Genomic DNA, 133,606 nt, shown 5'->3' on the forward strand with positions numbered 1-133,606 from the left:
ATCGCTTTGAAAACACCAACTTTCCTCTAATTCTAGCCTCTTGCATATGCTGAATTGTTCACTGTCAACATCCTAGGGGTTACCATTGACCGGAAACTGAACTGGAACAGTCATACAAATACCGTGGCTACAAGACAGGTTGAAAGCTGCGAATTCTGCAGCGAGTAACTCACCTCCTAACTCGGAAAAGACTGTCCACCATCTCAAGGCACAAGGCAGGAGTGTGATGGAATAATCTGCCCTTGCCTAGATGAGTGCAGCTCCCACAACACTCAAGAAGCTCGACACCACCCAGGACAAAGCAGTCTGCTTAACTGACACCCATCCACCACATTAAACATTCACTCACTGCGTTACCGACACACAGTGGCAGCAGTGTGTACCATCTACAAGATACACTCCCGCAACTCCCCAGATAGCACCTTCCAAACTCGTGACCTCTACCACCTGGAAGGGCAAGAGCAGCAGATGCATGGGAACACCACCACCTGCAAGTTCCCTTCCAAGCCACACACCATCCTGACTTGGAATTATATCGCCATTCTTACACTGTTGCTGGGTCAAAATCCTGGAACTTCCTCCCTGACAGCATTGTTGGTGCTCCTACACCACATGGACTGCAGTGGTTCAAGAAGGTGGCTTACCACCACCTTCTCAAGGGCAATACGGGATGGGCAATAAATGCTGGCCTAGCTAGTGACACTCAAATCCCATAAATGAAAACAATTTTAAAAATCCTTCCCCTACCATTAGCAGCTGTAATTTCCTTGGTTCCAAGCTCTGAAATTCTCCATAAACCTCTCTACCTCCTGTACGAGAACACTTGAACACTACCTATTTCACCAAGTCTGTTTTAATATCTCCTTTTGTGGCTCAGTGTTAAATTCTGTTTGATAAGGATCACATGAAGCACCATGTGAGGTTTTAACATGATAAGGTGCTGTACGGATGCAAGTAGTTGTTGAGGGGAAGGTAGAAGTAAAATGTTCTAGCTCTGCAAACCTTTACATCCTGGAGGAGCCTGTCCGCATGCCCTCCCTATTTTCATGTCGGGGGGGCGGAAGTGGACTGGAGGTGGGCCTGCCACCTTCGCAGACATGTTCAAGGTGGCTACAGAGGCAGGCGCATGGCAAGGTCAGCAGGTTAGAAGTCCCGCCTCTATTTACTGGGGCATTGGCCCAGTTTAATTTGTGGTTGTCAGGCCTTTAAACCCTTAAGCCAGCCCCCATGCCATGCCATATCTCCCATTCCCTCTCTGTGCCCCCTCATATTCCCATGCCCTTTCCATGCCCACTCACCCAGTATGCACTAAGTACACAACCAATGAGCTATATAACAACATTGGCAAGTCTTTGAGATCCTCATGAAATGAAAAAAAAAACAGCTACTCAAAAATCCCCTTGAAAAGCATTGCCCTTCCTACCTTCTCAATCAAACATGGGAAATTCCCATTGAGGAAACTATGAATCTTTTCCAAACGAATACACAAGACACTGAAATGCTTCAAGTTTTTACAATATATTAAAACTGTCCATCAAACAAAGCTAGCAATAGCGATGCAAACAGCCCCCTGCTGGGCTGAGTCCATTATTCATTTTGGAACTCAGCCAAGCATTCATAAGAAGGTCACCTGGCATCTTTATCAACAGAAGCAGACTGAACATCTGTTTTTTCCAGATGGACTCATTATAAATTCTTAGCTGAGCTCCAGGAACCACTACCCCATGAGGGGCTGTGGACACATTTGCAAAGGGGGCTGCTAGCTTTGGTTGATTGAAAGTTTTATTACCTTGTACTAACGTAATCTTTCTTTGAAGTAGGTTTTCAATGCCCGTGTGTATATTTGGACAAGGTTAAGTATTTCTTCAATGGGAATTTCACTGGCTGTGGTTGAATAAATGTTTTATGAGAAGGGGGCATTTTTTTTCCCCGCAAAAGGCATGTTGAATGCCTGATTATTTATTTGGGCCCTGACTCCAAGCTGGGGTTCCCACAAGGTTCATGGCTGCTCTGAGGAGCCGTGTGCCTCATCTCCTGGAAAAGCTAGCTCATCTCCGTCTAAATTGCAGGGAGGGTTTTAAATGCACACAGATAAAAAAACAAAAACACACACACACACACACAAAGAGCCACATAAGGACATAAAAGGGCAGATGGCCAAAAGCTTAGGCAAAGAGGTAGGTTTAGGGAGTGTCTTAAAGGAGAAAAGTGAGAGGTGCAGGAAGGATCAGCCATCAGTGATTCAAATCAGGGATGTACAAGAGTCTGGAATCGGATCAGAGCAGATACCTCGGAGGGTTGCGGGGCTGGAGGAGATTATAGAGATAGGGAATGGTGGGGCCTTGGAGGGATTAGAAAACAAGGGTGAGAATTTTAAAATCAAGGTATTGCATGGCTGGCAGCCCACGTAAGTCAGAGAGTACAGGGGTGACAGGGGAACAGGACTTGGTACATCTAAGGACACGGACAGCAGAGCATTGGATGCCCTCGGTGCTGACAGTAGCTGGAATGAGAGAGACCAGGCAGGGGTCTTTTGAAATAGGCAAATCTGGAGGCTACAAAGACATGAATGAGGATTTCAGCAGCAGATGAACAAGAGGCGGAGACCGAGTCAGGCGATGTTACAGAGGCGGAAATCGGCGGTGTCAGTGATGGAGTGACTGAGAGGTCAGGAGTTCCTCTCAGGGTCAAGCATTACACCAAGGGCGCAAACAGCCTACTTCAGTCACAGGCTGTTGCCGGGGGGAGAGAGAGGAAATTTCTACTCATCCATTCTGGATAAGCAGTCTGACAATTTAGCAACAGTGGAGGAGTGAAGAGAGGCAGAGCTGGGTGTCCTGAGCATACGTGTAAAAACTAACTTTGTGCTTCGGATGGTGTTGCACGCCAAGGGGGCGGGGCAGTAAAATCCCCCAGCTGCTGGGGAATTTCCAACCCAAGTTAAAGAGAAAGTGGCGCAAACCTTACTTGATACACATGCCAGGCGGCTTATTAACTCTTGGTGTAACAGCCGCATCTAGAAAGCTAGAATATCCCAGCAAAAAATTCCTCTGCTCTGCTGTGTCTCTCTGCAGAGGGATGTGACCAACTCCCGGGACCCGGCTCACCTTCCCGACCCACCTTCCGCCTCCAGCCCCGCTTTCCCAGGCTCTGCCTCTGCCTCTTTCCCACCCCCAGTCAGTTCCTCACCAACTTCACCGAGGGACCAGATGCTGAGGTGGTCGAGAAGCTGCATGAGGAGGAGGGCGGCGAAGGGCAGAACGGAAAGAGGGAATCGGTACTTCATCCAGCCAAACGAATCCGCTAAAAAAAATCTTAAAAGGCAGGGTTCACCGGGGCACGGTGCCAGGCGCTTTAAAATCTTTCAATCCAACCACTTCTGTGCAGAGCGAGTCTCGAACCAACTCTTTAAATCCTCTTCAGCTCCCTTTGGCCTGGATCAGGAAACAACAGCTGCAACACAACATTCAGGAAACACTTCCGTGGTTTGACAGCGCCCTGTGTAATTTTCTAAGCCTTCCGAATAAATAATTCCAGAGCCAAGATGATCGGATTGGCAGCTGAATTGCTCCAGTGAGGTTGTTGGGTTGAAAGCTGCACACAATGGAGGAGTCAGGAAAAACAACAAACACACTCACACATCCCGGACTCCGGCTACGACAAAGCAAGGGGAGGAGCTTTTCTGATTCGTTCGTGAGATGTGGGCGTCAACTTTTTTTTTGAAAAATATACTTTATTCATAAATTATTTGGAAGAACATTACAACACATTTCAAAATGGCCAACACAAAAAGTGTAATCATGTTCAACTGTTACACATGGATCACGAGGTGCTTCAATACAATCACTGAATAATACAGACATTTCAATATGGTCATTACAGACAGTCAGACAGTGCAATGGTATTGAAGTTATCAACATACATCATGTTGCACTCTGAGGTGCTTCAATACAATTATTGATGCAGTGGAAGACCAACAAGTTTTGGGCAGACCAAAGAGCGTCTTTCACCGAGTAGATGATCCACCAGCTGCAGTTGATATTTGTCTCGGTGTGTGTCCCTGGGAACAGCCCGTAGAGCATAGAGTCCTTTGTCACAGCACTGCTCGGGATGAACCTCGACAAAAACCACTGTATCTCTGTCCAGATCTTCTTTGCAATGGCAAATTCCACAAGAAGGTGAACAACGGTCTCTTCCCCACCACAGCCATCTCGAAGGCAAGGTGCAGAGCAGGTGAGACTCCAGGCATGCTAGAAGGATCTGAGGGGGAGGGCCTTTCTCACCACCAGCCAAGCTACATCTTGGTGCTTGTTGGAAAGTTCTGGCGATGAGGCATTCTGCCAAATGACTTTGACAGTCTGCTCGGGGAACCTTCCCACATGATCTACCATCTCCTTTTCCCGCAGTACCTCTAAGATGTTACATGCCGACCACTGCCTGATGGACTTGTGGTAAAAGGTGTTTCTCTGCATAAATTTTTCCATGAGGGACAGGTGGTACAGCATGGTTCAACTACTTGGAGCGTTCTGCGGCAGCGTGGCCAGACCCATCCTTCGCAAGACCGGGGATAGGTAGAACCTCAGCACATAGTGACACTTGGCGTTTGCATACTGAGGGTCTACGCACAGCTTAATGCACCCACACACAAAGGTTGGCATCAGGATGAGGGCGATGTTGGGCACCTTTTTTTCCCCCTTTATCTAGACGCTTGTACATCGCGTCCCTGCAGACATGATCCATTTTCAACCTCCAGGTAAAGCAAAAGATGGCTCGGGTGATCGCCATCGCGCAGGAGTGAGGAATGGGCCAGACCTGTGCCACATACATCAATAGCGAGAGTGCTTCACACCTGATGACCAGGTTCTTACCCGCAATGGAGAGGGAGCGTCGTTCACACATGTCCAGTTTTCTTTCCACCAGAGACACTCGCTCCTTCCAGTTTCTAACCCATGCCCCCCTGAAACAAATCCCCAGCACCTTCAGGCCGTCTAACCTGACGGTGAAGGGGACAAAGGATCAGTCAGCCCAGTTCCCAAAGAACATGGCCTCACTCTTCCCACAATTTACCTTGGCTCCCCAGGCCAGTTCAAACTGGTCGCAGATTTTTATCAGTCTGCACACCAACAGCAGATCCGAGCAGAAGATGGCGACATCGTCCATGTACAGGGAGGCTTTGACCTGAGTGCCTCCACTGCCTGGGATCATCACTCCTCTTATACCCGGATCCTTCCTGATGGACTCAGCAAAGGGGTCCATGCAACGCACAAACAGAACAGGAGAGAGAGGGCACCCCTGCCTGACTCCAGATTTAATTGGAAAGCTATCTGATTCCCACCCATGGATCAAGACTGCACTACTGATATTAGTGTAGAGAAGTTTGATCCAGTTGCAGATCTAAACCCCAATTCGGACAGCACATCCACCATGTAGGTGTGCGATATTCTTTCAAAGGCCTTCTCCTGATCCAGGCTGATGAGGCAGGTGTCCACACCCCTGTCCTACACATAGGCAAACGTATCCCTGAGTAGCGCAAGGCTGTCAGAGATCTTCCTGCTGGGCACAGCGCAAGACTGGTCAGGATGGATCACCAACTCCAGAGCAGACGTGACCCGATTGGCGATGACCTTGGACAGAATCTTATAGTCCACATTCAACAGTGAATTGGGTCACCAATTTCTAATTTCCTCCCTTTCCCCCTTCTGCTTGTAAATGTGGGATTTGATGCCTTTTCTCATGGATTCTGACATGCTGCCGGCCAGGAGCATACTCTCGTACACTTCTAGCAGGTCTGGGCCGATCCAGTCCCACAGAGCCGAATACAACTCAGCCAGCAAGCCGCCGCTTCCAGGAGTCTTACTCCTCTTGAAGGACTTGAGGGCCTTAGTCAGTTCATCAGAAGTTAGCGGTTTGTCCAGGCTCTCCTGTGTACTGTCGTCTAAGACCTCCATGATAGAGGACAGAAAGGACTGGGAGGCCGTTCTGTCTGTGGGCTTCACGTCATACAATCTGGCATAAAAGGATTTGCTGATCCTCAAAATGTCAGACTGTGATGACTTTACTGGGCTGTCTTCTTCCTTCAGGCTGCTGATCACAGAGCTCTCTTCTTGCACCTTTTGGAAGAAGAAATATGAGCATGTCTCATCCTGCTCCACGGAGCGGACTCTGGAATGGAAGAGGATCTTGGAGGCCTTCGATGCAAAGAGCGAGGCTTGCTGGCTCTTTACCTCTTGGAGTTTCTCCTTGATATCGACCCCCATCGACCACAGCCAGAGCAGGGTTCTGCATGTTTTTCTGGAGTCGGGACATTTCCCTCTGTTCCTTTCTAGCTTTCTGGACATCTTTGAAGATGAAAAACCTCTTGATGTTTTCCTTTATCGCTTCCCACCAGTGTGTCAGGGACTCAAAGAGGGGTTTCATGGTTCTCCAACCTTTGTAATCCCTCTTGAGTTCCTCAAAGTTCTCTGGGGTCAGTGATTGCACATCAGCTTCCATGTCCTCCTGCCAACCCTCTGGTCTTCCTGCAAATGACAGTCAGCCAGTAGGAGGCAGTGGTCAGAGAAGAACACCGGCTTGACATCGGTGGATCTGACTGCGAATGCACGGGACACAAACAGGAAGTCTATCCTGGAACGGATGGACCCGTCTGGCCTCAACCAAGTGTATCTACGCTGCGCTCTGTCTGCAGGGTTGCTGAAGGCGTTGTGCAGCTTGGCATCCTTAACTGTTTTCATCAGGGATCTGGACGTAGCGCCCAATTTGCTGTCGGTTCTGCCAGATCGTCCAGCCGCGTCGATGATGCAGTTGAAGTCACCGCCCAGAATGACCGTCCTGGAGGTTGCCAGCAGCAGTGGGAGCTGCTGAAAGAACGCCAACTGCTCGCCCTTTTGTGCTGGGGCGAACACGTTAATTAACAGGAGCGGAGCATTCTTGTACATTACATCTGCTACAAGGAGGTGCCCGCCCACCACCTCCTTAACCGCAGAGACGGTGAAGTTGCCTCCCCGCAGCAGAATACCTAGGCCAGAGGAACGAGAGTCATTTCCTCCCGACTAGATCGATGGCCCATGGGACCACCATCGTGACCATTGCCTGTAGGAGCTGAGGTGCGGTATCGCACACTCCTGTAGAAACAGCAGGTCAGGTTTGACCTTGGCAAGGTAATCCAAGGTTGCAACACATCGTGTAATAGATTTAATGCTATGCACATTTATTGGTACAATCTTTATCCCCATTTTAAAGCATTTAGTCGCTTAACAAACCTGTTGTCTTTGAGAGTTCCAGACCTTTGGCCTGCTCCTGCATACCCATAGTGTTCACAAATTGCCTCACTTTGGATGGGCTGAGGAAACTGTCCTGAACCACCCCATTGGAGATGTTCCGCTCAGGTGGCATCTGAGGGTTCATGCAAGGAGCGAGGTTTGAATTGTTCTCTGTTGGAGAAGCCTCTCCGATCCTCTCCCCCTCTGGGACATTGCCACTCCCGGCTTCCCAGAGCTGGGGTGCACTGAGCGCTTCACTGCTCCCAGATTTCTGAGGCTGGGGTGTGAAGGCCTCTTCAATTTGTGGGCAAAGTTGGGGTGTGCTGGTCTCCTCATTGTGTCCAATGTTCTGGAGCTAGGGTGTTTCGTCCTCCAACTCCTTAGAGCTTTGCCGTTTCTTTTGTATGTACCACCCTTACCCTTCTTCGTCCAAAGAGCAGCTGCCCTTGTCATCCGTGTCGGATGGGAGACGCCTCTTGCCATTTGTCTGGGAAGTGGCTTGGTCCCTTCTTAGCCCCTTCTTCTTTTTGGCTCTCTTCACCAGCTGCCACTCCCCCTGCTGATTTTCCCCTGCATCCTCCTCCATTGATTCACTCTGCTGAGGAGTGGGAGGTTCAGGGGGCAGTGCAGTCATTTGGCTGTCTGCTGCCTCAATCTTTTCCTTCATCTTGTCTCGCTGTGTCCTCCTTTGTCCCACTGTTCTCATTGAAGGCCTTGGTCGTTGGAGGGTTGCAAGTGTCCTTGGTAGTAGTGACACTAAGCATTTCATCTGCTTCCCCTCGTTGGTTTTGGCTGCCTGTGCATAAGTGAGGCAGCATTTGGGGCAGGTCCTGTAGAGGTGGCCTGCCTCGCCACACAGGTTGCAGCACTTAGTCTGTTTTGAGTCCTTTGTCTGATGCCCTCCCTTCTTGCAATTCTTGCAAATGATGGCGCTGCAATTCATCGCCGCACGAGTGACAAAGTTTGGGCTGCCCAACGTAGATAAAGTAGCCATGGCTACCCCCGATAGCGAAGCTGGAAGGAGGGTGGAGGATGGCTCCTTTACCATCCGCCTTGAGCATGACCTTGACCTGGCGCTTGCAGGTCCAAATCCCGAAGGTATCTTTAACCTTGATGCAGCTCCCAACCTTGTCGACGTACCTGGCAACTTCCTCGGCAGGGACGTGGGGATTGTAGAGGTGCACAGTCTTCACCCGGTCCCGTTGCAACAGCAGAGCAAAGAGTGGCTCCACCGTCAGCATCCTCATCAGCGGCTGGTCTCTCTTCTCCTTGATGTCCTTCAGGAACTGTACGGAGGTAGCAACATTCTTGAAGGTCACATCAAAGTACCCAACGCTGGGGAAATCCTGCAGGCAGTAGATCTCCACGGCTTCAAATCTACATGACGTCAAAAGGATTCTCTTAATGAAGAAGGCACGATCCATGGGTGTTCCTCCTTCACTGTCCTTCACCGCCACCCTAATGGTGTTACGTACCCCTTGGTTTGGGGCTCGACTGGTTATAGCCATCGCTTGACTCCACTTGATCTTAGCCAAAAGGCTAGACCAACATTCATTACCCACCTGCCTATCATGGTCAGAGAGCAGGGTCAACCACATTACTGTGGGTCTGGAGTTACAGCACAGTGGTTTTCCTGAACCAGACGGGTTTTTAACAACAATCAATAATGGTTTCATGGTCACCATTGGACTTATAATTCCAGATATTTATTGAATTACCTGACATGGTGGAAGTCAAACCTAGGTCCCCCTGAGTATTACTCTGGGTGTCAGGATTACCAATCCAGTGACAATACCACTATACCATCACCGCGCTCCCCACCACCCCCCCCACCACCCCCCACTCCGCCCGACCCATGACTAACAATTGTTTACCACAGATTCATAACTGGACCTAAACATTGAGTTGAGTGTTCTGCATCTGCTTTAGTAATGACAGCATCACCAATTAATATCCATATTCTGCCAACATTTATATGGGTAGTGCCAGTTAAACCTAATGCTTTCGGTTTATGTCAACCCAGTTGTTAAAACATAAAAAGACAATGGTTTTCATGAAATTTTGAAAGTTAGATGTAGGCATGTGCAAGTCCCTGCCTCTTTCGTTATGACAGCTTTCCCATCACTAAGACATCTAGTTCCACCTCTGTCACATTACTAACTCAACTATGCCTCAATCTGTCAATGGCAAAAGAAGCAATAGCGATATGAGATAAAAAAAAACCTTTTTTAATGCAGTGATTGGTAAGGATAAGAATGCACTGCCTGAGAGTGTGGCGGAGGCAGGTTCAATCGAGGCATTCACAAGGGAAATAAGTAATTATCTGAAAAGGAAGAATGTGAAGGGTCACGGGGAGGAGGCAGGAGAATGGCACCAAGGGAGTTGCCCATTCGGAGAGCCTCCACAGACACAATGAGCGAACTGACCCCCTTCGACGCTCCAACAATCCCATGATTCTGCGGCCGGGATTTTCCGGCCCCATCGTGACAGGACACGCTGCGGGAGATTCGCGGGAGAGACCATCAACTTTCGGCAGGACCGGATGATCCCGACTGCAGGCAGGGCCAGAAATTCCTGCCCTGTCAATTTATCAGCTGAAATCCTCATCGGTGTCTTTTCTGATGCTGCTGGACTTCACTATTTCAACACGTTCCTGACTGGCCTCCCATATTCTATCCTCCTTAAGCTGAACCTTATCCAAAACTCTGCTGCCCAGTTCTAATTTGCACCAAATCCCATTCCGCTCCGCATTCTCTCAACCTTCTCTGCTCTAGTGAAAACAGCCCCGCACTCTCCATTCTATACATGCAACTGAAATCCTTTATCCCTGGAACCATTCTTGTAAATCTTTTCTTGGACCCTCTCTTAAAAAAAGTGCCCAGAAAGGGACATAATTCTTCAGTTGAGACTAAATGTTAAGGACTAAAACCTCACACTGTATATTTTGTGAATAAAATATCATATAGAGATATGCTTATTGCTATCTCTAAAAATTTATAACTGGACAAAGTGAATCTATGCCTGCCTGTGACCTCCGAACAAAAGGACGTAACTGGCAGTATCAGGGAAACTCACACATCGTTATCTCTAAAGATCCATTTATGACACCCTGTGGGCTGCACAGCCCAAATTCAAAGAGAGCCGTTCAAAGGCCATCTGCATTTCATAATCCAGGCTGGCCAGCAGGAGTCTGCCTCCCTGCTGCAAGTCAAGTGAAACAATATCTATTTTCTCCGTAGTCACTCTACCATAAAATCTTTTCTCTATCCCAGTCTTTACTGTCTGAGTGTGGAGTAACATTGCAACCCTGCTTTCACGTTTTGTGTGTGCAAACTAAACTAACCCTTTGCGTTCATCCTATCTTGAGTTTGCCGTGGAACATTAGTGGAAAATCAGTTCGCACCAAAATCGAGGGGGTTGGGAAATATGCCACCGCTTTTCAAGAGGGAAACAAATCAAAGCACTTTACTGTTTATGGACAGGTGGTGAGAGGAGAAACTAGTGCTGTTTAGATTAAGCCCCCTTCCTGTACGTAACACTGAAGCAGACAAATATGCATCATGGCTTCTTTCCTTTTGTACACTATGGGCAGGATTTTTCGCTTGGTGTGTGGACGGGCCCGACATGCCCAAGGATGAAATAGCACGCGATGATGTCAGGCGAGCATCCCGACATCATCATGCACTCGCGGGATATTTCGGTCAGCAGGCGAGCGCGCCCGCCGACAATTAAGGTGCCTATTAAAGCCATTAATGTATGAATTAACTTAGATTTTTCGCTGGCCGGCCGAAGGTACAGTTGGCGGGCGGGCGAATCGGCCAGGCGGCCTTTGCATTTTTCCAAAAACCTCATCCACGAGCGGGCTGAGATTTCCGATATTAATTTAAAATAAAATAAAAACGTTTGGACAGAATTTTGGTAATCCATATGTTCATGTGAGGGAGTTTGAAGTGTGGACATTTTTTTCTGGATTTCCAAATCTTTATTTCAGGGTTTAAAATTCTTCAGCTCCCTGAGGCAGCTCTTTGCCTTCAAGGGAGCTTTCACTCCGCGCTCCGCTGTGCCCACGCAGACTTCAGCGCTCGCCCTCCTCCCGTGCCTGCCCGCCCCACCCTGGCAAATCTGAGCCTTTCAGCGCGCCTTTCACGCTGGCTTCGCGCTAATTGGCCAGCCAGCGTGAAATTGCGTTTGGGGGCCGATGGCTGGCAGCGGGAGGTTTCCCAGCCGGTGGACCTGCCCACCGCATCCCCCCGGCAACCTCAACATTCTGCCCTATGTCTCACATGTCCTTTTAAGCCACTTTGTGAACCCGCCTGCCAGATTCAATGATTCATGTGCATATACTGGAATTGAGATGCCTCACCCAGTTGAAGAGCCACAGGGCAGGGCAGAAGAAGCTAGCCAGCCACCTGTGGGAATTGGTGTCTCAAAGGACATAAGATCCGACCCAGAAATTAACAGCAATCCTGCAAAAGAATAAAGAATATCAATGAATGAGGTGATTTGAAGGGGCGGGGGAGGGGGAGAGTACCAGCCATGAAACAGCCAGAGAGGAGAGGTGTTTGTGTGTTTGTGTGTGTGTTGGATACATTTCAGCATGGGCGCTTCTTCTGATTCAAAAATTTTAATTTCACCTCTTTCCACATTCTACTCACAACTATTTCTGTTGCCAAGTTCTTTGTGGTCAATTAATGCACTCAGTTAATTGTCTCAAATGGCTGGATTATCAGTAGTGGAATTTCAATTGCTGCAACTGTGGCCTGAATAACATGGTGGCGCATCGAGGGCGGCTTCAAAACTGGGAAGTCAGTGGCATCCCAACATCCCGGAGCACCATTGGAATGTGCCCAATAATATGCAACTTGCCACTCATTAACTGCAGGGGCGTGTTAAAGGCTTTAATCCTGCCCAAATAGTACTGGAAGGTGGGATGTCCGCTGTCATGTGACCCGGAGCAAGGTCACAGCCAGCACTTTACAGGGCCCCCTGGCATGGGACAGTGTCAGAGGGCCCAGCAGGTGAATAATCTTGAGGGATCTTTGTGCTAACCCAGGACTTGTGCAGTTTCCAGTCTTGCAAGGTAAGAGCATTTAAATTTTAGTTATTGTCTCCAAACCTTGTCACTCTTCATAGGTGGCATTCTTTTTAAACATCAGCAAGTCCCCCACTTCTTGGCATGGAGGAGTTGTCCATTTGTTACATGATTCCATACACAGATATCTGCACCATCAGGGGGGCTGGGGGGGGGGGGAAAGGGCAGAGCAGAAGGGGCAAACCAGCCCCCATGTTCGGGGAGATCTCACTCAGAGCCCTGTTAAGAACAGTATCAGAGTGACATGGGAATCGTTCCCGCTCTTAGAATGTATTATTCTGCCTTATATCCGAGATCGTGAATGATGGGGATGTGAATACTCCGAGTCCAGAGTTAAAGCCTTTCTCTGCTCATCAATGTTACAGTTCTGACCCAGTCTAGCCCCAAAGTCCGGGTCCAAACTGGCACTCAAGCAAAAAGGAATAAATCTCTCTAGCGTGATCTAAATTTGCCCTTTCATTGGTTGAAAAACAAGCACAATTTCTGGGCATGAGGTTCTGCATGAAGAAGACCATCACAATGTATCACTGCTCACTGTTTTAACACTGTCTGTTGCATCGATTTAGACACATTAAGAAGGATCGTGCTCACAGTTCAGGAATAGTTTTGCCAGCCCTACAGGATTGACCTGGAGTCTCCGGGAAATTGTTTTTTCGTTTAATTCCTTCATGGGATTTGGGAGCCGCTGGCTAGGCCAGCATTACTGCCCATGCATTTTAAAGGAGTCAAACACACTTCTGTGGGTGTGGAGTCACATGTTGGCCAGACCAGCTTTCCTTCCCTGAAGGGAATTAATGAACCAGATGGGTTTTTATAACAATGGTTTCGTGGTCAGCATTAGACTTTTTAATTCCAGATTTTTATTGAATTCAAGCTATTCCACTATCTGCCATCCTGGGATTTGAACCTGGGTCCCCAGAGCATTAACTCTGGGTCTCTGGATTACTAGTCAAGCGAATATACCACTACGCCATCGCCAAAATTGACAATCAATCTCCAGGACACTGCTGTGTGAGACCTGGAGCAAAATCATTGGGGCTTTAAAAAAAATTCCTATTTTCTTTGAACATTTCTCTTTACCAGATATAAAAAATTGAAAATTGGGAGAAAAGGTCTGTTTGGGTGACAGTGAAGCATCAGCTGATTGGGTAACTTTTCCAATTGGCGTAATGAGCCTTTTTGCTTTCCAGTTGGCGTGGGAAGGCAGTGCGTTACAAGGGTGGATGTGTTGGCCAACAAATGGCTGAAATAAAAGCAAAAAACTGTGGATGCTGGAAATCCAAAACAAAAATAAAAATACCTGGAAAAACTCAGCAGGTCTGACAGCATCTGCAGAGAGGAACACAGTTAACGTTTCAAGTCTGTATGTATGCCACACCTTTTATTTGGAGGAAGTGAGAGGAGTTTAAGGAAGTTCAGAACTCTCTCCTCCATCCCCACCCCCTTTCCGATCCCCCATTTTTCCAATAATTTATATAGATTTTTCTTTTCCCACCTATTTCCATTATTTTTAAATGTATTTCCATCCATTGTTTTATCTCTACCTTTTAGCCTATTTCGATCCCTTTCCCCCACCCCACCCCACTAGGGCTATCTGTACCCTGCTCGTCCTGCTTTCTACCCTTAATTAGCACATTCCTTTAGATAATATCACCACCTTCAACACCTCTTTGTCCTTTTGTCTGTGACATCTTTTGGTTATCTCCACCTTTCACTGGCCCTCTATCCAGCTCTTCTTGTCCCACCCACCCCCCCTCCCAAACCAGATTATATTTCACCTCTCTTCTATTTTTACTTAGTTCTGTTGAAGGGTCATTCGGACTTGAAACGTTAACTGTGCTCCTATCCGCAGATGTTGCCAGACCTGCTGAGTTTTTCCAAGTATTTTTGTTTTTGTTTCCCATTTTATAATGTTGCTCAGTTATTTTTGGAGGCCGTATTACATCTTTGCTCCTCAGACATACTCTCCTAAAGAGAAAACACAAGCGTTGACACACCACAGCCTGACGACAGCACACACAGACTAAACAAGGCACAAACTACAGCATGAAAGAGCATGGGAGTTAATAATAAAACGCTGAGCAAATCGTTGATCTCAGCTGCAAAAATATGAACAAAAAGGTTTGGGCCTCGGAGTGGAGCAGACATGAACTTATGGAAGGAAATGCGTGTAAAGAAAATTACAAAAGACAAGTGAATAATACTGGATTAATTCAAAGTTTAGTGAAGTGGATGGGTTGGTACTCAATATTGAGCGTGGATCACTGTGGAGTTGTGGCAGGGATTTTTACCAACAGCTTCAGGTTCAGTAGGGAACAGAAGCAAGTTCTGGTGGAAACCAAATATTTAAGATAATAGAGGATGAACTTACAACAGGGAAAACATGAATAAGGAGGTAGAAAAAAACTGCAACAACGCTCAGACATAAAAACACACGTAGTCCATTCAACCCCTTGAGCCTGTCCTATGATTCCATTTGTCAAGAAAACAAGAAATTATAATATATTTCACCTGGCAACATCACTGTCATATTTCTTATGTACTGGAAGACAGGCTGTTGGGGGCTGTAAGTATGGTAATTGGAGTAAGAGTCAGAGTGACCTCAAGAGTCTGAAACAAACAGTAAGAAGTGGTTTTGATATGTTACGGAATCAAGAGGAACGCTAATCAGAATTTTACATAAAGCAATAACAGGAGTAGTTTTGAATTGAGTTGTTTTCCATTAAAGGAGGATGTATGCAGGCTGAAAAAGGCTGTAAGAAAATTAGTTAAAGATAGGCTAAGTTTATTTGTTTAAAAATGCTACAGCAAAGAAGAGTCTAATCAAGTCTGTAAAAAAGGTATTTCTAAACAGGCTGGTTGAGACGAGAGAGAGCTCAAATGGAAGAAACATATTTAAGAAAATACTGAATCCTATGTGAGGCGGTAGCTGTTTAGGTCTCCCAGAAGACAGCAGGATAGCTGGTCCGATCTCCCAGAGACAGAATGAACAAGGCCAGGCCTGGAGACCCAGTTACCTCAGAAGACAACCCAAGATAAAAAGGCACTGTGTGGTAAAGAAATTACTGAAAAATTCTATGGAATTTAAAATATATAAGGATAGATGCTGAACAGGAAAGGGGACAGTTAGCGCTGAGGCTCATTAAAATCTTTTTGAATTGTAGTAAATTACTAATCACCGTATGAGGCTATTCTTGTCTTTAAGTGTAATTGTGTTTCTTTTGTTTTTTATAAATAAATGTTTACTATAAAATCACTACAAGTTGTCAGGGACATCATTTCACCTAAACCCTCTGAAACCTCCTCTGCAAGAATGATTTTGTTTTTTGCAAGTTTTATGTGTGTAGTCTGGAGGATGTAAAGAGACTTCAAGATGATTTAGGCAAGTTGAGTGAATGGGAAAATACATGACAGGTGAAGTATACTGTGGATAAATGTGAAGGTTTCACTTCGGTAGGAAAAATAGAATGACAGAGTATTATTTAAATAGTGATAGATTGGGAAACTTCGATGTAGAAAGGGACCTAGGTGTCCTGGTATGCTAATCATTGAAAGCAAGCATGCAAGTGCGTAAAGCAGTTAGGAAGGCAAATGGTATGTTGGCCTTCATTGCAAGAGGATTTGAGTACAGGAGCAAGGATGTCTTACTGCAGCTGTACATGGCATTGGTGAGACCACACCTTGAGTAGTGTGTGCAGTTTTGGTCTCCTTACCGAAGAAAAGATTTACTTGCCACAGAGGGAGTGTCGTGAAGGTTCACCAGACTGATTCCTGGGATGGCAGGATTGTGGGACGAGGAGAGATTGAATACAGACATAGTTGACCCACTGGAGTTTAGAAGAATGAGAGGGGATCTCATTGAAGCATATAACATTCTGACAGGGCTGGACAGGGGTCCGATTTTATTTGTTTCTATATTTTCCACAACCATACAATCGGTACAGCACAAAAGAGGCCATTTTTACCGGTAATATCCAAGCTGATTCTCGAGCAAGGAAACCATTCCCCTACATACAATGATGACTTAGAGAAGCATGACAATTTCTTTTGTAATATATCGTGTTCTGTTCAAAGTGGAATTTCCGTAAAGAAAATTGATTATATGGAATAACATTTGTGAAAATAACGGCACTTTGAAAAATATATCTGCTCTTATAATTCATTTATTCATGGGATGCGAGTGGTGCTGACAAGGCCAGTTTTTATTGCTCATCCCTTATTGCCCTTGAGGAGGTGATGGTGAACCACCTTCTTGAATATAACTCAGTGGCATGCTAATAGATTTGAGAGGGCAGCCAAGAGTCAATCACAATTCTGTGGGTCTGAAGTCACAAATATGGTAGAGCAGGTAAAGACAGCAGATTTCCTTCCATCAGAAAAATTGGTGACCCTGATGTGTTTTACGACAATCCCGTTGTTTCCTGGTCACTGCTTTTGATCCTAGCTTTTTATTTCAGATTTGTTTTCAGTTAATTGAATTTAAATTCTGCAGCTGCCGTCATGAAGATTTGAACTCATGTCTCCCGATCATTATTTCAGGTCTCTGGATTACTAGTCCAGCAACATAACCATTCTGATGTTGTTCTTGTGACAAAAGGAGAGATGACCAAATAAAAGCAATGGAATTGGTCAGGGATGTTGAAGTAGCTACAAGAAGAATTTACGCTGGAAAGAAGAAAGAAGGCCAGGAGAAAATGTGATCCCATACGACACTGACTAAAGAATGAAATCCACAGAGCAGCTGAGTGATTTACTAGGACCAGGTAACATTAACAAGGGTAAACTACGGACCAAGATATGGTATTAGCTACACTCAGCTGTATAAACATGAATGCTAAATACATTCAGAATTAACAATTCTCAAACACAAGACCACTGTCTAGGGAACTCGAGCATTGTAGGGATATTATAAACATGATTGAATGCAGCCATGGACATTCAGCCCTTCGAGCCAGTTCCACCATTTGGTTAGATCATGGCTGATGTATACCTGAACTGCATTTACCTGCCTTTGCTCCGTATCCCATGTTGCCCTCAATCAACATAAACCCATCCATTCCAGTCTTTAACATTTGGAAATTTGTGATTCCAGCACCTAGTATTTTGAAGGGACAAGTTCCATATTTCCAGTGCCCTTTCTGCAAAAGCATAAAATATACAAAAACGAATTCAGAGATAATTGAATAGACAGGAGGATGGTGTGATATGCCCCAGGATCTCAAAGACACATAGGAGATTAAAGATGGTCATCCTGAAGGCAATGCAAAGTTACACCATTAAATGCGCACAGTCAGATCAGAATATGAAGGTGGGCTTTACTCCATAAAGAGATGAGGAGGGAATGGGAAAGCAGGAAGCGTTATGTTAATGTCTCATTCAAGCAAACAAGTGGATACCAAAACGGTTCCAAATCTAGTTTGATAAATCTAATGCATGGCTGCTTCGTGACTCAGTGCATGAGGGAAGTCACGGAAGGCAATGCACATTTTGACCTGATGATGGTAAGTGGTTTATGAGGCCAGGAATGAACGCAGCAGAAGACCTTGGAGCAGTAACCATAGGTGCTGTGGTGTAAGTATCAATGTGATAATGGACACAATGCCAGGTCTGGTTTATCCTGACAGGAACAGGCGAAATCTGTTGGTATTCCTTCTGGATTCTAGATTGGATTGAGGTAGGATTCAGTGAACTGGAGCTAAGGTGAGTTAATGGAGTTCAGGTACATGACTGAAACAAAATCAGGAAAATCACAGAATTATCAACTGGTTACAGCTGAGAAAGAGGGCATTCGGCCCGTCGTGTCCGTGCTGGCTCTCTCCAAAATCAATTCACCGAGCGTCACAACCCTGCCTTCACCCCATAGTCCTGAAAATTATTCCTCTTCAGACAATGATCCAATTCCATTTTGAAAGTCCTGATTGAACCTGTCTCCACCAAACTCTCAGACAGTTCATTTCAGATCAGAAACACTCACTGTTAAATAAGTTTTTCCTCATGTCCCTTTTGTCTGTCACTTATGGACAGTTTTTCACTCTCTGTGCTTTTTCATGATTTTGAAGACCTCCAACAAAGCAACTCTCCACTTTCTCTTTCCAAAGGAGAATAGCCCTGTTCACAGCCTTCTGTGATAGAGAATTCACCACCCTATGAGTGAAGAGGATTCTCCTCATTTCATTACTGGATGGCCTACCCTGTATACCAAGATTGAGACCCCTTGTTCTAGACCCCACAGCCAGACGAAACATCATCCCTGTATCCAGTCTGTCCAGCCCTGTCAGAATTTTACATGTTTCAATGAGATCCCCTCTCATTCTTCTAAACTCGTGTGAATACAGGCCCAGTCGACCCAATGTCTTTTCATAACCACAATTCCAGGAATCAGTCTGGTGAACCTTCGCTGCACTGCCTGTATGGCAAGTTTTCTTTCTCCGCTCAGGAGATCAAATCTGCACACAATACACTAGGTGTGGTCCCACCAAGGCCCTGTATCAATGCAGGAAGACATACTTTACCCTGTACTCAATTCCTCCTGCAACTGCTTGTTGCACGTACATGTTTGCTTTCAGTGATTGGTATGCAAGGACACCGAGGTCCCTTCGTACATCAACATTTCCCAATCTGACACCATTTAAATAATATTCTGTCATTCTGTTTTTCGTAGGGAAGGGGATAACTTCACACTTATCCACATTATACTACATCTGACATGTATTTTCCTACTCACTCAACTCGTCTAAATTGCCTTGAGGACTCCTAACATCCTACTCACCGCTCACATTCCTGTCTTCAAGAAGCCCCCAGCCATTTGTGCATAAGTCTGCTAAGTAAAGTGACTGAAGTTGGGTAGGCTATTTAGAATTTCACAGTCAAATGGGTACTGTGTTAACTTGCTGCTTTTTTAAAAATTCTAAAATCTATTTTGTTCTGTTGCCTTAAAGGGTTTTCTGTAGCTGGGAATCAGGTTAATATTAGGAATGTTAGGAGTTGGTATAGGAGTAAGTAATTTGTAGTCTGATTTATGTGTTTGAAATCTTTTATTTTGTTAATAAATACTCTAATTTAGTTGTTAAGATTTCTAAAGTCTTAGTGGACACATTATTTCTGAATTTAGTGCACACAACTTCTCGTAATAAATACAAATTGTAAAACCATTGTGATAGATCGACCAAATTTCCCGTGTGGATGTGGTCCACCCAGCACACATCATCTGCCTTGTCATAACACCGACCTCTTGGGAACAACACTGTAAAACTACTCCAGTCTGAAAAATAACCATTCACCATACCTGTTTCTGCTGCTGAGGCAAATTCATATTCATACTGTCACTGTCCCTTTTATCCCATGGGCTTCAAATTTTCGTGTTAGCCTATGATGTGACTTTTGTCAAATGCCTTTTTGGAATTCTAGAAATACCACATTAGCAATATTACCCTATCAATCCTACCTGTTACCACATTAGAAAACTTAATCAAGTTGGTTGGACACATTTCTTTTGAAATGGCTTTCCTTAAGTACTCCACACAATTGTCTACCTGTTTTTTAACTGTGTCCAAGGTTATCACTTCTAAAAACTTTCCCAGCACAGGGGTTAAACTGTCTTACCTGGAGCTGCTGGATTTATTCTTACACCACTTCTGAACAAGGATGAAACATTTACATAACTCCAGTCCTCTGGCTCCTTTCCTGTACCTAAGGGGATTGGAAGATTATGGCCAGTGCCTCTGCAGGGAAGTTTAATAGAAAATTTAATAGAGAAGTTCAAAATCATGAAAGGTTTTTAGTAAATATGGAGAAACTGTTTCCAGTGGCAGAGGGTTCAGCAACCAAAGGATACAGATGTAAGGTATTGTTTCAAAAAATTCCAGCGTGAGATGACAGATTTTCCCGCATCCAGATATTATCTGGAATGCAAGGCCTGCCAGTGTGGTGGAAACAATATCCTAAAGTAACTCTCAAAAAGGGATTGGCTGTGGTGGAAAAAGAACTGGACTGGGACCAGTTGAATAGCTCTATCAAGGTGTCTCTCCAGACAGAGGGGGCTGATTGACCACAGTCTGTGCGTTTTGATTTCATGATTTTGCGTTGCTTCCCACCTGAAGCAGGCTGGCATTCCCACTGCCCATCTCAGGTCCCTATCCACGGTAGCGATGGCTGAAGTACCAGAGTAAACTTCAGGACCATTTACAGGCAACTGTCACTCCATTTACTCCAGCCGGAAGCTCTTAAGATCATCCAGGTAAATTTTGAATGGGCGCTGTAAGGCCCCAGGCTCTGGAGCAATTTGTAAATAAAACAAACAGCATATTTTGTTTCTGTTTCTTAGATTTAATGATGAACTGTGTCCTTTTTGAGAAAAGTGCTTCTATTCCACTCGTTTTCAGATTCTTTTGGTTGAAGAACCAATTTACAAATGTAATCATGGACTCCCAATGTAAATTATAATTCAATATAAAAATGATAATATGAACAGGTTACATGTACAGAGAGCTTTAATAATGTTTTCAATAAAATAGGTAACTACATACTAGTTATTTAAGGACTATTTCACTGACAGGGAAAGTGATGAGACAGAGCAGACAAACCAGAGATAAATGATAACTGTGACTCCACTTTTTTTTTGCAAAATATACTTTATTCTTAAAATATCTAAAAGAACATTTCAAAATGACCATCACAGAAATTGCAACGATATTCAAATGATCATGTTGCACTCGGAGGTGCTTCAGTACAAGAGAAAGCCCATGACAAACATTCTAATGCAGCAACTGAACTACTTTTCACGTGGTTAACACTGCCTGTTAGTGGCATACATACCCGATCAGTTCACACATCACGTTCAATACAGACAGATTATCAAATCAGTATTCACAACAGTGTCACATCATTTACATGCTCAAACAGTGGTTGGAAATCTTGACAGCTGCTCATGCAGGAATAACACTCACTCCTGGGAATTTATACAAAGCGGGGAGCTTGTTATTTCCCCCACTTCACTTCCTCACCCTCTTGTGCTTTTCTCTCTCTCTCCCACCCTCTGGACCGCCCGGGAAAGACTCCCCGGACCCCAGTTTGAGAATCACTGAACTGATTCATCTCAAACAAGCTAATGTCCCACCACCTTCCGCCTGTGGAGCAACATTACAGGCAGGAAGGTCACCGGGTTCCTGCAGTTCACAGCTCATTCTACCCTGTAAATTCCTCCCTACAATTGAGCTTCTATTTGTTTCTTCTCTCCCCCTCCTTCTTTCCCCCAGCCCTACAGAGGTCCTCGCTGATCTTTCAGTTCCCAGTTCCCACACAGGGTTTATACCCGGAATGTTAACCTGGCTTCTCTCTCCACCTGTGACTGAGACCCACACCCATCAGTTTACAGCTGGCAGGAGGCAGGGAGCCGGTGTGAAATTATGGGATGGATCTGTTAGTGACCTTGAATCCCGCAGATTCTCAGCGGGGCCGAGTTTTTCCCGTCGTCATTCAATCCCGGGTGGAAGATGGGAAAGATTCTCCCAGTGAAAGTGTGGGTGAAAGTGTGGAGATGGGACATGTTGTCCGCATTGTAAAATGACACCTGTCCACCCTCATAGTCCAGGAAAACCCCGATCTTCCGGGGATTCACACTCGGGGTGAGGGGGGTCCGTGAGGGGGAGGTGGCGGCTAAATAACCTCTTCCGGGAAACAGCCCCACAATCCAGAATCCGGACTCGAGGATCAGGGAGTTTCTCCCTTTCCTGTTCACAGACACTCGGGCCACTCCGAGCCCCCACCGAGTCTTCTCCCCCACCTCCACCTCCCAGTAATGTCTCCCTGATGTGAATCCCTCTGATCCCAGGACACATTCCCAGGGATCAAACCTCTCCGGGGTGTCAGGGAGCCGCTGCCGTTTGTCTCCGAGCCTCACACTGGTCCGGTCCTCAGACAGGATGAGCCGGGGATTCGCTGTGTTCAGATCCAGAGTCAGAGAGGCTGGAGCTGGGGGAAAGTTAAAATAACACAGTCAGTGATTTAGAGAGAAGGGCTGGGGAGGGGGAGAGAGTGTGAGGAAGGGGCTCGGAGGGGGAGAGGGGGAGAGGAAGTGGGAGAGAGGAAGTGGGGGAGAGAGAGAGAGAGTGAGGGAGAGAGAGGGAGGGGGAGAGAGAGCGAGAGAGAGGGACAGAGAGAGAGAGAGGGAGGCGGGGAGAGAGAGAGGGAGGGAGAGAGAGCGAGAGAGAGGGACAGAGAGAGAGAGAGAGGGAGAGGGGGAAACGGAGCAGGAAAGAGATGGAGGCGGGGGGGAGGTGAAGTTGAGGAGAGAAAATGGCAGCAGAGGAGGGAGCAGGAACGTGGAGAGGGAGAGTGTGGGTGGACTGATGGAGAGGAAGAGGTGGCAGAGAGTGAGAGCAGGAGGGTTTGAGAACATGGGAGCAGGAGAGAGAGAGAGAGAGACCAGCATGACAGAGATTGAGAGAGTGGGTGAGAAAGAGAGGGTGGAGTAAAGAGAGCAGGGGGTTGGCAGGAAGTGTGTGGGGATGTGAGAGTGAGATGGAGAGGTAGAGAGTGCAGGGGGCAGGGAGAGTGTGATGGTGTGAGAGGGAGAACGAGATGGAGGGGTAGAGAGTGCAGGGGGCAGTTCGAGCGTGATGGTGTGAGAGGGAGAACGAAATGGAGGGGTAGAGAGTGGAGGGGGCAGGGAGAGTGTGATGGTGTGAGAGGGAGAACGAGATGGAGGGGTAGAGAGTGCAGGGGGCAGTTCGAGTGTGATGGTGTGAGAGGGAGAACGAGATGGAGGGGTAGAGAGTGGAGGGGGCAGGGAGAGTGTGATGGTGTGAGAGGGAGAACGAGATGGAGGGGTAGAGAGTGGAGGGGGCAGGGAGAGTTTCAAGGTGTGAGAGAGAGAGCGAGCAAGAACTGGAGGGCGAACGCAAATCGGGCAGAGTGAAAAAGAGAGAAGGGGAGGGCTTACAAGGGTGGGAGAGAGAATGTGAAGGTCTCAGAGAGAGTGGGAGACTGCTGAGAATGTGAACGAAAGCAGAAATGGGAGGGGCGAAAGTGCAGAAGAGGAAAGGGAGAGCGTGGGAGGAGGGGAGGGTGTGGGAGAGGTATAGCGGAATGGTGAGGAAAGGGGGAAGGAGAGGAAGGAGAGAGAGTGTCTGGGTCGGTGGAAGAGAGGGCGAAATGGGCCTGACAGGGACACAGGGTGGGGAATGGAGGTAGAGGGCGGGAGGGACTGATATTAGATCGAACAGGAGCATTGTTGAGAGGGTGAGTGCATGGCAGGAAGAGGGAGTGTGTGGGTGGAAGGGGAGAGAGAAAGATTGTGGGAAGGGCAGAGGTAATAATGAGAGCAGAAGTTAAAGAGGCAAAGAGAAAGGGAGAGTGGGAGGTGAGTGAGAGAGTGTGGGGACAAGGGGAGTGAGAAAGTGTGGGTGGAGAGAAGGATGGGGGAGAAGAGGGAGAGCGTAAGGACGGGAGAGCATGAGTGACAGGGTGTGGAAAGAGATAGTGATGCAGGGAGAGAGAGAGTATGAGAGAGGGAAGAGAGATTGTGAGAAGGAGAGCAGGAAGGGGAAAGATAAGGTTTGGGAGAAAGGGGGGAGGAAACAGCAGGCTGGAGAGAAAGAGAGCTGGAGAGAGTAGGTGGGGAGTGATACTTCTGCGAAACAGGTATGAAAATGTCACCACACAGATTGTATACAATCTGATCCTGTAAGGTACCAAAGAAAATTAAATTACAAGAACGCTATGATTAGGAGCACGGGTAGGCCATTCGGTCCCTCAAGCCTGCTTGACCATTCAATGAGATAATGGCTGATCTGATTGGATATATTCAATGACCCAGCCTCCGCTGCTCGCTGGGGAAGAGAATTCCAAACACTAACGACCCCCTGACAGAAAACAAATTCTCCTCATCTCAGTCTTAAATGGGAGACTCCTAATTTTAAAACTGCCCCCTAGTTCCAGATGCCTCTCCAAGGTAAATGTCCTCTTGGCATCCACCTTGTCAAATCCCCTCAGCGTCTTACACGTTTCAGTAAGATCACCTCTCATCCTTCTAAACTCCAATGTTTAAAGGCCAAACCTGTTCAACCTTTTATCATAAGATAATCCATTCATCCCAAGAATCAGTCGAGCGAATCTTCTCTGAACTGCGTCTTATGTAACTATCTCATTTCTTAAGTAAGGAGATCAAAATGGTACACAGACTTCAGATGCAGTCTCACTAAGACCCTGTACAGCTGTAGCAACAATTGCATAGTTTAATACTCGATTCCTCTTGCAATAAACATGAACATTCCATTTACCTTCCTAATCACTTGCTGTACCTGCAAAGTAATTTTTGTGATTCATGTACCAGATTGTCCAGATCCCTCTCTACTGTAGTGTTCTGCTGTCTCCCTTGGTACGTAGCGAGGCCAGACCCCAAAATTTGTTACAGTCCCAGACAAGACCCTCAAATTGCTAAGAGGATAAATCCATAAGATTCCATGTTTTGAAACAAACAGAAGAATTTTACTAACCAAGAGTCAACAATGCTAACAGATATTATTATCTCTTATATTCTAATATAAAGAATTAACATGAGGTAAACATTAATTAACAGGAAAACTGCGGTCGAACACACCACAAACCACATGTTTAATGACAGACACGAGCAAGGCAAATCACATGAACTTGCTCATAGTCTGCCCAAATGTCAATTATCACCATTAAGACCCCCCCGGAATAATGGAGGATCAAAGGATAAATATCAGCAAGGAACTGCAACACAATATTATTAGTTCAAAATAAATTACGAGAGAAATTAATGGGACTTAAAGTAGATAAATCCCCTGGACCTGATGATATACATCCCAGAATGTTGAATGAGGTGGCTGTAGAGAAAGTCGGTGCATTGGTGGTCATCTTTCAAAATTTGAGACACTTTGGAATTGTTCCTGCAGATTGGAAGGTGGCAAATGTAACCCCACTATTTAAGAAACGAGGAAGAGAGAAAACAGGGAATAACAGACCTGTTAGCCTAACATCAGTCGTAGGGACAATGCAAGAGCCTAAAATAAAGGATGTGATAACGGGACGCTTAGAAATAATGGGAAGCTTGGGCAGAATCAACATGGACTTGATGAAAGGGAAATCATGTTTAACAAACCCCTGTTGGAGTTTTTGGAGGATGTAACTAGGAGAATAGGGAAGGGGTAACTGGAGGATGTCATTTATTCAGATTTTCAGAAAGCTTTTGATAAGGTCCCACAACAGAGTGTGCAAACAAAATCAGAGCAAATGCAATTTGGCGCAATGTACTGGCATGGATTGAGAACTGGTTTATGGGCAGAAAACAAAGAGTAGGAATAAATGGGTCATTTCCAGGTGAACAGGCTGTGACTAGTGGGGTATCGCAAGGATAGGTGCTTGGGCCCCAGATATTCACAATCCACATCAATGATTTGGATGTTGGGATCAAATGTAATATTTCCAAGTTTGCAGATGGAAGTGTCAGTTGTGAGCAGGATGCAGAGATGATTGAAGGAGATTTGGAGAGGCTCAGTGAGTGGGCAAAAATGTGGCAGATGGAATTCAAGGTGGAGAAATGTGAGGATATCCACTTTTGTGGGAAAAACCAAAATGTAGGGTATTTCTTAAATGGAGAGAGGCTGGGAAATGTTAAGCATAAAAGGGACTTATGTGTCCATGTTCATGAGTCACTGAAAGCCGGTACAGCAAGGAATTTAGAAGGCAAATGCTATGTTAGCCTTTATTGCAAGATGATTTGGTTACAGGAGTAAAGGTGTCTTACTACAATTATATATAGCCTTGGTGAGACTGCATCTGGACTAATATGTGCAGCTTTGGTCTCCTAACATGAGGAAAGGTATATTTGCCATAGACTGAGTGTAATGAAGGTTCACAAATAAATTCCTGGAATGGAGGGATTGTCCTGAAGATGCAGAAAATTTGGATTTAATTTAAAGTGCCAGCTAGGACCAGCATCTAGGTTGCCAAAGCATACACAGACAATCACAGCCTTACATGAAAGCTAAAAACTTGTACAAAGGGCTCAGCTGTAAATTTGCAATTAGGAAATGGGAGACACACATGGGCAGGGACTCAGGATGACTCGATCAAGACATGGGGAAGGCCATTTAACACCGTCTGATAGCCTCGAATCACACCCAGTCAGCCCCCGTAAACCTTTTGTCTAGAACAAATGCACATTCTTTGGTGTCTCCCAAAAGGATAATGCCCAGTCTCTGCACTGCAATTACTGTACAAGAACACAATGATCAGATTATTGTGTTGTGGCCTTTGTCTAACTAGCACCATTAAGTTGTAACTGGTAGTAAAAAATATATTAACTGTGCTCATTTGAACCTCGGTGGAGAAGCGCCTGGATTGCCCAGCGTGAGCTGCCCACATGTGTAATAAAGGAACCACTTGAATATTGCATCTGGACTCCGAGTGTTGAAATTTTGTACCAGAGTATTCCTCGGACCTTTCAGTCCTGTGAGCAAAGATTAAATAGACGGGTCCTTTGCTCTCTGGAGTTTAGAAAAATGAAAGGTGATCTCATTCAAACATACAAAATTCTGACAGGACTTGACAGGATAAATGCAGGAAGGGTGTTTCCCTGGTTGCAGTGGTGGGGCAGTCGAGAACTAGGGGACACAGTTTCAGATTAAGGGGCAGGTCATTTAAGACCAAGATGAGGAGGAATTTCTTCACTCAGAGGGTGATGAATCTTTGTAAGTTTCTGTCCCAGACGGTTGTGGAGGCTCAGTTATTGAGTATGCGCAAGACTGAGATGGATAGTTTTCTACATATTAAAAACATCAATGGATACGGGGATAGTGCAGGAAAATGATGTTGAAGTAGAGAATAGGCCATGATTTCATTGAATGCCAGAGTGGGCTGGAAGGGCTGGACGATCTACTCCTGCCAAGAGCAGTTCTACTCCAGTATCTTGAAAGGGTTAAACAATTTTAGTTAGAATTGCCTGTTAGTAACAATAAAATATAAGCAGAAAAGCAGAACGGGAGAATAGCAGATGTGTTTCAGACAGAATAAGAAAGGAGATGATGGGCAAGGCAGTAGAACAAAGAACAAGGCCAGGGAGTGAGTGGCTGTTGTAGTCTGGAGGCACAGACTCCTGCACAGTCAGCAGGAGATGGTGGTCTTGCGAGGATGAGAACAATGTAGCGTGTCTGTACACACGGGAAATAAGTGACAAAAGCCGAAGGCCTCTTTAAGCATATGATTGTGAATTGACAAGATTAGATTACGAGTCTGTGACTAATTGTGTATAAAAAGATTTCGCTGTAATCTGCACAGCTCGGTCAAGACTGCCCCATGCTGTCTCTCCCTACGTACGCTTGAATCACTAATGAAAGATCGTGGCCTGTACCTGAGTCTCCTGGTAGTTTGTAAGGCAAATTATAACCTGCTGATAGCAGTTCCACTCCAGCATCTCAACACAGGGACGGTCCCAGCACCTCAGCTGAGCTGCTGCACCAACTGCTGCTCCCAACTCTTTTAACTCAATACAAATGAACACAAATGGTTGTTCACTGACCTTTGAATTCACCTGTTAACCTGTGATCTCCCAGCAGGGTTCAGCCCCCCCTTGCCCTGAGACAGGATCTGAATGTATCAACCCTTGGTACATTCTGAACCTTAAATGTTACAATCTCCAGACAACACAAAGGTTATTCCCACAGGTGTGAATTTACAATCGCTCTACGCCGAAAATACACAGTCAGAACTCCAACAATATAGTTTTAATCATCCTCTCTATTAAAATAATACGTTGCCTTGATATTCTTCCTGCCAAGTGGACAAGTTCATGAATTTGGACATTATAATCTACCCGATAAATTAACTAACAATTAATCTATCAAAATCCTTTTGTAGACTCTTCATGTGCTCTTAACAAGTTAAATTCCTAATATCTTTGTGTCATGAACAAATTTAACTACCATACATTCGGTCCCTTCATCCAAGTCATTGATATAGATTGTAAATAGTTGAGTTCCCAGCGCTCATCCCTGTGTCACTCCACTAGTTACAGCTCAGCAACCCAAACACAGGAGCGGGATTGGGAGAAAGAGAGAGAAAAAACGTGTGAATAGAGAGAGGGGAGAGGGAGGGGGAGGGGAGGGAGAAAGGGTAATGAAGGAGTGAGAGATTGGGAGGGGTGGGGGTGTGGTCAGTGAGTGGACAGAGTGGAGCCAGAGTTAGCTGGAGGGAACAGTGACAATGGTGGAAGGGGAGGGCCGAGATGGTGGAAGGGGGAGTGGAGAGAGGTTGGGAGGTGGAGCGGAGAGAGAGCAAGGGAGAGGGAGGGGAGAAAGAAAGCTGGAGGGAAAAGAGGGGGGATTGCGAGGGACAGTGCGCGGGACAGGGAGGACAGGGAGAGTATGGGACCGAGATGAGGGAAGATGTGCGGAATAGGGAGGGAAGACTGACTGGAGGGAAGTGAGTTGGAGAGGGGATGAATGGGGAGTGGAGTATGTGTAGGAATGGACGGAGAGAAAGAACAAAGGCCACGGGATGGGAGGTGGAGGGGAGCAGGGGACCAGGAAAGTGAGATGAGAGAGAAAGCAGGTGAGGAAGGAGGGTAGTGAGGAAAATCTGCAGGGGGGGAGGCAGAGGGCACATAGGAGCAAGAAATCGAGGAAGGGAGGACAGGTGGGGGGAGGTTAGAGGGAGTGGGTGGCGAGTATAGAGAGTGGGGGAGGGGAGAGAGCAGAGATGCGGGAGGAGCAAGTGCAGATTTGGGTGGGTGATATTGGGGAGACAGTGGGTAGGTGAGCGTAGAGTGTGAAGGGGCCAGGCAGCAGTGGGAGGGGGATGGGCATTGTGTCATCCAGCGTGGACAGGAGCATTGAGGAGCTGAGAAAAACACTGCTGCCTCCCCCATCTCCATATTGTAAACAGGAAAATAAATGTGCTCAGCTTTTCACTGTCGCCCACATCCATGTCCAGGAAACCCAAGGCTCAGGGCTCGAGTCTCAGGACATCCCAATTTTTGGACAGACTCCAAAACAGCACCAACATTAGCAGATGGATGGCGCCGAACGCCTGTTTTCATAACTGTCCTAGTCCCTTAAAAACATCCCAGCCCAATTATGAGTTGGACTAGATAACGGAATCTTCTCGCGCAGAAGGAGGCCATTCAGTCCATCGTACTTGTTCAGGCTGTCCAATTTAATCTTCTAGTCCAGCTTTTTGCCCGGAACCCTGCATATTAGTCCATTTGAGAACATGTTCAATTCATTTTTGAAAGTTCCTATGAAATCCACATTTTCAGATAATGAATTGCAGATCATGAACATAGTCTGTGAGATTTCATTTTTGCTCATTACCCCTCTAATTCTTTTGGTGATTATTTTAAATCTTAGCCTTTAGTTACAGACACACTTACCAGAGTAAACAGATTCTCCTGATCTGCTCAATAAAGCCCCCATAATTCATATTCCTGCATTAAATCTCCCTTTAAACTTCTCTGTTCTCGGGAGAGCATTACCAGCTTATCCAACTACCCTGTAAACTGAAGTCCCTCATCAGTGCTATTGTGCTGGTAAGTACCCCCTGTACCCTCTCCAATGTCTTGACATCCTTCCCAAAGTGTGGTGCCCAGAAATGCAGAAATTACTCCTCCAGAGTCCTATTTGACGTGCTCATTGGTGCAAACACTGCACCTGAAACTGCTCCTTTCTATACCCGTGCACTTGCACACGAGGGACATGTTCACCATCCAGATTTTCTCATCCAGAAGGCAATCAAGAGTCAACAGCAGATGCTCCAAGGTGACATGGAGACACAGAGGGAGGGGTTGAAATTTGTCATGGACGGTTGTGTGACTTGGACAACACTGAAGTAGCAGCTTGGAACACATTCCACTCAATATCTGTTTCCATTAACTCCGATGGAGATTGATATTGAGCACGATGTAAGCTGGGTTACTGATTTACTGTCTGATTTTCACATATTGCGTTACCATCCAAACAAGGTTTACTCTTTCTGAAACTCTTTTTCAACTGTTTAAAAATAAAGACAGTTTTAACTAAACACACAGACATTTCAGGACATGTCATTGAGGTGGTGGCTCACCAACAGGCACTCCATCTACAGCAACTTTCATAGACAATGGCCTCTCTGGATATGTGTGAATAGCTTTCTTACTGCCTTATCAAGATACAGATATTACATCCATAGCTGGCATACACCTGGAGATATCCCCTGCTGAGAGCAGGAAATGACCACATGCAGGTGGAGGGATTGATAAGGCATGAAACACAATTGGATGACTCGAATCAAGGTATTAACTTATATATCAAGGGACCAGGGTCAGAAAGGGATATAAAGCCACAGCCACAAGGACAGCCAGCAAAGCGTGACATGGTCAGTCACAGGAAGTCGTGCAGGAGAAGTCATTCAGCAGACTGACCACGTGGGAATGGGCTCCGACAAGCGGATCTCACTGAACAACTGGTGTTGGAAGTGTATATTAGTGCATGGTTTGTTAATAAAGGTTTTGAGGGGTTGTTTAGGTTGGGCCTGTACACATCAGATCTCAGGGTCGGGAGGGCATGTGGAGGTGGATCAGAATAATGCCCAGTGGAACGAAGGGAGGTTCAAGCATGACAGAGGGGAGTGGAAAGCTGATATTGGGTGGGTTAATGTGATGGGGGGAAGTTGGTGGGTGGCAGGGGGAAGGGTAGAAGTTGGCGGATGAAGTTTGGAAGGTGACACACACCATTCTTCAAATCTGGCGTTGACCACGCAGTCAGTCAGTAAGTAAGATGCCTCGAAGTGGGAGCAAGGTCTTTTTGGTGGGTGGTGCTCAAGGTCAGCGCAAATGGCCGACTAAAGGGACACCCTAATAATTATGAGGTAACTGGATGTCATCCATGTTCAGTCGTGTTCTCCCCTCTATGGTGAAGCCCACACGTCAGCAGGTTTATGCCCATCTCATCACATCGAGATCCCAGCAAGGTATGGAGCTTCCTTTCATTCTGTCCATTCGCCATCAGCTGCAGTCAGAGGCAGGGTTGAATGGAGAGAGAGAGGTGGAAGCCTCCAAGGAGCACCGGTGGTGGCCAACTCATGACTCCAAAACTCCATACCCCCAACTGAATGGTCATGCCTGACAAGGGCTCATGTGTTTAGTCTTTCTATGTTACCAAGGCACTGGTCTCTTTGTAGGGTCTCGAGGGTAGTGGAGGGTATTAAAGGAACTATCTCGGTGATTGCCGGGCAGGATCCTCAGGGACAAGGAATACCCCAAGCAAAAATGGCTGATGATGCCAGTTCACCACCCGCAGAGTACTGCTGAGGAGATACAATGATGGCTATACCCCCACCAGGTCCCTGACTGAGCAGATGAGTGAGCTCCTAAAGATGAGGTTCAGATGTTTGGATGGCTCAGGCAGTGCTTTCCCATACTGAGAATGTCTCAGATCATCATTGTCTGCTGCACCCTGCACAGCCTCGTGATACAAAAGGGGGATGTGTTGCCTGAGCGAGACATGGGGAAGCAAGATGTCTGCTCCCATGAGAAGGACAATGAAGGGGATGGGAGGGCCAGGATGTGGCCAAACCACATGCAGAGGCTATAGCTGGAATATGATGTGGTAGACAGGCCCATACCAATCTGATAGTTACCAGATTCCAGACAGAGTAAGCTTCCGGGACATTTGTTGAACTTTTTGGTTTTCTATCCATTGGAGGCTGGAAGGCCCCAGCACCTTCTTGTTTACTGACCATAGGTTTCTCAAATGTACCTTTATTTATGAGAGCAGAATTAAATTGCAGTAGTGACATCTTCCCTGCTGTTGGTTTGAGCCTTGCATGTGCTCAACTATAATAAAATGCTGAACCCTGGCGCCAAATGCGCTTATTAGGATCTGCACCATCTTCTGCAACCTCAGGCACCTGTAAGTAGAATTGTGATTTCAGCAATGCACTGACAAAGTCCTGAACACGACAGATTGGAAGGAATGTCAAATCTAAACTTTCCAGAGATGCACTATCCTGATTGGGCATTCTGAATACACTTGTGTGTCACTGACTGAAAGCTGACGCATTGATCCCAAGTGAAGCCCTAGATGGGTCCATTATTAAAGAAGTTCAAGGCGGGCGTGACCTTCAACGCCACCAGCATTGGATTCCCTCCAAGCCCTTGTGGCCGCAGCTCATTGTGGAGAAGCTGGCAGATAGATCCCGGGATCTACGAAGCCACCTCCAGCATTGCCTTTCACCCATTTGTAGATAAGAGCACCGCCTGTGATACACCTGTGGCCAGGCCAATGGCCACCATCTTGACTTCCCTGAGGCCGGTTCTTGCTAACCCTGACACCTGCTCTCAAAGGGGAGCCGACCTAGCAGAGAGCTCTTTCAACCATAACCAGACAGGGAGGAGCAACATGAGAACGTTTGACCCCTATAAATCGCTGCTCCTTGCATATTGATGAGAAATTTTCATGTTCCTGCGCCCCCCCCCCCCGGTCACCACTCACACATCATAATCGCATATCCCTTGACATGTTTATCGTGCCAACAAGTTTAAGGGTTACTTTGTAGTCCACTCACTGAGTGCCTCACCTGCACTATGCTTTGCTGAGGTGCAAGGCCCCTGACCCTCCAGTCACAGAGACCCCTACAAGTCTGAGTCTCAGATGGACTTTAGCTTAAGTGGAAGACCGTGATCTGTCATTGTGACACCCACAGTCAAGGAAAACTTCTTTCCTGCATGGACCCTGCACAGGACAGTTAAAGCTGCTGATCATTCACATGGATCTCCTCACAGTCCTCAGCACAGGTCCAATCGACACTCCCTCTCCTCATGCTCTAAACAAGCTACGATCCTTCAATGATATCCAATGCACTTTGGTTAGACACATGGCAGCATGATATCATCGCCATAACAGAAACCTGGCATACGGAGGGGCGAAAATTGCAGATTACCATCCCTGGATATAGAGTTTTCAGGCAGGGTAGAGAGGGGGATAAAAAAGGTGGGGGTGTAGCATTATCGATTCAAGAATCAATGACAGCTGAAAGGAGGGATGACATCCAAAATGAAGCATCAAATAAGGCCCTATGGGTGGAGCTCAGAAATAAAAATGGGGCAGGCACACTACTAGGAGTGTACTCAGGCCCCCAAATGGTGGAATGGGGCAAATATGTAGGCAAATTTCTAAATGCAAAAACAATAGGACGGCAATATTTGGATGCTTTAGCTACCCTAATATGAATTGGGATGCAAACAGTGTGAAGGGCACAGAGGGCACAAAATTCTTGAACTGCATTCAAGAGAACTTTCTTAGCCAGCACATAACAAGCCCAACGAGAGGGGGCGCAATTCTAGATTTAGTCTTAGCAAATGAACCTGGGCAAGTGGATGAAGTAGCAGTGGGTGACCATTTTGGAGATACTGACCATAAGACAGTTAGATTTAACACCATTATGGAAAAGGGTAAATAGAAAGCAGGGATTAAAGTTCTAAATTGGGGGGAGACAAATTTTACAAAGCTGAGAGGTTAATTGGTGAAAGTGGACTGGGTAGAGTCATTAGACGGGAAAATGTTGTCAAATCAGTGGGGGTTATTCAAAAGCAAGATTCTATGGGCACAGTGGAGACATGTCCCCATAAAAAGAATGGTGATACTGACAAATCTAGAGCCCCCAGGTTACACAGAAGCAGACAGGTCAAGATGAAGCAAAAAAAGAAGGCTCATGGCAGTCACAAAAAGCAAGTCTAGAGGAGTATAGAAAATACATGGGTGAAGTAAATATGTAAATTAGGAAAGCAAAGTGAGGATTTGCAAAAATGTTGGCAGGTAAAATCATATAAAACCCTAAGGAGATTTGCCAGTACATTAAGAGCAAAAGAATAACGAAAGGAAGGGGAGGGCCTATCAGAGATGTACATGGTAACCTGTGCGTTGATGCTGAGGATGTGGGCAGGGTTCTCAATGCGTACTTTGTCTCAGTCTTCACTAAAGAGAGGGATGATGCAAACATTCTAGTTCAAGAGGAGTAGTGTGAAATATTAGATAAAATAAGTATAGTGAGAGAGGAAGTAATGGAGGAACTGACATCCTTGAACGTGGATGTATAACCAGGACCACATGGATTGTATCTCGGGCTGTTAAAAGAAGCCAGGGAGGAAATAATGGATGCCCTGAGGATTATGTTCCAATCCTCACTAGAGACAGGTGAGGTACCAGATGGTTGGAGGTCTTTGAACATTGTACCATTATTTAAAAAGGTTGTGAGGGATTGGCAAGAAAATGATAGGCTGGTCAGCCTGACTTCAGTTGTGGGCAAATTATTGGAATCAATTCTGAGAGGCAGGATAAAGTGTCACTTAGAAAGGCATTGATTGATCAGGAATAGCCAGCATGGTTGTGTAGGGGAAGATCATGTCTTACTAACTTAATCAAAATTTTTGAGGAACTAACAAGCAGGATTGATGAGGGTAGTGGAGCAGACATTGTCCACATGGATTTTAGTGAGGCATTTGACAAGGTCCCACATGGCAGACCGGTCAGGAAAGTGAGATCACATGGGTCACAGGGAAGGTGGTGAGTTGGATCCAAAATTGGCTCAGCAACAGGAAACAAAAGGTAATGGTCGATAGATATTTTTGCAAATGGAAAATGGTTTCCAGTGGTGATTGACAGGGCTCAGTGTTGGAGTCCTTGCTGCTTGATGCATATATTCATGGTTTGGGCGTAAATGTGGGAGGTATGATTGGGAAATTTGCTGATGACACAAACATTTTCCCTGTAGTTGGAAGTGAAGAGGGTAGCTGTTATCTCCAGAATTATATCAATGGTTTTGTTGAGTGGAAAAATTGAATTCAATCCGGATAAGTGTGTGTAATGCATTTGAGGTGGGGCTGAGGAACGTTGGCGTGCATGCCGCATATACTGGAAGGTGGCAGTACAAGTGGGTACAGTGGTCTAGAAACCATTTGGAATGCTTTTCTTTATTGGATGAGGTATTTAAGTCCAAGGCAAAGACGTTGTGATGGAACTGTATCAGATGCTGGTTACCACAGGGCACAGATTTACAGTGGTTGGTAAAAGGATTAGAGGGGAAATGAGGAAAATATTTTGCACCCAGAGGGTGATGGGCGTCTGGAAGTCTTGGCCTGGTTGGTGATTTAGGCTGAAATACTCAACTCATTTGAAAGGTACCTGGATCTGCACCTGAAGTGTTGTATCCTGCACAGCTATGTACCAGGAGCTGGAAATTGGGATTAAAATGAGCGGCTAGTTTCTTTTTTCTTTGGCTGGCGCAGGCACAATGGCCTGAATGGCCTCTTACTGCGCCGTAGCTTTTCTATCATTCTATGGTTGCAAACCTTTTATGTGAGGACTACTGCCACCTTTGATAAAGGAGATAAAGTAGACGAGCACGACACCAAAATCTCCATGTGCGGTCGACAAAGGATTTAGGCAAATGCACAAACATCTCTTTAATATTACACCCAAATCCCTCTTGCAGTCAAGAATAATGTGCAGCCTCTGATTTTCTACTGTTAAGAAGACAGCGTAGAGCTTCAGTCTCTTAGCCTTAAAACTGCATCCGTGCCATTCACATAGCAGATTTAACACTGATTGAGTACTCGTGGCAACCACCACATCTCACATCAGGGCAACAGCTGCAGGAGAAACAATGACCTCGATGATCCATCTTGGTCTCCTTCCAACGTTACCAATGTCATAGATGCCAGTCTTCAGCTGAGGCAACTGACTGCACATGGTCACAAGTAAGGGATGAACTCACTGGATACAGCAAAGGCAATGGACACTAACAACATCCCAGCTGTAGTACTGAAGATTTTAACTCTGAAATTAGTGACACCCATAGCCAAATTGTTCCAGTCGACTTACAACACAGCCATCTGTCCGACAATGTGGGAAATTGCCCAAGTATATCCTGCCGACAAAAAGCAGGACAAATGCAATGCGGACAATCAATGGTCCAACAGCCTACTCTCAATCTTCAGGCAAGTTGTAGAATGTGATGTTGACAATGCCATCAAGTGGCACTTACACAGCAATAAAATGCTTATAATCCTCTGTTTGCGTTCCACCAGAGCCACTTGAAATCGAATCAGTTAGATAAAAATGAAATAAAGATGGGCAGGTGATGTGTTGCAGTTGCAGCAGGTGGGGACCAGAGGCTACCCGTCTGATTCACGGCAACCACATCTGCAGTAAGTGTCTGCAGCTTGAGGAACCTCAGCTCCGAATCCGTGATTTGGACAGTGCAATGCACTGGAGAGGGGTAAAGTTACCAGCACATTTTGTTCCAGGAGGCAGTGACACCCTTAGGTATTCCGATCTGTTCAGTGGTCAGGGAAAGGGAAGAAAGTCAGGTTAGAAAGTCCAGCCTTTGCAATTGCCCAACAGATTCAAAGCCCTTGCACCTCATGTGGACGAGAGCATGAATGCAGGGAGGATGAGCAAACTGACTATGGCACAGTGGTGCAGGAAGCTATCCAAATGCAAAAAGGAATGTCATTGTAGTAGGGGACAGGTTAGTTAGGGGGATAGAAACTCTTCACTTCAGGCAAGTGCATGCATTCCAAAGGCTGTGTTGCATGTCCTGTGCCAGAGTCAAAGTAATCCTCTCAGGGCTGGCGAGGAACTTGGAGTGGGAGGAAAAGCATCCAGTTCTTATAGTCCCCGTGGATACTCATATTGATAGGACTAAGAAAGAGGTTCTACTGAGAGAGTATGTGCAGTTAGGCACTAAATTCAAAGGTAATAATCTCTGCCTGAGGCATCAGCTGTTTGGCATGGAGTGAATACGATCAGAGAATTGAATGTGTGGCTCAAAGATTGGTGTTGGAAAAATGTGTTTCAATTCATGGGGCACTGGCACTAACGCTGGGGAAAAAGTGAGTGAAACTATTAGAATGGCCTTCACTTGAACCAAGCTGGAACCAGTGTCCTGGCAAATTGTACAACTAGGTCTGTGGAGAGGACTTTAACCTAAAGAGTGGGGGAGGGGGAGGAATTGTTCATGTGTGGGGAGGTTTTGAACATACATGAAGGCCCTGCCTTTTCAACCTCACCCCACACCTGAGGTGTGGTGACCCTCAGGTTAAACTCACCACCAGTCGTCTCTCTCTAATGAGAGCGCAGCCGATGGTCCTCTGGGACAATGTTGACTTTCACTTCACAGTTTTCATTTCCTTACTTAAGGGAGTTATATTTATGTCTTCGAAGCAGTTCAGGGAAGGTTCGCTAGGCTGATTCCTGGATGAAGGAGTTGTCTGATGAAGAAAGGTTGAGACATTTAACCCTATACTCTTGAAGTTTAGAAAAATTAGAGGTGATCTGAGTGAAACATATGTGATTCTGAGGGAGCTTGATAATGTTGATAGTGGGAGGAAGATTCCTCTTGTGGGGGTATCTAGAAGCAGTGGACATAGTTTATAAATCAGGGGTCTGTCTCCCTTTTGAGATAGAGATGAGAAGGAATTTCTTCTCTTTGAGGGATGTTAGCCTTTGGAATTCTGTTCCACAGACAGCAATGGAGAAGAGGCTGTTGTATAGACTCAGGGCTGAATTAGACAGAATTTTGAACGACAGTGGAGTTAAGGGCTATAGCGAACAGGTAAAAAGGGCAGTTAAAGCCACAGTTAGATGAGCCATGATCTTATCAAATGGCGGGACAGGTTTAATGGGCCAAAAGGCCTCCTGCTGCTCCTATTTCTTATAATCTTATGATGATCATACGACCACAACCCCTCACTGGAGGAACGTTGGATTTCCTGTTTCCCTCACACCCCTGGAACTTTGGAGCTCATTTATTCCCTTCACAACTGGAATTATAGTTAGGAAAATTAATATAAAAGTTTTACCAGGGTCAATGGAATTGATCATTTCCCTCCAAGCTGTGTACTGTAAAGGTCCTAAGAACTTTCCGATAGACAGGGCTGCAACATCTGCTACTGAGACTTTCGGAGTGTCATCACTAATCCTGTAAATATCAAAGAATTAATGCTATAAATTCATCCCATTTGAGCATTTTAGACATGATTTAAATGGTGAAGCTACCCCAAAATGCATATCTTTCAGCATTTTTCATATTAGAACAAATGTGATAGAAAGTGAAATTTCTCTCTATAACTGAGCAAAAGATAACTTTGAAACGCAAGGGCAGAGGATGGAAACACTCATGTCCTGCAAAAGGCCCACAGCCTGATAACAAATTAGTTGCTTGTATATCACAGATCACAGGAGAAGATAAACATTTAGCCTGTCCACTTGCTCTATTACAAACAAAGCTTGTAGAATAAAAGCAAAGGCTGAAAACACTAACCCAACTCTCCGAGACACCTGCTCTCCTCTTCTTCTGGCCAATTGAATATCCCTGATTTTAATCACTTCACCATTGGCAGCTGGACCTTCATCTGCCGAGGCCCTGAGCTCTGAAATTCCTTCTCTAAACCTTTCTGCCTCTCTATTTCTCTTTCTTCCTTTAAGACATTTTAAAATGTACCTCATCTTTGGTATTAATATCTCCTTGTGGTTTGGTGCAAATATTGTTTTATATCTTAAAACACGTTTCTGCTGTTGCGTTGATCTTTTTCATTCATTCACAGGGCGTGGGCTTCGCTGGATAGCCCAGCATTTATTGCCAATCACTAACTGTCCCTTTAGAAGGTGGTTGTGAGCTGCCTTCTTGAACCCCTGCAGTCCAAGTGGTCTAGGTACACCCACAGTGCTGTAAGAGAGGACGTTCCAGGAATTTGATCCAGTGGCAGTGAAGGAATAATGATATAGTTCTAAGTCAGCATGGTGAGTGGCTTGGAGGGGAGCTTCCAATTAATGGTGCTCCCACACATCTTCTGCACGTGTCTTTCTAGATGGTAGCAGTCATGGATTTGGAAGGTGTTGTCTAAGGAGGCATGGTGAGTTCCTGCAGTGCATCTATTAGATGGTACACACTGCTGCCACTGTTCGTTGGTGGTGGAGAGAGTTAATGATTGTGGATGGGGTGTCAGTCAAGTGGGCTGCATTGTCCTGGATGATGTCAAACTTTTTGAATGTTATCGGAGCCGCACTCATCCAGGCAAGTGGAAAGTTCATCATGCTCCTGAAATGTGGCTTGTAGATGATGGGCAGGCTGAGTTACTCATCGCAGGATTCCTAGCCTCTGACCTGTGCTTATAGCCATTGTATTTATATGGTTAGTCCAGTTCAGTTTGTGCTCAATGGTATCCCTCAGGATGTTGATAGTGGGGGATTCTGTAATGGTAATAGCAAGCGACGGAATATCAAGTGGCGATGGTTAGATTCTCTCATGTTGGCGATAGCCATTGCCTGGCACTTGTGTGGGGAAAATGTTACTTGCCAGTTGTCAGCCCAAGCCTGAATATTGTTTAGGTCTTGCTGCATTTGGACATGGAGTGCTTCAGTATCTGAGGAGTAACAAATGGTGCTGAACATAATGCAATCATCAGCGAAAGTCCCCACTTCTGACTACTTATGATGGACGGAAGGTCAATGATGAAGCAGTTGAAGATGGTTGGGCATAAGACAGTGCCCTGAAGAACTCCTACAGTGATTTCCTGGAAATGAGATAATTGACCTCCAACAACCACAACCATCTTCTTTTGAGATAGTTATGACTCGAACCAGTGGAGAGTTTTCCTCCGATTACTATTGACTCCAGTTTTGCTAGGGTTCCTTGATGCCACACTCGGTCAAATGATGTAATGTTCCGTCACTCTCACCTCACCTCTGGAGTTCAGCTCTGCTGTCCATGCTTGAACCAAGATTAAAATGAGGTCAGGAGCTGAGCAACCCTGGCAGAACCCAAACTGAGCGTCAGTGAGAAGGTTATTGCTTAGTAAGTGCCACTTGATAGCAATGTTGAAGACTCCTTCCGTCACTTCACTGATGATCGAGAGTAGACCTACGAGGCAGTACTTGGCCAGGTTAGATTTGTCCTGCTTTTTGTGTACATGATATACCTGAGCAATTTTCCACATTGCCGGGTACATGCCAGTTGTACTGGAACAGCTTCGCTAGGGGTGCGATAAATCCTGGAGCACAAGCCTTTAGTACTATGGCCAGAATATTGTCAAGCCCCATGGCCTTTGCAGTATCCAGTGCCTTCAGCCATTTCTTAATATTACGTGGAGTGAATCAAATTGGCTGAAGACAGGCATCGGTGATGCTGCGGACTTCTGGAGAAGGGCGAGATGGTTCATCCACTGGGCACATCTTGCTGCAGATGGTTGCAAATACTTCAGCCTTAATCGTTTGCACTGATGCGCTGGGCTCCCCATCATTGAGGGTGGGGTATTTGTGGACTCTTCTCCTTACGTTAGTCGATTAATTGTCCACCGCCATGCAACGCTGGATATAGCAGGACTGCAAAGCTTTGATATGATTCATTGGCTGTCAGATCACTTATCTCTGTCTATCCATTGCTGCTTCCGCTGTTTGACATGCAAGGAGCCCTGGGTTGTAGCTTCACCATGTTGACACCTCATTTTTAGGCATGCATAGTCCTGCTTCCGGCATGCCCTCTTGCACTCTTATTCAACCAGGGTTAATTCCCTGCCTTGGAGATAATAGTCGAGTGCAGGATATGCTGAGCCATGAGGTCACAGAGTGTGGTTCAGTACAAATCTGCTGCTGCTGATGGCCAACAGCGCCTCATGGATGCCCAGTTTTGAATGAGGGTATCCTCAATGTGAAGGCAGGAGTTCATCTCCACAAGGACTGTGCGGTGGTCACTCCTACTGCTGCAGTCATAAACAGATGCATGTGCGGTAGGCAGATTGGTGAGGATGAGATCAAGTACGTTTTTATCCTCTTGTTGGTTACCTCATCACCTGCCACATACACAGTCTAGCAGCTATGTCCTTTGGGACATAGCCAGCTCGGCCAGTAGTGGCGCTTTATGAAAAAATCGTTCATGAGATGTGGGCATCGCTGGCTAGGTCAGCATTTACTGCCCATCACTAATTGCCCTTGAAAAGTTGGTGGTGAGCTGACTTCTTGAACTGCTGCAGCCCATGTGGTGTAGGTACAGCCACAGTGCTGTTAGGGAGGGAGTTCCATTAACGAGTCACTCTTGGTGATGGTCATTGAAGTGCCCGATCCAGTGTATATCCTGCACCCTTGCCACTCTCGGTGCTTCTTCCAAGTGGCGTTCAACATGGAAGAGTACTGATTCATCAGCCAAAGAGTATGTGAGGGAGGGGTGGGGGGAGGGTGTTGGCAAACGGGTTGCTACGTGGTCATCATCAGTATGTTTCCTTGCCCATATTTCACCCGATGCCATGAAACTTCATCGCGTTCCGAGTCGATGTTAAGTACTCCCGGGGCAACTCCCTCCAAACTTTATACCACAGTGCCGCCACCTCTGCTGGGTCTGTCTTGTCGGTGTTAAGGATACAGGTCAAGGTTCTATACTGGAATAAAAACAAAACCTGTTCCCACTTAACATGTGACTGTCTCGGTTTGGTCAGGAGCCTTGCAGGGACATGGATGGTCGACACCATGGAAACATGGACGGTGTGGCTCTCTCAGGGTCAGTCGGAAAGCCACAGCCGCACTAACAGCAGTCTGCAGCCTGCAAGTGAGCACTTCATGACTGCATGGCATCTTGCAATTTAATACAATCATGTGGACCAGTTATAAGAAATCTAATTTAATATCTGCAATAAAACATGTCATAACAATAAAAGACTAGTGCTTAAACCATAAGCAGAGTTATTGTCGCCCGATGAACGGCACTTTAATGTTGCGATGGTAACTAGAAAAGAAATTCATAACAAAACCTTTCTGAGTTATTTTACCAAATTGTGCAGAGTTTCAGCTGAAAACATGTCCTACCTTCTCTTCCGACAAGCTTCCTCCTGAAATAAATGAATCACGAACAGTGAGGAGCACAGTAACAGATTTAGAAACATAGAAAGCTTACGGCACAGAAAGAGGCCAGTCGGCCCATCCTGTCTGCGCCAGATGAAAAACAAGCCACCCAGCCTCATCGCACTTTGCATCATTTGATCCCCAGCCCTGCAGTTTACAGCACTTCATGTCAATATCCAGACAGCTTTTAAATGAGCTGAGGGTTTCTGCCTCTACTACTCTTACAGGCAGTGAGTTCCAGATCCCATAACCATCTGGGTGTAAAGGTTTTTCATCATCTTCCCTCTCATCTTTCTATGCACTTTAAATCTGTGCCCCCTGGTCACTGACCTCTCTGTTAAGTAAATAGGCCCTTCCCCACCCACTCTATCAGGCCCCTCACAATTCGGTATATCTCAAATCTCCCCTCAGTCTCCTATGTCCCAGGGAGAACAACCCCAGCCTTTCCAATCTTTCCTCATAGCTGCAATTTTCTAGTCCTAGTAACATCCTTGTAAATCTCCTCTGTACCCTATCTAATTCAATTACTTTTCTGTCATGAGGTAACCAGAACCGCACACATTTCAGGAGGACATAAACAGGGCGGCTGGTGAAATGAGCAGACTCAGAGCATGTTAGATTCAACACGGAAGTGTAAAGTGATGCATTTTGGCAGGAAGGTTGTGGAGAGTCAAATAAACTGGAACTCAACATCAGTCCCGCTCACAGACACAGTGACTCTCACACACCATAACAGACACGCCCACACACTCACAACATGAACTGGAACTGGATTACAATGGGCGGTCCAGGTGAAAATTAAACTTGGCAACACGGAAATAATCACAAAGCAAGTGTGAAGATCAAGAAAACTCATTCTCTGGAGGTTACAGGTATTCTCGGGAATCTGCAGACAATGTGGAAGCCGATTATTTTGAGGGGAGACCGCAAAACTGCCACGAAACAGACAGAAATGTGCTTAACTCCGTTTTTATTTATTCAGTAAATTCTATATTTATTCCACAGTTATCAGTTATTTTGTGACTGTGTGAAGTTTCATTGAACTGACCCGCAATATATTCCCTCACCTTTAAAAATATCAACTCGTCCTTTTGCTCCATCTGTTTCTGCAACTTTGAGAGTTTCTCCTCAATAGAATTTAAATTCTCCTCAATCTCTCGAAGGTTTTTCTCCATTCTTTCTAGAATCCTCTCCTCTTCTTCCCTGAGATCTCTGAGTAGTCGCTGCTCTTTCTCAGTGAGAATCTGATGCATTTTAGTGAACTCGGATGTGATGTGGGTCTGCAGACTGCTCGGCTGTTCCTATCAAATGAAATGTGAAACATAATTAATGTCCCGCGATAAAGAAAACAAAACTGACCGAGATCCCAGAAAACCAGAACAGGGAGACCTTACCCTGACTTCGGAAATCCTCCGCTTCTGTTTCTGTTCCGTTTCTAGAACCGCCGATTTCTTCTGTGTGAGAGAATCTAAGGAAGATTTCAGCTTATCCTGGGATTGGGAGAGAAAATCACAGAATTGAAGTGTTAGACCATGAAAATGTGATAAAACTATCAACTTAGAAAATATTTCCCCTTTTACCTTGAAGATTTCAACAGCTTCTTTAATCGGCAGGAAGCGGTGCTCTCTGTGTTCCCGCGAATCTCTACAAATCACACAGATCAATTTCTGGTCAGTTTCACAAAACAGCTTCAGTTCTTCCTGATGTTCCTCACAGTGAAGTTTGTTTTCCTTCTCTTTCGGATCCAGCTTTAATTTTCGAACTTTCTCGGCCAGATTCGCTAAGGCCCGATTTGCCCTGTGGTTTCTTTCCGGAAACTCCTCTCTACATTCCGGGCAGGAGTTTTTCTCCTTCTTTTCCCAACACTGGGTGATACAGGAGCGGCAGAAGTTGTGTCCACACTCCAGTGAAACCGGATTAGTGAAGAAATCAAGGCAAATGGAACAAGTTGTCTCCTCGGTCAAACTCTGGACCTGTTCTCTGAAAGCCATGTTCACACTCAGCACTTCCTGATTCAAACCGCTTTCAGTTTCGATGTTGCTGCCGCACACCCTCAGTTCAGCTTTTTCCCTATAAAGTTCACTGCGATCCTCAAGGAATTATTATTCCATCGTGGTCTATGTCCTCGCGACTTTCACACAGGACAGTAAAAATAACACGCCCATTCTAAAGGCGGAAAAGCAAAGTTAAAGCACGTAGGGGAATAATTGAAACCTGTCGAGGGCGGGATGGGCTCCAGGGAATGTTGACAGTGGAGAGAAAGAGAGAGAGAGGGAGGGAGAGAGGAGGGGGAGATCGGTGGGATCGAGATTCTATTGCACTTTTCTCCAGTCTGAACTCGCTGCCGATTACAATCCCTCTGGTGAAACAAGGTGTGAGATCCAGATCCTTAAAATGCGTTCCTGATTGCAGTCGCTCACACTAAGGCAAAAAGTACCATAATTTCAAGAAAGTATTTCGAGAGATAGATACAGAGAATTTAGAGGGTTCACAGTCCTCTGTGCTTCATGGATCCTTCCCAGGGACACCTCAACTGATGCAGGAAAGCTTTGGGGTGACATATTTCCCCCAATATTAGGGAGAATTTCTCCATCTGGCGATTGGTCACAATGTGGAACTCGCTGCCACATGATGTGGCTGAGGTCGAGAGCATTAATGCATTGAAAAGGAGGCTTGACATATGTTTTTATGCAGAATGTATTTGGAGTTTCTTTGTAAATGCTTGAGAAAATAAGATTTAGTTTCGGAAACAGAAAGAAAAAATCCAGAGATATTCAAACACCGCCTCGGGGATTTTGAGCTCTGTGCATTCATGTCTCAGGCAGTGCTTCCCTCCCAGTCCTTGATAAAGAGGAAGGACATCACAGGGTGTGGGGGCAGGGCTGTGGGACAGACCAATGGAAAATGGGAGGGGATCAAACGGCATCCTATTGGGATTAAACTTGAAGAGCTTCCCCCGACACTCGTGCTACGGCAGCAAGGAAAACCACAGGCTATTGAAGTTTTGAGATACATCAGGATTATAAACAGACAATTCAGTAAAGTTGGAAAAATATAGGGCAGAATTTAGCCCTCGATGGGCGAGCGGGACCCGCCCCCAACTCGCCGACGGAAAAATTCTGGCCAAAGAGTTAAGGCGGCAGGGGGGGGAAGTGGAGAGATCAACGTCGATTGGAAAAAAAATGTCTTGTTTTATTGCAGAGATATTGTCTGATATTCTCGTGCGAAATGTTTCATACATTTGACAGTATTGAACATTGGATTTTAATGTCACTGTCTGGGTGTTAAACAGCTCCTGTGTGGGGCACAGAAAGGACAATCTGGCCTGGGGGACATGAACAAACCTTTCACAGCCCAGCGGAAATTACTGACATTCATTTCAACGGAGGGAAAACCTGGGAAGTTCCTGTCATTGGAGACATTCCTCCCCACCGGTCGGAATTCGACTCGATTTTGGAAAATACTGTCACCCATCATCAACATGAGGAGAGTTCTGTCATCATCATTAAAATTTGACCGAGGCCATTCGGAGTGAAATCTCGAAGCAACTTTTCGCCTCCAAGTGTCGGAGAAATGTGGAATTGTCTCTCCTTTAAGGGGGAATACTAGGAATAATGTAATTTTCCAGGGTATCAAAACATACGGAGCTGAGGCGGATAAATGGAGTTGAGGGACATGTCAGTCATATCTAATCGAAAGGTGGAAGGGATTCAGGCGGCTGAACGTTCCAATCCTTTTCCTGTCCCCCGCCGACAGTCTGAGACCTTCCAACGAGATATTCAACCAAGGCCTCAAGTGGGAATTTCAGATCCCACAGTAAAGTGGAGCAGGGGAATTCTCCCGGTGTCCTGGACAACATCCCTCCCTCAACCAACACCACCAAGGACAGATTACCCCGTAATTCATCTAATTTCCTTTCTGCAGGGTCGTGCTGGGTGTAATATGACTCATTCATTTCCCTGAAAAACGGCGGTTACTGCACTTGCGAGAAATGAATTTCGGGTGCAGTCAGTTTCTGGGATGGGTTCAGACTCTATGTGAACGTCTCTTTTATTCATACAAAGTGCATCACTGCCACCTGCTGACAGAATATCAGTTCCGAAGAAGAGCCTAAGAAGCATAGAAACATTGAAACTAGGAGCAGGAGTAGGCCATTCGATCCTTCGAGCCTGCTCCGCCATTCATTATGATCATGGCTGATCATCCAACTCAATAGCCTGCTCCCGCTTTCTCCCCATATCCTTGGATCCCTTTCGGGTATTGAGCTATATCTTACTCCTTCTAGAAAACATACAATGTTTTGGCCTCAACTGTTTTCTGTGGTAGCGAATTCCACAGGCTCACCACTCCCTGAGTGAAGAAATTCATCCTCATCTCAGTCTTAAATGGTCTACCCGGTATCCTCAGACTGTGACCCATGGTCCGGGACTCCCCCACCATCGGGAACATCCTTCCTGCATCTAGTCTGTCTTGTCCTCCATTATTTTTAAATGTATTTCCATCCATTATTTTACTTCTACCTTTTAGCCTATTTCGATCCCTTACCCCCACCCCACCCCTACTCGGGTTTTCTGTCACTTGATCGCCCTGCTTTCTACCCTTAATTTAACCATTCGCACATTTCTTAGCTAATATCACGACCGTCAACACCCCTTTGTTCTTTTGTCTATGACATCTTTTGGTTATCTCCACCTATCACTGGCCCTCTATCCAGCTCTACCTGTCCCAACCCTCCCACCCCCAAACCAGCTTATATTTCACCTTTTTTCTATTTTTCCTTAGTTCTGATGAAGAGCCATGCGGACTTGAAGCGTTAACTGTGTTCCTCTCCACAGATGCTATCAGACCTGCTGAGTTTTTGCAGGTATTTTTGTTTTTGTTTAGGAATAAAAAAATTCTTGCAGTTCACCCATGCGCTCTTTGAATGTTTGCCATTACCTATCCACCATCATCCCTTTAAGTAAGTTTTCCCAATCCATCAGAGCCAACTCGCGTCTCATACCATCGTAGTTTCCTTTATTGAGGTTCAGGACCCTAGTCTCAGACTCAAGTACATCACTCTCCACCTTGATGAGGAATTCTATCATATTATGGTCACGCATCCCCAAGGGGCATCGCACAACTACATTGCCAATAATTCCTTTCTCATTACAGAATACCCTGCCTAGGATGGCCTGTTCTCTAGTTGGTTCCTCAACGTATTGATCTAGAAAACTATCCCATATACAGGCCAGTAATTCCTCCTCTACGGAATTGTTACTAATTTGGTTTGCCCAATCTAAATGCAGATTAAAGTCATCCATAATTACAGACGTTCCTTTATTGCATGCCTCTCTAATTTCCTGTTTAATGCTATTCCCAACATCACCGCTACAATTTGGGGATCTATATAAAAACCCTACCAACGTTCTTTGCCCTTTAGTGTTTCTCAGCTCTACCCATACAGGTTCCACATCGTTGCAGCTAATATCTTCCCTCACTATTGTGTTAATTTCCTCTTTAACCAGCAATGCAACTCCACCATCTTTTTCTTTTTGTCTGTCTTTCCTAAACACTGAATACCCCTGGATGTTCAGCTCCCGTCCCTGTCCACCCTGCAGCCATGTCTCCGAAATCACGACGATATCATACCTGTTTACATCTATTAATTAATTGATCCACTTTATTGCGAATGCTTCTTGTGTGAAGGCACAAAACCTTAAGGCTTATCTTTTTAACATTACTTGTCCCGTCCCCATTATTTTTCACTGAGGTCCTGCTTGATTCTTGCCATTGATTTCTCTGCCTATCTCTTTTCTTATTCCCCTTTCTGTCTTTTGTTCTTGTCCATAATCCCCCCTCCTCTGACTCCTTGCATAGGATCCCATCCCCTTGATATTTTAGTTTAAACACTACCCAACCACTCTTGCTAATATTCCCCACAGAACATCAGTCCCGGGCCTGCCCAGGTGCTACCTGTTCAGTTTGTACAGGTTCCACGTGCCCCAGAACCAGACCCAATGTCCCAAGAATGTGAAACACTCCTCCTCACACCATCACCTCAGCCACGTATTCATTCAAAATATCCTGCTATTTCTACTCTGACTAGCACGTGGCACTGGTACTTATCCTAAGATCACAACCTTTGAGGTCCGACTTTTCAACTTACTTCCGAACTCTCCTATATTCTACTTTTAGGACCTCAACATTTTATTTTTACCTATGTCGTTTGTACCAATATGTATCATGACCACTGGCTGTTCACCCTTCCCCTTCAGAATGTCCTGTAGCCATTCTGAGACATCCTTCACCCTAGGACCAGGGAGGCAACAAACCGTCCTGGAGTCTCGTTTGTCCACCTGTCCATTCCCCTTACTATTGAATCGCCTAAAATTATTGCACTCCCACACTTTTTCCTCCTCCCCTGTTCAGCAGAGCCAAGTGTGGTGCAACGAAATTGGCTATTGCTGTTTTCCCGTGAGAGGCCATTCCGCCAACAGTATCCAAAGTTGTATATATGTTTTGCAGAGGAATAGCCACAGTACATTCCTGCACTGCCTGCCTAATCCTCTTGCTCCGCCTGGTGGTCAACCAGTCCCTTCCTGCCTGTGGACTCTTAGACTGCGGTGTGACCACCTCTCTATATATGCTATCCACAATACTCTCCACCATGCGGATGCTCCAAAGTGTCCCCAGCCGCCGCTTGAGCTCCGAAACCCGGGCTTCCAGGAAGTGCAGCTGGAGACACTTCCCGCACACATGCTGGTCCCGGGCAAAGGAAATGTTCCCAGCTTCTCACATGGAGCAGGAGGAGCAACCACGGCTTTGAGCTCTCCTGCCATGACTTACCACTTTAAATTAAATTGTACCTTATACTTAATACCAGATATATCAATTACTCTCGGTTACTTATTCTCTGCTCTCGTTGTTACAGAATATAGCCCTTACAAACGATGAACCACAAAATAAGACCTTGAAAACTATAAGTGTTAAAAGTAGTAAATACTTACCTGAATGTACACACAGTCCTCAAAGTATCACCTCATTCCCTTGCTCACCGCTCTCCCTCAGTCACTAAACTCCAACTTAAGCACTCTACTGCAGCCCAAAGCTGCACCAAAGTGCAATTTCGAAATGTTAACACTCCTTCTCTCTCCACAAATGCTGCCAGACCTGCTGAGTTTTTCCAGGAAATTTCTGTTTTTATTTTCTGACAGAATTTCAGTGCTGAATGAAAGAATTGAGCATTCAAAGCGGCCCAAGAATTGCTGAGTATGGTTTTTGAAGGTTCATAGGTTCGAAAGGCTGAGTGGTCTCCTTCTGTGTTGTATGAGGCTGCAACTTTCAAGCATTCTTAGACTTGGATCCGATCAAATTCAGATTCACAAAGTCGATTCAATCAATCCCATTGTTTCTTGATTTGTTCCCAGGGGTGTTAGTGGGAAAGATTAGCTGGAGAATGTCACATTAATATCCACAATTATCCGGGAAATATTTACGAATTAAGATTTTGCATTAATGTGATATATGCTGCAGTATTTAGCTGGTTTTGAAATCGGCTATATAAACCAACATGATTGTCATCCTGGCATTGCTGCGCTAACAGAGGGATTTAAAAACAGTAATGGTGGGAACAAGTGATTGGAGATATCCGGAACTGAACAGCATCGGAGTCAGTCTTGATATCAAGACTCTGGTTTGTGCAGATCAACCCCAATCTACTGAACTCCTGGTTTGTCAGTTCATCTGGTGAATATCACAATGGGATCCATTCTGCGGGATGAAATGTTGGACATTAAACTCTCTCGACGGAACTTGTTAGACTCCACAGAGGACCATAGGGTCCGCTTAACCCAGTAAAATCGTCCATGAACCTCGTATTTTCCATCTAAAGTGTGTTCTTATGTAATTATTACTCCTCTTTTACTGACTCCACTGTTGACTGTTGTCTTTGTTTCTGAAATGACACCTACACGTCTCCCTTTCAAACAGCCGCAGGGAATGTAGTGTTAGTTGATCCTGACAGGAATTAGGAATGTTGCCATCCTGCCCTTTACAGCCTTTCAGCCTCAGCATTGAATTAAGGAACTTCAGATTCTAACCACCGTTCACATTCTGCTGTAACCATTAACACCTGCTCTGGAACCAGCTTATGAGCCAAAGAACACAGGAACAGGAGGAGGCCATTCGGCTTGTCGAGCCTGCTCTGCCATTCAATTAGATCATGGCTGATCATCTATTTCAATGCCACTCCCCCGCAATAACTCCATATTCTTTGATGACATTGGTCTCAAGAAATCTGTCGATCTCTGTCTTGCACATGCTTGATGATTGAGTTTCCACAGCCCTCTGGGGTAGAGAATTCCAAAGGTTTACCACCCTCTGAATGAAGAAATTCCTCCTCATCTCAACCTTAAATGGTCTACCTCTTATCTTGAAATTATCTCCCCTGGATCTAGACTCACCAGTCAGGGGGAGCATTTTATCTACATCCACCCTATCACACCTTGTAAGAATTTTGTAAGTTTCAATGAGGTCACCCCTTATTCTTTGAATCTCTAGAGAATACAGACCGTCTCCTCAATCTCTCCTCATAAAAGAATCCCTCCAGGATTAATCTTGTGAAGCTCCGCTGCACTACTTCTGTAGCGAGTATATTCCTCTTTAGATGAGAGGACCAAAACTGTGCACATTACTACAGGTGAAGTCTCAGCAAGGCTCTGCATGACTGCAGCAAGACATCCTTACTCCTGTATTCCTCGCGATGAAGGCCAGCATGCATTTACCTTCCCAATTTCTTGCTGCATGTGCATGCTAGTTTTTTGTCAAGAGTGTGAAGGTACTATGCTGCAGTTCTGCCGAAGGGCCATGGAGGCTCGAAACGTTGACTGATTTCTTCTCCGCCGATGCTGCCAGACTTGCTGAGTTTTTCCAGGTAATTCTGTTTTTGTTTTGTGTGAAGGAACACTCCACTTGCCTGGTAAAGCGCAGCTCAAACCACACTCACGAAACTCGGCATCATCCAGAACAACGCAGCCCGCCTTATCGACTGCCCAACCACTATCTTAAACATTCACCCCCCTTCACCACCAGTGTTCGGTGGCAGCAGTATTTGCCATATGCACTTTGCACCTTGCTACGAGCCATTTAAGTGCTTGTTGTGTATTTATGGTGTCATTTTTTTATTTGCAGGATTACTGAAGATTACCATTGAGTATCGTTATCAGAGGGCATTTTGTGGGATTTTACTGTGACGGGTGAATGTGCGCTGGTGAGTAATTCACTGTGGACCGCATTAGTTTCTGGGATGGCTTGAGACTCTGAATGGACGCAAGTTTTTCATTGATACAAAGTGCACCGCTGCCACCTGCTGACTGAAGCTCGGTGCTGCAGGAAAGAAAAAGGACCCGAGAAGTGGGGGCTGTCTTTGAAAGTTCACAGGCACCACGGATCATAGAAACATAGAAAATGGGAGCAGGAGTAGGCCATTCGGCCCTTCGAGCCTTCTCCGCCATTCATTATGATCATGGCTGATCATCCAACTATAAAGAACAGGAGTGCATTGTAATTTTGCTTTCTTCTTTTGTAGAAAGTCTGATAATGTGACTTTGCAAAGGAAGGCTACAAGTGGAGTAAAGTAAGCAAAAGCTTCAATAAAATAAAATATCCAAATTACAAGGTTAAAATACAGAAGTTAGGTCTCAGAAGGTGTAGCAGCTTTATTACTTCTAGCTTCTAGACTGTTGCTGGTATGTAATTGCAGTACAGCAGGGTTAATCCAGCCACAGTATTTTAAATTATAACAGCTCCAATTAATACAAATTGAAACTCTCTCCTAGCCAAATCGCACATATTTTTTCAGTATTATACATCAAAGTATCAGTAGAAAACGGTACAAAAATTCCCTGGACAAGAAAGATGCTTTATAGGCATTTAGATTTATTTAAGGATGGGGACCTTGATCAGAAGGCCTCAAGCTTACAAGTTTACACAGTTGGCAAATGGAAGTGCTCGAAATTTTAATGGCAACATAGCAATAGCATAAAATTATATTAGTATCAATTTATTGGTTTGTGTGTGCGTGGAAATTATGTGCCATATCGATCGATTGGGCTCCTTCTGTGCTGGATCATGCAATGATTATCATGTATTCTGCTACTCAAATCTAATCGATACCACCTTCTCAAATTGAATTCATCCAATCCCCTTGTTTGGTTGTATGTTCCGTGACCATCATTGGGAAAGTTTAACTGGGCAGCCCCACACTAAAATCCACAATTATGTGGGATAGATATAATCAGCATGATTTTCCATTAATGTCTAACCTTTGATATATACTGTAGTATTTAACTGGCTTTAACTTCAGCCTCAAGAACATGGTTGACATCAAGACGGTGTAGTTCTAACAGAACGATTTAAGTTCAGTAATGGTGGGACCAAGTGATTGAAGAACTCAGGAAATAGACACAATCACTGTCAGTATGGTGTCAAACCTCTTGTTTAGATGTCAGTTTCTTTAATTCAATCATGCGATGTGCGGTTCTCTGGCTAGGCCAGCATTTATTGCCCACCCCTAATTACCCTTGAGAAGATGGTGGTGATGAACTCCCAATCTTCTACACTTCTGGTTTGTCTGGTACTCAAGTGAATATCGCAATGGGGTTCACTCTACGGAGCAAATTATGTGACGGTCAACTCTCTGTACAGACACCCTTAGACTCTACAGACAAGCACAGAGACACGTGTGCCAATAAAAGTCATTATGAGCCTCGTGTTTTCCACCTAAAGCTTTTCCTTATATTTTTTAATCCCCGAATCAGGTCACTGTTAACTCCTGCCTTTCGCTCTATTCCAAAGGGATTAGAGTACAAGAGTAAAGCAGTCTTACAGTAATTATACAGGGGCTTGGCGAGTCGTCAACTGGTACTGTGTACAGTCTTGGTCTCCTTAACTATCGTAGGATATGCTTATTATAGAGGGAGTGGAAAGAAGTTTCATGAAACTAATTGATGGGGAATTTCTATGCGGAGAGTTTGTGTAAATCTAGCATGTAATCCGTAGAGATGAGGAGAATGAAAGGTTGTCTCATTGCAGCATTTAAAATTGTTAAGAGCTTTGTCATGGTAGATGCTGGAAGGATGTTTCATCTGATTTAAGAGTTTAGAACTGGGAACCATGGTGATTCAGCTGAAAAAATCTGGAAAATTCAATCTGGACGCGACAAGGAAATTAAACATGAGGATCATCGGGAAGAAGTGAAGCTGTTTTGTGAAACTGACAAGACATGTCCTGCTGGGAGAGACCAACAGAATCACGAGTCGCACCATCTCCTGCTGATCAATGAAGCTGCTGAGATCTTCAAGGTACAATCAACAAGAGATTCACTCACATGTTTTCAGAAACACTTTCATTCTGTGGTTGTCTTTCTCAATCCGAGGATCGATTGAAGTCTTCAATAGAATCTCACACAAAAAAATACATCGGCCGTTCTGTAAACGGCACCAAAACAGAAAGAGAAGATTTCCGAAGTTAAGCTGAGGTCTTCTTGTAATAAAAAGAGAAAGTGCTGGAAAAACCCAGCAGCTCTTGCAGCAGTGAAAGTGAGTAGGAGGTATTTAAAGTGTGTGTAGTGTGGGAGTGGGGTTGGTTGGGGAGGTGGTGAATGCAGTGTGTCGGGGTTGTGGAAAGGTGAGGAGCAGCCAGCAGCAGGCAGGATAATTCATGCATCTCCTGGGCACAAATTGTCAATAAAGAGAACAAAAAGAAATAACTTTACATTTCTACAGCGCCTTTTGCGACCACATGACATCCCAGAGCACTTTGCAGCCAGTGAGTTGTTTACAAAGTCTGTTAACTGTTGCAATATAGGAAACACAACAGGCAATCTATAATCTACAGATGTGATAATGACCAGATAATCTGTTTCTGTGATGTTGTTTGAGAGATAAATATTGATTGAACAGGACACTCAGCGTCATTCACTTCAACCTAGACTGTCACCCACTTTCACTGATCTGGTTTCAGTTATTTACAGTTCTTAGTTCACCAATTAAATACACATCTATCTCTGTTCTGATATTTTAAACCAATATCCCTATTGGAAAAAAGCGGCATAATTCGGATCAATCTTTTGATATTTTTATTTTATTCTCACTCCACTGTTCTCTTTGCAAAGCATATTGTCACAAGTTGATATCCAATCAGAATCCGGGCTGCAGAATGGAGCCCCAGTCTCCTCTCCTGCACCGTTTAAGATTCATGCCCCTAATGGTTGTTACAGTTTAGCTCCGGCTACAAAGCCTAAGCTACAAGGTAAATCAAGGTACAGAACACATTGTCCATCCTATCCTCTGTCTGTTCTGTGTTTGAACCTCTGCTCTTTTCAATGGCTGGAACGCTGCCCCCATTAGATTTCCTGAACTCCGGAATCCCTGAGCCATTTGGACTGTGCCGCCCTGCTGAGAAATGCTCCAGCCAGATAAATGGATTTAGATTGGTGGTCAATACAGACCGTACCCAACTGGTTAGCTGATCTGCTCTCCGACCCATATTCACTTTCACTGACTTGAACAAAATATAATATCCACCCTGTCAGTGAAAGGAGGAGGGGAGGGGAGTGGAGAAGGCAGATAGGAAGGGAGTGAAAGATGGCATTGTGGTACTGTAACTGGACTAGTATTCCAGAGACCCAGGGTTATGCTCTGGGGAGTCAGTTTCGAATTCCACCACGTCAGCTGGTGAAATTTAAATTCAATAAAAATCTGGAATTAAAAGTCTGATGATGACTATTACATTGCCCCATTGCCGATTGTTTTAAAAACTCATCTGATTCACTAATGCCCCTTTAGAGAAGGTAAGCTGCTGTCCTTACCTGGTCTGGCCTACATGTGACTCCAGACCCACATCCCATGAACAATTGAAAAAATGTGATTCTACTGTTTTGCGTCCTCACCAATTTCCAATATCACCCCCAATGTTGACTGGCTACCGTGACTCTGCTCTTCCACTCAATCGCTTCAAGTTTAACGTCATTTGTTATAAATTCCTGGTCAGAACAATACTTCACTGCACAGCTGGTCTCTGAGCTTCACTCTGCTACTTTGCTGGGTTCTGGTCAGGAATTGGCTTTCGTCTGAGCTGAATTCCAGTTGTACTGTGATCTCTGTATTTGCTGCAGCTTTTTACTGAGATTGTATCCTCTTCTGGACCCTCCTCCGAGCTCCATTAAGCACATTCCCACTGAACTGCTGCTATCCAACTTCCCGTCCTGTTCCCATGTTAGCTCACAATGTAAATGGGGGCATCTCCTCACTTCCTGTCCAGCTAATTTTCAAATTCCCCCACTTTCATAAGGCCCATTTCAAAAATACCGACCATCAATCGCTGTTCTTGCACTTGATCTCCAACCTTACCTTAACAAAGTCCTTGAATGTGTGCTCACTTCTGAAATCCATGTCCATTTTCCAGCAGTTACATGTTTAAACCAACAACAGGATTTTCATCCATCAGAGCGTCAGTGGTCTAATAATTGTCACAAATAACATGTACTATGACAGCGAGCATAGCGCATTACCCCTCATTATCCTTTTGGACCATCCTGTAACCATTGACATGCTCATCATCACCATTCTCCTCCAATGTCTCTCCTCAATTGTCAGTGTGACTGTATTGATTTGGTTCCACATTTGCCAATTTGATCAACAGAAGAGTTTCTGCAGCAATAGTTTCTCTTCCCCCCTCAGCACTGTATCCGGAATCTCCCCAGGATTTATTCTTTTCTTCTCTCTATTACTCATCCACATGTTGCCCAGGTCAACCTAATCCACAGAAACAGGGTCAGTTTTCAATGACAACCAACTCTACCACTCCACGACCTGTCTTGGACCTTCCACCACCAGTTTGTTTTCAAGCAGCTTATTTGGAATCCAGTTATGTAGGAACCGGAATTTCTTTCAAATGAGTATTGAGAAGATTTAAGTTATTACCTTACAAAGTTATTACCGATTCTCCATCCCCTCCTTGTCCACGGTCTCTGACTCCGACTCTGTCTCTGACTGAACCAAACCCTTGCCGTCCTAATCAATCTGGAATCGCACTGCTGGTTGTGATCAAACTAAGAGTGTCTGGGACATTCTCTGGAGTACATGGTGTATCCCGTCTTTCCAATCTCCTCTGCTGAGTGTTTTTTTTTTAATTTAGTTTCTTAAGGTGATTTTGGATTTCTTCATTTCTGCATTCGTTCACCACCTCCCTTTTTCCTTTTTTCCTTCCCTTCGCTCTGATGTTGTGAATTTCTTCCTCTCCTCACCTCAAAAGCATTAATGAGTGACACCCTAGTCAAACCTCCAGAGATTGCAGGTTAAATTCGCCGAAGTGGTAAAGCAACATGTGCGGTCGCAAATCAGTAGCTCATTTCACATTGCATACTCCCGGGCTCATACTTTATTTTGCCCTTTTCTATCTCAGCCGTTCCCTCTCCTCTCCACCGTTGCACTCTCCCAATCCCTGTGCACTGCCAAACATCGACCCCCGCACTCAACCATTCTCAACTCTGCTCCCCCTGCAAACTCTCCACCACCACTTTGCACCAACTCCAAATGTTCAATCTCTCCCACCTCCCACGCCCTGGGCACTCTACACCCCCACCTTACATATTCTACCCTGCCACCAATGGACTTTTCCCTGCACCATCCTCCTTACTCCTGCTCACTCTCCCCTTGCCGCAATGTACTTACCCCTTACCCAATCATCATGCAGTTTGCCTTCCCCACTGAGCACTCTCGCCCTCCAACCACACTCTCCCACACTCCGCAGCCCGCCCGTCCACCCAATGTTTCCAGTGAATTTCAGGTCTTTATCTCCAGACACCCAGGGTGTAAAATCTCAGGTAACAGCAAATTCCAAGAATTTAAACTGCAACCTGAGTGAGATCTTTAAAAGGAAAGCATTCAAATAAAACACAGCAGGAAATTAAATCACTGACTGTGTTATTTTAACTATCCCCCAGCTCCAGCCTCTCCGACTCTGGATGTGAACACAGCGAATCCCCAGCTTATCCTGTCTGAGAACCGGACCAGTGTGAGGCTCGGAGACAAATGGCAGCACGGACAAGTTTGACATCTGGGGCTGCGTCCTGCGATTGGGGCAATTTACATAAGGGAGACATTGCTGGGAGGTGAAGGTGGGAAACATGACGTGGTGGGGTCTGTCAATGGTCGAAGAGTCTGCCAGCAGTAAAAAAGGTGATCAACCAGAGACTTCAAACTGGATGCTGGATTGTGTGGCTTGAACCAGGAGCTGGTTATTTTGGCGGAACCATCCACTCATCGACCCCCTTCACCCCGAGAGTGAATCCCCGGAAAATCGGGGTTTTCCTGGACTATGAGGATGGACAATGTAGTTTTACAATGTGGACAACGTGTCCCATCTGCACAATTTCACCCACACTTTCACTGTGAGAACCTTTCCCTTCTTCAGTCCGGGATGGAATAACAATAGGAAAATTCCGCACCGCCGGCATTCCGTGGTATTTAAGGTCACTAACAAGACGACCCCATAATTTCACACCGTCTCCCTGCCTCCTGCCTGCTGAAAACTGATGGGTGTCGGTCTCAGTCACAGGTGGAGAGAGAAGCCAGGTTAACATTCCGGGTATAAACCCGGAACGAGGAACTGGAAGAACAGCGAGGACCTCTGTTGGGCTCGGGGCGAGAAGGAGGGGTAGAGGAGAACTAAATAAAAGCTCAATTGTAGAGAGGAACTTACTGGGTAGAATGAGCTGTGAACTGTAGGAACCCGGTGACCTTTCTGCCTGTAATGTTGCGCCACTGGCGGAAGGTGGTGGGCATCAGCGTGTTTGAGATGAATCAGTGCAATACCTTTGCTGCCAAGCACTGTTATTAAAATATACAGTAAAAGCAGCACTTGCTCGAGAAAGAGGGCTTGATGTTTAATTACATTCCAGAAGCCTCTCCAAGGCCTCACAGTAATAAAGGACAGGCGTTGGGAAACTCCACCGTTGAGCACTTGACCGTAATCCTTCCTTTCGGTGAAAATGTATCAGTCAACCTCTTACATCACATTGATGGGAAAATTATAATTTAACATCTCTAATCTCTCTCTCCTATAGGTTTTAAAAACACATTCCACACATGAACCATTACTTTCTGATTTTCCTCATTTCGTTGTCAAATGCTTTCAACTTTCCTCAAATTCCACACCCTTCATATCCGTTTCTTACTCTTTAATAATACAAGTGCAAATATTTCATGTTATAAGTTTTTTTTCTCTATTATCACTCAAACGTCATTTGACAAATCAGTTGTGAACATCGGTCTGTGTTAAATTTCCTGTCTTAAGCCATTTAAGAACCCACTGTGACAAGCTTAATGATTGAGATCAGTGTTTCTTATTAATGAATTGATTTGATTAGACCAGAAGAACACAAGAACCATGAGCAGGGGTAGACGATAGGGCCCAAACACTGCTCCATCATTCAATATGATCATCGCTGATATTCTGCATCATCTCCACTTTCCTGCCCACTCCCCATATGCCGTGATTCCTGGAGAGATCAAAAATCTGTCCTTAGTATTAAATACATTCACTGATTCCACAACCTTCTGGTGTAGAGAATTGCAAATCATCACAATCCTATGAGTGAAGAAATTTCTCATGGTGTCGGGCGTAACATATTAGCAAGGGTAGAAGATTAGATAGCCAACAGGAAGCGGAGAGCAGGCATAGTGGGTCATTTTCGAGTTGGCAAGATGTGGCGAGTGGAATGCCATAGGGATCAGTGCTGGGGTATCCACTGTTTACAATTTATATCAATGACTTGGTTGAAAGGACTGAATGTGTGATTGCTAAATTTGCTGATAACACAAAGATGGGAAAGTGAGTTGTGAAGATGACATAAGAAGCCAGCAAAGACACATAGATGGGTTAAGTGTGTTGACAAAAAATTGGAGTGACAAAATGTGAACTTATTCACTTTTTCAGAAGAATAGGAAAGCAGTACATTATTTAAATGCTGAGAGATTGCAGAACTCTGAGACGCAAAGGGTGTCCTGTGAGTATATGGGCGCAGCAGTGATTAGGGAGGCAAATGGAATGCTAGCATTTATTACAAGGGAGATGGAATATAATAGTGAAGATGTTTTACTCCAGTTGTGCAGGGTACTGGTCAGACTACATCCGATGTATTGCGTACAGTTTCGGTCCCCTTACGTAAGAAAGAATGTAAATGCAGGTGCAGGACAGAGAAGGTTCACTCAACTGCTACCTGGGGCTGGGGAGGTGGAATGGGAGTAATCTTGGCAGGAAAAGTTGAGCAGGTTGGGCCTGTATCAACTGGAGTTTAGAAGAATGAGAGGTGATGCTATTGAAGAACATAAGATCCTGAGGGGACTTGACAAGGTGGATGTTGAAAGGATGTTTCCCCTTATGTGTGCGATTTGAACCAAGGGCTACAATTTTAAAATAAAGGGTCTGCCATTTAAGACTGAGACAAGGAGAAACTTTTTCTCAGAGTGTTGCTCTTCTTTGGAATTAACTTCTGCAGAGAGCAGTGGAGGCAGGGTCATTGAATATTTTTTAAGGCAGAGATAAATAGAGTCTGGACCAACAAGGGAGTAAAAGGATATCGGGGTGTGGAGTTGAGCCACAATCAGATCAGCCATAATCTCATTGAGTGACAGAGCAGGCTTGAGGGTCTGACTGGCCTACTCCTGCTCCTGAATTATATGTTGGACGTTTCTCATCTCAGTCCTAAATGATTTACCCTTTACGCTGAGACTGTGTCCCATGATCTAGATTCCCAGCCCAGAATCTTGTCTGTTTCAGTGAGATCATCTCTCATTCTTCTGAACTCCAGACAGTATAGGTCTAATTTAATGAGCCTTTTATCATCGGACAAGCCTTTCTCATAACATGAACTAATCGAATGATCCTTCACTGTAACTGGCTGATCAATTGCTGAGACCAAAATATTTATTTCCTGTCTTTCTTCTAAAATATTTTTCATTATTATTTGCATTCAAAGCCATGAAGCAGACAAATAAAAGCCACCATTTTTTTTTTTCATTTAAGGTCAGTATGAATAATATTTACTTTTTTCATTCATTCAGGTGATATGGGCTTCGCTGTCTGGGGCAGCATTTATTACCCATCCCTAGCTGCCCTTGCGAAGTTGGTGTGTGAGCTGTTTTATTGAACCGCTGTTGTCCATGTGGTGCAGGTACAGCCACAGTGCTTCTAGGATTTTGACCCACCGACAGTTAAGGAATGGCGATATATTTCCAAGTCATGATGGTGAGTGAATTGGAGGGTAACATCCAGGTGGTTGTGTTCCAAACTATCTGCTGCCCTTTCCCTTCTAGATGGTAGTGTTCATGGGATTAGATGGTGCAGTCTAAGGAGCCTTGGTAGTACATCTTGAAGTTGGTACACACTGCTGCTAATGTGCGTCGGTGTTGGAAGGACTGAATATTTATGGATGCGGGGTCAATCAAGCAGGCCACTTTGTCCTGGATGATGTCAAGCTTCTTGAATGTTGTGGGAGCTGCACTCATCCAGGCTAGTGGGTCGCACTCCATCAAACTCCTGACTTGTGCCTTGAAGATGGTAGACAGGCTTTGGGGAGTCAGGAGATGAGTTACTAATTGCAGGATTCCTAGTCTCTTAACTGCCCTTCTAGCCGCATTATTTATATGGCTGGTCCAATTAAGTTTCTGGTTAATGTTAACCCCCAGGGTGTTAATAGTGGGTAATTCAGTGATGGCAATGCCATTGAACATCAAGGGATGTTGCTTCAATTCTCTTTTGTTGGAGATGGTCATTGCCTGCCATTTGTGTGGTGCAAATGTTACTTGCCAGTTGTCAGCACAAGCCTGGATATTGTCCAGGCCATGCTGCATTTGGACATGGACTTCTCCAGTGTCTGAGAAGTCATGAATGGTGCTGAACATTCTGCAATCATCAGCGGACATCCCCACTTCTGACCTTATGATGGAAGGAAGTAGATTGATGGAGCAGCTGAAGATGGTTTGGCCTAGGATACTATCCTAAGGAACTCCTGCAATCATGCCCTGGAGCTGAGATGACTGGCCTCCCAACAACCACAAATATCTTCCTTTGTGCTGGGTATGACTCCAACCAGTGGAGCGTTTTCCCCCTGACTCCCATTGACTCCAGTTTTTCTAGGGATCCTTGATGCCACACTTAGTCAAATGCCGCCTCGATGTCAAGGGCAGTCACTCCCACATCACCTACATATGGCATTTGGTAGATGTGGACACTTGAGGAGTTTGTGGGTTAATTAAGCAAACAGCAAAATATCTCCACACCAGTTTTGAGAAGGTCTAATACATCACTCCATTCTCCATCCTGGGTGCATCCATTAAATGCTCCCAGAGACAGATGGCCTTCTGCTTTGATTGGCTGACAGACTTTTTCACTTATTATGTAAATGAGATATATTTCATCACAGAACCTGAAACAAACACTTCATAATGTTGCTCAGTAATTTAGCGAGAGCATGTCATCAGATGTACTGTCCTGGAACATACAAAATTCAAATGTTAACACATTGTAGACTGATGAAAGTCCAAAAATAGACTAAAAAAGCTTTGATTTTCCAGCAGGAAAGAGCACAAGAGTTAATAGTAAAATGATGAGCAAATTGCTGATCTCAGCTGCAAAGAACCTGAAGGGAGAGCTTTGTGTCTTAGACAGGAGTGGACGTGAACTAATAGAAGGAAGTGATTGAAAAGCTAATTAGAAAAGGAGAGTGAATAATACAGGACTAATTGTGTAAAAGTTCAGTGGACGGGCTGGTATTCAATATTGATTTTTACTAACAGACAGAGTCAGCGGAAACACAAATAAGTGCAGCGGCAAACCAAACACATAAAATAATAGAGGATGCACTGACGACAGGGAGAACACTTGTAAAGACCCTGATAAAGCCAAAACAATGGGAAGCTACAGAAACAGGAGTCGGCCTTTAAGCCTCTTGAATCTCCTCACCATTTCATTAAATCACACACTAATGCCTAATACAGAAGATCCAGTCACGGAAGAGGTAGCAGTTCAGAAGCTAGAGAACGTGGTGAGGACAAACTTGATGTTGGGAAGGTGCAGGTAGATTCTGGCTGTGAGTAGTGATAAGTGTGGGAATGATGATGAGTATCTAGAGATAGATATGTGTACATTGAGGATGAATGAGAAAGGGTATTAGAGGAGCGGGAAGGACTAAATAATAAAGTAAGAAATTCTGGAAGTTATTCAGGAAAATAGAGCCAGGCCTTACAGGATTGAAATTAGGAAATATTTCAAGATAAAAAGACTGGTAGAAGTCTGCAACTCTCTTCCCCAAACGGCAATCGATGCTAGATCAATTTTGAATTTCAGGTCAGAGATAGATATTTGTCAGCAAAGGGATAAGGGAAAAGGCATGTATATGGAGTTAGATCGAAGCTCAGCTATGATCTCACTGAATGACAGAACAGTTTCAAGGGGCTAAATAACCCCTCTGCTGTTCCTATGTTCCTTTAGGAAAATGATGGCCTGGACAAATATGTATTTTGATGCCCTTTGAGTTGTTTATAGTAGTGTTTGGTGATAGTTTCAGAAAGAAAACTGCAATCTCGGAAGTTTCTCTACGATTGTTTATTATTTGAATTATAAGAATAACATTGCATTTAAGTGGCAAATAATCTACACATTACACACTGAACTAATAAATAATAACACCGATTTCAAAAAAACCTTGTTCACCAAGATATTTTGAATCACATCATTTTCGATAGACAGGGTCACAAGTGAAGATAGTCTGCCCTCACCCATATTCAATCACTAATGTGATTTTCTAAGCTGTTGACTGCTCACCACTGATGTGAGTTAACAGGGTCTTGAGTGTTATCCATGTGTTCAGAAACCTGAAGTTTGTTTTGTTTAACTGGCACTAGTGTGAGTTGGAAGCAGATTTTGGAGTTAGCCAAATTCTTTGCAGAGGTTGTTTTCAGTATTATCAGGCTCTCCCCAGGCAGTCAACCAACATTAAGACCGGCCATGTCCAAATAAGTCCATTGAGGTTATGATGTCTCTCCATCTTTCCACTATGGAAATGCATCACTTCACACTTATCCACATTAAATCTCATTTGCCTTGAGCCTGTCCATTTCACCAGTCCATATGCTTCTGAAGTCAACTACTCTTCTCTTCACTATTTAGCCTGCAGCCAAGTTTAATATCATCTGCAAATTTTAAAAGTGTAATTTTAATAACCAAGTCCAATTTATTATATACCAAATAGTTTCTTGTCAATTGCTTTGTATTTCTCGCTAATTTTCCTGGATTTGTCTCCGCAACACCCCAACTCACCTCCTCCTCAACCCCTTACCCCTCCTCCTAAGCGACCATTCACCCCTCCTCCTTTCCCCTTCCCCCTCCTCCCTCCACCTCACCCCATCTCCTTTTATACCATCCCCCTCCTCCCTCTTCCTCACCCCATCCCCTTTTTCTCAATCTCCCCCTCGTCAGCCCCCAGAATCCCCCTCCTCCTCAGCTCCCCATCGCACCCTCCTCCTTACCCTCACCATTCCCCTTCCTCTTGATCTCCCATTCCCTTCCTTCTTACCCCATCCCCCTCCTCCTCACCCACCCATTCCCCCTCCTCCTCACCCACCCATTCCCCCTCCTTATCACCCACCCATTCCCCCTCCTTATCACCCACCCATTCCCCCTCCTCCTCACCCACCCATTCCCCTTCCTCACCCACCCATTCCCCTATCCCTCATTCAACCTCCTCCACATCCCCATCCCCCACCTCCTCAACCTCATCCCACTCCTTCTCACCCCCAATCCCCCATCTCCCCACCCTCATACCTCCTCCTCCTCACCCCATTCCCCTCCTAACCCAGATCTCCCCTGCTCCTTACCCCGCATGCCCTCTTCTTCCTTACCCCGTCCCCCCTTCTCCTTACCGTCATTCCCCCTCCTGCTCAACCCATCTCCCCTCCTCACTCCCATCCCCCCTCCTCCTCACCCCCATCCCCTGACCTCTTTACCCCCCATTCCCGGACCTCCTTATCCACCCCCCCCCCCCCCCCATTCCCCGACATTAAAAATAGAAAAAAAATCCTGATGTGTCCCCTCATGTGACAATGTCACATGAATTGGGGCATGTCCATAATTTTTTTTAAAAACTTTAATAGCATTTTTTAAAACCTACATGCAACCGTATCCCGCCCGTGCATGAGGTTTCATGGTTTTTCTATTTCCCGCCGGGCCTTCTGGCCTGCTTGCCAGCCTTAATGTTGGATGGGCAGGTCCATTAATTAGTTTAATTACTCTGTCAATGGCCTCAATTTGCCATTGACAGGTCAGCGGGTGTGCAGCTGATTGTGCTGAGCCCCCGGCTACCTGAAAATTTAAATGGGGCGCGGTGACATCGGGAGCTCCGCCCGCTCGCCAACGGGAAAATCCTGCCCAAGGTCGACTGTGCTTCTTGCATCACAACAGTGACTACATTTCAAAAGTATTTCATTGGCTGTCAAGCACTTTGGAAGCACTGAAGCTGCGAAATACATTTTATAAATGAGCCATTTTTATTTCTTCCATCGCTAAATTAATGGTAGATGGAGGCTGATAGGTCAGTAAATGCCTCTTCCCTGAATTAAGATTTCAGAACTAAACAATTAGCACAACATTGCACTCAATGAGCTGATATATGATAAATGAAAATAAACTTATATATTCACAGATTTAACAAACAAATACAAAACTTAAACTTAAACTAAGATGTCAAACTCACTTTCTTTGGTGGGCCTGATCCAATATCTTGGCAAAAGTTATTAAAATAGAAATTTAAACTAGATTGGTATTTATTTACATTTAGATTTGAATTACTACTGTTGCTTTGAAATAATTGGCATCTTGAATATTACTGAAACCCTTCACCTTACACTCCTCAGGAGAAACTCAAGGATGCCAAATTTCAAACAATCACAACAATTATACCACAGGGGAAGAGGCTGCAGGGTGAGACCTGTACTGGGGAAGTGGGGGGTATGCCAGGGTTTGTGTGGGACCACCAGTTGAACTGTGCAAGTGACTCAAGATGGTGAGGGCTGAGGAAGCAGTCTCCAGAGATGATGAGGCCAGATGGAGATGTGAGGGCGTGTGTGAAAGGGCGAGTGGTGGTGTCCCTTCAGCTGGCAGTGAGTGAGATGCCAGTGCATGAATGATGGGTTTGAGTGTGTGAGTTTAGAGCAATGAGATGGTTGCCATACCCTGGCGGTACGGGTGAGAGCATTAATCCTTTATCTGCACTGGATGGCCAACCTCTTCTGTGCAGCACTGACTCTGATCACCAGGGCCATCGTCCACCAAGCCAATGGGCAGGATTGTCCCAGATTTTCACTAAGTACGGTGGCAGGAGGGAAAAACAACGTGTCACCTGCCGCCGCAATGGTGGCTTTTTATCCCATATCATCCCAAACTTTCCGCGTTTAACTATGCATTCCCGGGAAACACGCTGTTTCGATGATTTAAACAAACAATTACAAAACTTAAATCTTAAACTAGGATGTCAAACTCACTTTCTTTGGTGGGCCTGATCCAATATCTTGGCAAAAGTTATTAAAATAGAAATGAAATTTAAACTATATTGGTATTTATTTAGATTTGAATTACTACTGTTACTGCTCTGCAATAATTGGCATCTTGAATATTACTGAAGCCTTTTGTCTTACACTCCTCAGGACATACTCAAGAATGCCAAATTTCAAACAGCCAAAACAATTATACCACAGGGAAAGAGGTGGTAATGTTGCTGCCCTTCCTGTGGCCGGAGTGGAGGTAGAGTACATCACAGCGGGCCCCCACGGCGTCCAAAAGACGCTCAAGAGACGCATCACTAAACCTGGGGGCTGCAGTCTTCTTGCCTTTCAGGGCCAGGTCTTACTTGCAGCTGTCCTGGGCTGGAAGCACTGAGAGATATGCGTGTGGCTGTACTTTGAATGTGGCAACTGGCGTGATGAAGCGGCGAGGTGATGGCGTGGTGGGCGAATCAAAACCCACCCACAATCGAAATGGCATGTTTCCCGGGAATGCATAGTTAAAAGTGGCAAGTTTGGGATGATATGTGATAAGAAGCCACCATTGCCGCTGGCAGGTAAAACATTGTTTTTTCCTCCTGCTACCGCACTTGGTGCAAATCTGGGACAATTCTGCCCATTGCCTTTGAGAAAGCAACAGGGAACTATCAGCTCCCCAAGCTGCCGGGTAATTCAGAAAAGCGCAAAGCTTGAACTTATTCCTTTTGTTTGCAGAGAACAGATCTCTATATATGAAAATGTGTTGCTTTTAACAAACATAAATGAGCCACAATATGAGCTCGATTGTTCTCGTAAACTGGTAGTTAGTGTAGCTATTAGCACACTCAGGATTGTTCCGTAAGTGCTGCCCAATCACGGAATCACATCGGACAGTTTTGCAAGTGTGGGCTGGTTGCGTATGGTCCATACTCTGCCTATTATGAACAACCAAAGGAACAGGCTGTTTGATTCCAACAGCTAATCGCTGAGCCATATGGCATTTATAACTAGCTCACACCAGCACTGAAATTCATCTCTGACATCTCTTAGCTTGAATCAATGCATCAAATCTTGGTGAAAAATGATTGGGCTGAGGCCTGACCTGGGTAAACCCCTTGTCACGATGGAACGTTTTGTTCCAACCACTAACCCCGGAAGTGAATTCCACAGCCTCACCGTTCTGCATAGAGAAGTTTCTCTTGATTGCTGTCCAAATCTCATACATTTTATTTTGTACCTATGGCCCTTTGTGTTTACCGTTCACTGGAAATAACCTGCTGCTGTCTATCCCATTACATTTTGGCATAATTTAATCATTCGTATGCTATCGACCTGGAACATCTGTTGATTTGAGATGGTTCAATCCTAACAGAAAGGGTACAAAGTCAGAATAGACCTAGGACTGAGCCACCTATCTTTCGGGTGAACTATACACCCGTCTTGTTGAATTCCTCCATTCCTGCTCTGTTTTACAACCACAACTGGCCGCCTTCACGACTATTACCTGTGACTCATAAAGACCTAATGCTCTCTGCTTCAGGGGTGTAGTGCCAAATTCTGAGGTGCAGAGCTCCAATAAAATATGTTGACCATATCATTTCTAAATCTATTATTACGTCATTTTCCTGCATATTAATTTTTGAGTGCCCAAAAATCACTAAAGCTATGATTTTTAAGTGAAAAATATTTCTGCCGGTGGGCAGTGGGCATTTTATTTTCAACTGTGTGGTATTTCAAATTATTCGTCTCTAGCGTAGCTAGAATTTCATTATGCAATATTCTACAGGTTGAGTATCTGTTATCCGAAATCCTCGGGGCCAATCGCATTTCGGATTTCGGATAATTTTGATGTTCGGGATACCACATATGGGACTGGGCTGACTTACATTACAATAGTCCAAGCCTAAATTGAATAAAATGGCCAGAAAAGTAAGATGTATCACTGAATAATAAATGCAGGGTACCTGTAATAATACCCATCCATGGCAATTCTGCTTGTAGGAGAGGGTTCAGAGTGTCAATGTTCTCTCCTGGGAGGCATTCTTGAATAGTTCCCCCAGCTTCATTTGCGTCATCAACATTGGCTTTTCTTTCATAAGTTTGTCATTTGATTGACGTTATTTCTTGCTCACTTATAATTGCACGTTCTTCGAGTGCATCTATCAACCTGTCACACATCTTAATAATATCATCCATGGGCACTTTCTCTACTGGGTTCACTCATCAACACTGTATTTATCCTGACCTGCGGTCTGTCCTCAAGAAAGACCCAAACCTCCCTGTCGCTTGCCTTTTTAACACTCCACGCTGTTCTCTTGCCCACGTGTATGTCCTTGGCTTGCTGCATTGTTTCAGTGAAGTCCAACGCAAACTGGAGGAACAGCACCTCATCTTCCAACTAGGCACTTTACAGCCTTCCGGGCTGAAAATTGAATTCAACAACTTTAGATCTTAAACTCCCCCTCCCTCCATCCCCACCCCGTTTCTTCCCCCTCCCTTTTTTTTTTTCTCAATAATTTATATAGATTCTTCTTTTCCCACCTATTTCCATTACTTTTAAATCTACAACTAATACTTTGTTAGTCTTTCCACCCCACCCCCACTAGAGCTGTACCTTGAGTATCCTGCCATCCATTCTTAATTAGCACTTTTTTTTAGATAATATCACCACCTTCAACACCTCTTTGATCCTTTTGTCTGTGATATCTTTTGATTATCTGCTCCTATCACTGCTTGCTTATCCCCACAACCACCCCACCCTCAACGTCTCTCTCCCCCCGCCCCTCACCTTAGACCAGCTTATATTTCACCTCTCTCCTAACTATACTTCAGTTCTGCCGAAGGGTCAGGAGGACTCGAAACGTCAACTGTTTTCTTCTCCACCGATGCTGCCAGACCTGCTGAGTTTTTCCAGGTAATTCTGTTTTTGTACTGTATTTATCAAGTTGATCTTGATGTAACACCATTCCTGCAATCTCCCTGTCAGTCAAAGAATGCACATTGGGAGCATTGTTAACGGTGTTAAACACTTCCTCAATATCCTCAGCCTCCAGTGTATTCACACATTCCATTCATATGCATCTTGAATACTCAAGGAGCTAGTTTACCAGAATTTTTTCCCTTGTTCACATGAAAATCTTCAAAGTTCTTTGTCAATATTATCATTTCGATGAACACCGTTGCAGGCCAAAGGTTGTCCCACCGTTGATCGGTGTCTTTATCAACAAGGCACCACACATTAGCAGATACATAGATGGTGTCAGGGGTAGCTGGTGGTTTACTGGTATTGTCACTGGACTAATACTCTAGTGACCCAAGGCAATGCTCTGGGGACCCAGGTTGAAATCCCACCAAGACAGATGGTGAAATTTAAATTCAATCAAAATGTGGAATTTAAAGTCTGATAATAGTCATGGAACCATTGCTGATTGTTGTAACAACCCATCTCGTTCACTAATATCCTTTAGGGTAGCAAATCTGCTGTCCTTACCAGGCCTCCATGTGACTCTGAACAAGGACAATAAATGCTGGTCTAATCAGTGATGCCTACATCACATGAATGAATTTTTTAAAAACTGTAAACTCCTTTTGGAAGCCTTCCACCCCCGAAGCCTCTGTCATAGCGCCAAATATACTATTCAAGAAGGAGTCTTTATATTTACATTTCATGATCCGAAGATTACCTTGGTCCATTGACTGAGTTAATGATGTTACTTTGGGGGAAAAGTAAACAGCGAAAACATTGTTCTTCACCAAGAGTTCCGCAGGAGAATGTGCTTAACCATTGTCCAGGAGAAACATCATTTCACAGCTACCCAACGTGCCTCTGGTACAAAGTGGTTGTGAAATCAATCAGAAAACATGTCCCTGGTTACCCTCATTGGCAGAATAGTGAACAGGTAATGTCCGAATCCTTTGAAGCATCTGGGACGTTTGCTCTTCCCAATTACAGACAATTTACATTTGCGTGTGCCGGCTGCATTGGCACAACCAAGGACAGTCAGCCTGTCCTTAGCACCATTAACACCTGTTGGTGCACTCTCCTCAGCCGCTTTTAGCATTTTCCTCGGGATGTATCACCAGACCAGAGTTGCGTGTTGATCACTGAAACAATTGGTGAGGGTGCGGTTAAATGGGGCCAGAGATAGCAGTCACAGATGAGGCTGTGATGGAAGGAGCAGTGGATGGGTGCAGAGCCCGGGAGGGGGCAACATTCAGACACAAGCATTCAGCGTTTCGAGAGGCACTGGCGGAAATTTCCCCACAGTCAGTCCACCTCTGAGGGACAGCCAGTAGCCCTGAACAAAACTACTCCGCGGGAACACGGGCCTAGCTTTTGACATCCTTTCCCTTTGCCCAGGAAGCTTCATTTTTGTCACATCATTGTCCCACTGTACATTCTGAAACTGAGACGCATGTCTTCCAATTAGCAGACTCCGATTTTAACGAAAGCCTGGCTGTATAGATAATTCCACCTCCTCCACCACCATCACCCCACCCCAATTACCCAAGTAATTCAAACCCAAAACATTGAACACTGATCTGGTTGAATTAATGGGTAAAAATGGTCAAGTAATGACATGTAATATTTGATATTTGTTGAGCAAGGTGACTTGTGATCCTCAGCAAGTAAACATTGCAGAATCATTGGCGGCATTTTAAATTGCAGAAAAAATGTAAGGAGCATTTGGTGAGCACCCTGGCCAGGAGCCTCTTAGACCTGAGTACCGTTTCTGCCCAGTCTCCTCTCTCTGAGCACCCATGTGAAGCTGGTTTGCCAGTCAAAACCCAGCTCCCAGCTTCACACCGCAATGCTGGTTATAATCCAGCATCATTTTGGTAATTGTCCTGGGTTACTAGCACAAAATGACGTAATGTGGTTCCTCTTAATGTGGACCTGTGCAGAGATTTAGGTGAGAAAGGGATTCAGTGTCAATGTGAAAGGCTGATGAGTCAGATGGGGTTTAGCGTCTGTGTGAACTGGGTCAAGAGGAGATAGGATACTTGGAGTAACTGGTGAGCTAATTTTGGATAAACGTTATTTGTTGAGAGTAGAAATGTCACATTGTCTCTCCCATTTCTAACAAAATCTTAAATCCGGTAATTCTGAAGTATAAAAGGAATTAAAATTGTGAATACTTTTCTGCAGGACAGGCCCCAAGGAAATGCATAACTGATCTTCCACATTTGAGTTTCCTGTTCATGTTTTTGTTTATTTATATTTTCTTAGAACCTACATACGAATTAGGAGCAGGAGTAGGCCACTCAGACCCTCGAGCCTGTTCTGCCATTCAATAAGATCATGGCTGATCTGAATGTAACCTCAAACCCATATTCCTGCCTACCCCTGATAAGCTTTCACCTCCTTGTTAATCAAGAATCTATCTACCTCTGCCTTAAAACTATTCAAAGACTCTGCTTCCACCGCCTTTTGAGGCAGTGAGTTCCAAAGACTCACCACCCTCTGAGAGGAAAAAAATTCTCCTCACCTCTGTCTTAAATGAGAGACACCTTATTTTTAAACATTGACTCCTAGCTCTAGATTCTCCCACAAGACAAAACATCCTCTCCACATGCACCCTGTCAAGACCCCTCAGGATCTTAAAGGTTTCAATTAATTCACCTCTTACTCTTCTAAATTCCAGTGGATACAAGCCTAACATGTCCAGCCTTTCGTCATAAGACAGCATTCCCATTCCTGACGTTAGTCTAGTAAATCTTCTCTGAAATGCTTCTAATGCTTTTACGACATTCTTTAAATAAAGAGACCAGTAATGAGCACAATACACCAGATATGGTCTCACCAGTGTTCTGTACAACTGAAGCATAACCTCCCTACTTTTGTAATCAATTCTCCTCACAATAAATGATAGCATTCTATTAGCTTTCCTAATTACCTGCTGTAACTGCATACTAACCTTTTGAGATTCATGCACAAGGACACACAGATACCTCTGAATCTGAGCTCTGCAATCTCTCACCATTGAGATAATAAGCTTCTTTTTTATTCTTCCTGCCAGAATGAATAATTTCACATTCTCCCACATCATACTCCATTTGCCAGATCTTTGCCCACTTAACCTATCTGTGTCACTTTGTAGCCTCATTACATCCTCTTCACAACTTACTTTCCTACCTATCTTTGTGTCATCAGCAAATTTACCAACCATTCCTTTGGTCCCTTCATCCAAGTCATTTATATAAATTGTAAACAGTTGAGGCCCCAGCACTGATCCCTGTGGCAAACTACTCGTCACATCATGCCAACCATAAAAAGACCCATTTATGCCTACTCTCTGCTTCCTGTTAGCCAGCCAATCTTCTACCCTTGCCAATATGTCACCACCTGCACCATGAGCCTTTATTTTCTGCAACGACCTTTGATGTGGCACTTTAGCAAATGTTTTCTGAAAAACAGTATATCCACCGGTTCCCCTTTATCCTCAGCACATCTGATTCCTTCAAAAACTCTAATAGATTGGTTAAACATGATTTCCCTTCTGCAAAACCATGTTGACTCTGTCTGATTGCCTTGAATTTTTCTAAGTGCCCTGCTATAACATCTTTAGTAATAGCTTCTAACATTTAACCCATGACAGATACTAGGCTAACTGGCCTATAGTTTCCTGCTTTCTCTTGCCCTCCTTTTTTGAATAAAGGAGTTACGTTTACTATTTTCCAATCTACTGGAACCTTCCCCAAATTTAGGGAATTTTGGTAAATTAAAACCAATGCATCAACTATCTCACTAGCCATTTCTTTCAAGGCCTTAGGTTGAAGTCCATCTGGACCTGGGGATTTGCCAGCCCGCAGCCCCAACAATCTGCTCAATACCACTTGCCCCGTGATTGTAATTTTTCCAAGTTACTCCCTTCCTTCCATTTCCTGATTTACAGCTATTTCCAGGATGTTACTTGTGTCCTCTATAGTGAAGATAAAAGCAAAATATCTGTTTAATTCATCCAGCATCTCCCTACTTTCCATCATCAAATCCCCAGACTCACTCTCTAAAGGATCAGCAATCACTTTCTTAACTCTTTTATTTAAATATCTATAGAAATTCTAACTATATGTCTTTATATTACTAGCGAGCTTTCCCTCAAACTCTAATTTTTCCCTCCTCATTATTTTTTTTGTCATTTTTGCTGTTCTTTATATTCTTTCCAATATTCTGACCTGCCACACGTCTTTGCTTAAGTATATGCTTGCAAGTGAAGATTTTTGTTTACGCCATAAGTTCCAAAACCTGTTTTCACGCAAGGGAGATGTTCTTGAGGATACAGCACTTTTGGATTCTGTCCAACTTTTGACAGTGGTTCAATGGAAGATAATGAACGAAGGGATAAGACAACATTATTAATTTGCACTATGTTAGGCTAGTTAATCAGTGCGCTGTCTTTCACACATATCGATTATGCTCCAACCCGGAAATGAACTGCTGACCCTGTGATCACAATAACTCCATTCCTGTAACATTGTCCAGCTTTGCACAGACTTCAGCCCGACTGACACACTCAGCCATCACTCTGACTCCAGTCCTGACTATTACAATGTTCTCATCGCCAGTAACCCGCCCACCGCCCAACATAAACTTCAATTCATCTGTAACTCTACCGCTTATATCCCATCTCTTGCCAAGTCCCTGTTACACATCATCCCCGTCCTCACTAGTCTACAGGGGAACGAAGCGAGTGGCCTGTCAGATCCTCAGTCAAACGGAATCTCTGTCTCTGCTTCCCGCCACACTGACAGACACTAGTCCTTGTATATGGGAGCTTATGGCAGCGGCCTTCCTTTGCCGGCCTTATCTAAACCTGTCATAATCTTGTCCACCTCTATTAGACCCACCACCTTCGCTCCAGGGAGAACAAGCCTAGCTTCTCCAACCTAACCTCAAAACCAGTGGGGGTTAACCCCAGGGCCACCCAGCAATTCAAAGAGAAATTTGGGCGGCACAGAGGCGTGGGACAGAAAGGAAGGGAGAAAAAGACTTCTCTTTTTGAAAAAAAAATATTGAAGGAGACAAACTGAGTGAAGCGTTGAGAATGCCTTGGGAACAGCCCAGGACTGTTTTGCAGTGAGGATGGCTGAGTTTTGGAGAAAGCAGAATGAGGAGTCAGCCTGAGAGGTGAGGGAGTGGCGCCACCAAATGTGGAATATCCATAGTGCAGGCAGCATTCCCTCAGTGAGTTCGAGCGAGTCTGCCTCACACCACATCACCCCCACGACCACACCGTGATGTCAAATAAACCCCCTGCCGTGTCCTCACTAACATTATCCTGAACCCCAATAATACCCCGGTGTCCCCAGGAACATTATCCTGAATCCCAGTAATACCCCGGTGCCCCCAATAACATTATCCTGAACCCTAATAACCCCCCATCCCAACAACATTACCCTGAACCCCAATAATTCCCCGCCCCCACTAACATTATCTTAAACACCAATAACCCCCTGTACCCACTAACATTACCCTGAACCGCAATAATCCACCAGTGCCCCCAAAAATATTTTCCTGAACCCCAATAACCCCTGCCCCCAATAACATTACCCTGAAACCCAATAATTGCCCAGTCCCCACTAACATTACCCGGAACCCCAATAACCACCCCTGTTTCCCCACTAACATTATCCTGAAAACCAATAACCCCCACATCAACCCCAATAATGGACCTTTTAATTCTCTCCTTGGATACTCCCCAGGGTTCTAATCGCCTCTCCTGGAGACAACAAACTACATCAGAAACAACAGAAAATGCTGGAAAATCTCAGCAAGCCTGGCAGCATCTGTGGAGAGACAGACAGAGTTAATGTTTCGAGTCTCTATGACCCTTCTTCAGAGCTGTATTTAGCTTTTACAATAAACAACATCTTTGTGACTCCAAAAACTTCCTCAGCAACCTTACCCCAACCACCAAGTTCTAACTGTAGCTCCAAGCGGGAGAGCCTGGACAAACCGCTATTACCTGACGAACTGACTAAGGCCCTTGAGTCCTTCGAGAAGTGTACGACTCCCGGAAGCAATGGCTTACCGGCTGAGTTGTATTCGGCTCTGTGGGACTGGATCGGCCCAGACCTGCTAGAAGTGTACGAGAGTATGCTCCTGGCCGGTAGCATGTCAGAATCCATGAGGAAAGGCATCATCACCCTCATCTACAAGCACAAGGGGGAAAGAGAGGAAATTACAAATTGGTGACTCATCTCACTGTTGAAAGTGGACTATAAGATTCTGTCCAAGGTCATCGCCAATCGGGCCAAGTCTGCTCTGGAGTTGGTGATCCACCCTGACCAGACCTGCACTGTGCCCAGCAGGAAGATCTCAGTCAGCCTTGCACTGCTCAGGGATACGATTACCTATGTGCAGGACAGGGGTGTGGATACCTGCCTCATCAGCCTGGATCAGGAGAAGGCCTTTGACAGAATATCACACACCTACAAGGTGGATGTGCTCTCCAAAATGGGGTTTCGGGTGGGATTCCGCAACTGGATCCAGCTGCTCTACACTAACATCAGTAGCGCAGTCTCAAATCAATGGGTGGTAATCAGAAAGCTTTCCGATTAAATCTGGAGTCAGGCAGGGCTTCCCTCTCTTCCCTGTTCTGTTTGTGTGTTGCATAGAACCATTTGCTGAGTCCATCAGGGCATAAGAGGAGTGACGATCCCAGGCAGTGGAGGCACTCAGGCCAAAGACTCCCTGTACATGGACGATGTCACCGTCTTCTGCTCGGATCTGCTGTCGGTGCGCAGACTGATAAACATCTGCGACCAGTTTGAATTGGCCTGGGGAGCCAGGGTAAATCATGGGAATAGTGAGGCCATGTTCTTTGGGAACTGGGCTGACTGATCCTTTGTCCCCTTCACCGTCAGGTCAGACGGCCTGAAGGTGCTGGGGATATGGTTCGGAGGGACCGGGGCATGTGTTAGAAACTGGAAGGAGCGAGTGTCTATGGTGGAAAGAAAACTGGGCATGTGGCAGCAACTCTCCCTCTCCATTGCGGGTAAGAACCTGGTCATCAGGTGTGAGACACTCTCGCTGTTGCTGTACGTGTCGCAGGCCTGGCCCATTCCAGACTCCTGAGCGATGGCGATCACCCGAGCCATCTTTCGCTTTATCTGGAGTTCGAAAATGGATCGTGTCCACAGGGATGCAATGTACAAGCCTCTAGATAATGGGGAAAAAACGTGCCCAACATCACCCTCATCATGATGGCCATCTTTGTGTGTGGATGCATCAAGCGGTGCGTAGACCCTCAATACGCAAACACCAAGTGTCATTCCTTGCTGAGGTTCTACCTATCCCCGGTGCTGCGAAGGATGGGTCTGGCTACGCTGCCGCGGAACGCTCCAAGTAGTTGGACCGTGCCGTACCACCTGTCCCTCATGGAAAAATTTATGCAGAGAAACTCCTTTGACCACAAGTCCATCAGGCAGTGGTCGGCACGTAACGTTTTAGAGGCCCTGCAGGAAAAGGAGATGTTGGATCCTGTCCGATGGTTCCCCGAGCAGACTGTCAAAGTCATGTGGCAGAATGGTTCATCGCCAGAACTTTCCAACAGGCACCAAGGTGCCTCCCCGTCAGATCCTTCCTACAGGCCAAGAATCTCACCCTCTTTGCACCTTGCCCTCGAGGTGGCTGTGTGGTGGTGGGGCGGGCGGGGGTGGGGGGGGATGCGGGCAAGAGGCTTTTGTTCACCTCCTTGTGGATTGTGCCTTTGCAAAGAAGGTCTGGAGAGAGATGCTGTAGTTTTTGCCGATGTCATCCCGAGCAGTGCTGTGACACAGGACTCTGTGCTCTCAGGGCTGTTCCCAGGGACACACACCGAGACAAACACCAACTGCAGCTGGAGGATCATCAACTCAGTGAACAACGCTCTTTGGTCTGCACGAAGATTGTTGGTCTTCCAGTGCATAGTTGTCCCCGACCGTGTGTTGCAGACTGGCACATTCCAAGGTCCCAGGGCTATGTGCAGAGAGACGCACTAAAGCTTGGGGCAGCCGCTGCAAAGGCCCAATGGGGAAAGGTCGCTGACTAAGACCTTTCTGTCATAGTGCACCGAGAGACTGGGAATTGTATAGATCCCTTGGGCTGTACGGCTCACATTGAACGTATGCAGTGAATACTAAATGTATCATAATTGTATTGAAGCACCTCAGATTGCAACAGGATGTGTGTTGATAACTCCAATACCATTGCACTGTCTGACTGTCTGTAATGACCATATTGAAATGACTGTAATATTCATTGATTGTATTGAAGCACCTCGTGATCCATGTCTAAAAGTTGAATTTGATACACTTTTTGTGATGGCGATTTAGAAATGTTTTGTAATGTTCTTCCAGATATTTAACGAATAAAGTATATTTGTCCAAAAAAATATTGTTCTCCCAGGACGAGGTCAGCCCATTGCACTTCGAGTGTGCTGACACCTGCGATGTCCCCAAATGCGGGATTCTCGACTGTAAAATTTGTGGGAGCGGGAGGACTGCATTTGCGCTCTCCTCTGATTAACTAATTAATGTAGATTAATTAATTAATAAAATGAAGATTTTACTGTAACATATTTCTTCACCAACAGAGACCGCTGTTGCATGTACTACAAAGTACTCGAAAAATTAACACATACAGGACACATGTATATAGAGAAGCAAATAATGTTAACGTTTCGAGGTCCAAGATCGCCAACATCCGCAGTGTTTTGCTTTTATTTTAACGTTGGCATTTGAGGTCGCTCTGCACTCACTGCATTTATCATGATTTCCTCTCTGCTTGTGTACTAACGTCCAACGGCCAGCAGAGGGTGCCATAAGCAAGAGAAACGGTTTTTAGGAAGAGACGCTTTTGAAATTCATTCACCCAGAAACAAATGATTCCCCCATTGCAGCAGCGAGCTGCTTCTAAAATGACTTTAGGCTTTTAAATCCCAATGCCAAATCGGCTCCTGAAATGATATTTTTCATTTTTCTTTTATTATTTATTCAATTCCCTTTTGATCAGCATCTGGTTCACAGAATGTGAGGGGGCAAGATAATGTTATTGTCGGTCTACACAGGCTGAACACGTCAGGATCAACAGCAGAAGAGCAAAAGGATCCCCGAAAGATATTGGGCGACTGGTGCAGAATCAGGTTAAACTTCCGTCTTCATCAATTAGAGTTCATGTCATTTCGACAACACCCTCCATGCCCAAATATCCGTCCTTGGCCTGCTGCAATGTTCCAGTGAAGCTCAACGCAAACTGGAGGAACAGCATCTCATCTTCCGACTAGGCACTTTTCAACCTTCCGGGCTTAACATTGAGTTCAACAACTTCAGCGCATGACCTCTGTTCTCCATCCTCAGCCCCTTTCCGATCCCCCTTTTTTCTAATAATTTGTCATTTTTAAAATATATTTTTTTAAGTATATTTTCCTTTTCCCACCAATTTCTATTAATGTTAAATTTATTCCCATCCATTGTTTTATCTCCAGCTTTTAGCCTATTTCGATCCCTTCCCCTCACCCCACACCCACTCGGGCCATTTGTCACTTCCTCGTCTTGCTTTCTACCCTTAATGTCACCATTAGCACATTCCTTAGATAATATCATTACCATAAAAATCCTTTGTCCCTTTGTCTATGACATGTTTGGCAATCTCTTCTTTGCCTCCACCTGTCACTGGCCCTCCATCCAGCTTCACCTGTCCCACCCCCATCAACCAGCTTATATTTCACCTCATTTCTATTTTTCTTTAGTTCTGATGAAGAGTCATATGGACTCGACACTACAACTGTATTCATCTTCTTCGATACTGTCCGACCTGCTAAGTTTTTCCAGCTTTTTTTGTTTTTTTTACAGAATCCATAGACCACTTCATCAGCAGGTGCAGGGAAAAGGGTACGTTCTGTGATTTTTCAAATGCAGAGCTAGCAGGCAGAATTGTTGAGTTGGTGATCACATCCACTCCCATGGAAGGATTCCAGGAAGATCTGTTTGACAAGCCGAAAAGGTGTAGCATTCAAGAGTGGCTGAAGAGGACGAATGTAAGGACGAAGCGATCCTCACAGTTTGATGAAACTTACAGGTCCAAAGTACAACCCAGTTGTTGAAGCACACACTAGGAAACCCAAACCTAGCAGGACATGTGGAGGATATAGCCTTCTGCATGCACCAAGGAAATGCCCAACTTTTCATCGATTCTGTAAGGCATGTGGCAGAAAGGGCCTTTGGCAGAGGCTGTACACTTGAGCAAAGGCTGATGCAGCCACAAAGAGCCGTGCGCTGATCCAAACAACCTGCATGCAACAGGTACTTTTCAGCAATGAGAATGGCCAGCTGGTATCCCGCCAGAAACATATACACAAAGCGATTGACAAACAAGAAAATGACGATGTGCACAATGAGATGGAGAGTGAAGAGCACCTATTTCACACCGTCAATCTTATGGAAAGCATTGATGCCATCTCAGTGTTTGCCAAGATTCGAATTAGCTGCCCTAAGAAAGTTGGTAAGGATTCATTATTGGTCAAGATTGACACAGGGGCAAGTGCCAACATGCTACCCCTACTAATTCTAAAAGACACATATCTGTCGACATGGCAAAACCCACTGCTGTGATACACTCAGCATACAACAGCTCACGAATTCCATGTGCAGGATCATACTCCTGGGCTGTAAGTACAATCAATCCTCCTGGTGACACAGATGTTCTACATCATGAAGACTAAAGACCCAGAGTCCCTAGGTGTACCAGCATGCCATGACCTCACACTAGCAACAATCCATGGAATCAATCAGACCTCACAAGGCAGATCAAACTCAGAAACTACGCCTGTCACCTCAGTTCATGAACTAAAATCGAAATATCCAGGATGTTTAGACATAATTGTCAATTAAAAGTGAGCTGCAACATTACGCTTGCAGGAGAATGCAAGTCTGTCAATTGATCCAGAGCAAGTCTGCAAGTCTGTCAATTAATCCAGAACATTTTGTGCAAAACAAATGCTAGCAGCTACAAGAAGAAATGGTTAAAGGTGACACTACAGAAACTGTGGAAAACGGATGGCCTGATTCAATTCAGTATCTCCACGAGCACATAAGATCATTTTGGCCATATTGGGACAAGTCAGGCACCTCCCGGTAAGTCATTTTTAAGGCAGGCAGCTCATCAAACTGGAATCTTTATGACCTGATATTAGCTTGATCTAATGTCCGAGGTGAATGAATGATTTGCACAATGAAATCACTAATTCTCACATGTAGACAGACCAAGCAAGATCTGCCCATTGCAATGTTACATCCAAGAGTGACACCTTTAAGTGGAATTATTCTATAACTGGCACAGATCTTGTTTGGCCGACCAGTGCATACCAATTTACGGACTCTTACCCATTCTACTGTCTAAAAGACTAGAGAGCAACTTTTAAAACTGCAAGAGAAGACGGCCAATGTCTTGATAAAAATGTGGGTACAGAGCTGCCAAGTTTACAGTTGGGACAAGTTCACGTCCAGGGGCCCACAGAAGGGTACGTGGCAACCAGCCGACGCGTCAAAGATTGGTTCAGAACCAGGGTCCTATGAAGTCATGACACAAAAAGGCACAATGGTGAGACGTAACTGAGGAGAAATCAGATCTATTCCAGCTCCTCAACCACCGTACATTCCTACTGCATTTAGGAAAAGTTCCCTAATGAAACCAAAATACAAAATGCAAGTCTGACAATCCCGCAGGTCACTGTGAGCAATTAAATACACCTCCAGATAAAGTTACCATCATAGGATCTGGGCGTACCAGCAGATTTCCTTTACCCTTCAGGGACTCATAGATTCATCCGTTCGATACGCTCATGTTATACCATTAGGTAACTAAACATGAACAAGTATTGTAAGTAGTTACACTTCTTTGGAAGGGGTTAAAGTACCTTTAAAAAGGGGGAATGCTGTAATATGTCTTTAAGAGATAGCTGCCTATCATCGCTAGAAGGGAAGTGTGTCATGCAATCTAGCTTTAGTTTCACTTTTGATAGTGAGCAGAGCACACAACAGACAGTTCTGCTGCTGATGCCTTCAATGTTTCTATCCATGTATATCTGTTCCCATGTTCCTCGCCTCAATAAATGAACCCACAGCATATTTACACAATCACTTATGTGCAATTGATGCCTTTATATCATTGTAAAATCACCGACATGGAGTACAAGATAATGTATGTGTACAGGCGAGCAAGGCTCCCCATCAGCACAGGCTGTGTCTGACCAGCGTCCCTATGTGGTTCACAAAGTGAATGAGGGGGAGAGAGCGCTGTGTCAGATGATGTACAGGTGAGTCATACTCAGTGTCTGGTTTTCCTCAATATTTGTACATTTTCCCCTCAATTATTTTCTGTTCTGTCATTTAATTTTCTTTTCCCCAGACAACGTACCAGGGAATGTTTGATATGAAACGAGAATTGTAAATCTATTTGTAATCTGTTTGTGAGCGTGCTGAAGTATCTCAGAATGTCATAGGCTGCATTAAACAAAATAGATCTGTGTTGCACTTTATGTGATGTCAAATTGGAACTGTCGTGTAATTTACCTTAACATTATGAATAAAGTGTATATTTTGAAAAACAATAGAATTACAGTTTCTAGTACCTGTCGAACAGGAATTGACCTTTATCTCAGTGTGCGTCCCTGGGAACAACCTGTAGAGCACAGGGTCCTGTGTCACAGAACTGCTCAGGTAGAAACTCGACAAAAACCATTGCATCTCATTCCAGACTTACTTCGTAAAGACACTTTGCAGCATTTAATCTGTCCTGTTTTCTATTTTATCAGAGACCTTCCCTTCTGTTCATCTCCCCCACCCACCCCACCAACCAATGCATCAACTATCTCACTAGTCACTTCTTTTAAGACCCTAGGATGAAGTCCGCAGGATCCGGGGATTTGTCAGACCGCAGCTCCAATTGTTTGCTCAATACCACTTCCCTGGTGATTGTAATTTTCCTGAGTTCCTCACTCCCCTCCATTTCCTGAGATACAGTGATTTCTGGGAGGTTACTTATATCCTCAATAGTGAAGGTTAATGCAAAATATCGGTTCCATTCATCTGCCATCTCATTATTTTCCACTATTAATTCTCCAGACTCACTTTCTGTAGGATTAACGTTCATTTTGGTTAATGAAAACAAAAATTGCTGGAAAAACTCAGCAAGTCTGCCAGCTTCTGTGGAGGGAAGGATAGAGTTAACGTTTCGAGTCCATGGTGACATTTCTTCAGAACTGAAGAGAAGTAGAAATGTGGTGAAATATATACTGTTTAAGGGGGTGAGACAGATGAAGCTGGATAGTAGGTCAGTGATAGGTGGAGGCAAAGGAGGTATTGCAATAGATGTCATACACAAAAGTTCAAATGAGGTGTTTATAGTGGTAATAGTGGCTAAAGGAAGTGCTAATGGTGGCATTAATGATAGAAATCAGGATAAGCAAGTTACATTTGGCCCTCATGGGGGTGGGGTGGAGGGGCGGGGTGATGGTGTGGGAGAAAAGATCAAAATAGGCTAAAAGGTGGGGATAAAACAATGAATGGAAATAATTTTTTTAAATAATAATAGTAATGGGTAGGAAAAAAATGAATGTATATCAATTAAAATTTAAAATTAGATATTTGGAAAAAAGGGGATTAAAATGGGTAAGGATGGAGGAGAGAGTTCATGATCTGAAGTGGTTGAACTCGTTGTTAAGTCCGGAAGGCTGTAAAGTACCTAGTCGGAAGATGAGGCGCTGTTCCTCAATTTTGCGTTGAGCTTCACTGGAACATTGCAGCAGGCCCATGATGGACATGTGGGCTTGAGAGCGGGATGGTGTGTTGAAATGGCTAGCGACAGAAAGTTCTGGGTCATGTCTGCAGACAGACTGAAGATGTTCCACAAAGCTGTCACCCAGTCGGCGTTTGGTATCTCCATTGTAGATGTGACATCATTGGGAGCAGCGAATGCACTAGACCAAATTGAGGGAAGTGCAAGTGAAGCACTGCTTCACTTGAAAGGAGTATTTGGGCCCTTGGACGGTGAGGAGTGGGGGGGACTAAAGGGACAGGCATTGCACCTTCTGTGATTGTATGGGAAGGTGCCATGGGAGGAGGGTTGAGGTGTTGGGAGTGATGGAGGACTGGACCAAGGTGTCCCGGAGGGAACAGTCCTTACGGAATGCCGACAGGGTGGGTGGAGGGAGGATGTCTTTGGTGGTGGCATCGTGCTGGAGTTGGCGGAAATGGCAGAAATTTTAAATCCTCTCTGCACTCTCACCAGTTCCTCTATCCTTTTTAATAATAAATTGACCAGAGCCACGTGCAGTACTGTAAGTATGACCTAACCAAAGTTTGAAATAAATTTAGCTTAACTTCTCTAATTATCAATTTGATCCCTTCAAAAAGAAGCCCTCCTGGTTGGTTTTTTTCACTTCAGCTTTTCCCTTCCCAGTATTGACTGACTGACTAATTGTTTCTCTCACAGACACACGCACACAGACGCATATACGTGCGTGCGCACACACACACACACACACACGTATGCACACATGCACATATAAAGACACGTCATCCATTTATAAATTGTGTTTCTGATTCTGAAGTTCAAAATATTAATGCAAATTATCAACTGCAGTGGGCCCAGTACTGATCCTTGTCAAATGCTATTTCCCACTTTCTGCCACTCTGAATAACTACCCTCTGCTTACTACCTGCTAGCAATCCATTCTTCCCTTCTCCTCTGACTCCATATTTTCTGACTTTATTCAGTAGCCTATTGTAAGAGGCATTGTCAAAGGCCTTTTGAAAATCCAGGTAAATTGCATCTACTACATTACCATTGTCTACTGTCTCTGTTACCTCCTCCTAAAATTTCATTACTTTGGTCAAGAAAGATTTTGCCTTTTGAAATCCATGCTCATGATTCTTTTTATTGCTAGAAGTTCTTCCTGTCTCTAGTAGGGATTGCATTATTTCTTCTAGCACCAACATTAAGCTGACTGATCGACTATTCCCTAGGCACATTCTGTCCTGCCTTTTTAAGAACAGGAATTACATTCGCTATCCGCCAGTCCTCTAGCACTACACCTTTTCCTCAAAAAAATATTTTAAATCTGCAGTCATACCTCTGCTATCTATTCCCTAGATTTATTTTAAATGTGTGGGTGTGAAACTTCTGGGCCAGGGTTTTCTCCTCTTTGAGTTTGATTCGATCCATTTTCTCTTATTTTAATTGCACTTACTTGAAGACTTAGATTATTAATCAATATCATGTCTACCTGTTCTAGCTCCCTGTTAAACACTGAAATTAAATAATCATTTAATTTACTTAGAAAAATATACATTATTCATAAACTATCTGAAAGGACATTACAAACATTTCTAAATTGCCATCACAAAAAGTGCAATCAGATTCAACTTTACCACATGGATTACGAGGTGCTTCAATACAATCCATGAATATTACAATCATTTCAACCTGGTCATGACAGTCAGACAGTGCAATGGAATTGGAGTTATCAACCTACATCATGTCGCACTCTGAGGTGCTTCAATACAATCATGATACATTTAGTATTCACTACATACATTCATTGTGAGCCATACAGCCTGAGGGGTCGAGTAATCATTTAATATTTCTGCCCTATCTCTATCCTTATCTGTGGCATTATCCTATCTATCCCTTAATGGTCCTATTTCCATCCCAGCCTTCCTATTTTTATTTATGTGCCTGAAAAATATTTTGTTTTTTACCTTCCTTTTCAGAGTTTAACGTTTCAGAATAATATCAAACAGTTGAATTTACATATTAAAGGGAAAATGAAAGGTTATGTGAGGAGAGGGCCATGTAAGATCTAACAGGACTGGAAAAACATAGAAAAATAGAAGCAGGAGTAGCTCATTCGCCCTTCGAGCCTCCTCCACCATTCGATATAATCATGGCTGATCCTCAATCTCAGCGTCATAGTCTCGATCTCTCCCCAGCCCCTTTGACGACTTTAGTGTCCAGATGTCTACCTAATTCCTTCTTCAACATATTCAGTGAATTGGCCTTCACAGCCCTCAGTGGTAGAGAATTCACCACCCTCTGAGCGAAGAGGTTTCTCCTCATTTCAGTCCTAGATGGCCTATCCTGTATCCTAAGATTGAGAACCCTTGTTCTGGACCTCGCAGCCAGAGGAAACATCATCCCTGTATCCAGCCTGTCCAGCCCAGTCAGAATTTTACATGTTTCGATGAGATCCCCTCTCATTCTTCTAAACTCGTGTGAATACAGGCCCAGTCGACCCAATGTCTTTTCATAACCACAATTCCAGGAATCAGTCTGGTAAACCTTCGCAGCACTGCCTGTATGGCAAGTTTTCTTTCTCCGCTCAGGAGATCAAAACAGCACACAATACTCCAGTTGTGGTCTCACCAAGGCCCTGTATAGCTGCAGGAAGACATACTTACCCCTGTACTGAAGTCCTCTTGCAACTGCTTGTTGCACGTGCATGCTTGCTTTCAGTGATTGGTATGCAAGGACACCCAGGTCCTTTGGTACATCAACATTTCCCAATCTGACACCATTTAAAAATATTCTGTCATTCTGTTTTTCCTAGGGAAGTGGTTAACTTCACACTTATCCACATTATACTACATCTGACGTGTATTTTCCCACTCACTCAACTCGTCTAAATTGCCTTGAAGCCTCTAAACATCCTACTCACCGCTCACATTCCAGCCTTCAAGAAGCCCCCAGCCATTTGTGCATAAATCTGCTACGTAAAGTAACTGTCAAGTGGGTACTGCGTTAACTTGCTGCTTTTTTAAAATTCTAAAATCTGTTTTGTTCTGTTGCCTTAAAGGGGGATGTATAGCTGGGAATCAGGTTAATATTAGGAATGTTAGGAGTTGGTATAGGAGTAAGTAATTTGTAGTCTGATTTATGTGTTTGAAATCTTTTATTTTGTTAAAAAAATACTCTAATCTCATTTTTAAGATCTCTAAAGTCTTAGTGGACACATTATTTCTGAATTTAGTGCACACATCTTCTCGTAATAAATACAAATTGTAAAACCATTGTGATAGAGCGACCAAGATTCCCGTGTGGATGTGGTCCGTCCAGCACACATCATCTGTCTTGTCATAACACCGACCCGTTGGGAACAACACTGTAAAACTACTCCAGTCTGAAAAATAACCATTCACCATACCTGTTTCTGCTGCTGAGGCAAATTCATATTCATACTTTCACTGCCCATTTTATCCCACGAGCTTCAAATTTTCGTGTTACCCTATTATGTGACTTTTTTCAAATGCCTTTTTGGAAGTCTAGAAATAGCACATTAGCCATGTTACCCTATCAAGCCTACCTGTTGGCACATTAGAAAACTCAGTCAAGTTGGTCGGACACATTTCTTTTGAAAAATCCAGGCTGTCTTTCCTTAAGTACTCCACACAATTGTCTACGTGTTTTTTAACTGTGTCCAAGGTTATCACTTCTAAAAGCTTTCCCAGCCCAGGGGTTAAACTGTCTTACCTGGAGAGGCTGGATTTATTCTTAGACCGTTTCTGAACAAGGATGAAACATTTACATATCTCCAGTCCTCTGGCTCCTCTCCTCTACCTAAGGGGATTGGAAGATTATGGCCAGTGTCTCTGCAGGAAACTTTAATGGAAAATTTAATAGAGAAGTACAAAATCATGAAAGGTTTTGAGAAAATAGGGAGAAACATTTTCCAGTGGCAGAGTGTTCAGCAACCAAAGGATACAGATGTAAGGTATTGTTTAAAAAAAATCCAGAGTGAAATGAATACAGATTTTCCCGCAGCCAGTTATTATCTGGAATACACTGGCTGCCAGTGTGGTGGAAACAATATTCAAAACTAACTTTCAAAAAGGGATTGGTTGTGGGGGTAAAGGAACTGGACTGGGACCAGTTGAATAGCTCTATCAAGGTGCCTTTCCAGACAGAGGGGGCTGATTGACCACAGTCTGTGCATTGTGATTTTATGATTTTGCATTGCTTCCCACCTGAAGCAGGCTGGCATTCCCACTGCCCATCTCAGGTCCCTATCCACGGCAGCGAGGGCTTAAGTACCAGAGTAAACTTCAGGACAATTTACAGGCAACTGTCACTCCACTTACTCCAGCAAGAAGCTCTTCAAATCATCCAGGTGAATTTTGAACGGGTGCTGTAAGGATCCAGACTCTGGAGCAATTTGTAAATAAAACAAACAACATGTTTAGTTTCTGCTTCTCAGATTTAATGATGAACTGTGTCCTTCTTTAGAAAACTGCTTCTATTCCACTCGTTTTCAGGGGTCTTTTGGTTGAAGAACCAATTTACAAATGTAATCATGGAACCCCAATGTGAATTATAATTCTATATAAAAATGATAATATGAACAGGTTACATGTACAGAGAGACTTAATAATGTTTTTAATAAAATATGTAAGTACATACTAGTTATTTAAGGACTATTTCACTGACGGGGAAAATGATGAGACAGAGCAGACAAACCAGAGATAAATTATAACTGTGACTCCGCTTTTTTTTTGCAAAATATACTTTATTCCTAAAATATCTAAAAGAACATTTCAAGATGACCATCACAGAAATTGCAATGATATTCAAATGATCATGTTGCACTCGGAGGAGCTTCAGTAAAAGAGAAAGCCCATGACAAACATTCTAATGCAGCAACTGAACTACTTTTCACGTGGTTAACACTGCCTGCTAATGGCATACATACCCGATCAGTTCACACATCACGTTCAATACAGACTATCAAATCAGTATTCACAGCAGTGTCACATCATTTACATGCTCAAACAGTCTCAAAGCACGTTCCCATTTCAATGTGAAACAAACCGGAAACACCCCTCCAATTTTATTACAGAGTACCCACTTGAATTTGACAGTCTGGGCAATATTTACAGGCGTGTACCAACCCAGTCCAGTTTCTCAGTGTTATTGAAACATGGTGAGAGTTTGAAGAAAGTCAAGATAACAGTTTTATCGAGATTACAAGAAACAAACCAATTAGAGATTAATATAAACAGAAAATAATGGAAATACTCAGCAGGCCAGACAGCATGATAACGGCACTTGCTCACTGTCTGAGCCCAAATTAAAGACAGATGAGTATCACAGCAGCAGCTGGACTTCCACCTCCCCTCCTACCGAAAGGAAATATCAGACTCACCGCTGAAAACCATGACAGCCGAAATGTCCATCACCGTGAAGAAGGGAGAGAATTCGGGAGGTTTGGGGGTGGAAATCTTGAAGCTGCTCATGCAGGAATAACACTAACTCCTGGGAATTTATCCGAAGCGGGGAGCTTGTCATTTCCCCCACTTTATTTCCACTCCCTCTTGTGCTTTACTCTCTCTGCCACCCTCTGGAGAAATTATTTCCTGGACCCCCCGGGAAAGACTCCCCGGACCCCAGTTTGAGAATCACTGAACTGATTCATCTCAAACAAGCTGATGTCCCACCACCTTCCGCCTGTGGAGCAACATTACAGGCAGGAAGGTCACCGGGTTCCTGCAGTTCACAGCTCATTCGACCCAGTAAGTTCCTCTCCACAATTGAGCTTCTATTTGTTTCTTCTCTCCCCCTCCTTCTTTCCCCCAGCCCTACAGAGGTCCTCGCTGATCTTTCAGTTCCCAGTTCCCATACAGGGTTTATACCCGGAATGTTAACCTGGCTTCTCTCTCCACCTGTGACTGAGACCCACACCCATCAGTTTACAGCTGGCAGGAGGCAGGGAGACGGTGTGAAATTATGGGATGGATCTGTTAGTGACCTTGAATCCCGCAGATTCTCAGCGGGGCCGAGTTTTTCCCGCCGTCATTCCGTCCCGGGTGGAAGAAGGGAAAGATTCTCCCAGTGAAAGTGTGGGTGAAAGTGTGGAGATGGGACATGTTGTCCGCATTGTAAAATGACACCTGTCCACCCTCATAGTCCAGGAAAACCCCAATCTTCCGGGGATTCACACTCAGGGTGAGGGGGGTCAGTGAGGGGGAGGTGGCGGCAAAATAACCAATTCCGGGAAACAGCCCCACAACCCACAATCCGGACTCGGGGATCAGGGAGATTCCCCCTTTCCTGTTCACAGACTCTCGGGCCACTCCGAGCCACCACAGAGTCTCCTCCCCCACCCCCACCTCCCAGTAATGTCTCCCTGATGTGAATCCCTCTGATCCCAGGACACATTCCCAGGGATCAAACCTCTCCGGGGTGTCAGGGAGCGGCTGCCGTTTGTCTCCGAGTCTCACACTGGTCCGGTCCTCAGACAGGATGAGCCGGGGATTCGCTGTGTTCAGATCCAGAGTCAGAGAGGCTGGAGCTGGGGGAAAGTTAAAATAACACAGTCAGTGATTTAAAGAGAGGGGCTGGGGAGGGGGAGAGAGTGTGAGGAAGGAGCCCGGAGGGAGAGAGGGGGAGAGGAAGTGGAAGAGAGAGAGAGAGAGAGGGAGAGAGAGAGGCGGGGGGAGAGAGGGGGAAACGGAGCTGCAAAGAGATGGAGGGAGGCCGGGAGGTGAAGTTAAGGGGAGAAAATGGCAGCAGAGGAGGGAGCAGGAACGTGGAGAGGGAGAGTGTGGGTGGACTGATGGAGAGGAAGAGGTGGGAGAGAGTGAGAGCAGGAGGGTTTGAGAACATGGGAGCAGGAGAGAGAGAGAGAGAGACCAGCATGACAGAGATTGGTAGAGTGGGTAAGGAAGAGAGGGTGGAGTACAGAGAGCAGGGGGTTGGTAGGAAGTGTGTGGGGATGTGAGAGTGAGATGAAGGGGTAGAGAGCGCAGTGGGGCAGGGAGAGTGCGAGGGTGAAAGTGAGATGGAGGGGTCGAGAGTGCAGGGTGGCTGGAAGAGCGTGATGGTGTGAGAGGGAGAACGAGATGGAGGGGTAGAGAGTGCAGGGGGCAGGGAGAGTGTCAAAGCGTGAGAGAGAGAGTGAGCAAGAACAGGAGGGTGAACGCAAATCGGGGCCAGAGACAAAAGAGAGAAGGGGAGGGGTGCAAGTGTGGGAGAGAGAACGTGAAGGTCTCAGAGAGAGTGGGAGACTGCTGAGAATGTGAAGGAAATCAGAAATGGGAGGGGTGAAAGTCCAGAAGAGGAAAGGGAGAGCGTGGGAGGAGGGGAGAGCGTGGGAGAGGTATAGCAAAATGATGAGGAAAAGGGGACGAAGGGGAAGGAGAGAGAGTGTCTGGGTCGGTGGAAGAGAGGGCGAAATGGGTCTGACAGGGACAATGGGTGGGGAATGGAGGTAGAAGGCGGGAGGGACTAATATTAGATCGAGCAGGAGCATTGTTGAGAGGGTGAGTGCATGGCAGGAAGAGGGGGAGTGTGTGTGGAAGGGGAGAGAGAAAGATTGTTGGAAGGGCAGAGGTAAGAAACAGAGCAGAAGTTAAAGAGGAAAAGAGAAAGGGAGAGTGGGAGGTGAGTGTGAGAGTGTGGGGACAAGGGGAGTGAGAAAGTGTGGGTGGAGAGAAGGATGGGGGAGAAGAGGGAGAGCGTAAGGAGGGGAGATCATGAGCGACAGGGTGTGGAAAGAGATAGTGACGCAGGGAGAGAGAGAGTATGAGAGAGGGAAGAGAGATTGTGAGGAGAGCGGGAAGGGGAAAGATAAGGTTGGGGAGAAAGTGGGAGGAAACAGTAGGCTGGAGAGAAAGAGAGCTGGAGAGAGTAGGCGGGGAGTGATACTTCTGTGAAACAGGTATGAAAATGTCATCACACAGGTGGTATAAAATCTGATCCTGTAAGGTACCAAAGAAAATTAAATTACAAGAACACTATGATTAGGAGCAGGGGTAGGCCATTCGGTCCCTCAAGTCTGCTCGACCATTCGACGAGATAATGGCTGATCTGATTGGATATATTCAATGACCCAGCCTCCACTGCTCGCCGGGGAAGAGAATTCCAAACACTAACCACCCTCTGACAGAAAACAAATTCTCCTCATCTCAGTCTTAAATGGGAGACTCCTAATTTTAAAACTGTCCCCTATTTCCAGATGCCTCTCCAAGGTAAATGTCCTCTTGGCATCCACCTTGTCAAATCCCCTCAGCGTCTTACACGTTTCAGTAAGATCACCTCTCATTCTACTAAACTCCAATGAGTAAAGGCCAAACCTGTTCAACCTTTTATCATAAGATAATCCATTCATCCCAAAAATCAGTCAAGCGAACCTTCTCTGAACTGCTTCTTATGTAACTATCTCATTTCTTAAGTAAGGAGATCAAAATGGTACACAGACTTCAGATGCAGTCTCACTAAGACCCTGTACAGCTGTAGCAACAATTGCATACTTTAATACTCGATTCCTCTTGCAATAAACATGAACGTTGCATTTACCTTCCTAATCACTTGCTGTACCTGCAATTAATTTTTGTGATTCATGTTCCAGAATGCCCAGATCCCTCTCTACTGTAGAGTTCTGCTGTCTCCCTTGGTACATTGCTAGGCCAGACCCTAAAATTTGTTACAGTCCCAGGCAAGACCCTCAAATTTGGTTATGATCTGCTACGTGACCATTAACATTTTTCTGTTCGTAGACCAAATTTGAAATCCCAGTTGCTTACTAAGAGGATAAATCCATAAGATTCCATGTTTTGAAACAAACAGACGAATTTTACTAACCAAGAGTCAACAATGCAAACAGATAATATTATCTCTTATATTCTAACATAAAGAATTAACATGAGGTAAACATTAATAAACAGGAAAATTGCGGTCGAACACACCACAAACCACATGTTTAATGACAGACACAAGCAAGGCAAATCACATGAACCTGCTCAGAATCTGCCAAAATGTCAATTATCACCATTAAAAAACCCCCGGAATAATGGAGGATCAAAGGATAAATATCAACAGGGAACTGCAACACAATATTTTTAGTTAAAAAAAAAGTACAAAAGAAATTAATGGGACTTAAAGGAGATAAATCCCCTGGACCTGATGATCTACATCCCAGAATGTTGAATGAGGTGGCTGTAGAGAAAGTCGGTGCATTGGTGGTCAACTTTCAAAATATGAGACACTCTGGAAATGTTCCTGCAGATTGGAAGGTGGCAAATGTAATCCCACTATTTAAGAAAGGAGGAAGAGAGAAAACAGGGAATTACAGACCTGTTAGCCTAACATCAGTCGTAGGGGAAATGCTAGAGCCTAAAATAAAGGATGTGATAACAGGACACTTAGAAATAAAGGGAAGCTTGGGCAGAAACAACATGGACTTGATGAAAGGGAAATCACGTTTAACAAACCCCTGTTGGAGTTTTTGGAGGATGTAACTAGGAGAATAGGGAAGGGGTAACTGGAGGATGTCGTTTATTCAGGTTTTCAGAAAGCTTTAGATAAGGTCCCACACCAGAGGTTTGCAAACAAAATCAGAGCAAATGCAATTTGGTGGAATTTACTGGCATGGATTGAGAACTGGTTTATGAACAGAAAACACAGAGTAGAAATAAATTGGTCATTTTCAGGTGAACAGGCTGTGACTAGTGGGGTATCGCAAGGGTCAGTGCTTGGGCCCCAGATATTCACTATCCATATCAATGATTTGGATGTTGGGATTAAATGTAATATTTCCAAGTTTGCAGATGGAAGTGTCAGTTGTGAGCAGGATGCAGAGATGATTGAAGGAGATTTGGAGAGGCTCAGTGAGTGGGCGGAACTGTGGCAGATGGAATTCAAGGTGGAGAAACGTGAGGATATCCACTTTTGTGGGAAAAACCGAAATGTAGGGTACTTCTTAAATGGAGAGAGGCTGGGAAATGTTCAGCGTAAAAGGAATTTATGTGTCCATGTTCATGAGTCACTGAAAGCCGGTACAGCAAGGAATTTAGAAGGCAAATGCTATATTGGCCTTTATTGCAAGATGATTTGGGTACAGGAGTAAAGGTGTCTTACCATAATTATATATAGCCTTGGTGAGACTGCATCTGGACTATTATGTGCAGCTTTGGTCTCCAAACATGAGGAAAGGTATATTTGCCATAGACTGAGTGTAATGAAGGTTCACAAATAAATTCCTGGAATGGAGGGATTGTCCTGAAGATGCTGAAAATTTGGATTTATTTTAAAGTGCCAGCTAGGACCAGCATCTAGGTTGCCAAAGCATACACAGACAATCACAGCCTTACATGAAAGCTAAAAACTTGTACAAAGGGCTCAGCTGTAAATTTGCAATTAGGAAATTGGAACACACAAGGGCAGGGACTCAGAATGACTCGATCAAGACATAGGGAAGGACATTTAACACCGTCTGATAGCCTCGAACCACACCCAGTCCTCAGCCCCCGTAAACCTTTTGTCTAGAACAAACACACATTCTTTGTTGTCTCCCAAAAGGACAATGCCCAGTCTCTGCACTGCAATTACTGTACAAGAACACAATGATCAGATTATTGTGCTGTGGCATTTGTCTAACTAACACCATTAAGTTGTAACTGGCAGTAAAAAATATAGTAACTGTGCTCATTTGAACATCGGTGGAGAAGCGCCTGGATTGCCCAGCGTTTGCTGCCCACATGTGTAAGAAAGGAACCACTTGAATATCGCATCTGGACTCCAAGTGTTGAAATTTTGTAGTAGAGTATTCCTCGGACCTTTCAGTCCTGTGAGCAAAGATTAAATAGATGGGTCCTTTGCTCTCTGGACTTTAGAAAAAGGAAAGGTGATCTCATTCAAACATACAAAATTCTGACAGGACTTGAAAGGATAAATGCAGCAAGGATGTTTCCCTGGTTGCGGTGGTGGGGCAGTCGAGAACCAGGGGACACAGTTTCAGATTAAGGGGCAGGTCATTTAAGACCAAGATGAGGAGGAATTTCTTCACTCAGAGGGTGATGAATCTTTAGAAGATTCTGTCCCAGACAGCTGTGGAGGCTCAGTTATTGAGTATGCGCAAGACTGAGATGGATAGTTTTCTACATATTAAAAACATCAATGGATATGGGGATAGTGCAGCAAAATGGTGTTGAAGTAGATCAGCAGCCATGATTTCATTGAATGCCAGAGTGGGCTGGAAGGGCTGGACGATCTACTCATGCCAAGAGCAGTTCTACTCCAGTATCTTGAAAGGGTTAAACAATTTTAGTTAGGATTGCCTGTTAGTAACAATAAAATATAGAAAATCAGAACGGGAGAATAGCAGCCGTGTTTTAGACAGAATAAGAAAGGAGATGGGCAAGGCAGGAGAACAAAGAACAAGGCCAGGGAGTGAGTGGGTGTTGAAGTCAGGGGGCACAGACTCCTGCATAATCAGCAGGAGATGGTGGTCTTGCGAGGATGAAAACAATGTCAAGTGTCTGTACACACGGGAAATAAGTGACAAAAGCCGAAGGCCTCTTTAAGCATCTGATTGTGAATTGACAAGATTAGATTACGAGTCTGTGACTAATTGTGTATAAAAAGATTTCGCTGTAATCTGCACAGATCGGTCAAAGACTGCCCAAGGCAGTCTCTCCCTGCGTACGCTTGAATCACTAATGAAAGATCTGGCCTGTACCTGAGTCTCTGGTAGTTTGTAAGGCAAATTATAACCTGCTGACAGCAGTTCTACTCCAGCACCTCAACACAGGCACGGTCCCAGCTCCTCAGCTGAGCTGCTGCGCCAACTGCTGCTCCCAACTCTTTAATCTAAAAACAACTGAACACAAGCGGTTGTTCACTGACCTTTGAATTCACCTGTTAACCTATATCTCCTAGCAGGGTTCAGCCCCCTGCCCTGAGACAGGATCTGAATTTATCAACCCTTGGGACATTCTGAACCTTAAATGTTACGATCTCCAGACAACACAAAGGTTATTCCCACAGGTGTGAACTTACAATCGCTCCACAACAAAAATACACAGTCAGAACTCCAACAATATAGGTTTAATCATCCTCTCTATTAAAATAATACATTGCCTTGATATTCTTCCTGCCAAGTGGACAAGTTCATGTATTTGGACATTATAATCCACCCGCTAATTTAACTATCAATTAACCTATCTAAATCCTTTTGTAGACTCTTCATGTGCTCCTAACAAGTTAAATTCCTAATATCTTTGTGTCATAAACAAATTTAACTACCATACATTTGGTCCCTTCATCCAAGTCATTGATATAGATTGTAAATAGTTGAGTTCCCAGCGCTCATCCCTGTGTCACTCCACTAGTTACAGCTCAGCAACCCAAACACAGGAGCGGGATTGGGAGAGAGAGAGAAAAAAAACGTGTGAATATAGAGAGGGGAGAGGGAGGGGGAGGGGAGGGAGAAAGGGTGATGAAGGAGTGAGAGATTGGGAGGGGTGGGGGTGTGGTCAGTGAGTGGTCAGAGTGGAGCCAGAGTTAGCTGGAGGGGACAGTGACAATGGTGGAAGGGGAGGGCTGAGATGGTGGAAGGGGGAGGGGAGAGAGGTTGGTAGGTGGAGCGGAGAGAGAGCCTGAGAAAGGGAGGGGAGAAAGAAAGCTGGAGGGAAAGGAGGGGGGATTGCGAGGGACAGTGTGCAGGACGGGGAGGACAGGGAGAGTATGGGACCGAGATGAGGGAGGAAGTGCGGAATGGGGAGAGAAGACAGACTGGAGGGAAGTGAGTGAGAGAGGGGATGGACGTGGAGTGGAGCATGTGTAGGAATGGGCGGAGGGAGAGAACAGAGGGCACGGGAAGGGAGGTGGGGGGGAGCAGGGGACCAGGAAAGTGAGATGAGAGAGAAAGCAGGTGCGGAAGGAGGGTTGTGAGGAAAATTTGCAGGGGGGTGCAGAGAGGCAGAGGGAGCAAGAAAGTTAGGAAGAGAGGACTGGGAGGGAAGAGGGAGTGCGTGGTGAGTATAGAGGGTGGAGGAGAGCAGAGACGCGGGAAGAGCAAGTGCAGATTTGGGTGGGTGATATTGGGGAAACAGTGGGTAGGTGAGCGTAGAGTGTGACGGGGCCAGGCAGCAGTGGGAGGGGGGTGGGCATTGTGTCATACAGTGTGGACAGGAGCATTGAGGAGCTGAGAAAAACACTCTTGCCTCCCCAATCTCCATATTGTAAACAGGAAAATAAATGTGCTCAGCTTTTCACTGCCGCCCACATCCATGTCCAGGAAACCCAAGGCTCAGGGCTTGAGTCTCAGGACATCCCAATTTTTGGATAGAGTCCTAAAACAGCACCAACATTAGCAGATGGATGTGGCCTAACACCTGTTTTCGGGACTGCCCTAGTCCCTTAAAGACATCCCAGCCCAATTATGAGTTGGACTAGATAACGGAATCTTCTCGCGCAGAAGGAGACCATTCAGCCCATCGTACTTGTGCAGGCTGTCCAATTTAATCTTCTAGTCCAGCTTTTTGTCCGGATCCCTGTGTATTAGTCCTTTTGAGAACATCTTCAATTCATTTTTGAAAGTTCCTATGAAATCCACATTTTCAGACAATGAATTGCAGATGATGAACATAGTCTGTGAGATTTCATTTTTGCTCATTACCCCTCTAATTCTTTTGGTGGTTATTTTAAATCTTAGCCTTTAGTTACAGACACACTTACCAGAGTAAACAGATTCTCCTGACCTGCTCAATAAAACCCTCATAATTCAAATTCCTGCATTAAATCTCCCTTTAAACTTCTCTGTTATAGGGAGAGCATTGCCAGCTTAACCAACTACCCTGTAAACTGAAGACCCTCATCAGTGCTGTTGTGCTGATAAGTCTCCCCTGTACCCTCTCCAATGACTTGACATCCTTCCTAGGGTGTGGTGTCCAGAAAAGCAGAAATTACTCCTCCAGAGGCCTATTTGACGTGCTCATTGGTGAAAACAGTGCACCTGAAACTGCTCCTTTCTATACCTGTGCACTTGCACATGAGGGACAAGTTCACTATCCTGATTTCCTAATCCAGAAGGCGATCAAGAGTCAACAACAGATGCTCCAAGGTGACATGGAGACACAGGGGGAGGGGGTGAAATTTGTCATGGACGGTTGTGTGACACGGACAGCACTGAAGTAGCAGTTCGGTACACATTCCTCTCAATATCTTTTTCCATTAACTCCGATGGAGATTGATATTGAGCACGATGTGAACTGAGTTACTGATTTACTGTCTGATTTTCACATATTGCGTTACCATCCAAACAAGGTTTACTCTTTCTGAAACTCTTATTGAACTGTTTAAAAATAAAGACAGTTTTAACTAAACAGGGGCACACACAGACATTTCAGGACATGTCATTGAGGTGGTGGCTCACCAACAGACACTCCGTCTACAGCAACTTTCATAGACAATGGCGTCTCGGGATATGTGTGAATAGCTTTCTTCCTGCCTTATCAAGATACAGATATTACATCCATAGCTGGCATACACCCGGAGATATCCCCTGCTGAGAGCAGGAAATGACCACATGCAGGTGGAGGGATTAATAAGGCATGAAACACAATTGGATGACCCGAATCAAGGTAGTAACTTATATATCGAGGGACCAGGGTCAGAAAGGGATATAAAACCACAGCCACAAGGACAGTGTTGCTGCAGCCAGGAAAGCGAGACGTGGTCAGTCACAGGAAGTCATGCTGAAGAAGTCATTCAGCAGACTGACCACGTGGGAACGGGCTCCGACAAGCGGATCTCACTGAACAACTGGTGTTGGAAGTGTATATTATTGCATGGTTAGTTATTAAAGGTTATGAGGGGTTGTTTAGGTTGGGCCTGTAGACATCGGATCTCAGGGTTGGGAGGGCATGTGGAAGTCTAACGAAGGGAGGTTCAAGGGTGACAGAGGGGAGTGGAAAGTTGATATTGGGAGGGTCAATGTGATGGGGTTAGTTGGTGGGGGGCAGGGGGGAGGGTAGAAGTTGGCGGATGAAGTTTAGATGGTGACGCACACCATTTTTCAAATCTGACGTTGACCACGCAGTTAGTTAGTAAGTAAGAAGCCCTGAAGTGGGAGGAAGGTCTTTTCGGGGGGTGGTGGTGGAGGGTATTAAAGGAAGTATCTCGGCGATTGCCGGGCAGGATCCTCAGGGATAAGGGATACCCCAAGCAAAAATGGCTGATGATGCCAGTTCACCACCCGCAGAGTACTGCTGAGGAGATACAATGATGGCTATACCCCTTCCAGGTCCCTGACTGAGCAAGTGATTGAGCTCCTAAAGATGAGGTTCAGATGTTTGGATGGCTCAGGCAGTGCTTTCCCATACTGAGAATGTCTCAGATCATCATTGTCTGCTGCACCCTGCACAGCCTCGTGATACAAAATGGGGACATGTTGCATGGGCGAGACATGGGGAAGCAAGATGTCTGCTCCAATGAGAAGGACAATGAAGGGGATGGGAGGGGCAGGATGTGGCCGAACCACATGCAGAGGCTATTGCTGGAATATGATGCGGTAGACAGGCTCATACCAATCTGATAGTTACCGGAATCAATTTGTTGAACTATTTGGTTTTCTATCCTTTGCAGAGTGGAAGGCCCCAGCACCTTCTTGTTTACTGACCATAGGTTTCTCAAATGTACCTTTATTTTTGACAGCAGATTTAAATTGCAGTAGTGTCATATTTCCTGCTGTTGGTTTGAGCCTTGCATGTGCTCAACTATAATAAAATGCTGAACCCTGGCGCCAAATGCGCTTATTAGGATCTGCACCGTCTCCTGCAACCTCAGGCACTTGTTAGTAGAATTGTGATTTCAGCAATGCACTGACAAAGTCCTGAACACGACAGATTGGAAGGAATGTCAAATCTAAACTTTCAGCGATGCACTATCCTGATTGGGCATTCTGAATACACTTGTGTGTCACTGACTGAAAGCTGACGCATTGATCCCAAGTGAAGCCCTAGATGGGTCCATTATTAAAGAAGTTCAAGGCGGGGGTGACCTTCAACGCCACCAGCACTGGATTCCCTCCAAGCCCTTGTGGCAGCAGCTCGTTGTGGAGAAGCTGGCAGATAGATCCCGGGATCTACAAAGCCGCCTCCGGCATTGCCTTTCACCCATTTGTAGATAAGAGCACCGCCTGTGATACACCTGTGGTCAGGCCAATGGCCGCCATCTTGACTTCCCTGAGGCCGGCTCTTGCTAACCCTGACACCTGCTCTCAAAGGGGAGCCGACCGAGCAGAGAGCTCTTTCAAGCTGAAACAGCCGGGGAGGAGCAACCTGAGAACGTTTGACCCCTATAAATCGCTGCTCCATGCATATTGATGAGAGATTATCATGTTCCTGCCCCACCATGGTCACCACTCACACATCATAATTGCATATCTGTTGACATATTTATCACGCTAATAAGTTCAGAGGTTACTTTGTAGTCCACTCACTGAGTGCCTCACCTGCACTATGCTTTGCTAAGGTGCAAAGCCCCATCACCCACCAGTCACAGAGACACCTACAAATCTCAGTCTCAGATGGGCCTTAGCTTTAGTGGAAGACCGTGATCTGTCATTGTGGCACCCACAGCCAAGGTAAACTTCTTTCCTGCATGCACCCCACACAGGACAGTTGGAGCTGCTGACCCTTCACATGGATCTCCTCACAGTCCTCAGCACAGGTCCAATCTACACTGCCTCTCCTCATGCTCTAAACAAGCAATGATCCTTCAATGATGTCCAAAGCACTTTGGTTAGACACATGGCAGCATGATATCATCCCTATAACAGAAGCTTGGCTTACGGAGGGGCAAAAATTGCAAATTCCCATCCCTGCATATAGAGTTTTCAGGCAGGGTAGAGAGGGGGATAAAAAAGGTGGGGGTGTAGCATTATCGGTTCAAGAATCAATGACAGCTGAAAGGAAGGATGACATCCAAAATGAAGCATCAAATGAGGCCCTATGGGTGGAGCTCAGAAATACAAAAGGGGCAGGCACACAACTAGGAGTGCACTCAGGCCCCCAAATAGTGGAAGGGGGCAAATATGTGGGCAAATTTCTGAGTGCAAAAACAATAGGACAGCAATATTTGGAGACTTTAGCTACCCTAATATGAATTCGGATGTGACCAGTGTGACCACAGGAGGCACAAAATTCTTGAACTGCATTCAAGAGAACTTTCTTAAAGCACGTAACTAGGCCAACGAGTGGGGGTGCAATTCTAGATTTATTCTTAGGAAATTAACCCGGGCAAGTGGATGAAGTAGCAGTGGGTGACCATTTTGGACATACTGACCATAAGCCCATTAGATTTAACACCATTATGGAAAAGGGCAAATAGAAAGCAGGAATAAAAGTTCTAAATTGGTGGAAGACAAATTTGACAAAGCTGAGAGGTTAACTGGCGAAAGTGGACTGGGTAGAGTCATTAGAGGGGAAAATGTTGTCAAATCAGTGGGAATTATTCAAAAGCAAGGTTCTACGGGCACAGTGAAGACATGTCCACGTAAAAAAAGGGTAATACTGACAAATCTAGAGCCCCCTGGTTATCCAGAAGCAGACAGGTCAAAATAAAGCAAAAAAAGGCTCATGGCAGTCACAAAAAGCCTAATATTGTAGCAAGTCTAGAGGAGTATAGAAAGTACAGGGGTGAAGTAAATATGTAAATTACGAAAGCAAAGCGAGGATTTGCAAAAATATTGGCAAGTAAAATCATATAAAACCCTAAGGTGTTTTGCCAGTACATTAAGAGCAAAAGAATAACTAAAGGAGGGGTAGGGCCTATCAGAGATGTACATGGTAACCTGTGCATTGATACTGAGGATGTGGGCAGGGTTCTCAATGTGTACTTTGTCTCACTCTTCACCAAAGAGAGGGATGATGCTACATTCTAATTCAAGAGGAGGAGTGTGAAATATTAGATAAAATAAGTATAGTGAGAGAGGAAGTAATGGAGGAACTGACAACCTTGAAGGTGGATATATAACCAGAACCACATGGATTGTATCCCGGGTTGTTAAAAGAAGCCAGGGAGGAAATAATGGCTGCCCTGAGGATTATTTTCCAATACTCCCTAGAGACAGGTGAGGTGCCAGATGACTGGAGGTCTGCGAACATTGTACCATTATTTGAAAAGGTTGTGAGGCATTGGCCAGAAAATGATAGGCTGGTCAGCCTGAGTTCAGTTGTGGGCAAATTATTGGAATCAATTCTGAGAGGCAGGATTAAGTGTCCCTTAGAAAGGCATTGATTGATCAGGGATAGCCAGCATGGTTGTGTAGGGGAAGATCATGTCTTACTTAATCGAAATTTTTGAGGAACCAACAAGGAGGATGGATGAGGGTAGTGGAGCAGATGTTGTCTACATGGATTTTAGTGAGGCATTTGACAAGGTCCCACTTCACAGACTGGTCAGGAAAGTGAGATCACATGGGGCACAGGGAAGGTGGCGAGTTGGATCAAAAATTGGCTCAGCAACAGGAAATAAAAGGTCATGGTCGATAGATAATCTTGCAAATGGAAAATGGTTTCCAGTGGTGTTTGACAGGGCTCAGTGTTGGAGCCCTTGCTTCTTGTTGCATATATTCATGGTTTGGACGTAAATGTGGGAGGTATGATTGGGAAATTTGCTGATGACACAAACATTTTCCATGTAGTTGGAAGTGAAGAGGTTAGCTGTTATCCCCAGGATGATATCAATGGTTTTGTTGAGAGGGTAAATTGAATTCAATCCAGATAAGTGTGAGTGATGCATTTGGGGTGGGGCTGAGGAAGTGAGAGACGTTAGTGTGCATGCGCATATCCTGGAAGGCGGCAGTACAGATGGGTACAGTGGTCAAGAAACCATATGGAATGCTTTTGTTTATTGGATGAGGTATTGAAGTCCAAGGCAAGGACATTGTAATGGAACTGTATCAGGTGCTGGTTACCACAGGGCACAGGCGTAAGGTGATTGATAAAAGTATTAGAGGGGAAATGAGCAAAATATTTTTCACCCAGAGGGTGATGGGCATCTGGAAGTCTTGGCCTGGTTGGTGATTTAGGCTGAAATGCTCAACTCATTTGAAAGATAACTGCATCTGCACCTGAAGTGCTGTATCCTGCACAGCTATGTACCAGGAGCTGGAAATTGGGATTAAAATGAGAGGCTAGTTTATTTGTTCTTTGGCTGGCGCAGGCACAATGGGCTGAATGGCCTCTTACTGTGCCATAACTTTTCTATCATTCAATGGTTGCAAACCTTTTATGTGAGGCCTACTGCCACCCTTGATAATGGAGATAAAGTAGACGAGCAGGCCACCAAAATCTCCACGTGCAGTCTGACAAAGGATTTAGGCAAATGCACAAACATCTCTTCAATCTTACACCCAAATCCCTCTTGCAGTCACGAATAATGTGCAGCCTGTGGTTTTCTACTGTTAAGAAGACAGTGTAGAGCTTCAGTCTCTTAGCTTTGAAACTGCATCCGTGCCACTCACATAGCAGATTTAACTCTGATTGAGTACTCGTGGCAACCACCACATCTCACATCAGGGCAACAGCTGCAGGTGAAACAATGACCTAGATGATCCATCTTGGTCTCCTTCCAACATCGCCAATGACGTAAATGCCAGTCTTTAGCTGATGCAACTGACTCCACATGATCACAAGTAATGGATGAACTCACTGGATACAGCAAAGGCAATAACAACATCCCAGCTGTAGTACTGAAGATTTTATCTTCAAAATTAGTGACACCCATAGCCAAGTTGTTCCAGTCGAGTTACAACACAGGCATCTGTCCGACAATGTGGGAAATTGCCCAAGTATATCCTGTCCATAAAAAGCAGGACAAATGCAATGTGGACAATCACCGATCCAACAGCCTACTCTCAATCTTCAGGCAAGTGGTAGAATGTGATGTTGACAATGCCATCAAGTGGCACTTACACAGCAATAAAATGCTTATAATCCTCTGTTTGCGTTCCACCAGAGCCACTTGACATCGAATCAGTTTGATAAAAATGAAATAAAGATGGGCAGGTGATGTGTTGCAGTTGCAGCAGGTGGGGACCGGACGCTACCCGTCTGATTTACGGCAACCACATCTGCAGTAAGTGTCTGCAGCTTGAGGAACCTCAGGTCCGAGCTGATCCACTGGAATCCGTGATTTGGACAGTGCAATGCATTGGAGAGGGGTAAAGATACCAGCACATTTTGTTCCAGGAGGCAATGACATCCTTAGGTATTTCCGATTTGTTTAGTGGTCAGAGAAAGGGAAGAAAATCAGGTAAGAAAGCCCAGCTCTTGCAATTGTCTAACTGGTTGAAAGCCCTTGCACCTTATGTGGACGACAGCATAAATGCAGGGAGGATGGGCAAACTGACTATGGCACAGTGGTGCAGGAAGCTATCCCAATGCCAAAAGGAATGTCATTGTAGTAGGGGACAGGTAAGTTAGGGGGATAGAAACTCTTCACTTCAGGCAAGTGCATGCATTCCAAAGGCTGTTTTGCCTGTCCTGTGCCAGAGTCAAAATAATCCTCTCAGGGCTGGTGAGGAACTTGGAGTGGGAGGAAAAGCATCCAGTTCTTATAGTCCCTGTGGATATCCATATTGGTAGGACTAAGAAAGAGGTTCTACTGAGAGAGTATGTGCAGTTAGGCACTAAATTCAAAGGTAATAATCTCTGCCTGAGGCCTCAGCTCATTGGCATGGAGTGAATACGATCAGAGAGATGAATGTGTGGCTCAAAGATTGGTGTTGGAAAAATGTGTTTCAATTCATGGGGCACTGGCAGCAACGCTTGGGAAAAAGGGAGCTATACTATTAGAATGGCCTTCACTTGAACCATGCTGGAACCCGTGTCCTGGCAAATTGTATGACTACGGCTGTGGAGAGGACTTTAACCTAAAGAGTGGGGCGGGGGGGAGGAAGTGTTCATGTGCGGTGAGCTTTTGAACATTGAAGAAAAAGGACAAGGCAATAGTGCAGGATAGAATTGCAGGTAATGATAAACAGAGTGCAACAGGAAGCGATAAAGCTTACAAACATAAGAGTATACCAGCCAATAAGGTCAGGGTAGGGGAAAATTGTCCAAAGACCAAAATAACAGCTCCTTATCAGAATGCACACAGAATTCGTATCAAGATGCATGAATTGATAGCACAATAGAAATAAATTATTATATGATGGCCTTTACTGAGATATGGCTGCAGAGTGTCCACAGCTGGGACCTGAATATTCAAGGGTATGTGACATTTTGGAAGGGCAGGAGGAAAGGAAAAAGAGATCGGGTAGCTCTGTTAATAAGGAACGTGATCAGTACAGTTGTGAGAAAGTATTTTGTTTTCGAGGATCAAAAGGTTGTAACAATTTGGGTGGAGATAAGAAACACCAAGGGAAAGAAATCATTAATGGGAGTGGTTTATATGCCTCCTGAAAGTAGCTAAGCTGTAGGACAGAGTGTAACTCAAAAAATAATGGGAGCTTGTAAGAAGGATACTGCAATAACTGTAGGCGGTTGTAATTTTCATACAGTTTGGTTGAATCAGATTGGAAAAGGAAGACTGAGGAATGAGTTTGTAGATTGTATTTGGGACAGATTCTTTGAACAATATGCTCCTGAACCAACCAGGGAACAGGCTATTTTACACCTGGTAATATCCAACGAGACAGGATTAATAAATGACCTCATGGTAAAAGATCCTCTAGTTAAGAGAAATCACAATAACATAGAATTTCACATTCAGTTTGAGGATGGGCAATTTATGTCTGAAACTCATGCCTTAAACTTAAATGCAGGCAATTACAAGGGTATGAAGACAGTGTTGGCTAAAATGGGCAGGGAAAATAGATTAAAGGCAAGTTGGTAGAGAAGCAGTGGCAGACATTTAAGGGGATATTTCATAACTCTCAACAAAAATACATTCCATTGAGAAAGAAAGGCTCAACAAACAGAGTGTACCATTTGTGGCTGACTTAGCAAGGTGATGGTAGCATCAAATTGAGATAAAAGATGTACAATGCTGCAATGATTAGTGGTAGGCCAGAAAATTTGGAAAATTTTAGAAACCAGCAAAGATTGACTAAAAAACTGAGGGAGAAATTGGAGTATGAGAGGAAACTTGCAAAAAACCTAAAGACAGACAGTAAAAGCTTCTCCACATACATAAAAAAGAGTAGCGATAGTGAGTGTGGGCCCCTTAGAGGGTGAGACTGGGGAATCGATAATGGGAAACCAGGAAATGGCAGATGCATTGAACAAGTATTCTTCATAGTAGAAGGCACAAGAAGCATCCCAAGAATAGTAGGGGAACAAAGGCAAAAAGGAGAGAGGAATTTGAAACAATCAAGATCACTAGAGAAAAAGTAGGAGGAAAATAATGGGACTAAAGGCTGACAAGAAACTTGGACCTGATGACTTGCATAGTTGGGTTTGTGAGGCAGTGACTGCAGAGATAATGGATTCACTGTTTGCAAACTTCCAAAATTCTCTCGTCTCTGGGAAGGTCACAATGGACTGGCAAGCCATGAATGTAACACCACTGTTCAAGAAAGGAGGGAGACAGAAATCAGTGAACTATAGGCTAGTTAATCTAATATCTGTCATTGGGAAAATGCAGGAAACCATTATTTAAAAGTTAGTAGCAGGATATTTAGAAATCATTACATTATTAGGCAGAGTCAACATAGTTTTGTGAAAGGGAAATCATGTTTGACAAATTTATTAGAGCACTTTAATGATGCAACAAGCAGGATGGATAATTGGGAACCAGTAGATGTAGTGTATTTTGATTTCCAAATGGCATTAGATAAAGTATCAATAAAAATTTACTGCAGAAGATAAGTGTTAGGGATGATACAATCGCATTGATAGAGGATTGGATAATGAGCAGGTACAGAGATTCAGGATGAATGGTTCATTTTCAATTTGGCAAACTGTAACTGGTGGAGTGCCCCTAGAATCAATGCTTGGGCCTCAACTAATTACAGTTTATAGACAAGACATATCAAAAGGACTGACTATATTTCAGCCAAATTTGCTGATGATGCAATAGGTAGGAATGCTAGTTGTGATGATGGATCAAAATTGTCTGCAAAGGAATATGGAAAGATGAAATAAGTGGGAAAAATTGGCAGCTGGAGTATAATGTGGGAAAATGTAAGGTAGTCCACTTTGTCAGTAAGAAGTAAAAAATAGAATATTATTTAAATGGAGAGAAGTTGCAGAACGCTGGAGTACAGGGGTATCTTATATATTAATTACAAAGGTGAGCACAAAAACAGAAGTATTAGGAGCAGGAGTAAGCCATTCAATAAGATTGTGGTTGATCTAATTGTGGCATCAGCTCCACTTTCCTTCTACCTCCCCATGCAGGTACAGAAAGTAATTAGGAAGCAAATGGAATGTAGGCCTTAATTGAAAGGGAGATGGAGTCTAATAGTGGGGAACTCTTGATATAGTGGCACAGGTCAATGGTGAGAGTAACAGTACAGTTTGGGTGTCGGTTAACTCAGCTGGCTGGACGGCTGGTTTGTGATGCAGACTGATGCAACAGTACAATTCCTGTACTGGCTGAGGTCATCCATGAAGGCCCTGCCTTCTCAACCTCACCCCACACCCGAGGCGTGGTGACCCTGAGGTTAAACTCACCACCAGTCATCTCTCTCTAATGAGAGCACAGCCAATGGTCCTCTGGGACTATGGTGACTTTCACTTCACAGTTTTCGTTAACTTACTTAAGGGAGTTATATTTATGTCTTAGAAGCAGTTCAGGGAAGGTTGGCTAGGCTGATTCCTGGGAGGAAGGAGTTGTCTGATGATGAAAGGTTGAACAGTTTAAGCCTATACTCTTGAAGTTTAGAAAAATGAGAGGTGATCTTATTGAAATATCTGTGATTCTGAGGGAGCTTGATAGGGCAGATAGTGGGAGGATGGTTCCTCTTGTGGGGGTATCTAGAAGCAGTGGATCTAGTTTAAAAATCAGGGGTCTGTCTCCCTTTTAAAATAGAGATGAGAAGGAATTTCTTCTCTTCGAGGGATGTTACTTTTTGGAATTCTGTTCCACAGACTGCAATGGAGACGAGGCTGTTGTATAGACTCAGGGCTGAATTAGACAGATTTTTGAGCGACAGTGGAACTAAGGGCTATAGGGAACAGGAAAAAAGGGCAGTTAAAGCCACAGTTAGATGAGTCATGATCTTATCGAATGGTGGAACAGGTTTAATGGGCCAAATGGCTCCTGCTGCTCCTATTTCTTATGATCTTATGATGATCATACGACCACAACCCCTCACTGGAGGGACATTGGATTTCCTGTTTCCCCCACATCCCTGGAACTTTGGAACCCATTTAGTTCCTTCACAACTTGAATTATAGTTAGGAAAATTAATATAAAAGTTTTACCAGGGTTAATGGAATTGATCATTTCCCTCCAAGCTGTGTACTGTAAAGGTCCTTTGAACTTTCTGAAAGACAGGGCCGCAGCATCTGCTACTGAGAATATCTGATTCTTATCACTAATCCTGTAAATATTAAAGAATTGATAGTATAAATTCATTTCATTTGAGCATTTTAGACATGATTTAAATGGTACACCAACATTCATATCTTTCAGCATTTTTCATATTAGAACAAATGTGATAGAAAGTAAAATTTGTCTCTATAACTGAGTAAAAGATAACTTTGAAATGCAAGGGCAGAGGATGGAAACACTCACGTCCTGCAAAAGGCCCACAGCCTGATAACAAATTAGTTGCCAGTATATCACAAATCACAGGAGAAGGTAAACATTTAGCCTGTCCACTTGCTCTATTACAAACAAAGCCTGTAGAATAAAAGCAAAGGCTGAAAACATGAACCCAACTCTCCAAGACACCTGCGCTCCTCTATTTCTGGCCAATTGAATATCCCTGATTTTAATCGGTCCACCATTGGCAGCTGGACCTTCATATGCCGAGGCCCTGAGCTCTGAAATTCCTTCCCTAAACCTTTCTGCCTCTCTACTTCTCTTTCTTCCTTTAAGATGTTTTAAAACGTCCGTCATCTTTGGTATTAATATCTCCTTGTGGCTTGGTGCCAATATTGCTTTATATCTTAAAACACGTTTCTGCTGTTGCGTTGATATTTTTTTCATTCATTCATGGGATGTGGGCTTCACTGGATAACCCAGCATTTATTGCCCATCCCTAACTGCCCCTTTAGAAGGTGGTCGTGAGCTACCTTCTTGAACCCCTGCAGTCCAAGTTGTCTAGATACACCCATAGTGCTGTAAGGGAGAGCGTTCCAGGAATTTGACCCAGTGACAGTGAAGGAACTATGATATAGTTCCAAGTCAGGATGGTGAGTGGCTTGGAGGGGAGCTTCCAATTAGTGGTGCTCCCACACATCTGCCCGTGTCTTTCTAGATGGTAGCAGTCGTAGATTTGGAAGGTTTTTGGCTAAGGAGGCATGGTGAGTTCCTTCAGTGTATCTAATAGATGGTACGCACTGCTGCCACTGTGCATTGGTGGTGGAGAGAGTTAATGATTGTGGATGGGGTGTCAGTCAAGTGGGCTGAATTGTCCTGGATGATATCAAACTTTTTGAATGTTATTGGAGCCATACTCATCCAGGCAAGTGGAAAGTATTCATCATGCTCTTCACATGTGGCTTGTAGGTGATGGGCAGGCTGCGTTACTCATCGCAGGATTCCTAGCCTCTGACTTGTGCTTGTAACCATTGTATTTATATACCTAGTCCAGTTCAGTTTGTGCTTAATGGTTCAATGGTAACCCTCAGGATGTTGATAGTGGGGGATTCAGTAATGGTGATAGCAAGCAATGGAATATCAAGGGGCGATGGTTAGATTCTCTCATGTTGGCGATAGCCATTGCCTGGCACTTGTGTGGGGAAAATGTTACTTGCCAGTTGTCAGCCCAAGCCTGGATATTGTTTAGGTCTTGCTGAATTTGGACATGGACTGCTTCAGGATCTGAGGAGTCACAAATGGTGCTGAACATCGTTCAATCATCAGAGAACATCCCCACTTCTGACCTTATGATGGAAGGAAGGTCAATGATGAAGCAGTTGATGATGGTTGGGCATAAGACTATGCCCTGAAGAATTCCTGCAGTGATGTCCTGGAACTGAGATAATTGACCTCCAACAACCACGACCATCTTCTTTCGTGATAGTTATGACTCCAAACAGTGAAGAGTTTTCCTCTGAATACTATTGACTCCAGTTTTGCTAGGGTTCCTTGATGCCACACTCGGTCAAATGATGTAATGTTCAGTCACTCTCACCTCACCTCTGGAGTTCAGCTCTACTGTCCATGCTTGAACCAAGACTGTAATGAGGTCAGGAGCTGAGTAACCCTGGGAGAACGCAGACTGAGTGTCAGAGAGAAGGTTATTGCTTAGTAAGTGCCACTTGATAGCAATGTTGAAGACCCCTTCCCTCACTTCACTGATGATCAAGAGTAGACCTACAGGGCAGTGCTGGGCCAGGTTAGATTTGTCCTGCTTTTTGTGTACATGATATACCTGGGCAATTTTCCACATTGCCGAGTACATGCCAGTGTTATAGTTGTCCTGGAACAGCTTGGCTAGGGGTGCAATATGTCCCGGAGCACAAGCCTTTAGTACTATTTCCAGAATATTGTCAAGCCCCATAGCCTTTGCAGTATCCAGTGCCTTCAGCCATTTCTTCATATCATGTGGAGTGAATCAAATTGGCTGAAGACAGGCATCTGTGATGCTGCGGACTTCTGGAGAAGGGCAAGCTGGGTCATCCACTGGGCACATCTGGCTGAAGATGGTTGCAAATACTTCAGACTTAATCTTTTGCACTGATGTGCAGGGCTCCCCATCATTGAGGGTGGGGGTATTTTGGACCCTTCTCCTTACGTTAGTCGATTAATTGTCCACCGCCATGCAACGCTGGATGTAGCAGGACTGCAGAGCTTTGATCTGATCCGTTGGTTGTGGGATCGCTTATCTCTGTCTATTCATTGCTGCTTACGCTATTTGACATGCAAGGAGCTCTGAGTTGTAGCTTCACCATGTTGACACCTTTTTAGGCATGCATGGTGCTGCTCTTGGCATGCCCTCCTGCGCTCTTCATTGAACCAGGGTTAATTCCTTGGCTTGGTGATGATAGTCGAGTGCAGGGTATGCTGAGCCATGAGGTCGCAGAGTGTGGCTGAGTACAAATCTGCTGCTGCTGATGGCCAACAGTGCCTCATGGATGCCCAGTTTTGAATGAGGGTATCCTCAATGTGAAGGCAGGAGTTCATCTCCATAACAACTGTGTGATGGTCACTCCTACTGCTGCAGTCATGGACAGATGCATGTGCGGTAGGCAGATTGTTGAGGATGAGGTCACGTATGTTTTCACCCTCTTGTTGGTTCCCTCACCACCTGCCACATACCCAGTCTAGCAGCTATGGCCTTTGGGATATAGCCAGCTCGGCCAGTAGTTGCGCTTTTAAAAAAAAATCATTCATGAGATGTGGGCATCGCTGTCTAGGCCAACATTTACTGCCCATCACTAATTGCCCTTGAAAAGTTGGTGGTGAGCTGCCTTCTTGAACTTCTGCAGCCCATGTAGTGTGGGTACACCCACAGTGCTGTAAGGGAGGGAGTTGCATTAACGAGTCACTCTTGGTGATGGTCATTGATGTGCCCCATCCAGTGTATATCCTGCACCCTTGCAACTCTCAGTGCTTCCTCCAAGTGGCGTTTAACATGGAGGAGTACTGATTCATCAGCTGAGGAGTGGGTGGGGCGGTTCGCAAATGGGTTGGTACGTGGTCATCAGCAGGATGTTTCCTTGCCCACATTTCACCCGATGCCATGAAACTTCATCGGGTCCCGAGTCGATGTTAAGTACTCCCAAGGCAACTCCCTCCAAACTTTATACCACAGTGCCGCCACCTCTGCTGGGTCTGTCTTGTCGGTGTTAAGGATACAGGTCAAGGTTCTATACTGGAATCAAAATAAAACCCGTTCCCACTTTAACATGTGACTGTCTCGGTTTGGTCAGGAGCCTTGCAGGGACATGGATGGTGTGGCTCTCTCAGGGTCAGTCGGATGGTCACAGCCGCACGAACAGCAGTCTGCAGCCTGCAAGTGAGTACTTCAGGACTGCATGGCATCTTGTAATTTAATACAATCATGTAGACCAGTTATAAGAAATCTAATTTAATATCTGCAATAAAACATGTCATCATAGCAAAAGACTAGAACTTAAACCATAAGCAGAGTTATTGTCGCCCGATGAACGGCACTTTAATGTTGCGATGGTAACTAGAAAAGAAATTCATAACAAAACCTTTGAGTTATTTTACCAAATTGTGCAGAGTTTCAGTAGAGAGCATGTCCTACCTTCTCTTCCGACAAGCTTCCTCCTGAAATAAATGAATCACGAACAGTGAGGAGCATTGTAACAGAATTAGAAACATAGAAAGTTTACGGCACAGAAAGAGGCCAGTCGGCCCATCCTGTCTGCGCCAGATGAAAAACAAGCCACCCAGCCTCATCGCACTTTGCATCATTTGATCCACAGCCCTGCAGGTTACAGCACTTGATGTTACTATCCAGACAGCTTCTAAATGAGTTGAGGGTTTCTGCCTCTACTAATCTTACAAGCAGTGACTTCCAGATCCCACAACCTTCTGGGTGTAATTTTTTTTCCTCATATTCCCTCTTATCTTTCTATGCACTTTAAATCTGTGCCCCCTCGTCACTCACCTCTCTGGTAAGTAAACAAGCCCTTCCCCACCAACTCTATCAGGCCCCTCACAATTCAGTACATCTCAAATCTCCTCACAGCCTCCTCTGTCCCAGGGAGAACAGCCACAGCCTTTCCATTCGTTCCTCATAGCTGCAATTTTATAGTCTTGGTAACATCCTTGTAAATCTCCTCTGTACCCTCTCTAACTCAATTACACCCTTTCTGTCATGAGGTAACCAGAATTGCACACATTTCGTGAGGACATAAACAGGGCAGCTGGTGAAACTCAAAGCATGTTAGATTAAACACGGGAGTGTAAAGTGATGCATTTTGGACGGAAGGTTGTGGAGAGTCAAATAAACTGGAACTCAACATCAGTCCCGCTCACAGACACAGTGACTCTCACACACCGCACCAGACAGACCCACACACTCACAACATGAACTGTAGCTGGATTACAATGGGCGGTCCAGGAGAAAATTAAACTTGGCAACACGGAAATAATCACAAAGCAAGTGTGAAGATCAAGAGGACTCATTCTCTGGAGGTTACAGGTATTCTCGGGAATCTGCAGACAATGTGGAAGCCGATTATTTCGGGGAGACCGCAGAACTGCCACGAAACAGACGGAAATTTGTTTAACTCAGTTTTTATTTATTCAGTAAATTCTATATTTATTCCACAGGTATCAGTTACTTTGTCACTGTGTGAAGTTTCATTGAACTGACCCGCAATATATTCCCTCACCTTTAAAAATATCAACTCGTCCTTTTGCTCCATCTGTTTCTGCAACTTTGAGAGCTTCTCCTCAATAGAATTTAAATTCTCCTCAATCTCTCGAAGGTTTTTCTCCATTATTTCTAGAATCCTCTCCTCTTCTTCCCTGAGATCTCTGAGTAGTCGCTGCTCTTTCTCAGTGAGAATCTGGTGCATTTTAGTGAACTCGGATGTGATGTGGGTCTGCAGACTGCTCGACTGTTCCTACCAAATGAAATGTGAAACATAATTAATGTCCCGCGATAAAGGGAGCAAAACTGACCGAGATCCCAGAAAACCAGAACAGGGAGACCTTACCCTGACTTCGGAAATCTTCCGCTTCTGTTTCTGTTCCGTTTCTCGAACCGCTGATTTCTTCTGTGTGAGAGAATCTAAGGAAGGTTTCAGCTTATCCTGGGATTGGGAGAGAAAATCACAGAATTGAAGTTTTCGACCATGAAAATGTGATAAAACTATCAGCTTAGAAAATATATCCCCTTTTACCTTGTAGATTTCAACAGCTTCTATAATTGGTAGGAAGCCGTGCTCTCTGTGTTCCCGCGAATCTCTACAAATCACACAGATCAATTTCTTGTCAGTTTCACAAAACAGCTTCAGTTCTTCCTGATGTTCCTCACAGTGAAGTTTACTTTTCTTCTCTTTCGGATCCAGCTTTAATTTTCGAGCTTTCTCGGCCAGATTCGCTAAGGCCCGATTTGCCCTGAGGCTTCTTTCCGGAAACTCCTCTCTACATTCCGGGCAGGAGTTTATCTCCTTTTCCCAACACTGGGTGATACAGGAGCAGCAGAAGTTATGTCCACAGTCCAGTGAAACCGGATCAGTGAAGAAATCAAGACAAATGGGACAAATTGCCTCCTCGGTCAAACTCTGGACCTGTTCTCTGGAAGCCATGTTCACACTCAGCACTTCCTGATTCAAACCACTTTCAGTTTCGATGTTGCTGCCGCTCACCCTCAGTTCAGCTTTTTCCCTATAAAGTTCACTGCGATCCTCAGGGAATTATTATTCCATCGTGGTCTATGTCCTTGCAACTTTCACACAGGAGAGTAAAAATAACACGCCTAGTCTAAAGGGGGAAAAGCAAAGTTAAAGCACGGAGGGGAATAATTGAAACCTGTCGAGGGCGGTTTGGGCTCCAATGGATAGTTGACAGTGGAGAGAGGGAGAGGGAGGGAGAGATCGGCGAGATCGAGATTCCATTGCACTTTTCTCCAGTCTGAACTCGCTGCCGATTACAAACCCTCTGGTGAAACAAGGTGTGAGATCCAGATCCTTAAAAGGCGTTCCTGATTGCAGTCGCTCACACTTAGGCAAAAAGTACCATAACTTCAAGAAAGCATTTCGAGTGATAGATACAGAGAATTTAGAGGGTTCGACCTGTCAAGTTACTTTATATTTTCTAAAAGAAAATTTTGCGTTTTAATAGCGCCTTTCGCAGCCGCTGGACGTCCCAGCGCGCTTTGAAACAGAGGAAGTACTTTAGAAGGGGAGTCACTGGTGTCACGTTGGAAAATACATCAGTCAACATGAGAACAAGTCTGAGTTCTGTCCCGAAGCATCTGGAGTGAGACTCGATCCCACCACTTTCTGATTCAGAGCTAAAAAAAATACCAACGAGCCACAGCTGACAGATGGCACTAAAACGAGACTTTTGTTCATCTGTTTCTGGAATGTTCCTTTGCAGGAGTGTGGAGAAATGAAGCCGTGGATTTACTGGCGAGGGCGTCTCCTCCCAGGTAACTCTGTGGCACAGACCCCTTTGCTTCATGGATCCTTCCCAGGGACACCTCAACCGATGCAGGAAAGCTTTAGCCTGACATATTTCCCCCAATATTGGGAAGAATTTCTCCATATGGCGATTGGTCACAATGTGAAACTCGCTGCCACATGATGTGGCTAAGGTCGAGAGCATTAATCCATTGACAAGGAGGCTTGAAATCCAAGATGTTTCTATGCAGAATGTAATTGGAGTTTCTTTGAAAATACTTGAGAAAATAAGATTTAAATTCGGAAATAGAAAAAAAAATATTCAAACTCCGCCTCGGGGATTTTGAGCTCTGTGCATTCATGTCTCAGGCAGTGCTGCCCTCCCAGTCCCTGATAAAGAGGAAGGACATCACAGAGTGTGGGGACAGGGCTGTTGGTCAGGCCAATGGAAAATGGGAGGGGATCAAATGGCATCCAATTGGGAATGAAGAGCTTCCCCCGGCACTCGTGCTACGGCAGCAAGGTAAACAACAGGCTATTGAAGTTTTGAGATACATCAGGATTATAAACAGCGTTAAAATTTGACCGAGGCCATTCAGGAGTGAAATGTTGAAGCAACCTTTCGCCTCCAAGAGTCGGGGAAATGTGGAATTGTCTCTCCTCTAAGGGGGAATATTGGGAATAATGTAATTTTCCAGGGTATCAAAACATACAGAGCTGAGGCGGATAAATGGAGTTGAGGGACATGTCAGTCATATCTAATCGAAAGGTGGAAGGGATTCAGGCGGCTGAACGTTCCAATCCTGTTCCTCTCTCCCTCCGACAGTCTGAGACCTTCCAATGAGATATTCAAGTGGGAGTTTCGGATCCCACGGTAAAGTGGAGCAGGGGAGTTCTCCCGGTGTCCTGGACAACATTCCTCTCTCAACCAACACCACCAAGGACGATTAACCCGTAATTCATCCAATTTCCTTTCTGTAGGGTCGTGCTGGGTGTAATATGACTCATTCATTTCCCTACAAAATGGCGATTATTGCAATTGCGAGAAATGAATTTCAGGTGCAGTCAGTTTCTAGGATGGGTTCAGACTCTATGTGAACGTCTCTTTTATTCATACAAAGTGCAGCACTGCCACCTGCTGACAGAATATCAGTTCCGAAGAAGAGCTTTGGAAACATAGAAAATAAGAGCTGGACAAAAACAGAATTACCTGGAAAAACTCAGCCGGTCTGGCAGCATCGGTGGAGAAGAAATCAGTTAACGTTTCGAGTCCTCACGACCCTTCGGCAGAACTGAAGTATAGTTAGGAGAGAGGTGAAATATAAGCTGGTCTAAGGTGGGGGGCGGGGGGAGAGAGAAGTTGAGGGTGGGGTGGTTGTGGCGATAAGAAAGCAGTGATAGGAGCAGATAATCAAAAGATGTCACAGACAAAAGGATCAAAGAGGTGTTGAAGGTGGTGATATTATCTAAGAAAAGTGCTAATTAAGAATGGAAGGCAGGATACTCAAGGTACAGCTCTAGTGGGGGTGGGGTGGAAAGACTAACAAAGTTTTAGTTTTAGATTTAAAAATAATGGAAATAGGTGGGAAAAGAAGAATCTATATAAATTATTGAGAAAAAAAAGGGGGAGGGGAGAGAAACGGGGTGGGGATGGGGGGAGGGGGAGTTTAAGATCTAAAGTTGTTGAATTCAATATTCAGCCTGGAAGGCTGTAAAGTGCCTAGTCGGAAGATGAGGTGCTGTTCCTTCAGTTTGCGTTGGGCTTCACTGGAACAATGCAGCAAGCCAAGGACAGACATGTGGGCAAGAGAACAGGGTGGAGTGTTAAAATGGCAAGCGACAGGGAGGTTTGGGTCTTTCTTGCAGACAGACCACTGGTGTTCTGCAAAGCGGTCGCCCAGTTTGCGTTTGGTCTCTCCAATGTAGAGGAGACCGCATTGGGAGCAACGAATGCGGTAGACTAAGTTAGGGGAAATGCAAGTGAATTGCTGCTTCACTTGAAAGGAGTGTTTGGGCCCTTGGACGGTGCGGAGAGAGGAAGTGAAGGGGCAGGTGTTGCATCTTCTGCGTGGGCATGCGGAGGTGCCATAGGTGGGGGTTGAGGAGTAGGGGGTGATGGAGGAGTGGATTTATATAGATTCTTCTTTTCCCACCTATTTCCATTATTTTTAAATAATATATTATAAAAAATAGAATAAAAAATTCCTGACATGTCCCTTCATGTGACAATGTCACATGAGTTGGGACATGTCCATAAGTTTTTTAAAAAACTTTAATAAAATATTTTAAAACCTACATGTAACCTTATCCCGCCCGTGGATGAGTTTTCATGTTTTTTCTTGTTCCCACCGTGGCTTCTGGCCTGCCCGCCAGCCTTAAGGTTGGACGGGCAGGTCCATTAATTAGTTTAATTACTCTGTCAATGGCCTCAATTAGCCATTGACAGTTCAGTGGATGCGCAGCTGATTTTGCTGAGCTCCCGCCTACCTGAAAATTTAAATGGGGCACGGTGAAGTCAGGAGTTCCACCCGCTCGCCGCTGGGAAAGTCCTGCCCAAGGTCGACTGTGCTTTTTGCATCACAACAGTGACTACATTTCAAAAGTATTTAATTGGCTGTCAAGCACTTTGGGAGCACTGAAGCTGCGAAATACATTTTATAAATGAGTCATTTTTATTTCTTCCATCACTTTATTGATGGGAGATAGGAGGCTGATAGGTCAGTAAATGCCACTTGCCTGAATTAAGCTTTCAGAACAAAACAATTTGCACAACATTGCACTGAATGAACTGGCATATGATAAATGAAAATGAAGTGGTATATTAACAGATTTAAACAACCAAATACAAAACTAAATCTTAAACTAGGATGTCAAACTCACTTTCTTTGGTGGGCCTGATCCAATATATTGCCAAATGTTATTAAAATAGAAATGAAAGGTGAACTATATCAGTATTTATTTACATTTAGATCTGCAATAATTCAATATTGAATATTACTGAAGCCTTTCATCTTACACTCCTCAGGACAAACTCAAGAATGCCAAATTTCAAACAATCACAACAATTATACCACAGGGGAAGAGGCTGCAGGATGAGATGGGGAAGTGGGGGTATGCCAGGGTTTGTGTGGGGGCACCAGGTGATCTGTGCAAGCGACTCAAGATGGTGAGGGCTGAGGAGGCAGTCTCCAGAGCAGATAAGGCCAGATGGAGATGTGAGGGTTTGTAAAAGAGTGAGTAGTGGTGTGCCTTGAGCTGGCAGCGAGTGAGATGCCAGTGCATGTATGATGGGCTTGAGTGTGTGAGTTCAGAGCGATGAGATGGTTTCCATTCCCGGGCAGGATGTGTGAGATCATTCATCTTTTATCTGCATTGGATGGCCAACCTCTTCTGTGCAGCATTGACTCTGATCAACAGTGCCATCGTCCACCAAACTGGGGTGGTAATATTGCTGCCCTTCCTGTGGCCGGAGGAAAGGTAGAGTACATCACGGCGGGCCCCCATGGCGTCTAAAAGGCACTCAAGAGACACATCACTAAACCTGGGGGCTGCAGTCTTCTTGCCTTTCAGGGCCAGGTCTTACCTGCAGCTGTCCTGGGCTGGAAGCACTGAGAGATGTGCGTGTGGCTGTACTTTGAATGTGGTGCCTGGCGTGATGAAGCAGCGAGGTGATGGCGTGGTGGGCGAATCAGAACCCACCCGCCATCGGAAAGGCCCTTTTCCCGGTAATGCATAGTTAAATGTGGCAGGTTTGTGATGATATGTGATAAGAAGCCACCATTGCGGCTGGCAGGTAAAACATTGTTTTTCCCTCCCGCTACCACACTTGGTGCAACTCTGGGACAATTCCGCCCATTGACTTTGAGAAAGCAACAGGGAACTCTAAGCTCCCAAGCTGCCGGGTAATTCAGAAAAGCACAAAGCTTGAACCTATTCCTTTTGTTTGCAGAGAACGGATCTCTATTTATGAAAATGTGTTGCTTTTAACAAGCATAATTGAGCCACATTATGAGCTCGATTGTTATCGTAATTTGGTCCTTAGAGTAGCTATTAGCACATTCAGGATTGCTCAGTAAGTGCTGCCCAATCACGGAATCACGTCGGACAGTTTTGTAAGTGTGGGCTGGTTGAGTGCGGTCTGTACTCTGCCTATTCTGAGTAACCAAAGGAACAGGCTGTTTGATTCCATCAGCTAATCGCTGCGACATATATGGCATCCATAACTATCTCACAGCAGCACTGCAGTTCATCTCTGACATCTCTTAGCTTGAATCAATGCATCAAAATTTGGAGCAAAATTATTGGGCTGAGGCTTGAACTGGGTAAACCCCTTGAAACGATGGAACGTTTTGTTCCAACCACTAACCACGGAAGTGAATTCCACAGCCTCACCGTTCTGTGTAGAAAAGTTTCTCTTGATTCCTGTTCCAAATCTCATACATTTAATTTTGTACCTATGGCTCTTTGTGTTGACCGCTCACTGAAAATAGCCTGCTGCTGTCTACCCCATCCCATTTTCGCGTAGCTAGAATTTCATTACGCAATATTCTACAGGCTGAGTATCTGTTATCCGAAATCCTCGGGGCCAATCGCGTTTCGGATTTCAAATCATTTCGATTTTCGGGATGCCATATATCGGACTGGGCCTACTTGCATTACAATTGTCCAAGCCTAACTTGAATAAAATGGCTAGAAAAATAGATGTATCACTGAATATTAAATGCAGGCTACCTGTAATAGTACACGCCCATGGCACCGTCTGCAATTCAGCTTGAAGGAGAGGGTTCAGAGTGTCAATGTTCTCTCCTGGGAGGCATTCTTGAATAGTTTCCCCAGCTTCATTTGCCTCATCAACACTGGCTCTTCCTTCATAAGTTTGCCTTCTGATTGACGTTATTTCTTGCTCACTTATAATTGCACGTTGTTCGAGTGCATCTATCAACCTGTCACACATATCCACTATAGGCATTTTCTCTACTGGGTTCACTCATCAACACTGTATTTATCAAGTTGATCTTGATGTAACACCATTCCTACAACAAAAACAGAATTACCTGGAAAAACTCAGCAGGTCTGGCAGCATCTGCGGAGAAGAAATCAGTTAACGTTTCAAGCCTTCATGGCCCTTCGGCAGAACTGAAGCATAGTTAGAAGAAGGGAGAAATATAAATTGGTTTAAGGTGGTGGGGGGGGTGGGGGTGGGGTGGGGGGCGGAGAGAGAGACATTGAGGGTGTGGTGATTGTGGAGATGAGCAGATAATCATTCCTACAATCTCCCTGTCAGTCAAAGAATGCACAGTGGCATCATTGTTAACGGTGTTAAACACTTCCTCAATATCCTCAGCCTCCAGTATATTCACACATTCCATTCATATGCATCTTGAACAATCAAGGAGCTAGTTTACCAGAATTTTTTCCCTTGTTCAGATGAAAATCTTCAAAGTCTTTCTCAATATTATCATTTCAATGAACACTGTTGGAGGCCAAACTTGTACCAGCGTTGGTCGGTGTCTTTATCAATAAGGCAACACACATTAGCAGAAGCATAGTTGGTGTCAGGGGGAGCTGGTGGCATAGCGGTATTGTCACAGGACTAATACTCTAGTCACCCAAGGCAATTGTCTGGGGACCCAGGTTTAAATCCCACCAAGGCAGATGGTGAAATTTGAGTACAATCATTGTGTGGAATTTAAAGTCTGATAATAACCGTGAAACCATTGCTGATTGTTGTAAAAACCCATCTGGTTCACTAATGCCCTTTCAGAAAGCAAATCTGCTGTCCTCACCTGGCCTACATGTGACCCTGAACAAGGACATTAAATGCTGGTGTAATCAGTGATGCCTACATACATGAATAATTTTTAAAAGCCTGTAAACTCCTTTTGGAAGCCTTCCACCCCCCAGGCCTCTGTCATAGCGCCAAATATACTATTCAAGAAGGAGTCTTTATATTTACATTTCATGATCCGAAAATTGCCTTGGTCCATTGACTGAGTTAATGACGTTACTTTGGGGGAAAAGTAAACAGCGAAAACATTGTTCTTCACCAAGAGTTCAGCAGGAGGATGTGCTTAACCATTGTCCAGGAGCAACATGATTTCCCAGCTACCCAAAGTGCCTTTGGTACAAAGTGGTTGTGAAACCAATCAAAAAACAAGTCCCTGGTTACCCTCATTGGCAGAATAATGAACAGGTAATGTCCGATTACTCTTGAAGCATCTGGGACATTTGCTCTTCCCAATTAGAGACAATTTACATCAGCAGTCAGCCTGTTCTTAGCATCCTTAACACCTGTTGGTGCATTCTCCTCAGCCGCTGTTAGCATTTTCCTCGGGGTGTATCACCAGAACAGAGGCGCGTGTTGATCGCTAAAACAATTGGGGAGGGTGTGGTTACATGGGGCCAGAGATAGCAGTCAAAGATGAGGCTGTGATGCAAGGATCAGTGGATGGGTGCAGAAGCCGGGAGGAGGCAACATTCAGTCACAGGCATTCAACGTTTTGAGAGGCACTGGTGGAATTTTCCCCACAATCAGTCCGCCTCTGAATGACAGTCAGTAGCCCTGAATAAAACTACTCCGCAGGAACATGGGCCTAGCGTTTTGACATCCTTTCCCTTTGCCCAGGATGCTTCATTTTTGTCACATCATTGTCCCCCTGGGAAGCTGATTTGTCAGTCAAACCCAACTCTCAGATTCACATCGCAATGCTGGTTATAATCCAACATCTTTTTGGTAATTGTCCCGGGTTACTAGCTCAAAATGACCTGACGTGGTTCCTCTTAATGTGGACCTGTGCTGAGATTTAGGTGAGAAAGGGATTCAGTGTCAGTGTGAAAGGCTGATGAGTCAGATGGAGTTCAGCATCTGTGTGAACTGGGTCCAGAGGAGATAGTATACTTGGAGTAACTCGTGAGCTAATTTTGGATAAGCGTTATTTGCTGATAGTAGAAATGTCACTTTCTCTCTCCCATTTCTAAAAAATCTTAAATCTGATGACTCAAAAGCATAAAAGGGATTAAAATAGCTAATTATTTTCTGGGAGACAATCTCCAAGACCCCAAGGAAATGCATCACCAATCTTCCACATTTGAGTTTCCTGTTCATGCTTTTGTTTATTTATAGTTTCTTAGAACATACATACGAATTAGGAGCAGGAGTAGGCCACTCAGCCCTCCGAGCCTCCACCACCATTCAATAAGATCGTGGCTGATCTGGTTGTAACCTCAACCTCATATTCCTGCCTACCCCCGATAACCTTTCACCTCTTTATTATTCAAGAATCTATCCAGCTCTGCCTTAAAAATATTCAAAGGCTCTGCTTCTACCGTCTTTTGATGAAGAGAGTTCCAAAAACACTAAGCCATCTGAGAGAAAAAAAATTCTCCTCGTCTCTGTCTTAAATGGGTGACCCCTTATTTTTAAACAGTGACCCCCGAGTTCTAGGTTCTCCCACAAGAGGAAACATCCTCTCCACATACACCCTGTCAAGACCCCTCAGGATCTTAAAGGTTTCAATAAGTCACCTCTTAATATCCTGAATTCCAGTGGATACAAGCCTAACCTCTCCGGCCTTTCCTCATAAGACAGCCCTCCCATTCCTGACATTAGTCTAGTAAATCTTCTCTGAAATGCTTTTACAACATTCGTTAAATAAGGAGACCAGCACCGTGCACAATACTCCAGATATGGTCTAACCAATGCTCTGTAAAACTGAAGCATAACCTCCCTACTTTTGTAATCATTTACCCTCACAATAAATGATAACATTCTATTAGCTTTCCTAATTAACTGCTGTAACTGCATACTAACCTTTTGTGATCCATGCACTAGGACGCCCAGATCCCTCTGAAGCTCAGAGCTCTGCAATTTCTCACCATTTTGATAATAAGCTTTTTTTATTCTTCCTGCCAAAATGAATAATTTCACATTTGCCCACACCATACTCCATTTGCCAGATCTTTGCCCACTTAACCTATCTATGTTACTTTGTAGCCTCATTACATCCTCTTCACAATTTACTTTCCTGCCTATCTTTGTGTCATTAGCAAATTTACCATCCATTCCTTTGGTCCCTTCATCCAAGTCATTTATATAAATTGAGGCCCCAGTACTGATCTCTGTGGCACACCACTCATCACATCCTGCCAAGCAGAAAAAGGCCCATTTACGAAAAGTCTCTGATTCCTGTTAGCTGGCCAATCTTCTATTCTTGCCAGTATGTTACACCCTACACCATGAGCTTTTATTTTCTTGCATAACCTTCGATGTGGCACTTTATCAAATGCCTTCTAGAATCTAAGTATAGTACATCCACCGGTTCCCCTTTATCCATGGCACATGTGACTCCTTCAAAAAACTCCAATAAATTGGATAAACATGATTTCCCTTTTGCAAAACCATGTTGACTCTGTCTGATTGCCTTGAATTTTTCAAAGTGCCCTGCTATAACATCTTTAGTGATAGCTTGTAACATTTCCCCCATGACAGATGCTAGGCTAACTGGTCTATGGTTCCCTGCTTTATCCTGAATACAGGAGTTATATTTACTATTTCCCAATCTACTGGAACCTTCCATGAATCTAGAGAATTTTGGAAAATTAAAACCAGTGCATCAACTATCTCACTAGCCACTTCCTTCAAGGTCAGACTGAAGTTCATCTGGACCTGGGGATTTGTCAGCCCGCAGCCCCAACAATTTGCTCAATACCACTTCCCTGGCGATTGTAATTTTCCCAAGTCCCTCCCTCCCTTCCATTTCCTGATTTACAGCTATTTCCAGGATTTTACTTGTCTCCTGTATAGTGAATACTGAAGCAAAATACCTGTTTAATTCAGCGCCATCTCCCTACTTTCCATTATCAATTCCCCAGACTCATTCTCTACAGGACCAGCACTCACTCTGTTAACACTTTTATTTAAATATATATAGAAATTCAAACTATCTGTCTTTATATTACTAGCTAGCTTTCCCACATACTCTAATTTTCCCTCCTTATTAATCTTTTTGTCATTCTTTGCTGTTCTTTATATTCTTTCCTATCTCCTGACCTGCCACACGTCTTTGCGTAAGTATATGTTTCTAAGTGAAGATGTTTCTTTATGTCATAAGTTACAAAACCTGTTTTCACGCAAGTGAAATGCTTTTGAGGATACGGCACTTTTGGATTTTGTACAAGTTTTGACACTGATTCAATGGGAGATAATGAACGAAGAGGTAAGACAACATTATTAATTTGCACGATGTTAGCCTAGTTAATAAGAGCGCATATCCATAAGACCATAAGACCATAAGACATAGGAGCAGAAATTAGGCCATTCGGCCCATCGAGTTGCTCCATCATTCAATCATGGCTGATAAGTTTCCCAACACCACTCTCCCGCCTTCTCCCCATAACCTTTGATCCCCTTACCAATCAAGAACCTATCTATCTCAGTCTTAAATACACTCAACGACCTGCCTCCACAGCCATCTGTGGCAATGAATTGCATAGATTCACCACTCTCTGGCTAAATAAGTTTCTCCTCATCTCTGTTCTAAAAGGTCTTCCCTTTACTATGAGGCTGTGTCCTCGGATTCTAGTCTCTCCTACTAATGGAAACATCTTCCCCACGTACACTCTATCCACACCTTTCAGTATTCTGTAAGCTTCAATCAGATCCCCCCTCATCCTTCTAAACTCCATCAAATACAGACCCAGACTCCTCAAACGTTCCTCATTTGTTAAGTCTTTCATTCCTGGGATCGTTCTCGTGAACCTCCTCTGGACCCTCTCCAGTGCCAGAACATCCTTCCTGAGATACGGGGCCCAAAATTGCTCACAATATTCTAAATGTGGTCTGACCACATTTAAAGCCTCAGCAGCACATCCCAGCTTTTATATTTTAGTCATCTCGAAACAAATGCCAACATTGCATTTGCCTTCCTAACTACCAACTTAACATGCAAGTTAACCTTAAGAGAATCCTGGGCTAGGACTCCCAAGTCCCTTTGCATTCCAGATTTCCGAATTCTCTCCCCATTTAGAAAATAGTCTATGCCTCTATTCTTCCTACCAAAGTGCATGTCCTCATATTTCCCCACGTTATATTCCATCTGCCACTTCTTAGCCCATTCTCCTAACCTGTCCAAATCCTTCTGCAGCCTCCTCGCCTCCTCAATACTACCTGTACCTCCACCTACCTTTGTATCATATGCAAACGTAGCCAGGATGCCCTCAGTTCCTTCATCTAGATCATTAATGTATTAAGTAAAAGCTGTGGTCCCAACACTGACCACTGCTGAACTCCACTAGTTACCGGCCGCCATCCTGAGAAGGACCCGCTTCTCTCCCCCCTCTGCCTCCTGGCAGGAAGCCAATCTTCTATCCATGCTAGTACCTTTCCTCTAACACCATGGGCTCTTATCTTACTGAGCAGCCTCCTGTGCAGCACCTTGTCAAAGGCCTTCTGGAAGTCCAAGTAGATAACATCCATTGGCTCTCCTTTGTCTAACCTACTCGTTCCCTCCTCAAAGAATTCTAACAGATTTGTCAGGCATGACCTCCCCTTGATGAAACCATGCTGACTTTGCCCTATTTTATCATGCACTTCCAAGTATTCTGAAATCTCATCCTTAATAATGGACTCTAAAATCTTACCAATGACCGAGGTCAGGCTAATCGGCCTGTAATTTTGCCTCACTCCCTTCTTAAACAACCCGGAAATGAACTGCTGAACCCATGATCACAAAAACTCCATTCCTGTAACATTGTCCAGCTTTGCCCAGGCTTCAGCCCGACTGACAAACTCAGCCATCACTCTGACTCCAGTCCTGACTATTCCAATGTTCTCATCGCCAGTAACCCGCCCACCGCCCAACATAAACTTCAGTTCATCTGTAACTCTACCGCTTATATCCCATCTCTTGCCAAGTCCCTGTTACACATCATCCCCGTCCTCACTAGTCTACAGGGGAACAAAGCGAGTGGCCTGTCAGATCCTCATTCAAACGGAATCTCTGTCTCTGCTTCCCGCCACACTTACAGACACTAGTCCTTGTATATGGGAGCTAATGGCAGCGGCCTTCCTTTGCCTATCTTATCTAAACCTGTCATAATCTTGTCCACCTCTATTAGACCCAACTTCGCTCCAGGGAGAACAAGCCTAGCTTCTCCAACCTAACCTCAAAACCAGTGGGGGTTAACCCCAGGGGCCACCCAGCAATTCAAAGAGAAATTTGGGCGGCACAGAGGGGTGGGACCAGAAAGGAAGGGAGAAAAAAACTTTCTCTTTTTGAAAAAAAATATTGAAGGAAACAAACTGAGTGAAGCGTTGACAATGGCTTGGGAACAGGCCGGGACTGTTTTGCCGTGAGGGTGCCTGAGTTTTGGAGAGAGCAGATGAGGAGTCAGCCTGAGAGGTGAGGGAGTGGCGCCACCAAATGGAGAATATCCATACTGCAGGCAGTATTCCCTCAGTGAGTTTGAGCGAGTCTGCCTCACACCCCATCACCCCCACAACCACACCGTGACTGCCAATAAACTCCCTGCCGTGTCCCCATTAACATTATCCTGAACCCCAATTATCCCCGGTGCCCTAAATAACATTATCCTGAACCCCAATAACCCCTGCCCCCAATAACATTAATCTCAACCTCAATAACCCCCGTTCCCACTATCGTTACCCTGAACCCCTATAACCCCCCGTCCCAACTAACATTATCCTGAAACCCAATAACACCCCCCACCACGCCGTCCCCACTAACATTATCCTGAACCCCAATAACACCCCCACGCCGTCCGCACTAACATTATTCTGAACCCCAATAACCCCCGTCCCCAATAACATTACCCTGAACCCCAAAAACACCCCTGTCCCCACTAACATATTCCAGAACCCCAACAATCATCCCTGTGTCACCACGAACATTATCCTGAACGCCAATAACCCCCACATAAACCCTAATATTGGACCTTCCTAATAATCTCCTCAGATCCTCCCCATGGCTTTAATAGCCTCTACTGGAGACAACAAACTACATCAAGAACAACAGAAAATGCTGGAAAATCTCAGCAAGCCTGGAAGAATCTGTGGAGAGACAGACAGAGTTAATGTTTCGAGTCCCTGTGATACCTCTTCAGAGCTTTATTTGGCTTTTAAAATAAACAAAATTTTTGCGACTCCAAAAACCTCCTCATCAACCTTACCCCAACCACCAATTTCTGAATGGTGCTCCAAGTGGGAGAGTCTGGAGAAACCGCTAATGCCTGATGAACTGACTAAGGCCCTTGAGTCCTTCGAGAAGAGTAAGACTCCCGGAAGTGACGGATTATCGGCTGAGTTGTATTCGGCTCTGTGGGACTGGATCGGCCCAGACCTACTAAAAGTATATGAGAGTATGCTCCTGGCCGGAAGCATGTGAGGATCCACGAGGAAAGGCATCAACACCCTCATCTACAAGCACAAGGGGGAAAGGGAGGACATTATAAGTTGGCGACTCATCTCACTGTTGAATGTGGACTATAAGATTCTATCCAAGGTCATCGCCAATTGGGTCAAGTCTGCTCTGGAGTTGGTGATTCACCCTGACCAGTCCTGTGCTGTGCACGGCAGGAAGACCTCTGACAGCCTTGCGCTGCTCAGTGATACGATTACCTATGTGCAGGACAGGGGTGTGGATACCTGCCTCATCAGCCTGGATCAGGAGACGGCCTTTGACAGAATATCGCACACCTACATGGTGGATATGCTCTCCAAAATGAGGTTTGGGGAGGGAATTTACAACTAGATCCAACTGCTCTACACTAACATCAGTAGCGCAGTCTCAAATCAATGGGTGGGAATCAGAAAGCTTTCCAATTAAATCTGGAGTCAGGCAGGGCTGCCTTCTCTCCCCTGTCCTGTGTGTGTGTTGCATAGCACCCTTTGCTGAGTCCACCAGGAACGGTCTGGGCATAAGAGGAGTGACGATCCCAGGCAGTGGAGGCACTCAGTTCAAAGCTTCCCTGTACATGGACGATGTCACCGTCTTCAGCTCGGGTCCGCTCTACCTGCGCAGACCGATAAACATCTGCGACCAGTTTGAACTGGCCTCGGGAGCCAAGGTAAATCATGGGAAGAGCGAGGCCATTGTCTTTGGGAATTGGGCTGACTGATCCTTTGTCCCCTTCACTATCAGGTCAGATGGCCTGAAGGTGCTGGGGATATGGTTCGGAGGGACCGGGGCATCTGTTAGAAACTGGAAGGAGCGAGTGTCGATGGTGGAAAGAAAACTGGGCATGTGGGAGCGACGCCCCCTCTCCATTGCGGGTAAGAACTTGGTCATCAGGTGTGAGACACACTTGCTGTTGCTGCACGTGGCGCAGGTCTGGCCCATTCTGGACTCCTGCGCGATGTCGATCACCCGAACCATCTTTCGCTTTATCTGCAGGTCGAAAATGGATCGTGTCTGCAGGGATGCGATGTACAAGCCTCTAGATAAGGGGGATAAAACGTGCCCAACCTTGCCCTCATCCTGATCCTGGTGTGCGGCTGCATCAAGCTGTGCGTAGACCCTTGGTACGCAAACACCAAGTGTCACTACGTGCTGAGGTTCTACCGGTCCCCAGTGTTGCAAAGGATGGGTCTGGCCACGCTGCCGCGGAATGCTCCAAGTAGTTGGACCATGCCATACCACCTGTCCCTCGTGGAATTATTTACGCAGCGAAACACCTTTGACCACAAGTCCATCAGGCAGTGGTCGGCACATAACGTTTTAGAGGCCCTGCGGGAAAAGGGGATGGTGGATCCTGTCGGATTGTTCCCTGAGCAAACTGTCAAAGTCATTTGGCAGAATGCCTCATTGCCAGACCTTTCCAACAAGCCCCAAGATGCCTCCCTGTGAGATCCTTCCTACACGCCAGGAGTCTCACCCGCTCTGCACCTTGCCCTCAAGGTGGCTGTTGGGGGGGAAGAGACCGTTGTTCACCTCCTTGTGGATTGTGCCTTTGCAAAGAAGGTCTGGAGAGAGGTGCAGTGGTTGAGGTTCATCCCGAGCAGTGCTGTGACACAGGACTCTGTGCTCTATGGGCTATTCCCAGGGACACAGACCGAGACAAACACCAACTGCAGCTGGAGAATCATCAACTCGGTGAAAGACGCTCTTTGGTCTGCACGAAGCCTGTTGGTCTTCCAGTGCAAAGAGTTGTCCCTGACTGAGTGTTGCAGACTGGCACATTCCAAGGTCCAGGACTATGAGCTGAGAGACACACTAAAGATTGGAGCAGCCGCCGCAAAGGCCCAATGGGGAAAGGTCACTGTCGAAGACCTTTCTGTCAGAGTGAACCGAGAGACTGGGAATTTTATAGACCCCTCGTGCTGTACGGCTCACATTGAACGTATGCAGTGAATACTAAAGTTATCATAATTGTATTGAAGCAGCTCAAAGTACAACAGGATGTATGTTGATAACTCCAATACCATTGCACTGTCTGACTGTCTGTCATGACCATATTGAAATGACTGTAATCTTAATTGATTGTATTGAAGCAGCTCGTGATCCATGTCTAAAAGTTGAATTTGATTGCACTTTTTGTGATGGCGATTTAGAAATGCTTTGTAATGTTCTTCCAGATATTTTACGATTAAAGTATATTTGTCCAAAAAAGAGGTGGTTCTCCCAGGACGAGGTCAGCCCATTGCACTTGGAGTGTGCTGACACCTTCGATGTCCCCAAATGCAGGATTCTCCACTGTAAAATTTGTGGTAGCGGGGAGACTGCGTTCGCGCTCTCCCCTGATTAACTAATTAGTGTCAGAATTTTCTGTAACATATTTGTTAACCAACAGAGACCGCTATTGAATATACTACAAAGTACTCGAAAAATTAACACACACAGTGGGTAGTAGGCATGTATGTGGAGAAGAAAACAGTGTTAAAGTTTCCTGATCCAAGATCGTCAACATCCGCAGTGTTTTTCTTTTATTTTAATGTTTGCATTTGAGGGCGCTCTGCACTCAATGCATTTATCATGATTTCCTCTCTGCTTGTGTACTAACGTTCATCCGCCAGCAGAGGGGGGCATAAGCAAGAGAAACGGTTTTGAGGAAGAGGCGCTTTTTAAATCCAAAAGCAAAAATCTGCGGACGCTGGAAATCCGAAACAAAAACAAAAATACCTGGAAAAACTCAGCTGGTCCGACTGTATCTGCGGAGAGGAATACAGTTAACCTTTCTAATCCGTATGACTCTTCATCAGAACAGAATTTGAGGAAGAGACGCTTTTTAAATTCATTCACCCAGAAACAAATGATTCCCCCATTGCAGCAGCGAGCTGCTTCTAAAATGACTTTAGGCTTTTAAATCCCAATGCCAAATCGGCTCCTGAAATGACCTTTTTTCATTTTTCTTTTATTATTTATCCAATTCCCTTTTGAGCAGCATGTGGTTCACAGAATATGAGGGGGCAAGATAACGTCATTGTCGGTCTGCACAGGCTGAACACGTCAGGATCAACAGCAGAAGAGCTAAAGGATCCCCGAAAGATATTGGGCGACTGGTGCAGAATCAGGTTCAACTTCTGTCTTCATCAATTAGAGTTCATGTCATTTTGACAACAGCCTACAGAATCCATGCCCACATATCCGTCCCTGGCCTGCTGCAATGTTCTAGTGAAGCTCAACGCAAACTGGTGGAACAGCACCTCATCTTCCGATTAGGCACTTTACAACCTTCCGGGCTTAACATTGAGTTCAACAACTTCAGGGCATGACCTCTCTCCCCCATCCTCAGCCCCTTTCCGATCCCCCTTTTTTCTAATGATTTGTAAATTTTAAAATATATTTTTTTAAATATATTTTTCTTTTACCACCTATTTCCATTAATTTTAAATGCATTCCCATCCATTGTTTTATCCCCACCTTTTAGCCAATTTCGATCCCTTCCCCCACCCCACACCCACTTGGGCCATTTGTCACTTCCACGTCTTGCTTTCTACCCTTAATGTCACCATTAGCACATTCCTTAGCTAACATCACCACCGTCAACACCCTTTTGTCCTTTTGTCTATGACATCTTTGGCAATCTCTTCTTTGCCTCCACCTATCAGTGGCCCTCTATCCAGCTTCACCTGTCCCACCCCCCTCAACCAGCTTATATTTCACCTCATGTCTATTCTTCTTTATGATGAAGAATCATACGGACTTGACACTTCAACTGTATTCCTCTCCGCAGATGCTGTCAGATCTGCTGAATTTTTCCAGCTATTTTTGTTTTTGTTACAGAATCCATAGAGCAATTCATCAGCAGGTGCAGAGAAAAGGGTACGTTCTGTGATTTTTCAAATGCAGAGCCAGCAGGCAGAATTGTTGAGTTGGTGATCACATCCACTCCCATGGAAGGATTCCAGGAAGATCTGTTAGACAAGCCAAAAAGGTGTCGCATTGAAGAGCGACTGAAGAAGATGGATGTAATTACGAAGCGATCCTCACAGTTTCATGAAACTTACAGGTCCAAAGCACAACCCAGTTGGTCACACACTCACTAGGACTCTCAAACCTAGCAGGACATGTGGAAGGAGTGGCCTTTTGCATACACCAAGGAAATGCCCAGCTTTTCATCGATTCTGTAAGGCATGTGGCAGAAAGGGCCATTGGCAGATGCTGTGCACACGAGCAAAGGCTGATGCAGCTACAAAGAGCCGTGCGCTGATCCAAACAGACCGCACGTAACAGATACTTTTCAGCAATGAGGATGGCCAGCTGGTATCCCACCAGAAACATATATACAAAGCGACTGACAAACCAGAAATGACAGTTTACACGACAATATGGAGAGTGAACAGCACCTATTTCACACCGTCAATCTTGTGGAAAGCATTGATACCATCTCACCATCTGAAGTATTTGCCAAAATTTAAATTATCTGCCCTAAAAAAGTTGGTAACGATTCATTATTGGTCAAGATTTACACAGGGTCAAGTGCCAACATGCTACCCCCGCTAATTCTAAAAGACACATATCCACAGACATGGCAAAACCCACTGCTGTGAAACACTCAGCGTACAAATGCTCACTAATTCCATGTGCAGGATCATAGTCCTGGAGTGTAAGTACAGTCAATCCTCCTGAGTGACACAGATGTTCTACATCATGGGGACTAAAGGTCCAGAACCTCTAGGTCTACCATCACACCATGACCTCACCCTAGCAACAATCCATGGAATCAATCATGCCTCACAAGGCATATCAAACTCAGAAACTACGCCTATCACCTCAATTCATGAATTAAAATCGAAATATCCAGGATGTTTAGACATAATTGTCAATTTCAAAGGGGCTGCAACATTACGCTTGCAGGGGAATGCAAGTCTGTCAATTGATCCGGTACATTTTGTGCAAAACAAATGCTTGCAGCTACAAGAAGAAATGGTGAAAGGTGACACTACAGAAAATGTGGAAAACGATGGCCTGATTCAACTCAGTATCTCCACGAGCACATAAGATCATTTTGGCCATATTGGTACAAGTCCGGCACCTCCTGGGGAGTCATTTTTAAAGGCAGGCAGCTCATCAAACTGGAATCTTTATGACCTGATATTAGCTTGATCTAATGGCCTAGCTGAATGAATGATTTTCACAGTGAAATCCCTAATTCTCAAATATAGACAGGCCAAGCAAAATCTGCCCATTGCAATGTTACATCCAAGATTGACACCTTTAAGTGGAATTATTCTATCACCGGCAGAGCTGATGTTTGGCAGACCAGTGCATATCAATTTACGGGAATGGTGTGGGAGAAAAGATCAAAATAGGCTAAAAGGTGGGGATAAAACAATGAATGGAAATACATTTTAAATTAATAATAATGGGCAGGAAAAAATGTATGTTTATACATTAAAATTTAAAATAAGATATTTTGAAAACAGGGGATTAAAAATGAGTAAGGATGAAGGAGAGAGTTCATGATCTGAAGTTATTGAACTAAATGTTAAGTCCAGCAGTCTGTAAAGTGTCTAATCAGAAGATGAGGTGCTATTCCTCAACTTTGCGTTGAGCTTCACTGGAACATTGCAGCAGGCCAATAATGGACATGTGGGCATGAGAGTGGGATGGTGTGTTGAAATGGCAAGGGACAGGAAGGTCTGGGCCATGCCTGCAGACAGACCAAATGTGTTCCTCAAAGCGGTCACCCAGCCTGCTTCACTTGAAAGGAGTATTTGGGCCCTTGGACGGTAAGGAGGGGGGGAAGTAAAGGGGCAGGCATTGCACCTTCTGTGATTGCATGGGAAGGTTGAATGGGAGGGGGTTGAGCTGTTGGGGGTGATGGAGGATTGGACCAAGGTGTCCCAGAGGGAACAGTCCCTACGGAATGCCGACAGGGTGTGGGGGGTGGAGGGAGGATGTGTTTGGTGGTGGCATCATGCTGGAGCTGGTGGAAATGGCAGAATTTTTAAATCCTCTCTGCACCCTCCCTAGTTCCTCTATCCTTTTTAATAATCAATTGACCACAGCCACATGCAGTACTGTGAGTATGATCTAACCAAAGTTTGAAATAAATTTAGCTAACTTCCCTATTTTCAATTTGATTCCTTCATAAAGAAGCCCTCCTGCTTGATTTGTTTCTCTTCAGCCTTTCCCTCCCCAGTATTGACTGACTGACTGACTGTTTATTCTCACAGACACACGCACACAGATGCATATACACGTGCGGACACACACACACATGCACACACACCCACACACGTATGCACACATGCACATATAAAGACACATGTCATCCATTTATAAATTGTGTTTCTGATTCTGAAGTTCAAACCATTAATGCGAATTATCAGCTGCAGTGGGCCCAGTAATGATCCTTGTCAAACACTATTTCTCACTTTTTGCCACTCTGAATAACTAACCTCTGCTTTCTACCTGCTAGCAATCCATTCTTCCCTTCTCCCCTGACTCCATATTTTCTGACTTTATTCAGTAGCCTATTGCAAGAGGCATTGTCAAAGGCATTGTGAAAATCCAGGTAACTTGCATCTACTACATTACCATTGTCTACTGTCTCTGTTAACTCCTCCAAAAAATTCATAACTTTGGTCAAGAAAGATTTTCCCTTTTGAAATCCACGCAATGATTCATTTTTTTTGTTAGAAGTTCTTCCTCTCTCTAGTAGGGATTACATTATTTCTTCTAGCACCAACATTAAGCTGACCGATCTACTATTCCCTAGGCACATTCTGTCCTGCATTTTTAAGAACAGGATTTACATTCGCTATCCACCAGTCCTCTAGCACTACACCTTTTCCTCAAAAAAATATTTTAAATCTGCAGTAATACCTCTGCTATCTATTCCCTAGATTTACTTTAAATATGTGGGTGTGAAACTTCTAGGGCAGGGTTTTATCCTCTTTGAGTTTGATTCGATCCCTTTTCTCTTATTTTAATTGCACTTACCTGAAAACTTAGATCATCATTCAATATCATATCTATCTGTTCTACCTCCCTGTTAAACACTGAAATTAAGTAATCATTTAACTTATTTAGAAAAATATACTTTATTCATAAAATATCTGAAAGGATATTACAAAACATTTCTAAATCGCCATCACAAAAAGTGCAATCAGATTCAACTTTTACACATGGATCACGAGGTGCTTCAATACAATCAATGAATATTACAATCATTTCAAGCTGATCATGACAGTCAGATGGTATTGGAGTTATCAACCTACATCATGTTGCACTCTCAGGTGCTTCAATACAATAATGATACATTTAGTATTCACTACATACATTCATTGTGAGCCATACAGCCAGAGGGGTCGAGTAATCATTTAATCTTTCTGCCCTGTCT

At 44.7% G+C, this 133,606-nt stretch overlaps 2 protein-coding genes and 1 non-coding gene across 5 annotated transcripts in view; 1 reads left to right on the plus strand and 2 right to left on the minus strand.

The window, feature by feature from the left end:
* Positions 1-3,641, minus strand: part of LOC144695729 (hepatic and glial cell adhesion molecule-like) — a 34,253-nt gene extending 30,612 nt beyond the window's left edge. For all 3 annotated transcript variants that reach the window (XM_078566688.1, XM_078566686.1, XM_078566687.1), the window contains exon 1: positions 3,190-3,641. In XM_078566688.1, the coding sequence (XP_078422814.1) occupies positions 3,190-3,286 (97 nt within the window). In that variant the 5' untranslated portion in view covers positions 3,287-3,641. The remainder of the gene's footprint in view (positions 1-3,189) is intronic.
* Positions 3,642-21,769: 18,128 nt separating this feature from the next.
* Positions 21,770-113,032, minus strand: LOC144695532 (uncharacterized). Its single transcript, XM_078566408.1, has 13 exons — positions 112,580-113,032; positions 112,394-112,489; positions 112,067-112,300; positions 110,971-110,993; positions 107,009-107,127; positions 88,600-89,142; positions 86,936-86,999; positions 43,820-44,309; positions 43,634-43,729; positions 43,307-43,540; positions 42,204-42,226; positions 38,210-38,328; positions 21,770-22,320 (listed from the first exon to the last, which is right to left on the minus strand). The coding sequence occupies exons 1-13, from the start codon at positions 112,985-112,987 to the stop codon at positions 21,770-21,772; spliced, it is 3,000 nt and encodes a 999-aa protein (XP_078422534.1). The 5' UTR covers positions 112,988-113,032.
* On the plus strand, positions 77,159-77,320 carry LOC144696206 (U1 spliceosomal RNA). The gene has a single exon (XR_013580118.1). It is a non-coding gene; the product is annotated as a U1 spliceosomal RNA (small nuclear RNA).
* Positions 113,033-133,606: the final 20,574 nt, after the last annotated feature.

The sequence above is a fragment of the Cetorhinus maximus genome, chromosome 21, assembly GCF_964194155.1.
Source record: "Cetorhinus maximus chromosome 21, sCetMax3.hap1.1, whole genome shotgun sequence".
Classification (NCBI taxonomy): domain Eukaryota; kingdom Metazoa; phylum Chordata; class Chondrichthyes; order Lamniformes; family Cetorhinidae; genus Cetorhinus; species Cetorhinus maximus.

Coding starts and splice junctions, on each gene's coding strand:
- LOC144695532 (XM_078566408.1), bottom strand. CDS start 112,987: ATGGCTTCCAGAGAACAGGTCCAGAGTTTGACCGAGGAGGCAATTTGT. Junction 112,490..112,579: donor AAGCTGTTGAAATCTACAAG/GTAAAAGGGGAT, acceptor TCCCAATCCCAG/GATAAGCTGAAACCTTCCTT. Junction 22,321..38,209: donor GATCAATTCCATTGACCCTG/GTAAAACTTTTA, acceptor ACTTTCCCCCAG/CTCCAGCCTCTCTGACTCTG.